Source organism: Triplophysa rosa, linkage group LG14 (genome assembly GCF_024868665.1).
Source record: "Triplophysa rosa linkage group LG14, Trosa_1v2, whole genome shotgun sequence".
Taxonomy (NCBI): Eukaryota; Metazoa; Chordata; class Actinopteri; order Cypriniformes; family Nemacheilidae; genus Triplophysa; species Triplophysa rosa.
In genome coordinates, this window is record NC_079903.1 from 22,737,895 (window position 1) to 22,882,073 (window position 144,179).

Below are 144,179 nucleotides of genomic sequence, written 5' to 3' on the forward strand. Positions count from 1 at the left end.
AACATACAGTACATGAGAGCAAGCTGGAAAAAAAACTTTGGAGCACACACAGACTGTGCGTGGTAATTTATTACACATTGACACATGAAAAGGTTGGATATGTAACGTATGTATGAAAATAGACCTAAAGCAACTATAAGGACATGACATCACGGTGGGCATGACCTCACAGCACTGACAAAACTACACAAAAGCATATGGCTGCACTATATCTCAGGCCATGTACAATACATAAAGAAGGAATTCACATAAAATCCCCCGAGGAAAGAGCAGGTTATTGCGCAATAAATCTTTGTATACTGTCACAGAAGTGTTTAGAAAAGCTTATAGAAAAATCCTGGTTCGGGAACTGTAAACAAGCATACAGTCTCATGTGTACTTTTCATGCATTCGTATTCATTTGACATACAGTATATATGATCAACACTATTAAACAACCACTATTTCACAACATGGTCCTTGGATAATACCAGGTCACAAGCTCTCTGGAGGACCGTGTGGGTCACGTTTGACCCCTGAGCTTCTAAGGGCTGTTTACGGGTTTCTGGAATATTTACACAGATTTACACACAGCGGTGCGCTCTGGATCAAATGCAAACCATATGGAACATGTTGACCACTGGGCTCACCAACACTGCAAATGCAAACGACAGTTTTCTGCAAAATATATTTGCAAAAGTCATTATTCCTGGAAGATTAGAAATGCATTACTGTTTTCACATTTGCTTGAAATGCATTAGGCCTAGATGTAGTTTTAATGCTATTGCATAGAGACAGCTGTAAATCATTAGCTGCTGGACCTGAAGGCGCGCATTAGGGATGTTGTGTGAGATTGAACTTTATAATTCCTTGTAAATATATATCTGAGAGATTGATTCGTGGCTGTGTTGGATATGTTACTTTTTGCTTAATCCAAGACAATGACATAATTGAGAGGTAAAATAAGGGCATATCTTTAGGATTTTTTTTAATTAAAACTATGTCAGGTAGAAATATATGGAACTTGTGGATAGGGTTCAGTTAATGCACAAAAGCATAAACCAAATATATTAAAAACACATGATTTAATGTAAAGATAAAAATAGCTTAGTAGAACTTGAAAACTTCTTCACATGCAAACAAGGTTATTAAATGTCTTGTTCAGGGATTTTTATATGTATGTCAAATTGTATTTTTCTCTAATGCTGATGAAAAACCAATACTAATGGTTTGAAAGGGTCTGTGGCGAATGCAATTCTGCAGTTGTCATTAGGGGGCACTGTTAGACAACAGTGTTCCAATCAAACTCATAAAACACCATGTAATATTTGTGAATATTATAAACATTCACATATGCCGTTTTGCGGATCATAACGTCGGCAGGTCATGTTCAAACTCAGGTATGTGAGACATATGTGCCAATGTGATTTTGACCGATGACTGGCCTAATATTTTCTACTCATAGTGTGTTCCTTGGGATAAATAAAGAACTGGATGTTCCATTTGTATGACTATGGAGTATGACTCTCACTGCAAAAAAACTGCCACAGAAAATTATTTCATAGACGTGAATGACTCATCTGTCCTTAAAGATCTCCTTTAATAAAGTTTAAGCAACTTTTGTCACCAAAACTTTAAGAAAAATATGAAAGCAAAATATACATTCTGTGGCCTGCTGAACACAGAATACAAATATTCATGTTTTTTATTACAAAAACCATTATAAACCATCAGCTGTTTACTAATAAACACATTACAAAATTTATGTTGTGTGTTTTGGGGCTTATTCCTGGATTTTATGTCCTAATGATTCTCATCCGCCAGAAAAGATTCCACTAAAAGAACTCCATAATAGTTTCCAGTAAAACCATTGTGTCCATTCCCATTATAACCATTAAATCCATTATCATTTCTGAGATGGTTTCTATTGTCTGTTCAGGGTGGAGGAGATGCAGGAGCATCTGCTCTACAAGATAAGTAGAGGTAATAGGTTGAGATAATTATATTTAATTGCACGGTGAGGTGTTTGAATTACAGCCTTCAGAACCTGTCACGGTATCATAATTAAAACAAAAATGATGTGAAATGTGCTACAAAGGGGTGGAGTTTGAGCAATAAAATCATCTGTGAATGCTTGACAGACAAATGAGAGAAAAAAACCCACTAACCCTCTCTCTTTCTCTCAACAGGTATTGGTCTGAAACTAACGTGTATTGGCACCTATTGTATTATTGCTCCGGTATGACATATCGCTTATTGCTCCCTGAACTCTAAATCGCTTTGGATAAAAGCGTCTGCTAAATGACTCAATGTAAATCTAAACGGCTGCAAGAGATGGTTTGATAAGAAAAGGACCCGGGATCCAAGTCTATAGCGCACCCTGCTAAACATAATTGAGTGCAGGGTCATTGTAGTTGACATTTCTCCCATTGTCCAGTAAATACACATTTAGTTTTGTTATGGCTGCCTGCATGTTTTGACTGGAAATCTGAGAGGGTGAAGACATGCACATAACACCTTGAACTCGTTTTCTTTCATTTATCCACACAAGTATTTAATGATTGGTTTGAAAAGTTGGTTAAAAATAGTTGTTTAGCCTTTTTGATATATTGAATACAGAATAAATATTCTTCCATAAGAATGAACATACTGTATATGATGACATGTCCAAATACAAAATCATATGTAAGCGAGAGTTGTGTCCAAATTAAGCTGTTATTTAGCAGATTTTCCTGATTTCATCAGACTACATAAAGGCTCGCCGAGTCCCTCACATCATGTTTACCAAACCCTCTGTTCCAGCTGGGATTGTCAAAAAATTTAAATGATCTGTCTAGTGAAAAACTGTGGTCTGGATTAAACTGTAGCACATGCGATCTGGCCTTCAAAGACCTGTTCGTTTTAATTGACATAATACCTCTCCAGAGCCAGCCATTATCTGTTCCGTATGCAGGAGTCCTGATGAAATGGGCCAGCTGACATGGATTCCGCTGGAGAGGTACAGACAATGGATCATAATGTTGAACAGCAATGTATGGTTGGAAGGAAATCTTTTAGAAAAGTAAAACAGCCACATAGATGATTATAATTAGGCTAGCAGATGGTATGCAAACCACAACCAAGCCCTGACTAATTCTGTCCAGACAAACCTCATAGTCACACATACAGTATTCTGTACACACTTCACTACATTTTGGGTTATTTGGATATTGGTATAGCTGGCTGGCTTGTCGCAATGCCAATTAACTAAGTACATTGTGGAAAGATTTTTCTTACAATGTTTGATATGTTGTTTTAACGAAAAGACACGGTCGTATCCTGTGCCGAATGATTCGATCAAGTTATATATACGGAGCTGCTGTACAAATATGGAAGTGTTACCACAAGCCTGTTGACCTTCTTTCTTCAATTATTCATTGAGGTCAAACGTGCAACTGCTTCTGAATGGTGAAAATATATACACGTCCTTCCAACTTGAACTTAAACAAGAGGTTCAACTACTGCTAATCTGTCCATCATCTGGACACAATCAGCCGACACACTACAATACATTTAGGATAGCAGTTGAGTTGAAACAAATCCATTTCGCTGTCATTATATGAACAAAAACACCCAGGATATGGGACATCATTTTTGGATGAACTATTCCTTTAAATGATCGCAGATACGCTTAGAATTATTATGGGGATTTTTGTCACAGAAATGTATTTTTAATAGCCTGTCAAAAACGTCAAAATTCACAAATCAGGAGCAGACTTTTGGTTGTGTGCATTTGGAGAAATCTGTGAAAATAACGAGGAGCATTTTACTGTCATTTTCTTAAACCCAAAATATATACGGTCCCTGTAGGCAGTACATACATCATGAGTGTACTGTTCTATGAAATGTAGGCAAAACATAATAAATGTCAATCTGTACATATAAAAACTAAACTAAACGAATGCCTTCTGGTTGTATAAAATATGCCCCCTCGCGCCAAAAAATGTTGTCCTGTTTTTCTTTTGGGAAAAGTTGCTTTACAAAGAGAAATGTTTCTATCATGCACACTCTTAATCGTGATCCTTATCAGAAATATGAAACATCCTGTTGTATATATTGTAACACTTTGATATTCTATTTTCTGACATGTATACTTTATTTTAATCTCATTTTGAGCTTTTCAATATTTGTATTTAAAATGGCCAAAGATCAAATGCGTGCATTTATCAAAGTAGGACAATAGTACATACTATAAGTTTTAATGTAAGTCTCAAAACTCCTAATCTCTGGATTTGTTGTAGCTAAAGAGATTGAAGGGAGTAGAATCTTCTGCCACTGAATCTGTTTAAACTGCATGGGCCAATGTCAGCTTGTCCTAAACATGTGCCAGCATTTCTTCAACACAGACTGTTACAGATCCTTGGCATGTAGCCCCTGCTGTAAAATAAAAGTGTGCTTCTTGGCACAGATCTAGAATTCCATTAGCTTTATATTAAAATGAATCATGCTCGCACAAATGCAAGAATGCCCCGGGCTGGAAAACAGAGATCTCTAGAGCAAACCTACTGTATCATAGCACGACTTGGTCAATTGCATGAATATCTTTGTATGTTAACATATATAGCATATATGTTTTAATGTAAAACAGATTCAAGTCTGGGGTCTTAAGAATCTATTGTGTCATGAGCACATGCGCATCAACAACTCTGAAATTTCCCTGAAAGTATTTATTTCCTTAGAATCCCTCTATTAAATTCTAAAACAAACTGATCTCATTTTGATAGTGGTTCAAAATGATTTCATACATTCACAGGCATGCATCGCATTGCTAAAGTTGATGGCGGGGACATCTGTTTTGGCAATTTTCTATTCCCTTTTCCGGGGAAAATGGATGCAGAAAAAAATTCTCTGAGGTCATGTGGACAACTTTCAAGGTGCTTTTTGAGGCCCATCTCTTTTTGTGTTTAATTATAGTAAGAAAGGATTTTAAACAACACAAAGATGAGTACATTTTTTTTTCATTATTATTTTATGGTGATTCAGAATCCAAACACGTTTTTCTTACGCTCTTAATTATTAAATAAAATATAATTTATCTGTAACCCTAACAAATATAAATTTCAATTAGCATTTAATTAAAATTGGTTTCAATTAATACAAGCAAAATATATATCGAGTTATAATTGTTCCCCAAACTGGATGTTGCTGTTGGATGAACACATGGACAAAGAGCTGAGGAGCTCAGCTGGCCCTCCCTCGCACGACACACATGCTGCGGTGGAAATCTGGCCCCGGGCATCACAGGGAACCCCATCTACGTGGCGAACTGTTCCCAACTGTTCTCCCAATACTCAACCACAGTGCAGGACAAGAGGAGGATTTCATCAAGGACTGTTTAGAACAGGAACAGTAATACTAGAGAGTAACTGCTTCTAAGTCAAGGCACCCTCAATTACAACCTGAAGTTACAATAACATATTTAACATATAAGATAACCTTTGTATTACACTGTGGTTTGTTTTGTTCAATGATCAGGATAAATTGTCCATGACAAAGAGATTTAATGTTTAGTCGAATGCACTGTCTTCAATTTTCTTGTGTACTATGGTTAGTTTTGACTTTTAAGATGTTGAGTGCTTCCTCGTTTTTAATAAATGTAAATGTACCGCTAGAGACTCCATACATTCTTAGTGAAATTCTTTTCATTAACACTTTCTCATTGTTTTGAATGTATCATTGCTTTAAATAAAAAACAATTGGAACACTTTTCCAGCTACACATTTATCTAGAAAATGTTGGGGGGGGGCTTGAATTTATCACAAACATCATATAAATCATGTAAACAAGAAACGATCACAAGTGTATCTCAGACAACATTTAGACACACTGTTACTTTTTAAACCAAAACATGTCTTCCACAATTATTTTTCGAACCTCTGCGTTGTGTTGCCTTGTCTAAATATGCAATTTCTTATTTAACATTAATGCGAAAACAGCTCTTTAAATGTCAAAACATTATGAGCCTGCAGTTTCTACTTCGTTCCCTTGCGTGACATTTTTTAAGTTATGCAATGTGCAGATGCAGGTTAAGGGAAACTGGGGAGTGTTGTAACAGTTTCAACATCAGCACTTTTAAGCCACGTGTCTCAGACTTATAAAACATTATCCATCTTCAAATTAAATTAGTTAGAAATCCACTTATGTATCCCTAAACAGTTTAAACGAGTGTCATGTGTAAATTTGTTACAAGCCTGATAGAAAACAAATCTTTGAAATGTTTGCAGGAATTTATCATGGTAGTTTGTAACCATCACACCGGCTTTTTCATTCAAGACTAGGATAAGACATTATACATCATTAACGTGACCACAAAAGTAATTTTCAGAACTTTAAACAAATTGTTTCAACTGGCATTTTTACAATTTATGTATTATGTCAATGTTATGTGATATTCATTAACATCTGGCTATTGTCCTGCTTAAAAACTAAAGACTGAGCGGGATTAGCCTAATTCATGACAATGACATGTGGGAAAGCCATTAGAGTTTGGGAAAAGAAGCACTTTCCCAGTAGCTGACCTTTGGGGGATCCTTCCACTTTACTCTCCTTTCATATGCACACGATCATGACAAATGAGAGAGACAAGGGTTTGGCAGACAAGGCCAAGTGTCTGAGACATCTGCTCTCTTTCTGACAGTCTCCATCCTTCACCCTTCAAATTAAACTTTGGGAGAACGTGAGAAAATTAAAAACAGCCAAAAAAAGTATGACAATGACTGTTAGCGAGGCTATTCTCGAGTGTGGACTTTTTCCAAATAATGTAGCTTTCTTGAGTAATGAGTGGTTAACAAAAGTTACATACGCACTGTTTTTACATTCTACAGCAAAGCGAGTCGTGCTGCTCTTCCTGTTTTCTCAATGCAGTAGCGTTGGGAAGTCTGATTCATTTGAACGAATCGATTTGTTTGGACGTTATGTAAACAAAGATTCATCGATAAAATAAATGATTAAATCATTTGACCTCATACATTTTTCTCAGGAAAGGAAAGTCCGATTCACTTAAAGTGACAGTTCACCCAAAATGAAAATTCTGTCACCATTTACTCACCCTGAAGTTGTTCCAAACCTGTCAAGTTCTTTGTTCTGTTAAACACAAAGAAAGATATTTGGAAGAATGTTAGCAATTTTCAGTTCTGGAACATCATTCACTACCATATATATATAAAAAAAAGATAGTTGAACACGAAATTAGATATTTTGAAGAATTTATAGGAAAGCAAATAGTTCTGGGGTACCGTTGACTACCATTTTATTCTTATGGTCAATGATGATTTGAACATCCTTTCAAATATCTCCTTTTGTGTTAAGCAGAACAAAGTAGCCTAATTTATACAGGTTTGAATCAACTTGAGGGTTAGTAAATGATGACAGAGGTTTCATTTTTGGGTGAAGTCGATTTGCTTGGACAGTTCATGTAAGTTAAACTATTCATATATCAAATAAACGATTCACTGCTGAAACGAGTCACTGTTCCGCTTTCTCTCAGTTCATGTATGACTCTGTATGGCCTATAAACTAATGTCCTCATTGCATAGCTCAAATATGCTTTTGATAGTCATTTATAGGGAAGCTAAACAGTGTACTATAATGAGTAGCTAGCTTGGCAAGCTACGGTTAAAAGCTTTGGTTGTGACATATTGCAGTGATGCAGAGGTCTGAATATGTCATGAACAATAAAAACCCAAAACTTATGTTTGTGTGACATTTTATCGGAATATTTGGGTTGATGTGTGTGTAAATCTTCTGCGTTAAATTCGGTTGCTTTGAAGCTCACTGTTAAAATATATTTTTAAATCATCCAAAGACAAAATGCCAAGTATAAACACGGGCAGGCAGATTCAGTCTTGTAAAAGTTTATCTTTGCCTGGCTCCAATTTTGTTGAAAAATACATTAACTTCGCAGTCAGTTTAAACATATTGCTTTCATTAAAAGCAAAAATAAGATGTTTTTATTTTAAGGCAGATTTAATTGATCTGCCAGTCTGCAAAGCATTTAATTATATGACTAGTAAGTAATACCCGAGTGTCTAACTGATTGATGACTGATCATACTGTTAGTTACGTGATGTAATGGCAAATATCCACCAGGAACCGATCAAACCGACTTCTTCCGAGAATTTAGCACAATAATACATCATATGGTTTTATACATTTCACAAATACCATGTTTCATCTGGAGGAGATGTTGTTGTCTAATCTCTCAACAAAATGGACACATGAACCTTATTTATATTCATTTTTATTGAGCGTTTCATTTCTGTTTGTAAATCCTGGCAGCAGATTAAAAACAATGAAGTAATTTTGTAACAAGTGCACTATAAAACACCCGCAAAAGGCTCTGTAGACAGCAAAATGGTTCTATGATATTCAATCTTTTTTTCTGTGCATTATGTAAACATACTGCAAATCATGATCTTAAATTATCATACATTCCTTTTGGGGGCTTAATATTACCATGGTTTTCTGTCCATGCAAAATTCTACTGAAAAAACAGAGAAAATAGTAGGTTACATTTATGCACCATGTCCATTAGTGACACGTATGTTGAGGAAATACTGCGAACACAAGGAATGTGTTTTTCATACAAACCACATGTGTGGTACTGTTCTCCGATTTTACAGCGAGACACTTACATCACAGTGTGACACCCTGAACTCCATAATGTGTTTGAGAAAGCTTTCACACCAGGTTTTTTTTTGACGGACGTCCAAAGCTGTTGATGCTGATGCAGGACACTGTAAAGTTATACAGCTCTAACTCTAACATTAAGCAAAGGCATAAAAACTGTCCATTTAAATATCCTTCTGGACTTCTCTGCTGCTTGGAACTGTCTGCAATTTGCCTTGAAATGTTTTCATGAAAGTTTAATTTGTAAGAATGGTCACAAAACCACAGTTCATGAGGGGAAATGTTCTTCATTTCTGTTCAATGTGAATTATACTTATGTACAGCGCAGGCCTATTTTATTTCTGCCAAATCCTGCTACAGGGATAATGAAAAAACAGCTTTATTTTATCATCTGTAAATCTGTTTTTCTGACATTTTTCGGTTTTTAAAGTTTCACTACAAAATGATGGAAACTTCATCATCTTATCTTCCTTTCAGTCACGCCAATAATTCACATACTCTTCATTCATCACAAACAATATCTAAGCATGAACAAAACAATCAAAACAAACAAACCAATATTAGGTTATAATAAAGTAAAATAATAAAATAAAGCATCCAGATGCCATCTGATTTTAAATCATTCATGCCACCACTAAACTGTAAATTACACATGAAAATTTGGTTTTGGATCATTTAGACAAAACCCTTTATTTTAATTGTACTTTCATTACTTTAATTGCACTCTATTTTCATCCAATAGAAACCTAAATCAACTGAAAACCCAATGACCTGACATTTTGTGGTTAAACTTTTAAAAGCTTATTTATGTGCACGGATGATGTAAAACTTAAACAAGCTTAATCACACGGGTTACGCAGCATTAATATGTATGAGTTCTATTAAAAGCATATGTTTTTAGCACAAGCTTTGAGATTTTGCTTTCAGTATATTTGCAAAACCTCCAGATTCTAGGTACATCACAAAAAACTGAAATAAACTGAGTTGATGTGTCTTGGAAGGTGCTTCAAAATCACATGTGTCCATGCAGCTTATTGAGATTCAGATTGAAATGGGACCGTCCACGTAACTACTGCCTTATGTGTGGAGAACTGCCAAGAGTTCAGACCCTTCAGGACCAAAATGTAAAACTATAAATCTAACTCAAAATAAGCAAAGCAAATTCATTGAATTACATTTTGTATATCCCTGAAAATACAGTAAATGGAAACTAGAAAGTCATGAAGAGCACTTGTGTAAACTTAAAGAAAAGCTTCATGCTTGTCAAGACCCAAAAAGGACAAAATCCCAATTAAAATGAGTCATTTATTGTAATTGATGCACTATTAACAGGTTTAATATTTGTAATTGTTCTCCACTAATCATTCCCTGCAGGTGAAATTAGTGAACTGGATTGTTCGGTCTATGTGAACCAGATCAACTGTGCGGCTGATCTGGTCCTTGACTTTAATTTACAGACTGAGGTAGGACTTCACTGGAAGAACTGCTCTCCAGAAGTGATTTTCTGGCAGTAGTGTTGGAGACCTCTGCACATTAGAAGCATTAGTGTCATCACAGAAACCTCCTTTCCTGCCAGTGTTTGTATTTTCCAGCATGTGATGGATATGTGCACAATCTGTCACGACAGCTGTTGCTCTCGCTCTCCTATCTGAAGGTTTTCATTGGACAGCAATTGGCCAGACAGAGCTGTGCAGATGTTCATCTTTGATGCATTTTTGATTTCTCAATGTTTAGGTCAACTTTTATACACCCTTGGGTCACATGTAAAGATTCTTGACCATTGATTGGGGAGTAAATGGTTGTGCAAAGTTACAAGGGAAAGAAATGCAGACTAGACCCAAAGCAGAGGACAACCGTTAAGCGCACAAAGTTTTCAGAAGATCTGTTTTGACTTGGGTCATATTTTAGCCACCTTGAAGCTTTTGTTCATTAGGGAAAAACAACACAATCAAACTGAAAAGGAACATCTGCAGATGTATGGTATGAGCTCCATTCCTTGGTAACGACATCCTTTATTGCAACACAAATAAAGTCTTTGAAGGAATAATCCCTTATACTCACCCTGTTGTAATTTTAAACCTGTGTGATTTCTTTCTTCTGCAAAACACAAAAAAAGATATTTTGGTAACCAAAAGCCATTGGTCCCCATTGACTTCTATTGTATGGACACAAAACCAATGCAAGTCAATGGGGACCAACGGCTTTCTCTTTCCAACATTTTTCAAAATATCTTCTTTTGTGTTGTGCAGTAGAAAGAAAGTCATACAGGTTTGAAATGACAAGCGGGCGTGTACATTATGACAGAATTTTCATTTTGAAGGTGAACTATCCCTTTAATTCCAGAGTTTGGTTTGTTTGAATAAATAAAACGAGTTTTGTATCATTTTCTGTACTGGAGTCCGTTCTTCGTACCTCGCTAACTCAGTTTGCTGGATTTGATTGTTACCGATTTCACATGATCTTGGATTGCTCGGTTCTTCGACGCTCAATCCTGGGCTTGTTGTCTTTTGGGAGCAGGTTTATTTCATATAAACAGGATTAGATTGCGGCCATGATGCAGTCAAGTCGGCTTCATTCATACAAAAGCAACTTGCTGCACAAGGTACAGGGTTAATAGAAAGAGCTTTGTGAATTTAACATGTAATTAACGCAATGTTGTGCTTTTTGAGCAATATTTATTGTTATATAATATAACATATTTAGAACGAAAAGTCTTCGGTGAGGACCGAAATGAATGAATGAATGAATAAATAAACAAATATAATATATTTTTTTCTTGTGAAGGAGATATTTGCCATATTAATTTGTTGGACCTTCATATTAAATATATATAAAAGCACCGACAGTGCATATGTACAGTACAGTATATATGATGCAGGAAATTTATAAAAAAAATGCAGTCTGTCCTGCATTTGCAAATTTGTGGTATTTCAGTCTCTTAAGACCCAGCTTAATACATATTGTATATGGGAACTAAAGATTATGTAGTCACGATCATGTCAATGAGCATTGTGTGTCTTGATTGATGTCATAGACTGCATCATAGGCCTCAGGTTATTCTCAGAAAATAAATTATAATATTTGCAGGTAATATTAAATTTTTTGGAATTGAAACAATAAGGAAGCTGACTGATTTAATCTCTTGTTACCTAATGTGCACCAGCACTGAAGCACTGTCTGTGCATCGTTTGAAGTGTTTGTCATAATCTTCAAGCAGCGGTAAAAACTATGGATGTACTGTAACTACGTCTAGACGTAACTACCAGCCAATAACAGCGCCGCTGATCACTGGTTCTTCTGTCGATATATGCTGCCTTTCCAAACAGTGCTTGAGCGTGCAATGATAAAGAAGTTATTAACGGTTTGATAGTTAGATTCTTATTAGGTTATGCGCTTTCAATGAACTGAATCTGATCAAGTTGAGGCCTGAATCTTTTCAACATCAAGCATTTTCTGTCACGCTCAGCGGGAGAAGAACCCAATTGCAGACTGCTGTAGCGATGGAACAAAAAAATAATAAACACAAAACAAAAAACCCACGATGGGGTAAAACGCAAACTAAACCATACAAACTTCAAAAACAAGACTTCCCACGAGGGGCCAAGAAACAAGGGAACAGGAAACTTACACGCACACAACCAAAGACAGAACTAGGGAGCCACGGCATCAAGACAAGGTCATCCAAATGGTTATTATCAGCAAACAAGACAAGCAACGAAGCAAATGATACAAAACCAACGAGCACAGGACAGCAGACACAAGGGCATTAAATAAGGGAACTAACAACGAAGATAACAATGGGCCGGTGTGGGTAATGAGACACAGGCGGGAAGCTAAACGAGGAAACGAGAGGGGCGGGGCCAAAGACCAGACCGGAGACAATATGTTTCTCTCCACACAAAACAAGAGGCTCTGTCAATCATGACATTTTCAACAAGTCTTTTACCTCCTTCGTAGTAGCCTAACTTGTAGCAGGATGTGGTTTTACAAAGCAAACCACACTGAAGGTTATGGGTTTAACTAAATAAATGTATTGGACAGTAATAGTCTAGCTCTGCGGCTTTAATCTACAATGTCTTCTTTAGCATTTTATAATAATTACAATTTTAAAGAGAAAGAGACTGAGAGAGAGAATGATGTAAAATGTTTTGTATAAAACACATTCCATTTTGTCCACTACATCATTACAAAACAATGTGTGTAAATGCAGAAAAGATTTTTTCTCCTTATGACCAACATCACATAATTACTGATGTTTGGATGTTTATGTAGCAGGTAATTGACTCTTTCCTCTCATGTTTTACACCGACTGTTGTAATACGTGTGTAAAGTTGTTAACATTTTCTTGTTAAGGCCTTTGCCTGGGCATGGCTAAACCCATATGTGTATGTGTCACCAAAACATTGTCCATACAAACAAATTCATGTTTTTTTATGCAGGATTTAGTTGTAAAATGTAGCGTGTGGTTGTCAGAAAGGTGTCAAAAGAAACATGAAAAGACGTTTCACCAAATCACAAGTACTTTTGCTAGTAATAACTGGAACAACAACAACATGCTTGATTTTCAATTACCCATTCTTCCATAAGTGACAGTAAAGCTTCACTCAAACCGGGGATGCATACGCCGTTTCTTCCCTTTTGAAACATGTTGATGTCACTTGAAATATCTGGATATACCGTTTCAAAGGGTGTGGGGGTTTATAATCGATCAACCCACTTTTCCCTGTGCCTTGTCTGAACTAGCTACTGAGGGTTGCCCTTAAGCGTGACTGTTAAATAGGACGTTTTGCATATAGAAAATCTGAGGACGTGTTTATGTTTGTCAGTCTAAAATTAGAACTCAACTATCTAAACAGCTTGTCAGGACAGTAGTGTTGGTATCTGCATTGTGATGCAAGTGCAGCTCTTGGAACAATCCCAGCGGTGTGTTCAAACTTCAGTGGGACGCATGTCCCCACCGGCCCCTGTTTGACATGTCCCTTTATGACCTCTATGGCAATGAACAGCGGCAAGTTTAGTCTTGAGTTCTGAAATATGTTCTCAGTCTTTACATTCATAGCTGAGAAATTCATATACATTTCTATATATACAGACATGCATTGTTATTCTATACTACATACTGTTCTGTATATGAAAACATATAACTATGATGAAATGTAACTTAATCAAGAAATCATGAATATAAATCAATCAGATTTTATTTTTCTTTTATTTTGCATGAGGCATGAACTGCATGCAGAGCAATTGTTTTCTGTTGTAAGTGCTTGACGAGGAAAGATGAACTACTACAGGGTTTATACAGTGCAGCACATTCCATCTGTCAGTGTGTGACAGGCTAAAACACAGTAACACAAAGAAGTTGTGCGGAAATGATCCAATAAAGGTGTGCCGACTGGTCCTTACAGTAATTAATGAAATGTTAGGTAAGGTAAAACTTTATCAGTCACATGGGGAAATTCCTGTCTGCCTTATCTATCAGACAATATATTAACAATATCACAGAGACATACAACATGATAAGACAAAAACCTAAATGAATCAATAAATAATCGAATACATTGACACCTAAAATGAGTATTGAACGTTAAGTTCTATAATGCAGGTGTTATTTTATGTATAAAGTCCAGGGTTTTAGCTTTCACATTGGCCGCTCTGACACCACCTTAAACTGATAGTTACCCTGATGAATGATTGGCTGGAGGCAATAAGAAAAGTGTGCTGTGCCAACGAGCCTTCCAGGTGTGAGAATAAAAACCTGCTTATGGTAATGCTTTTACACCCAGGTTTTCATTTTCACACTTTTTTATTTATACACATTTAGAGATGCAGAACATATTTTACACTAATTCATGCAGTTATTTACGTATAGCCTATACAAATATGAACTGCTTTTCTGCCGATTTTGCAGAAATCACTATGCCAGCAGTTGGATCTGAACACGTCCAGATCTGTTGGCTTACACAAACATTCTTTTGAAACATGGATGTGCTTTTTTCAAACTGCATTTCCTATTTAGACTCATCAGATATTTATTGTGAAATTTGTTCTTATAAGTATGCTTGGGTCATCACTTTTCACAAGCCAAATGCAATTGTGACGGAGAAATCCTTTAAAGGAACCAGACTGAGACGAGAGACCCAATTGGCATTGAATGTAGTAAATATCTAGTTACATTGCAGTAGACATCATGTACTCATTGAATAAATGATTCAGATATTAATGCGTGCAGAGCAGTTTTAAAAGGGAAAGAATAAGTATACAATTATACTAGGATAATGATTAGGTCAAAATCCATTTTAGATCGGGTGGAAAGATATGTTTTTACTCTGGTTGGAACAGAATGTAGATATTAGTTTTGTGCATAAATAGTTTACAGTTAAAGTGAATGTAGGCTATTCATGTAAAAATACTTGCGTGAGGAACTCCATACAATGACACATACAGTAAATACATCTCAACATTTATTAAGGAAATTATGAAACAAAAGATGCCAATAGCTGTTTATATCTATTAAATGAACTGATAATGAGATAATGAGTTTTCAATGGATGCATTGTGCAACATGTGATGAATTTGTTCAAAGGTTTTAGAAAAGTATACACATTTACGAATACACACACAAAACAAGAAGAAAAACAAACCACTACCCCACCAGAAAAGAACAAAAACATTTTAACAAAACATTCCAAATATGAATTCAACCTTTATTTAAGATTTTACGCCATCTAAACATGAGCACCATAAAATCATTGTACATGCAATGGCAAACCCCCAAAACTAGTCATATTGCAGGCTTTAATGCTAAACATTGAATTGTTTTTAACAAAAGCTTTAAACCACTCTTTACAAAAAAGAGAAGAAATATTTACATACACATATAGGGAAGAGTTAAAATTCCTAATCGGACCAAATGCACTTAAAAAAAAGCATTATTTCGTCTTTGGAGGACAAAACAAACAAGTAAAATCGCTAAAGAGTTTCTATGCCTTTTTCTTCGAATCCAACTCCAACATGGTAGGTTCTGAACCATTGCACAGGTAAGGAAGTATATTGTTTATTTCTTAAACCTCTTGTTTTCACTTCAGGACGTGTTTTCTGTTGCTCACTGTTCATTCCTCGCACTGACATTTCTGGTTCTCCTCCGGGTTCCTGTAATAAAAGAAAAGTCCGAGATTCAAGTCCGTTCACACTTGCTTTGCTTTGTTGAAGTTATGTCAAATAAAATACAAATAATTTGTTTTTGAATGATTTACCTGGCACTCTTCTTCCAGGGACTCTTCTTGTGCCCTCTGTAAATCATTCAGCAATAGACAGTGAGGTCACCCATGTTTAAAATACCAGTCATTTAGAAACCATTTGCAAATGTCAAAATCTCACCTTCGATCACTTTACTGATGGCATCAGGATTGTCTCCAAAATCTAAACAGGGAAAGTTGAAAAAAGTATCATATTAGCATCTGATTATAAGAAGTAGATGGAAAACGAAAAAGGAAAAAAGCTTTCAGTGGTTGACAAGACCGGGTTTACTCCAGCTAATTCCAAAAGAGACTTAAAAAGAGAAGAGAAGGTTTAGTCGTTTGTTTACAACACTACGGTTTTCTGTAACCTGGAATATGAAAAACTACAGAATATGGAAAGAAGGAAGTTTTGGAACAAGGAAATGTTAGCACCGACACCAGCATGCTAATAAAGGGTTGGAAGCGTCACTCTACCATAAAGCTCCGTATTATAGGAGCTGCCGACAGAGTACTCGGGACCTGTTGATACAGAACATTAAGCAGGTGTCAACCACTGTAATCCAGATCCAGATCTGGTTAGAGATACAGACCAGCTACACGACACATGTTTTCCACAGGACCATTTCAAGTCACAATATGATACAGTCGTTTGTCTTGTGCATCATTGCAATGCCAAGCACGGGCATCAACTAAAATGAGCAAAAGGGCCTACTAGTAGTTCAACTATATATTAAACTGCACTTTTTAATTGTCATATTACATTATATGCCGCCAAGCAAGCTCAAACAAAAATCAAATGTGTTCTTAGGATCTGAGATGTGTGAACTCACCGGTTTTAAAACAACTACTCCACACTGATAAGCCATTTTAGATATTAAATCATTTAAATTTGAAATACAATTTAATAGAAATAAAAAAGTTTTTTCCGCACAAAGCTGCGTTAAATGACGCTTACCTTCAACAACCCTGGTGACTTTGGTGATAGTAGGTTCCCCTTCGATTACCCTGGTAACCTTAGTTATTGTTGGTTCACTTTCGATCCTGCGGGTAACCTTTGTGAAAGTCGGCTCGCCCTCAATAACCCGTGTCACCTTGGTGATAGTGGGCTCTCCCTCGATAATTCTGGTGACTTTTGTGACATCACCGGGGACTGCAGAGGAAGATTTAACACAAATACAAGTCACCGGTCAAACCAAAAGCAATGAACTAGTATTACTTACCTTCACTTCAGACGCACACGCCTGGCCCAAAGTTAACTTCCAGTGTTTGTTGATCGGTCTGGCTAATCTATTTTAAATATTTATTCATATTAATTTGTATAAATATTTTATTGTATAATACTTGTATTAAATAAACACTTTGTTGAATTTTATTGTATATTCATAATAAAAATTGTTGAATGGGTCATTTGTCGCATTTAAATAAAGCCAAGTAGTGTTACGTTTCTTCTATACTGTAACCCAAAATAATACTGGCTAACACTTTTAACTTGCTAGCTAATGTAACTTGTTATTTCTTTTGCTTGTTTTCAGATATAGTCTGCAGGGACTCTATTCTTTGCGGATGTGTACCGGAAGTTAAGTTTGGGCCACAAAAGCGCTCATGCGCAGTAATGTTTCTTTACTTTTTTTTGCTTTGAAAGCGTCTATTTATTACCTGTGATGATTTTTCCTAAAGGAATAAAAGAGAAATAATTATTTTAGATTACAACAACAACAGCAGTCATTTCTAAATAACATTGAGATCCTTTTCGATACACGTACTTGTCATAAATGTCAGAGGAATCTCCTGAAATCTGTATCCAGACACGAACTGTAAAATCAAGAACATTCACGTTACCTAAAAATCTGGAAACTCCATCTTTGTAAATATGCGTCACTCTGTTTTAAGCACGTTCAGTAGAATGGCACATGGCGGATCAGGTCGCACATAGTTAAATGTAATCTTCAGGGTTAAGAGCACTTTTAGGGTAAACGGGCCTCCTGAAGGACCCTCGGGGCTGGGCGCTGCAGCGCTTTAAACACGTGACATGACTCAATACCTTAATCTGAATGTATCGGATAATACGTCTCAGGAGTGAAAGGAGTTCCTGGCTGCCGACAGGAGTATCTTCAAAGGAAAAACGTGCACGTTTATTTAGTTGAGAAATATTTAACGGTGGAACTTATTAGGGCTGTGTGACAGAATAATCCTCACCCTCAGGGTACAGAAGAGTCCGGACAAAGTGAACGACTCCGTTTGTGGCCATTTGGTCGGACTCCGGGACTTTAACGGTGTTCACCTGCATCCCCTCAGTTGCCTGTATTGTGATATTTTTGCAGTAAATCAATATTATCCAACATTTCCACTACTGATCATAGAAAGCTCGATGTTTTCACGTGTGTCTGTATAGCATATGACACAAGAGCAAAAGTGATAGATGCTTACGAACAAAACTTTCAGGTTGCTGCCCTGCAGGGATTTGAGAAGGTTAGTGACGCCGGTTTCCAAACCTCCGCCAATGAAGACGCCCCTACTGAAGTGATAGAGCAGAATGGCTCTGAGGGCGTTGGCGTCACCTGATCACAAAGAGACGCCGTCACTTCCTGTAGCCTTTATCTTGCACAGAGAATCACATTGATCCTGATTGCCGTATAAGAACTCACTCTTCAAAAGAGACAAGTCTCTTTCGCTGAGCCCTGAGAAGGCCTCGTCCGTCGGGGCGAAGAGTGTGAAATCTCCACCCTGCTTCAGCAGATCAGTCAGTCCAGCCGCCTCCATCAGAGACAAGAAGATCCTGCCATGATGAAATAACCACAGTCAGTCACTCCAGAACAAAGAAGCAATCGGCACCTTAACAATGAGAATGTGGGTGTTAATCTCTGTTGAAAAAGTGGAAAGACTCAATTCTGCATCTGAAGAACCTCTGGGCGCTTTTTAAAGCATTCTCAAATATCATATTTATGTGTGCTTAAAGAAAAATTCCCCTTATGCTGTGACTGATGTTTTCTTACCTGAAGGCTCCATTTTTCACCAGAAGTTGGTACATGTTAGACTCTGCAGGCGTGATGAGAGTCTTCATGAGATGGAGCGCTCCGTCACTGCCCTCTTTGCTTCCGCGGATCAGGCAGGCGTTCTCAATGCAGACGGCCTTGTAATTAACAATGTTACGAGACAAGTCACCTCCTCTGAGTAAACTAAAGGAACTATTTGAGTTATTACAATGTCAATAAATGTCACTGTAAGTAATGGCCAGAGACGAAGAATTCATATGCTGCCGGAGGTTCGACATTGATTTTCTCTTTTTATGATTTGGTTCCCATATGTTCCTTTTTTCTGGCTTCAGCTTTTAAAATGAAGGTTGCTAAAAGAAGCTGGATTTTGGAACATTATACCGCTGTTGTCCTTTGGAAACCTTGCATGTGGAGAATATTTTGTGATTTATATTTTTTGTCATAAATCATTATTATTAGTCGCCATTTATGTTTGTTACTGGGTTTTGCAAATATTTAACAAATAAAAGTATTAAAACGTGTGTGTAAATTCAGTATTTAATCGTTTAAAAAAGAAGAGTGTTTTTTGCATCTCTTGAATCTGGACAGCTGAGGTTTCAGAAGGCCAGCGACAATATGAAACATTTTTTGACTCTCATCTATTTTCCTTTTCAGCTTATTTTGAACATATATTTTAAAAATAGACATATTTTTCTTTATATTGTTTGGCCATTCTAACTAGATTTTAAAATGTATCAAAACATAGAATATACACATGCGTGTGTAAGTTACATAAATTATGAATTTCTTTAGGGAAAAAAAACAAGACTTACTGTACGATAGACAAAGACTCTGAGAAATTTCCCTGCGAGGGTTTCCAGACGTTGACCGTTGTACAGCTCGCTCAGCACAATCTTGTTCTTCAGGACGTGGTTTTCCAGGATGATCTTGAGGAAGCTCTGGTCCATGGACATTACCTCATCTACAGAAGATCATGAAAAACAGATTTTCATGAGTTGTTGATTTTATTGTTAACTTGGATTTGTGTGATGAGCAAGACCCAGTGACCTCTTTCTACAAACCTTCAGAAGCAATATCAAAAACATTAATATTTTAAACTACAAAATGTAAAGACTTGGCCAGCCTTTCATGGAGAACATGGAGTTGTGGAATGTGCATTCCCAGACGGGAATGTTAGTTATTATAACCTCGGGCTCTGTCACTTTCCCCCCATGCAGCCCAGTAAAATGAAGGACTTACCCAGCAACACAGTATGATGAATGTGTTCACCTGTCATTAGTCACAAATGAACTGCAAACATATGATGATGAGGTGAAAGATCCATCTTAGCCTCCTGTGAGGTCTTCTGGCTGGAGATAAAGCTGAAGCTTCCCCGCTTCATCGTTTTGGTGTTGAAACTTCATTTTGGTGTTAAAACAACCACTGTACTAACAAGTACATTAAACAAAACCTTTTTCTGTTTGCACACCTGCTTTCCCGTCATTGATCCGAGTTAAAGTTACGGGAGATAAGAAGTTAACCAGAAAAGGCAAGTCATATCAGGACTTTAAAGAACTTGTTCAATAAAAACAGGTGATGAAAGCGAATCCGTGATATGCATTCAGACATGTTTGCTCACCATTGAAGGCTCCGTTGAGTGGAGCCAGAAGCGTGTACTCAGTCTTGGGTCTCATAGCGGCGGCTAAGCCCAGTTCTATCAACATGTCACCAAAAGTGCCCTGAGACTGTCCAACCAGCTCCATAACCTGCTTAGCTTAGAGGAAAATATCACAATATTAACGTTAAGGGCTTTATACATAGACATTTTAACCCTGCAATGACTTTTAAATTGGTTTGATAGAAGATTTAAAGTAATATAATATTTTGGAGGATCTATTGACAGAAATGCAATATAATATACGTAACTAATGTATAAAGATCTCACATAATGAAGCATTATGTTTTTATTACCTTATTACCTTACATGGAATTCGCCATGTTGTTTCTACAGTATCCCTAAACGGACAAACTGCTCTACTAAACGTGTTTCTTAAATACATTATCTCCTTCAGCAAAGCAGCGAAAATGTGACGACATGTTTGTTCTTGGTAAGTTGCCGTAGTGCTTCAAAGGGGGGAGAGGGTTGGAGTGAGCCGTTGGTTGCAATTCGCAATCTTACCACTATATGCCGCTAAAATCCCAAAATCACAATGATGTTCAACTCATGTTGATCTTCTAATGCAGTTTAAGTAAATTTGTTATATGGGTCTTTTCATTTACATTTACCAAGAAAAAATAAAAATCTTTCCTTGTGATAACGGAGTATGGAGTAATATAACCATTTATACACAAACATACCAGTAAGAAAATGATATCCATTTCTCTGGTTGATCTATGAGCAGCCTCTCTGATAAGGATCAGAGCCCACCCATGTTCTCCTCCGCAAGTTACTACAGGCTCATTTAATTTGATTTGTATAACGTTCATCGTTGCACAGCAGCCGGTGCAGATGAAACAAATTCAAGCATTTATTCATGTGTAAAGCCATTACGAACATGAACACTCATAGGCTTGCGTGATTTTTACTTTAGTTCCAAGAAAGACGTGAATAACTAACGATACAAATCTATTCTAAACACAGATAAGCAGTGATTTATAAGACAGGTAAGCTAACCAGAGTCTGGCATGAGGACTTGGTCTATGAGGTGGATGACTCCATTGCTGGTGACGATGTCCTTCTTAAGCACCATCTTGATGCCGTTGACTGTGAGACTGTCTCCATCACAGCCGATCTCGACGTTGCTGCCCTCCAGGGTCTCGTATGAGGTGCCGGACATTATGGCTTCGGAACACTGAACCGAGTTCAGCAGATGGTAGTTGAAGAGAGCTGCGGATGAGAAGAAACATCAATCGCTGTCATGCGAGCACATCTGCTATTCCTCTTACACAGCTCTTGGGAAAATTGTGGAAAATTGACTAGTTTGTTTCTGATGCGGAAGAAACGCCACGTGAGGTAAAATCATGGGAAGGAGTCTGTCGCACAATCGTGAAACTATGCAGTCATCGCCTTAAATTAATTTGATTCGATTTATATACTGAGATAATCTGTGATGTCATTGCATTTCCCATAAGGTTGTATAACATGGGAACCATGAGAGCCTTGGGAGCCTTGGGGTCCACTTAGAGCGAGTCTGCAGCGCCACGCCATTCGACTGCAAATGGAGCGCTGTGATCTCTAGTCAAAAGAGTCTGGCTGGGGACTAATAAGAGGGCAAATATCCCATTGCCGCAATTTTTCTCTGGATCATAAAGGTAGCAGCTGTTTCCTGTCTATAGGTTTTGGCAGGATGAGGAAGATGCTCTGTAAAGAAGGTCCTTCCCATCATCCATATAAGAACATGTTGCTACAGCGGTTCAAATTGATTCTGAAACGGTCTGGAAAACACGCACCACTGGAGCCAAAAGAAAGCTGGATTTGTTTGAACATGCACATATGTTAAACCTAGATATCGTTAGTCTTTTGAATGAATTGTTTCTTTGTGAATTGTAACCGAAATTTAGCAATCTGCACCAGACTATCTAGATTAACATAATGTTTCCCATTTTCATCTCTCCAATTTTCCTCAATGAAAGCAGCTCGCAAATCAAATGTCTTTAAAACTTCAGTTTTAACTCGAGCAGTTAGCATAATTCAACCCTCAGTGTATTTCAGACAAACCTTATATTCATAAGAGTGGTGTATTATGTCATCCTTTTAGATGATCAGAAGAAAAAGCTAATGCATCTGAACTCCAAAGTAAACAGCCATTGACCGCTAGATTCTGACAGGCTTAGCCCTCAGTTACAGTGGGAATGGCCAGATTTGATCTCATCTTAACGTGGCTCAACTGTAACCCTGACTAAATCTCAAAGCAGTGTGGTTAGTGCGCCGTTTTCCAGCCGACGCTCAGGGTTCAGTGGGACCATCTGGTTTAAATGGGGACGAAATAACACTCAGCAGCGTAAAACGGTTCAGTCAGTTGACTCGTATCAACAAACGTGACTCAAGAGAGGCGCCAAACCCTTGATTTCCTGCACCTTTGACTCATTAAACTGGAATCAAGCTTTGCTCTTTGCCAAGTCTGTCATCAATATGAGGAGTTAGCTGTATTCTTAAACTGAGTCTGAGGGGAAGCTGTGTGTTTAGCAATGGGATTTTATAGAGCTTTACGTCTGGGTGCTTTGGTTTACCTTGGAGGGAATCCTTGTCCTCCATAAGTCTATCCAGGACCGCTCTGTCCAGCTTCTCGAAGGCATCGTTGGTCGGGGCGAACAAGGTGAAGTGTCCACTTTGACCCAGCTTGTCGATCAGACCAGATGCAGTAGCCACAGTCTGGACAAGAGAACAAACAGATCGTATGCTACGACCTGGTTCCAAATGGTGCTGAATGTGATTTCTTTGGACTTACGCTCAAAGTGCTCAGCTCATCATCTACTTCAATGACGTCCTGAATGGTGTTGCCAACCGCAGTGATGACACGATCAATGACGTGCACCACACCGTTGGTGGCCACTTGGTTGCCGTGAATGATCCTCGCACAGTTCACTGTCACAATCTAAACAAAAGCAATGTATACATAGTCAAAGAATAGTAAGGAGGTCACGTAAATGTCTAACCGTTGACTCAAAGGAGCTTCTCCGGATCTCAGCTTACCCCATTGGAGTAATGATTAATGAGCAGGTTCAAGTCATTGTACATGGAGATGGGTGTCATCCCATTCTTCAGGTCTTTGGTGAGGAGACGTTTGTTGACCATGTGGTAGTGCAGAGCATTGTACAGCTCGATGTTGACATTGCTCACCAGAGCGTTCCTCACGTCCTGTTGAACAAAAAGAGAAAGCCATTACCAAACAGAATTACTTGATTTTTATACTTATCAGCGAGAGAGAAGAGAAGAGGAGGTTGTCACCGCGTCTAGAAGGTCCCAGGCGTCATTACTGGGTGCGAAGAAGGTGTACGATCCATCGCCTTCAATCTCTTCCCGTAACTTGGATAGAGCGGAGTATTCCTGGGTAGTTGTGGCTTTGACCAAGCCGAGAGTTTCGTAAACATTTCCAATGGGAGCAACTGAAAATGATTCGCAGATTGGACAAAGTCAGATTCGCATTAAGTTGTAAATTTTTTAAAGCATTTTATGTCATACAAACTTAAAGTAAATACCTTATCCAATTCATTATTATAGCTTTCAAATTATGCAGCAAACATAAACAAACCAACATTGTACATTTGACTTTTGTACATTTGTACATTTTACTGTTTTATTAACAGAATTTTCAGGGACACTGTAAAACTTTGCTGTAGTTTTTGCAGCAGGTTTGCCAGTAACTTACTGTAGATTGAATTACTACTTAATATACTTTCCAATTAGTACTGTTTTCACTTACTTTAATCAAAATGAAAGCACTTTGACTTTTGAGATTCAAAATGAGCAAGAAGAGAACATTAGCACAGCAACACTGCAAAAATTGACATTCTTCCTAAGCATTTTTCTCTTGTTTTCTGTAAAAATATTTAAAACTTCTTCAATTACGATACATTGACATAACAAGAAAAGTGACCCAAGATATTTAGTCTTGTTTTATGAAAGAAAACTAGGTAAGTTTATACTTAAAACAAAACTGTACATTAAATCTACAGTAAGTTACTGGCAAACCTGCTGCGAAATTACAGCAAAGTTTTACAGTGCATCTTTAAAATGCAGTAAAAAAAGTCAAATTACATAAATAGGCTGTAAAATTACAAGCTGGGTGTAAAATGACAAGAAAAACATCCCTGTTGAAAGAAAACAAAAGACACCATCACAGACAGGCTAATACTTTCTAATGGTCTAATGGTTTCGATTTAAATACCATGAACCATGAGCTTTTTCCATTAAAACCATTACAAAATTCCTTTTTGTAGCGTGTTTTGGTCATTATTCCAGCACGTTTACCAATAAAATCCATCACATACATGTAGACACCATTATAGTTTCCATTAAAACCAATACAATTTCCATAACCATTAAATCCATTACATTTTCTTTTGTTTTTCTCGTTTTTTTTGCAGAGATGTCATTTCACTTGACATTGACAAAAAAATCAATTTTACATTTTCTTCTGGAATATTTTTTACACTGCCTATTACAAATATAATCAAACATTGTTACTTTTCAGTTTCACAAAGAATAGTTTCACAGTTTGTTACTGACCTGCAGGACAGCCGCGCATGCCATCAAGCTTCATGTAACCTGGGCAACATTCATACAACACAGTCCTGAAAGACACGACAGACAAAAAGATATGCGGTGAGTGAGTATCGAAGCACAATCATATGGCGCCATTTGAAGAAAAAAACAAAACCAGTAGTGTCCAGTCGTAAAGATTTATTTCTTTTCATTCACTCGTCATTATAAGCCTTCCTGGTTTTAATGATAACATAGTTCCATTCATGGTCCTGTACGGACAGTCTTTCCATATGGTAGTCATTAACCATCTTTGTACATAAACATGCTATGTGGTCCTTGTTCCACTGCGATTATGTTGTCACAGCACTACATTAATATTTAAAGCGCCTCGAAGCTAAGTGTCGAGACCAACTCGGCGGTTTGGTGAGGCTGAGGGGTATTTTTTGGACCGAGCAGGATGTCTTTAAATCAAATTTATAAGCCAGTGAAAAACGTTGGTTTGGAAGTTACAATGCACAATGGCAGGAAGAGACGAATCAGCAGTTTTCATGGAGGTTGCGTTCGATGGTTTTTCTGTTTTCATTGAAAATGGCCGTTTGAAGTTTGCAGCCAATCTTTAAAACCAAGCTTGTGTATATTTTTCCATGACCACACATATGGAATCTTGTTTTTCTTGGTAACACTGACAAAAAATAACAAGTACATATTATTACAATAAATAACAAAATACTTTTTTGAGTGGAACACAAATAAAGATATTTCGGGAGATGTCTCAGTGGTTTTGTGTCCATACAATGAAAGTCAATGGGGGCCAATGTTGTTTGGTTACGGACGTTCTTCAAAATATCTCCTTTTGTGTTCTGCACAAGAAAGTCAAACACGTTTAGAATGACATGAGCGTGAGTAAATGATGAGAAAAATGTATTTTTGATGGAAAAACTATTATGTGTGATGCTTAGATGAACGACTCACTTTTTCAAACTGTGAATTTTTATTGTAAATGGCTTCAAGCCAAAACAAAGGTTTTCTGTCTCTCCAAGGTTTTTTTGTATTTCTGCTTTTAAAATTTTCCATTGTCTTCAAGTGTCTTTGCGAGTTCACGCGCATCATAACAGACTCTTAATATGAAGAATGTGCTTAATAAAACTTTATAAAGCTAACTATACCAGCAGCCATATTGTTAAACCGGATGAACAGCTCATAATGGGAAACAGGTTTTTATAAGATCCTGCTCAAAAAAGCCTCTGGGGAGTTTTGATTTCCTTTTAATCCCCCAATACTGAACTCATCAGAAAAATGACGTGTCCTTGTTGTGACCGTAATCCAGAAGCAGTAGTCTTGGGTCATGGCTGCATTCTGCGGAACTGAAGTTCCAGTGAAATTAAGCAGAGTTGGACTGAAGTTCAGAGATCTCGATGAGATCATTGGAGGACTGCTCTGGATCCAGACACTCGACGGGAGGAGAACAAGCTTCTAAAACATCTCCCCCATGCACAAATGGGAGGAAAACATGACTCCTGTTGACCAGGCAAGATGAAGGATTTTGGACAGCTTCATCGCGGAAGAAGTCAGATTTTCCTGTGTAATTGAATGTCTCCATGGTGACTCACTAGTTCAAAGTTCCACAGAATGACACAGTTTTTAAAGTCATCAGACGGTGGAGATATTGTACCAACACATAAAGATCTTCAGCTTACCCTGCACGCCAATATCAGCGATATTATATGGCAGACCGTTGGCAGAGTTTTCCGACTGTCACACTCATCTCGGTTATGTAAGCTAAGCACACTTAAGCAGATATTTCCGCCAGACCGCTATCTTATGGTCTGCTGAGCGTAGAGAAAACTCTCCCCAGAGAAGCATGTGGCTGCCATACAGTCGAAACTACAAGGGAAGCATAAAACCTACAACATCTCAACTGCTGCGGGTGCTGAAAAATCTGGCGTTGCTCCGTAGCGAAGCAAGACTGTTGGAAGATACCTCACATTGGTGACGTTTGGTCATAAGCTTTAAGTTATGTCTCTTTTACAACATCGGAAAAAGAAATCGAAACCGGTTGCTGACCGTGACGGCCTCCAGAAACCACCATCACTTTGGTGGAGCCAGGCATCCATTAAATGCCTGATCTTGATCTTGTAATCTCATCATTATTGTTGTTTACGGTTCAGACATCATTAAGTTTTCTTTGACATGTTTTAGAGGGAAGTTTTTTGGCACAACTAGGAAAGCCTGCCTAAAGCCTCACAATTCTCACCCAACAGACAGCTGTGTATTTTCGCCCTAGGACAAGAATCGTGATGTGTTTCAACACAAGCCAAAGACTCCAGGTAAGCTCTATAGCTTTCTTTAATCATGGATGGCATGTCCTGACAGCAGGTCTTTCCATTTCATGCCAATCAAGGTTCTCCGGCTCTCCGGTGGTTTAAAGGAGCGGGTGCCATAGAAACCGAGTCATGAAAAAGATTTCGCTCTGCATCTCCAGTGTAATGGAGTAACAGATTTTCTCCTTATCCCTTCTTTTTATGCCTTGGCAGACGTGTTGAACTCACGCACTGTCATAAATCTGCCCCGTTGCCGTCAGTTTTCACATTTTGGAAAGGCACTCGGAAAAAAGGCTTTGTAAATAGACACATTAAACTGCACTTGGAGCTTAACTTTTATAATCACTAAGGAGGAAATCATGTGTTGGAAATCCAAATGGAGTCTCGCCAGCAGGCTGGGACAGTCAACTTTCACCTTTGACCAGCGGAGCAGTTGGAACTTCCCTGTTCCTGTCAAGGAGACAGGATTTGTAGTGGCCTCCAGAAATCATAAACCATCACACTTACGCTTTCTTTCCACAGATGGACCCCTGGTACCAATTACGGCAAGTGCTGAAGTATTTCTTCTTCGTCCCCATAACCTGCTGGAGAGCGCACACGTTCGGTCTGCGGAAGTAAAGGTTGATTATTTTTCATTTCTGGACAAACGGAATCAAAGTGGTGCCCAGCAAAATAAATCATTTCATTTTTTTGGACACGCTAAACTAAATTACTGATGAAAATGAAGCTGAAAGTCTAGTCATCAAATCAATTTTGAGCAATTAAATGGATGAACACAAATGAGGTGATGCTTTTACAGTGCACAATTGTTTCTTAACTGCAAAGTTATTCTCTTAAGGATTTGGCATTGATCTAATAATTGTAGAATGTATTAAACGTTCTTGAGACATTTGAGCTTCTTATACAGGGTACTAAAAATCCATAAAGACAATGTGCATATTTTTTAATTCGGTATTTTTTCCTAATTTACTCGCATGCACATTGTAGTTAAGGACAAAGAAAGTTAATAATACTAACCACATATTATTACTAACATTAATAATGAATATGAATTATACCAACAAATCAACAAAATAATAACAAACAATACAAATAATAATAATTCCAAAAGTAGTGCATAATATTAAAAATGACCTCACCCTTCTTTCTTTGCACGGATACGGCTATGCGCAACTATCTTGTCATAGGCTGATGAATCTGCCTGGTCAAAAGCAGAGAGCACAAAAAGTGCAAAAGTGGCTAGAAAAAGTAGTTTCATCCCTGCTTCACCTATACGGAGAGACCTCGGAGAAAGAAATGGGCTGGAGCTGAGGGGGAGATGGCTTTTATAGCTGAGCAGGATAGACTGGCGAACGCCTGCACCAGCCTCTCCTGTTCACCAGAGTGTCTGTGTGATCTCATCTACACCAAATAAGCAAAGCACAAAGGGTGGAGACTGTGTTAAAGAATAGTTAACGTATAAATGATCATCTACTTCTTTACCTTATTGGTAATTTGCTGATGGCTTCTTTGTTCTGGTGACATTTGGCACTGTTTGAGAACAGGGTTGTGGATGCAGTGGGGTCCAACATCCAAGAGCACCAATGAAACACATTTTCCAATGTAATTTGGGACTTTTAAATGCAAATTAAAGTAAAAAAGATATTTGAGATTTTTCTAGTGTGTGGTTTGATGACAGCATGGAGCAACATGACCAATGTTACAACATTTCCATGAAGTACATTTAATAACTGCCCTCGAAAAAAATTGCAGAATCTAAAATATTTCATTGTTAATTTTTGTCATTTCTTCAACATCCCAAACCCTTAAAGCCACGTTTTAAAGGCAAACGTTTTTTAACATGCTCTCAGACATTTAGAACCCACTATACAAGCACACATAATACTGTTTTTAAAGGAAATTGTGGATTATCCTGTGATTTACAGTATTTCAGTGAAGAAAAATATTGTACAAACTTGCAAACCAAAACTTGGAGGAGCAAAGGATAAATAATAATGATAAGGATAAAAAGTGTGATAATTCCAGGGCTTCACTCCAAATATCCACGTATTGACATTAATAAAAAACCAAAACCCTGCAACATTCAGATTCATATCTCTTGGCTTGTGGCTAAAAACAAACATCACTTTCACAGATGATCAATTGGATAAAAAATGAGGCTTTTAGATAAGTGGCTCCATCTTGTGGACAGCTATTGGAAAAAAACACATCTACATTTATATGTCAGATGGTTATGACAAAAATATCATATTAGTGGGAGGACCCAGTTTAAAGGGTAAGGCTACCCTTGCATGGGAACTAAATCTTTGAAAGAATTTATGAATTTAAGGTTTTTCAGAATAACGTTTGTATTCAGAAATGTAAAGGTTCAAATGAGTGTAATTATCCACCAATAGCTGGTACATACTGCATTAAAAAAGATAAAACACCACCCGTCCACTTTGGTCGCCAAAAAACATCATCGGTTGAGCCAATGTTGCAATGTCAGCCAGGTTTACTCTCAAACAAACAGAAATATCTTACAGTTGTCTCTGCACATTACGTTTGGCCTTGAGAAAGTATTTTAACATTGGAAAGATACACACTTCACCTGGTGACCTTCAGATCTGTTAACAATCAAACTGCAACGAAGGAGTCCTGCTTAACCTCACCCGTCCCAATGAACATCATTTAAAGTCAAAACATAAAAAATGTTTTGTTTTGAAACCTGTTAAACATAATAAATCTCCTGTAAAAGTCCATGTATGAAACCGACATGAAGACGCATCTGGAATGAGCTCCCTCACGCCTTTCCACCCTGTTTAACTTTGAAGCGATTTTACGGCTTTTGGATAGTGATGAGCTGCAGCGTTTCATCCAGCGCTGCTGAACTGAGAGACGCTGGTAGTAAATACCAGTAGGTCTACATGAAAATAATCCTCTCAAGCTGCAGAAAGAAAGTGTTGTAAACAGATCTAAGCAGAAGATCGTGAGATCTCAGAGAACACTCGGGTGTTTCCATGCATGCCCTCTTAAAAATAAACTTGCAAAGCAATGCTATATAGAAGAACCATTTAGTCAAAGGTTCTTACCTTTTTATAATGTGAAAATCCTTTTTCTCCACAAAGAACTTTTTGTGAAACAGAAAGGTTCTTCGGATGTTAAAGGTTTTTTATGGAATCGTTTAGATATAAAGTGTTCTTCTATGGCATCGTGAAGCACCTTTATTTTGTGCGTGTATACCGGTTTTCACAAATAAAATGTTCATCCAAAATTTGAATCAATTAAAATTAACTAATTTTTAGTTAATAACTAATATTTTTAAACCATGCTGTTCTAAACTTGTATATCACTGCTGTCCTTCTGAAACCTTGTCTCTGTATTTTATTGTTTTCTCGGCATAAATCATAATTATCAGTCAACCTTTATTTGTCACCGGGTTTTGCAAATATCTAACCAATAAAAAGTATTAAAAGTGCTAGTCAATTTGGACGACACAGTATTTAAAGGGGTGGTGCAACGGTGTGTCATGCATTCTGACTTCTTTACACTGTTAAACGTGCTGGCTTCTCGTGCTTAACATGGTCAACTTGTCAAAAAAACCAGTTGTGCGTATTACGTTGTATTTCTGTGCTCGACACACTCCCCCAGCGATCGTACAGGTTTCGGAAAGTGTTTTTTTCGAACATATAAAACTGTTTCGTAACAATTTTTCTTAGTCCCTTATTGTGCAATTCTCCCGGAAAAGCACGCGGCAGCAAGGAGAGCAGGAGAAGGAGCATGCGCAGACATCACTTTCACTTGTGTGCAGGAGAGAGAGAGAAGTTCAGGTGTTTGTTTGTTCACCTCCTTTGGGTGATGAATGTTATATAAACGCTGGATATAACGCTGGATTTGGAGATTTTTTTTTTGGAGAGTTTGAAACTGATAGATGGAGCCGTCCCAGCGCTAAAAGATGCCGGACATGAGCCGCATGCGGTGAGTGAAACTGATGTCTGTGTTTTGTTGGCAATGGGTGCGCATGTGCTTTAGTTCAGCCTACTCCCCCCCCACACGCGCCGTATGCTTTCAGAAATAATCGTACAGCTGTATCTATCTTTTATAAATGTGATCAAACTAAATACTCTTCGAAGATACTAAGTATGCGATACTACTCTATAGGTACTCAATATTAATATTATATTACGCTGAAACTGCATGTGTTACGGCCGCTTTAATCATTTAAAATGTACCATTTCATGAAAAACTGTGCGTTTGCACATCCAAGGTTTCGGAAGAACAGCTATGGTATATTTTGGAGCACAAGAGGTGAGAATTTCAAGAACTTTCATTTTGCTTTAGAAAAATATTCTACATATTACCTAAATATTTTAGTAGATATTCAACCTACAATTTTTCATTATACGCACTGATAGACCAGATTTGCAAGCCTGCCGCCTCTAATTTAAAGACACAGGAAGTGACTCGTTTCAACAGCAAAACAGTCTGGAAAACTATCTGCCGGCAATTTATTCGGTGTTAATTGAAAACAGCATGGTGTGGCTCCAGATAAAGCAACTGCCATGAAGTCAATTAATTAAAGAACAAGAACATCCGCTGCGTGTTGCTATGGCAGCAGAAGACAAAAAACAAGAGACAGCGTGAGTAATAGTCTGTGACTGCTATAACAGTCAGAAATGTGCAACATGTGGCTGTAAATTAAAAAGACACGTGGAGGACACATTGAATACAAGCCATAGTTGAGACAAATGTTGAAGCTATTATAAGTAGGTCGAAGCAAAGAATCTGAACCTGTAGCATGTCCCAAGAAGATGTTTTATTTTTCAAATAACCACAGTTGACATCTTGCTGAAAGTCGTGTGGTCCGCTAGAGTCAGTCAGGTAATGCTGTTATTTGAGAGCTCAGGACACTTACAATACTGAGGACAGTGCTCAGAAATTTGGCTAAACATAAAATCATGTGTGAATAGACGGTTTCATCGGCAATAACTTAAACAAACGTTTTGTGGCCTAAACTTAACTTCTGGTAGACCTCTGCAAAGAATCTATAACTGTTACAATTAATATGCATTAAAAAATATTTTTAAAAATGAAATACAAAATAAATTGTTATATTACTAGCCACTTGCCAAACACAGACCGGACGTTAATTTTGGGCTATGCACGTGCGTCCGATGAAATCGTCTATACCAGGGCTGGGAAAAGTATTGATAACAAAGGTTATATTTGTATTGCATAGTTGTAAAAATGCTTTAATGGCCGTGTCTCGTATGCAGTCGCAACTTAATGCAATTAAATACAGTTGCATTACAATGAAGCTCCGAATCAATTTAATCAATATTCTGCAAACATCTCAACGCATTTTATATTTGATTATATTTATGTAATGTGAACGGTATATTTTATGAGCCCTAAAAAGTGCTTAAACTAAAACAATTATTGTGATCAGTTGATATTTTTCAAGTTGAAGCAAACTATTTTACAGATTTAAACATTTTGCAGTGCTTTCTCAAGCATTTTCTCGAAGGACATTTACACATGGTGTCTGTCGTCCTGCAAAAGCTCAAGTCCAAAACAGTCAAACAGGTAACGTTTTATCAACGTTCTGCAAATCAGACAACTTTGTCCACCCATACTTCACCTCTGTGCGTAAAAAGGAACACTGCTCCACCTCTCAAACTGTAAATCCTCCAGATTTGTGATGTAGATAATCCTCATTTACAGTATATATATGGAAGAGTTCATCTAGTGTTCATGCGGAGACTGGAGGTGCTCTCTCTCTTGATCTTCTAACACGCTCTCCTCCACCGCCGGGTCTTTTTCAATCTCTCCTGCCAGAGTCTTCTCCACCGCTTCCTCTCCTTTCCAGTCTGATATGTCAGAGTCCATTTCCTGCACCTCTTCAGCCAGCGAGTACATTTTATTCTGCTTGAGGAAAAGATCAGATTGTTTCTGAGTCTTCTGGAACAACCCGAAATCCGAGAAATCCTTAGGGAAGTCCTTTCTGGCTTTATCTTTAGGAGTGGTGTCAGCTAAAGCGAGTGCCGAGCCGTTGACCAGACAGCAGAGAGACTCTCTTGTGTCTTCTGACTTTTGTTGCTGAATAACAGTGGTGACGTCACATAAGTGTACTTTACTGATCTGCTGAAGAGCTGAGGAATACTTCATCGAACAGTCTGAATGGGTCGCATACGAAGCATCCGTGCCCAGCATTTTTCCATGAGTACTTTTCCGGTTGCCCTTCATCATTCCTATGACTTCATAGCGGAAGCTTGATATGTCCTGCTTCAACTCCTGTTGATGTTAAGAGCATACAAGTATGTTTTCAGATTTGTTTTTCATGAAAATCTTCACTTTTGTTTTGAGCAATGAAATCAAATTCTCAAATGGCTGAGAAAAGCTGTTTCATTTTTTTAAATGGTGCTTCCTCCTCGTGGTGGCTGTCATGGTCACTCATATTATCGATGATCTGACATTAGCAGAATAAGTCCACTAATGAATCATGGGAGATAAAATACTCCTGTGAACGTTTATGTGATGCTGCATTCACACCCACAGGTGTCCGTATTAACTCCAAGAGTGCTTTGGCATCAGGTGTTCAGAGCCAGTGAATGCAAGCGGAATATCACTTACTCTCATGTCAGTATGGATATGAAAGAGGACAAATGAACCATTTTTCTTGTTATGATGATTTTAAAGCTTACTTTGAAGTTTTCCTCAGTGAGTCCCTCCTCAGTCTTGGCGTCTCGAATCATAGCGGCCACATAACGCTTCACTAAGTTTCTCAAGACCTCCTGCATTTTGGGAAATAAGAAAACTAAAATGAACTGGTTTGCAATTAAAGTCAAAAAATACTTTTGAACCAAGATACCTGGTATTGGTTGTTGAGTCGCACGTTTTCAGCAGCTCTTCTCTGAAAGGCCAAAAATAAAATAAATTACCTTCCGTAATTCTATTTCTGTTGCCGACAAGATCATCTCTATACATTTAGATAAAACTGCTCATTCATTGCTCTGTGATGTCTTAAAGGGACAGTTCACTCAAAAATGTAAATTCATCTCCCAGTACACTATAGTCAGGGCTGGATTGGCCATCGGGCATACCGGGCATTTTCCCGGTGGGCCGATGTACTTTTTGGGCCGAAACGGACGCATGGGCCATATAGACGGACGGATCAGAAGCGTGAATCAGGCACGTTTGCACGGAACGCGAATACAACTGCGAATCGGACATGTATGCAGGAAAGGCAATGACAGCAGCACAACACACCACTCGCACATCCCCCCCCCCCAAACTAAAATGGTGGAGGGCCGAAGCTGGTCAAAAATGCCAGTGCCAAATTAACATCCCAGTCCAGCCCTGACTATAGTGTTTTTCTATGGAACACAAAAGACAATGTTTAACAGACAGCCTAAGTCACTGTTCACTTACAGTACGTTGTATTGTAAAATAACAGGATTGTTGTCCACAAAAGTTGTGCAGGTTTGTCATACAGGTCATACAGAGACACAGACGTGAACTGTCCCGTTAATATGACGATCTAATGAAAAAGTCTCACCCCTAATGTCCCAAAAGTCTCAGTCCTTTTTGACCTCCTCTTGAAAACATGCACCTTAATCCATGTGATCAGGTAACATATGGATTTAGGACTGGGGATGATGTTAAAAGGTGGTGGTAGGGTGCCTCCTTCCTCGAAATAACTCATCCATAACTTTGTTCTGGCAAATTTCCATTCAATATCAGCATGGTCCTTTAGTAAAACCAGAATAGATGAGATGTCACAGATGGCCATTACTAATCATTTTCATTAATGCCAAACAAACACAAGTTCAGTGCAAACTGGTGCAGTAAAAATCTATGTAATTTTTGTCATCCTTTACTATGCCAAATGTCCATATAAAGCACAGAAACAATTCCTCAATCAGCACTTACAGCGATATGTTGGTAAGAATTGTTCATCATGGCAATGAGCATATTGAGAAGCACCACCAAGGAGATGACGTTATAAGTACCAAACATGGTGGCACCCACAAACTCTGTGAACTTGTGATCGGCTTGCACATTGGTCACATACAGGCTGATCAGCCCGAAAATAGACCAGAACAAAGACTGCAGGGTCTCAAATAGCCTACGAAACAAATGAAAAGCCAAGTTAGGATGAGCAATTTCATACAAAACTCACCCGAAGGCCATGTTGCTGATAGAAAGCAAGAGCACACGATGCATTGACTGCGTATACTTGGAATGTAGACTTATGACCAAATACAATGCAATGTAAGTCGCTTTGGATAAAAGCGTCAGCCAAACGCATAAACTTAAACGTTCTGAAGTGTTAAGGTGCACTTACGTTGAGAAAGCATTGTTTTGACGTTCACAGCGGATACCCTTGCAGCTCATTCCGTCACTGGTCTCGTAATAGAAGTAGAGCTGATTAAGTCCATTGGCGAAGGCTACAAGCACCAGACAGTAGATAAACAGGAACTTCAGGATGTCCAGAAGCATTCGACCCAATGAAATCTGTAAGGGACCTAGGTGGGAGTTTGCGGTGAAGAGCGAGATGAGGCGCAGCGAGCTGAAGATGTTGGCAATGGCAAACACAGCTTCAGCCACTAGTGTTGGATGCCACATTTCCCAGGTTTCCCTGGGTTTGCAACCACTGTACTGTTAGTACAAAAGAAAGATATAGTCGGTAAAGGACTTCAAACACCTTAACATGTTAACTCTAACTAATATTTATTTGAATCAAATTCATTTCTATGAACTGATGCAAAGTACCTTGACATAAGCAACGATCTTCAGTGAGATGGTTGCAAGATACAAGGAATTCATCACAAAGTCCATGAGATTCCACCAATCATGGACGTAGTCCTGAAACCCACCGTCCCACATCTGCTTGATCTCTGTCCATATGAAACCTATGATGGCAGCCAACAGATTTTGTTGGTTCAAGTTCAAGGACATTCTCGGTTCTCTGGTCCAAGAACCATGGAAAAGTTGCATGGATGAACGTAATAAATCATCTTGAATGTGTATGTAAAAATACATTGCCATTTTATTCTATTTGAAAGAAAATAAAATTATAATAACAATTTGATAATTGTTCAACTCATCTGGACTTACCTAGAACCCAAGGTAGAATCATCCACTCCACAGTGGTGGGCTTTGGACCCTGGCGATCAGGATTGTTGGAGACTATGTGTTGGGAGGCCAGTAGCAGCAGGAAAAGGAAGGTCAGGTACGAGGCAGTGTGGCAGATGAATTTGATGAAAGGTTTGCGGATAAAGAGGCCGTAGCGGCTCTTGGGTGCCATCAGGTAACACAGGGAGAGCAGAGGGAAGAGCAGGCCGATGAAGACACAGGTGATGAATTTGCCAGCCCAGTGACGTCTCCTCCAGCCAGGAAATTCATCATACCAACGCGAGGCCAACAGCTGCTGGCATTTTGGCTGTGCTACAAACTGAGAGAGGGATGAATAGAGAAGAATGCTGGGAAATCATGCGCTAGCGCAGAAATATTAACAGGTGGTTTGGAGAATTAGCCAAATCAGTTATTTTATTCTTTGACCTATTATTGTAAAATCTCACAGAATGTGTTTCATTTTCTCACGTTTGAAGCTTTTTGGCAGATTTTGGTAAGCAAGTGTGTTGTTTTACTTTACTGGAAGAAGCGAAAATATTAAATATGATTAATATTTATAGTTCGCATATGACATATGAGCATTTAAAATGAAGAAACATTATTACTGCACACACTGCGTTCTATCTGGGCTATAAACTGTCAGTAAAATCAAGTTACTTTCCATGGGAACGTCATCTGGGGAATTTTGGAAATATTCCAAGTTTGAAATTTACCAGGAATTTTCAGGAATTTACAGGAATTTATGGGAATTATTTAGAAATTTTAGGATTTTATTTAAACTATCATATAAAAACATAAATATGAACATTTTGTTTGGTTATAATCTGACATGCATGCAAATTAATACAGATTATTATTATTTTTACATTTTTGACTGATTTAAATATAAATAGAACTTTAATTCTGAAAAACTTAAAATATTTATGTTGTGGTAAACATATTTTAGTGGTATGAATATTTTACAATTCATGCAAATGAATAGACATAAGCTATATGAATAAATACTCCTCAATCAGCATGCTTGCTAAAACAAACTGTAATCTAATATATACAAAACTGGTCAAATATTTGTACCAGTTACAATTTTAAGTGATCATCATTCAAGCCTGCATTTTATTGTTTAAAAATACAAATAGTAATAACAAATCATTTTTATTATTCAAAGAAAAAATGATCACACATTATAAAAATTATTAAGCTGCACAAAATTGATGAAATCAGCATCATGTGTCACTGAAGACTGGCGTAATGGGTATGGAAAATTCACCTTTGCATCACAGAAATAGATTAAATATTGAAATAGAAAACTTTTATGTATTACAATATTACTGTTTTGTTCTGTATTTTTGATCAAATAAAAGCAGGCTTGATGAATAAGAGACTTCTTTCAAAATCATTTAGAACAGTAATGTGTCCAAACTTCTGATATAATTTAATATAGTTAAGAATGCACAGTGCATGTAGGGGGTGTGGTCTCAATAGCCCTGCAGTAAAGGTTTTTGCACATACAGTCAGAAGTTTTCGTATGCGTTTTTTCGTATTTGGCGCTCGTTTGTACGGTGTCTTTGAATTGTCAAAACACCTTTCAAAATCCTTGCTACAGATGCGAAAAACGCAGAAAATCGAACCCAGTCCAAATTCTTTTGTGAAAGACGAAAATATCGGAGGCAGTGTGTACATGTGGTTGCAAAAGCACAGAAATACTACGTAATACGTCCAACTCGGTTTTTTTTTGACAAGTTGACCAGCATGAGAAGCCAGCATGTTTAACATTGTAAAAAAGTCAGACTCAGAATGCACAAAACAGCCTTAAATCCCCCCTTTAACTCCTATTCAGAATCTTCTAGACAAAAACCTAAGCAGTACCAAGCCTGACATCAAAGAAAAGTTGAAATTGTGTGTTATGTAAATTTCTTTAGCTGTGAAATTTACGTTTTAGGAGCCAGGCACCTTAGTACTAACACCACCTAGTGATCTTTTACTTCATAGTTCACCCAAAAATAAAAAAAATTGCCATCATTTATTCACCCTCATGTCATTCTAAACTTGTATATGACTCTTTCTTCTGTGAAACACAAAATAAGATATTTTGAGAAATGTCTCATGTTGTTTTGTGTTCATACAATGGATGTCAATGGGGTCCAATGTTGCTTGGTTACCAACATTCTTCTACACTTTTCTGTGTTTTATACATATATAAATTATACAGGTTTGGAAGCACACGAGGGTGAGTAAATTATGAAAAATTAAATTTTTAGGTATACTACCCAGTCATAACGCTTTATGCTAGTACTTTCCTTGAAAGTAAACATCCAACTTTCCAAGTTTGGAAATTCATACCATTTTTTTTTAAATTCATACCATTTTTTTTTAATTCATAATTTTTTTTTCAAATCTCTCTTAAATTTGTGTCCGATCATCTGCAGAGCACATTGGGCCTAACAAAATGATTAAATTATTTTTGATATTCAAGCCATGAAATGCATCAGTGAAAACGGGAACAAACAGGAAGTGAGGCCGTATCTCGCCAACTAAAACAAGCATTTGATCTTATGGCTGTGCCCTGGGGTACTTTAAGGGGTGGTTTCCTTTAAAAAATAAATGTTAAAGCTCTCCAAACTGAAACCAACCTGTACTGACATATTTTAAAACACACCAGTGCCATTGTGTTGGTTCAAAATGCACACAAGTCATGTTTTGTAGGGCGTGAATGTAAAAACTAGTTAAATGGACTAATTTAACTAAGGCCTAGTCCTGGTTTTAGATAATCCTTGTCCAGGAAACCACCCGTAAGAGTTTAGTGACAGCGCCACCTATTGCTCAAAAGCTCATTCTCCTTTCATCTTTGTATCATGCATGCGAATAACGTTGTGCCTGCAGCTGTCCTCCTGTTCTACATGTGTTGGGAGTTCTTCTCTTCATCTCGTCTCCCGAGATCTGCCCAAAGCCGTTAACCAGGCATTTGAAATGTCAAGCGGAAGTGGGAGTGCGCCTAACCAAATTACAAACAAATGCATTCTCATTACGGCAGGGCCAGGCGCTCTGAGAGCGATGAGGTGAAGTCGAAGACTCTCTGTCAGGGCCGATTAGCACCGAACAATCTGTTCTCAGGCTCACTAACACCACTGCCTGTCACAGGGACAGTACTTTAAAACACCATGACAGCGATCAATTAAGGATAAAGTGTGAAGATCAAACACTCAATGTACGTCCTTCTTTTAGTGCCACTTGACTTCTCTGTGTCGTGTCATCATTTCTTAATGTCGTATTCTTTTGGAATAAGGCTTTTAGAATTCGAAGCACTTATTCGACAGACAACAGCATCAAAGCATTACACACAGTTTTTAGCTAAATAAAAAGGTGATGTTCAGATGAAGTGTTTGGGCGTGAGGACGGGGCTTGGACCCCTGATCCTGGCCTGTCTATGAACTGTTCAAGCACAAAATGTTCACCTCCAAGTTTCAGCAGAAAGTGTATTACCGGTTTGAGAAGACTCGGGCGTGATATGCAAGACAACCACACCATCACAAACAAACGTTTAACAGATGGACAAGGAAGACTTGGTTGTATTCAGAGAATAGAAAATGTAGTTTTGAAGGCCATGGCTTGTTATCAGTGTTTACTACTAAAGTAACTACTGCCCAAACGTCCACTACGGCTCGTACGTTTAGGATCACTTGACAAAATGTTTCAATGTTTTGAAATTGATTAGACATAGCCTACATTAGAAAATAGGGCTGCACGATCACGGGTTAAATTATAATCGCGGTTATTTTGCTAAAAATGTTCATCACGATTAATAAACACAATTATTTTTGTGTTTTTGATGTCACTTATTCAGCATGTTTATTAGGTCTATACTTTACAGGCAATGAATATGTTATAATCTGCTGCCACTGAACTTCTTCAACACCGTATTTCAAAGCACGCGATCAACCGTCTAAACACTTCACCAAGAAAAATAACATTGGTTGCAAATAACCTTCATGTTTGTCTGTGGGTTTTGCAAAAACGTGTTAAAATAGTAGAAATGCAGTGAACAATTTTTGTGTTTTGTATTTCCTGTAAAGCTTTTATGACCTTTGAGTTTTGTGCTTGCTTTTAAAACATTAATATCACAACGATTATGCTGAATAAATTGTGGGAAACATAATCGTTATCACGATTAAAATACGATTAATCGTGCAGCCTTATTAGAAAACAACATTTTTATTTAAAACATTTTTAAATAGATGACTTTGACCAAATAATAAATAAAAAGAAGCCCATTGGAGCCCTGAATAAATGTAAATCCCTTTAATACTGAGACCTAAAGAAGCTAGATGATAAAATGCCAAGTGTGTGATTTCGCAAATTCTAGGCATTAGGCAAAGGGTGACGTTAAAATATAAGTTCATTTATTTTGTATGCTTTTAGTCACAACATCATTTCCACAGTTACCAGTGTGTTGTTATTATTACGTGGTTTCAATGGGTTTACTATTATTGTAAAATGTCGAAAAAATATGAAAAAGAATGAGTAAGTGATCCAAACATTAGACCAGTAGTGTATGCTGCTTTGCAACAATGCTATATAAAAAATATAAATTAATAATACCATATAAATTAAATGGAATTATTTAATAAAAAAGTTATTAACGTCATTTATAGCCATTAAGCATCCAAATCAGACACACTTACTGCATATAAACACATAGAATGTAATACCACCATGTCACCAAAAGGGGGCCACATAATTACAAAAACATTGTTTAAGATATAACCTAATTAAACACACACAGTTTCTCACTATAATCTCTTAAAACTCACTATTTTCATGCTTTTGGGACTTGTCTTGTTTTGCACTTTACTTTGTTTACCTCGGCTGTTTTACGATTCATCCTGCTACCCAAATGAGAAAAAACCATGACCGCAGAGGTAGCAAGTGCTTGCTGGATTTACAAGTACAAGACGTGAGCCATGAAATGAGAACATACACGTAGACGCAAAATAATCAGCAGCTACAAACCCACAGTACACGCTGAAAGAGTGTATGACTCCTCACTCCTGCGCCGCATGAAGTCATTACAGGTCAAAGAGAACAAGCTGAAGCTGTTGGTTATTTACAGGCCCTGCTATAAACTCTATTACGGTGCGGAGGCATGCGATGATCTTGTCAACTGTGAAGAAAATTACCCCAATCTTAGGCCTTGTTACACCTCAGTGGTTTCGTATTAACTCTCAACGATCTTCACACGAGGCTTGAGCTTCATCTGGTTTCCTAAAATGACCTTTTTGAATGCAGATGCAGCTAATATGTCCTTCTATGTCAAACCTAGATGAGAAAGATTTAAAAACATCACAGATCATATCATCTGTACCTCTTTTTGCCGGTATTTGATGGCCAGTTTCAGCCGAGCCAGCTCATTGGTGGCCTCATCCTGCAGCAGGTTGATGTCATCTCGGAAGTTCAGGATCAGCTCCAGCTCGCGGGAGGACCTGGTCTGGTCCAGGAGATCTTTGGCAAAGCATTTGCACTGCCGGGAGAGCTCCTCGTATTCAGCTTTGAACTCGTTTTCGACTTTGCTGAGCTCCTGGAGTTCCCAGCTGAGCTGGAAGGCGGTGAGGAAGGGATCCTCGCTGGACAGGGCGATGAGAGAAGGGCTGGCCAGGGCTTTGTAGATGTTCAGCCGAGACCGTGAATGTCGCAGGCTGTCCACGTCCGAGCTGGAGACGCACTCCACGCAGTTACAGCGCACCTCGTGAGGCTGGGGGACGGACACGCCTTTCTGAACCAACATCTTGATGATCTCGTAGTTGTTGGTGTGAGCAGCCAGGACGATGGGGGTTATGTCGGGAGTAAAGTCGGAGAACTGTTTGTCGAGGAGTAGGGGTGGCACCTGGGGACACAAGATGCAATTAGTATTACTTATGTACAGACGGCTGAAGTCTTAAAGGAACAGTTCCCTCAAATATATTCCGTCATCGTTCACTCACTCTCGAGTTGTTCCAAATCTGTATTCATTTCTTTGTTTCGATGAACATGGAGAAAGATATTTGGAAGAATGCTTGTCACCAAACAGTTCTTGGCCACCATTGACTAGCATAGTAGGAAAAATGACAATGGTAGTCAAATGTGCCCCAGAACTGTTTGCTTTCCTACATTCTTCAAAATATCTTCTTTTGTGTTCAACAGAACAAAGACATTTATAAAGCAATTTTTCCTACTAAGGTAGTCAAAGGTGGCCAAGAAATTTCCTCGAAATTTGTCGAATGAAACATACACTGAATCTCATTTTCATTTTAATCTCTTTTAATTTTACTAAATTAACAGTAATACACATTCCATTTTTGGTGAATTAAAAAATGAGGATATTATTAAATGCTATAAAATATTCTTAAAATTGAAATGTGCATAATCATGAATGAGTACATTTACATTGAGTCATTTAGCAGACGCTTTTATCCAAAGAGACTTACAGAGAGTTCAGGGAGCAGTAAGTGATATGTCATACAGGAGCAATAATACGACAGGTGTTAATACAAAGTTACTAGTTTCAACAAAAGCCTACTCAGGACCTACTGTTCGCCAACAAAAACTAATAAAAATACACGGATGAAACAAACAATCGCCATAATGAGTAGACAATTACCTTAAAATTGGCATTAAGAATTGTCATCTGTGAATCAATAAAATAACACCACCACTTTCTGAAACAAGCCTGCAAACTAGTGGCTCTCTATTTAATCTGTGCATCTGAAAGACAGTTCTAAAAATGAATACCAAAGAATATCACAAATAAGTTAGAGATGGAGAAAAAATGCATAATTTCAGAAATGGTGTTTTTTTATCAGAGCTGGTTCAATCGTGATAAAGTGGGAGCACTGATCTCAAACCCAGACACTGCATGGAATGGACTTTCCTCTAAATCCTCAAAGCAAAATAAGAAAAACACTTGAGAAAGAAGCAACTTTGAAGGAACGATGGAGCTTCAATAGCTGATAAAATTCTATTTGGCGTTTGCCAGTGTTTGAAAAGCATAACAGTGACTGCAGTTGTGACAAGAATTTTGTGGTCAGAGGACGAGAGAGCATTTCTATCCAAAGCAATATGTGTGCGGCAAATCTGAAATGGAAGATAACAACAAACACAATACCTGCAATAAATGATGATGGTATAGGAGCAGAATGCTGCGGGATTATCCGCAGGGACTTGGTACCTAATAGAAGAAAGAATGGATGGCACCAAATACAAGGTGCAACAACCTGTTTCAGGCTACTAAAGAAAATGAGTCGTGGAGGAAAGTTCCTTTATTAAATTAGCACCATTAGCATTTTGGAAACAAGAAAGTTAATGTCATCCTACAATCCCAGGAGAGATTTTTTGGCACATCCAAAAATTGCAGTGCCACCAATTACATTTTTAGGAACCGCCAAAAAAAAGTTGTTCCAAGGCTGTATAAATGACTCTGTTCTGTTGAACACAAAGAAAGATATTTGGAAGAATGTTAGCAGCAGTTCTGGGGCACCATTGATAGTAGGAAAAATTATTGTATAAATATTTGTGTTCTGTTGAACACAAAAGAAGATATTTTTAAGAATTTGGGAAAGTGATGAGTTCTGGAGCATTTTTTAATACTATTGCCTAATATGGTATTCAATGGTTTCCCAGAACTGATAGTTCCTATCCTAACATTCTTCCAAATATCTCTCTTATACAGCCTTGGTACACCACGGTAGTGCAAATGCACTTCTCATATTTACGTGTTTCTGAATACCACATGAAACAAATAGCTGAACTCGCCAATTGCATGGATTGTATTTCCATTTGCATTCCTGACAGTTGAAGAGTCTTGCTCTTGGTCCGTTAGCTACGCTAAAGTTTGCATCTCGTATTTTAACAAATAAAATACAGTAATCTGCTAATCGTGTTATGTAGTCAACAATGGCAGTGTGGCAGAACAATTATTTTGATTTGAAGTTGAAGATGAAATGCAACACATCCTATCTTGCCACAGAGTGCTGCTTTGAAATGTCTATTAAAGTCCCCGTGAACCGGAAGTTGCGCTCGTTTTTATACTTCCGTATTCTGACACATTTCCGAGTGAAAAGGAATTTCAAAGGACAAAATTAATGGGCGTGGCTTGCTTTTTCCATGCGAATTGATTGGATGTGTAAAAACAGCTGTTGCATTGATTTTGAAATGAAGTTAATGGAGTTAATGGATGCTCCACCCAAGCCATTTGAGATGGATAGTCATTTCAGGACGGAAGTTCATTTTCAGATTTTAACTGAATGTTATGATGGTACATGAATTTTAAAAAGAAAATGACCCACATTGATAAGCTATTTACTATAAACGCTGCAATATTTCATGAAAAAATAAGAATTGTCATTTTTAATTTCACTGGGACTATCCTACTGCTTCCTATTCGGAAAAAAACATGAATTAGCTCTACTGTTGTACTGACACTGACAGGTAATTATTTATAATGAACTGATGCTTCAGTAAAAATGGCCATTTAAATATCAAGCCATGAATATTATGTCACATATGTATTTGATTCTCAAAAGCTGTGAATCGATTTTTTCCGTCACATTTCTTTTTACAACAGGGAGCATGTCGTTCATTCACTGCTTAATTAACATGGCGGATGTGGGTGTGCCATCAAATTTAACATCACCTTTACACATAAAAGGCAGCAGTTCAGCCAATTTTACAGCCAATTTTGTGACATTTTGTTTGTTATACTGTATCTTAAATGTAAAATAACCTGTTTTGTTTCAACATACCCAAGTGTGTTTAAAGTTTAATACAGGTTTGTGGCTCTTCATTTCATTATTTAATACACCATTGTAATGTGATATTTACTGATCTTTTTTAGAAATATCTATAGGATTTGTATTAAATCTATAACCATTGACTTGAATCAAGAGCTTGTCAATCAGAATCGAATCATCAGCATCGATACCCAGCCCTAATCGTGATACTACCATCTACCGTAATAGAAGCTTCATCAATTACCGCCACATGTAAATGTACTACCGGCACAAGCCTACCTTGGAACAACTTTGAATTATGATAGAATTTAGACACATCAAAAGATTTCAATTCTTGCGAAAGGTGGCATTACAAAAAAATCATTTTACTAAACAACACGATATTTCAGCATTCAGGCTCAAACATAAATCAATGTCACGTATTAACTAATTTAAGATGTCAGTTTTCCTTATGTAAGAACAGAATAAAGACCCAGATTCTAATGTAGAATATGTAATTCACCACATTGAGAGAGCTTTAATATCTAGGATTCTTATGTATGTAAAATGCAGAACCTTTGCTTCTAACCCAATATATTGATGATATAAATGAAGCATGAATCTAGTTGTATAATTAAATACAAGCATGTTCTATCTAAACCATACTCGGGCACATATGTATCTGAAGGTCCCAAAGCAAGCACAGGAAGGAGCAGCGGTGGGTGATAAAGCTTTCAGATGGGCTTTGTTTACACTGGCATTAACAGACGTCTCTGGTGACCCAATCACAAGTGGATGAGCGTGAGACTGACGTTAACACCTGGAATTTACAAGCTCTTAAAATACCCACATTGTGGCTGCCAGAGACGTTTCGAACAGAAAACTGCATTAAATGAATTCGAACAGATGTGCGTGCTTCACATAATTGATTCATTTACATGTATTCATTTAGCAGATGCTTTTATCCACAGCGAATTGTCTGTGTAACCGGCATATGTAAAATGTTCTGTTCACATAACTCTTAATGTGGTTTGCGTGGTCAGATAAGAAGCGTTCTGGACCCTGCTTATATTGGTATTTACTTCGCGTTGTCCACCTGTGACCGATCCCCTGAGATGCATGTTCCATGCACGGACACAGCTCATGTTGTTATCGTAATGCTCATCTCGGCATTTTTTTAAGAAACATCAGTAATAACCGTGTCCAGCGCCTATGATCTAGGACAGTGCATAATAACTGTTCTCTCATTGCAAGTTTTAAATCAGGTTAAATTAGAGAGCCATAATATATACACTGTTACATGAAGCCAGGATTCTGTGATCACACCACATTTGGGGGAGATGAGTATAAGAGAGCAAGAGATAGAAAGACACGACATGGCAGCATGCACAAAAAAGTGATTAAAAGTGAGAAAGAATAACAAGTTAGAAAGGAGTAAAGTGAGAGAAATGAGATGAGAGTGTTTGAATTATCAGCATCGCGAGAGAGAGAGAGAGAGAGAGAGAGAGAGGTAGGGTGATTAGCACATCTCAAATGATATCTGGTTTTTACAAGAGCCCACAGTGCCATCAGTGAAAGCTTTCTATTTGAGGAAGACAATGACGGCTCTAGTTGGAAAGACGTGTCCAGACCGGCAGCTACTGCTACAATATGATTCTTTGAAGCTCATCCTCAAGCAAAATACACTGAAGAAATGAAGGGGAACAAATGCAGAAATACAGACTTCTAAATTGTATATTTATGTTGTGGAAATTTTAGATCCCCAAGGAAACATTAATGGCCTAAACAACTAATCTTTGCAAAATTACTGTGCATAACATTCCACCAACTGAACCCAACACATTTCCAACAGAGACCCACAGGGACTAGTTTCCATTAAAACTCCCATTATAACTATTCAATTTATTAGAATTTCTACAAAGTTTAATTAAGGAAATTGGTCATTTTTACCAATATGTAAAAAAATATTTTCACTCACATGGACTCATATTTGCAGTCAATGGAAAACTATAGGTTTTCTGATAGCATTAAGTGAGGTGTCTCACTATGGGAAACGCCCCTATAGGCCTATTACACTACGCCAGCCCCTATTGGCTGACAGACATGACGCTTGTGCCTGAGGAGTGGCTACCTACGTAGTATAAGTAGTGCCACACTTCCTCACTCTAAACAAGCACACCTCTTCCTTCCTCGATCTGGTGAGACACCTCACTTAATGCTATCAGAGAACCGGGGTTACGCAAATGTCTGCGCAGTGACATCCAGTTTATAAAACCTGGTGAATGTGTGCGGTGAAGACCAGCTAGCCGCTTCACAAATGTCCTGTATAGTGACTCCTTTAAAGAGAGCCCATGAAGTCGACATCCCCTAGTTGAGTGCGCACGTAAGCCTGATGGGGTAGCAAGACCCTTACTGGTATACGCCAAAGAAATTGCTTCCACTATCCAGTGTGATAATCGCTGTTTTGTGATCGGCTTCCCCGTACGCGGTACAAATAGCCGATCACTCAATCGGAACCCTGCAGTTCTAGTTGTGTAAATACGCAAAGCACACACTGGGCACAGAGTAGTCGAGCAAATCCTCCTCCTCTTCGTCCGTACTAGGCGCGTTAGGGAGGGGATCGCAAGAATCGAGCTCTTCAATAAGCTGGAGCACGAATTGGAGGATTTAAAGGAAAAGCGGCATGGTGACCAGCAGATCGTAGACCCTTCAATCCAGCAACAGGCGTGGAGGCCGTCAATAGGGCCTGGCATAATGTAATAGGGCTTCTGAGGAATTCGCGGAAGGGGCGTATCCCATAGTGAGACACCGAAACGTATGCTTGAAAGAGAACCGTTGACTCCACAAAACGATGGTGTCGGCCATGTCTAGGTCACCTGACAAGCTGGGCGATGCGATTCCACTCAAAAGTGAAGAATAATGTGGCAAATACAAATTTAAATGTGGCGATTGTTTATTAAAAATAAAAGTATTAACATGAATCAAGAGGACGCTAAAACCACGTGAACATAAAAGGCAATGTTATGGTGTAATAATGTCCATATCAGAGCCAGAGTCCATGCGTTAATTCAAGAATCATCGCGGAAGCCAGCTGGTACTAAATTTAAAGTGTTTACGTTTCAAATTTCACATTTTGACAAACAAAGTGAGATTACTATGCCGGCTGATTTGTCTTATTTTTTCAACAACACTATACATCCCGTCATTCTTTGCAGCAGCATAGTACTGTCGTGAACTGTCGTTTCGATAAGCAAAATATACGTAAAAGTACTTATAAAATAATAAAAACAAAAGTAATTATTTAATAATCATTTCAGAATCAGTACGGAAAAGGGAAAAAACGCCGACAGTATGTATCCTAATAATTTCCTTGTTAGAAAATCAAAGTAAACAATTGCTTCTGTTTACTCTCTTGTGGTCTATAGTCATGCTGATTCAGATATTTGCATATCAAAACGTTTTCTAAATGTGCCATTAATATATGCAGACAGGAAGCGAGACCGAGGAAAAGAGAGATCGCTCAGGGATTGAGGAGGGAATGATCAGATGCGCAGCCGCTGGGATTTGTCAAAGGTTTCTCCTTCCCATCATTTCTCTGAATCAGTGCTGCTGCAGCCTGTTCCCATCCAATAAAAGCACAATCAAATCACAGTTAGGAGGAATGGACTGACAAGCAAGGTCTGTGTTAAATCAAACCTGCTCTAAAGCAGCAAAGGTTACTTTATGTTTATTGTTTAAAACAAAAGGCATCTAGAGCAAATATTTGAATAGAACGTTTTATAGCAGCAGGCTCTTAGGTTCTCTCGAATGTAGCTGACATGCAAGGGCACACGTGAGTTGCCTATAATGGAGAAAACTCTTTTAGTTGTAAAACAATTTAAAGTGAATGTTTGTCTGACATACACGGTTGTTAACAAGAGAAGTTTTGTGTGGAGAAGAAATGAAATCTCAGAGCTCTTATTTTTAAAAGCCTGGATTCAGATCTGGTCTGCAGTTCAGTTCAGGTTCGAGTGGATTTTGACACATATTAGCTTACACTGGCCATAACCAACCTGAACACCTCAAGCAAAGACTACCAAAACTTTTTGGGGGTTCATGCATTTTCCCTAACAAATTACGTGGACGTTTATTAGTTTATGTCATATTAAGACAGCAATTAAGATATTCATTATTATTGTGTTTAAAATAACAAGTCTTTAAACATATCACGAACCAAACCTGTTTCTCTCCACTGGGCTTCCTGTGGTTCAACAGGAGCTCCACGGCGCCCACCACCTCTTTGCGAATGGCGTGGAGCAGCGCGTCCCCGACATACACGTTAAAGCTGAGGAGCAACTCAATGATCTCCAAGTTCTCGTTCTCAATGGCGATGAGTAGCGCCGTGCGCCCCAGAGGATCCACGCAGTCGATGTTGATCTTGAAGTAGATCTCCGCCTCTTCCAGCGCCTGTTTCACGCTGGCGTAGTCTCCCTTCTCCACGGCGCTGAGGTAGGACTTCTCCTGCGCTGAAAGCTCCGACTCGGCGCGCACTATCCGCAGCGGGATGCGGTCCCGGTACGATGAGTTATCCGTTCTGCGGTAGTACAGCTGCGCCATTGTGGCTTAGTCCATCACCAAACAGCCGAGAAGCGAGAAGCCAACCTAAAGATAAACAAATCTGCATGTACTAATGGGAAGTGATACCCACCCAGTCTGATGGCTTTATGATTGCATGGGGTCATGCAGAAGAGCTCACAGCTGCACAGTCTTCTATTTATGTCTCACCATCTATAAGGAGTTAGTATTGTAAATTAAAAGAACGCTGTACTTTATAAGAACGTTCCGCAAGTTTGATAAAAAACGAAAGGAATTTCGAGTGCAATCCATAGTCCCATGTGGTTTGAAATAAAGCAAGCCTAATGCTCTCCAAATAGCATGCATTACGCAATGGCATCACCCTAATACTGTATATAAAGTTCCGTTGAAAATTGCTTTAATAAAATCGTTTGAGAAGCAAGAGTAAACTTCGGAAGAGCTGGATATGATCCAATAACATTAAACGGATACATAAACAATATATGCGCACGCACGATATAAACCTTTTAAAACTCACCGTGCTGGTGGATTTGCTTTGATTATCACATGTATAAAGCCGATGCAACTTCAACGTCGCTGAATATACTTTTGTGAAAGCGCATGAAGATGTTTGCGCATGGCGACTGTGCCCCGCGCTGCTGCGAACGCACTTCTATGATCATTTTGGAAGTGCAATTAACCATTACGCACCAGCAGATATCTGCCATTCTGCACAGTGCATTATCTTAACACTTCATCTCACGCATTGTTCTTCTGATGCCTTGTACTGACTCTTGATGATGCTGAAACATGGTTACCAAACTAGTAGTTATGAATTACGTAATGCATAGACCTATTTGAGTAGAGGCGCATTTTGGCGATCCAAAACTACCTTACAATAAAAAATGGTTAGCCTACGCCCTTATTGCGAATACCTGTTGTGTTGCTGTCTCCTCCTAAAGGTTGTCTCAATTCTCACATGGTCTCGAGAAGCAATTTGATATCTAATTTCATACAATTAGATTAAGCAAAACGCACGCGCAACTAACATTTCTGGAACATTATATGCGGAGCTCCTGTTTCTGAATAAGCTGGTGCTGGCAGCAGAGTGCTTTATACTAACGCCAAGTACGACCGAATAAAAGCATTTACATTGAATAACAGTATTACTGCAATACATGCATGGGAAGTCTTTAATGGACTTTCTAAAAGTATTTATTAGTGTGTAGTTTACATCAAGGCTGAGAACATTTCCAGCTCTGAGAGCTTGCTATATTTTGGTTGGCAAAGCTTTGAGTGACTAATGGAAGAGTGAAATTGCTAAGTCATATAAAACAAACAGTAAAGCCACACAAATGTTCATTTGTTGTTTCCGACTGAATTAGAATATTCTGGGGAGAGGGAAAAGTCTCTTGAAATTATGTGTTGTCTAGGCTTGTACTGCCTTGGGAGATGCTCTGACCTGCATTCTGTCAGGAGGAACAATATTACAAGTTAATAGGTTGTCGTTTTAATAGCGAGATATTCTGTTGAGAATTATTCTCTATTAATAATGAGATTTAGTTCATTAAATCATTGCTTTTTGCGGTGTTGTTTGTCATAGCGCTGTATCAGTTGTGGTTTGTTAAATACTTCTGCTGATGTTGTATATGCAGTTTAGGTCTATATGAAGAGTTTGGTTCCAAAATGAGATAACTCCGTTTTTTTTATTGTCAAAAATCATGTTTTTTATTATGTTAACATGTTTTCATTGTGTTTTAATGTGTTAGTAATGGCTGGAATACACTACAAGACTTTTAAAATCTGAACAGATTTTTTTTAAACTAGACATCATAAACTTGCAGACTTTTTGAAAATTTCAGATATAGAAACACGCTAACTTCTTTCTGCAACAAGTCCAGACTGAAAATCTGGGCAAAATCTGAGCAAAAGTCTTGTAGTGTATTTTAGCCTTTATCTGTATTTTTAAGTTATGACTCAAATCAAAACAAACCAACTGCAGTTTGATTGATCATAATTGGACTGCACAATAAAACAACATGATTTTTTTATTTTTTTTAAAACGGCGTTTCCTCATTTTGAAACCAAACTCTTCATATTTAGAAATAGCTCTAAAGATTATCTTAAACATGCAAAATGATGTATAATTACTTGCATTTTGAATTCTTGCACAGGCAAGTGACCACGGGTCCATCTGGAACCCAAAACGCATAAATGTCACGTCAGATGAAAGTAGTGAAATCAGCATGTCAGTGTTTCTCACAGTTTGACACAGTTTGTTCATGCTGTGCTGTGCTAGCACTCACAGGTTTCTTTTATTTATCTCTATTCATTACTTTGGCAATTTATATTAATATTTCTTCCGCAGATCACAAAACAAGATATTTTAAAGGATGTTGGTAACTGGTACCCATTCACTTGCATTGGTTTTGTGTCCATACAACAGAAGTCAATACTGTCGTTGCTCGGTCACCAACATTCTTAAAGTCATACAGGTTTGAAATGACAAGAGGGCGAGTAAATGATGACAGAATTTTCCTTATTTTAGTAAAGTAATTATGCAATTAAAACAGAAACAGGAACAGAAATAGGAACATTCCACAAACAAAGGTTGTTTTATAATGTGTTTAATCCTCCAGCACAACATAGTGTGAACAACAAGCTAGGGCAAACATAAATCAGACTATTTTTAAATGCACACACTGAATGTTTCCAACAGGATTAAAACGGCATCCAAGCCTTTCCAGTGGTTTATATCTTAATAACTGACGGTTTTAAGGATAGAACAGTTTAAGGATAAGGAGAGTGAATTCTGCCAAATTTGGACACTTTTCAAATGCTGATGACTGTTCAAAAGTCACCCAATTTACCCGAGTGGACTCAGTCACTTATTCTAAGGTTCAATTAGACCATCTGCGTCTTGATATGGAATTGAATCCCTTTTAAAGACCTCGACGTCTTCAAATGTTTCCAGCTCAACAGATTGTGCTATCTCTGTCATACCAGTATGACTCACACACATAATTACATTTGACCAGTTTGATAAGGAGATGATGTTATATCCTCTGTGGCACATGACAGCATGTGTGTTGTAGTCAAAAAAATAGGTGAGAACAAGCAAACTGCTGTTTGTTCACTCTTGGTCATCTTGACATGAGCGATTTGTAAGATGATCATGAGAGTACCTCATGAAATCTCAGAACCCTGTGGGGAAAAAGAGTTTCTGGGTTCTCATTCACCCCGCAGTGCATTATGCAAGTTTGTGCAATGCTTTGAGAGGGTAATAATTGGGTTAAATGACTCATCTCTTTGAAACATGGAGAATCGCTCATTAGCCATGCACAGTATTTATAAAAATGATCAACTGGAACATAACAAACAGGTTTTGATATAATTCTTAATAGCATTTAAATATGTACACACAAAAAATGGCTATTCTGTGCCACAAAGATTGATACGTTTGCGCTGTTTACTTATCCAAACTAGTTTGCAGCTGAGTTTAATGTATTCCTGTTATACAAAACAGTGTGATGATCACATGAACGATGATGTCACATGAATCCTAGTTGAAGTTATGGCTGTGTATTTTGTTTCTGATGAAATTCAGCTGTTAAGAATCGTTTATCGACACATTTCCTGTTTCCTGCGTTGTGCATCAGATCCTAGATACAGGGCAGCAGAAGCAGACTTTGGCTTGCGTTCTGTAAGCAAAATAACTTTTGTAATCCCGGGCCTGGATAGTGTTTACTTTGCTACAATAATCAATTCAGTGCAGGATTGGCGGACTAACCAAACCTGTGTAGCTCTGTTATGTTTCCATTACACTTGCCTTCATCTCACACATAAAGTTGCATCCTTCTGGTGCATGAATTATTAAGTCATGGAGAAATGTTTATGTTGACTTCAATACAAGAATATAGTCATTTCCAACCTTTTTATGGTCCAACCAAAATGTAATGTCTGTATTTGGAATGGAATTCTATTTACTGAATACTACCGATTATTTTTGTTTGGTTAATACATAAAACGTTCACACATTCATCATGTTGCACGTGAAAATTAAATGCAAGCTGCATTGCATTGTGGGATACAGTATTCTGCGCAGTGTGCTCCATTGGATGTAACAGTAACCTGAATGTGTAAACACTGCCAAAAAATTCGCAGTGGGCTGCACGCATCAAAGGGTTAAATATGGAATAATGATCAAATTGACCGCCGCTGTTCCGCATCCTTTTTAATACACGAAGCAGCAAAGATTCAAGCAGCTTACCCAAGATCAAGTCATCGATTCCTGAAACACCCAAATCCACCCTTCCAAAGACCACATTGTCTCTACACATTGATTGCAGCTGTTGCCATGCCAGTGCGTAAAATGTGGAGTAATTGCACCTTTTCATTTTCTGATTTGCATATTCCCCTATTAAAAGCAGTGAGCAGCGTTCTCATTGCTGATGGAAGCTGGATGAAACCCAGGCGGGAGAAAGGGTCTCTCACCATCTCTTTCTTTCATACCAACAAATGCAAACACACAAATCTCACACACATATACACAGCGAGCAGGAGCGAAGCAGCATTATGACAGTAATTTGAACAGAATTCAACAGAATCCGTGATGATATTCGTGATAGATCTACATAAAGGGAAAAAACACCAAAGCTGGTGAATCTGACTGATTTAATCCTTTGTGGGTTGTGTTGCTTTGTTTTGAAGTTTCCTTGTTTCAAGCAAATCAGGCTTGATTTATATGTTCTTTTATCTGGTGTGAGAAATGGCAAGTAGATATATTTTACTGCATTTTCTTTCTCAGCCTCAGAGGTTAATGTACAGAATAAATGATATTATGGAAAAGGGTGTATAAGAATTGATCTTCTTATAGTACCTACCTTTAGGATTTTATACTGTGTTTTCTGAGTGCACATTTAAAGGACAAAGAATCTGTCAAATCCATTACCCAAAGAAAAGGTCCTGATTTATTATCATATTGGTGATTGGCATGTCTCCATTTTTTGTTCATTTTTCTGACAGAGTGGGTGCAAGGTATAGTAATGTTCAGGTCCACTCACCCAGTTTATAATCCAGCACTAAACAGCACATTCATGAAAACTCACGCTGGTCTAAACTGGACCTTTCTACAAATAACTCTTTGAATCCTAACCCACGAATCTGTCACAGATTATTCTTCACATCCACATGCAATTGTGGGCAAGTGAAAAAAACTGAAGTGCTGACATTTCGAGAGAGGCTTGCACCTGTCTAGCCTCAGTGTGGGCAGCACTTTCTTTAGACAGTGAGGAATTTGTCTCCATTACCTGTTCTCACACAAGGGAGAGGGACATTTGAAGCACGCCTCTCGACCCTTCATCACATGTTGTGGGTGCTTCACCTCAACACAGACATGCATTTGCATTTCCATACTGTTAGGTTTGTAATCTGAAGGATCTTTTCATTTCTTGCTGTGCTAGCGTGACAACCAATATGGATGATTTTTTACTAATGCAGAGTGAAAATCACTGAATCTTACTTTGTTGATATTGATTGATAGAGTGAGTTGATTTATCAGGAATGTTTATATGTGTAATAAAGGATGTTTTTGTATTGGACGTTGTAAAAAAACTGTTTGAAAACGCTTCTGTTTGAGATTATTTTAGTTTAAAACGTTTCTTCTTAATGAAATCAAATAAAATATTGGCCCAAAAAATATTGGAAAAACTTATACTAAACAAAAAATTAAAACAGAAACAAAAACTAAAATAAAAAGAAATTAATCTTATATTGCAACATAAAAAAATGATAAAATGACAAAGGCATATAACAAAATTGCTAAAAAGTGAACTAAAATGAACATAAAAACTAAAAAGCTAAAAATAAAAGCTATAAAAACAAAACTATAATAACTCACTTGTGAACACCTGGCTTCGTACCTTTACACATGGCTTCAACACATCAACACATCCGAATTTACACGTGAAGAAAGGAGACACTTTTCTACAATCTCTTCTATATTGTTTTTTTGTTGGCATCTGATGTTTCCCCTGGCAGATATATAAACAGCGCTGGATGTTTTCTACATCAAGGATTGCTTCAAGCAGGATCTTTTATGTGCATCTGTAAGACCTTGAACATTTCCTCATGGAAAAACATTTTATATTCTGTTCCACAAACAGTTAAGACTTATCATTTAATCATTGTTTCCTCGAAGCAGATCCTTGTATCGACTCCCCCAATGTGTGATTTACACTTCAGGCCATGTCCACATTTAACTTCCTGTTAAATCTGCGAATGTTGTGGCAGCTTAATCACTGCCCGGTTATAAAATGAAGATGGCATAACAAACGGGTCATTTTCTTGGGAGAATAAGAAATCTCTGACTTCTAATCTGACTTCTTTCTTCTTGTAATTGCATCGCTGTGCAAATGCTGTCTTCAAGTCCATAGAAAGCAAACAAAACAGACACATGTGGTGGTTTGGAGTGAACTGTCCCTTTAAGCTGAGGGTCGATACAGTTCTGCCCACATCTAATGAAATGGCATTCTTTGCGAGTGATTGAAGTCCATTAGAAGGCCTGCTGGCTCAATTGTGCCATCCTTATATAAGCAGAGATACTGTTAGACAAAGAACACTTCCTTTACAGGGAGCTTTGACAGAGAACCTTCTGCTTACACTGCCTGGTGGGTTGCTTACAATTCAGACAAAGAGTTAAACAAACCACTACCAGATCATTTATAAATCAAGACAATTTGGTGCCCTGGTCACTGTATTAGTATACTACTTAGATACTTCAGATAGGTCTGTATGAGTCTTTGTTTGAGATACCAAAATATTTCCAGTGTCTCATAGTGAGGAATTGTGATGTCCAGCAAACCTTCTGCTCCTCAATTGCTGCTTGGAGCCAATAAAACACAGTTTTCCAAAAATGAAAATTCTGCAATTAATTATTCACCCTCAACTAGTTTAAAATCTGTATGACCTTCATTTCTCCCAAAAACTCATATGAAGGTAGTTTTTGAAGCTTTCTGACTCCTCCTCCATGCAACGCAACCAATCGTCAAAGCGCTGAAAGTGCCTAAGAGGTCATACAGATGTTAAACTACTTGAGGGTGAGTTATTCATTTTTGGTCGGGGTTCCCCTTTAACCGAACCTGAAAACAGATCTGCATACTGCTATTCCCTCAGTGCATAGATCAAGATTTACTCAGTTTTAGGCTGTGTTTAAAAAGACAATGTGATAACTCTAAGCTACAGTGGTTTCTGTTTAGACATAACATTTAAGATACTTTACAGAACAATACATGTCAAAATGCCCGTATTTACTGAATGTGCACATTTCTTTCTGATTGATGTTGAATACTCTGCAGCTGTTGGAATGTAATCTTACGACATGCACATCTTTGCTTTATTCTTCTGAAAATCACGGCGAGGCGTGCTTTTTATTTCTGTAATTTTGACCGTAATTTAATCAATTTATTTAATGTCCTTGACATAACATAAAATTGCAACGATTTGCAAAATGTCCTGCATTGTGTTCTTCTTGAGCTTCTTGTTTGCAGAATGTTATTAAAAATGAAACTGCTTCTCAATGTGTTTAAGCTGTAGTAGACTCCCAGAAGATGACTTAAATCTTTATGAATTTTTGGGAACGGTTTGGTGAAGAGTATGGTTACCGTGGTAAATATTTGTAAGTATAAATGTCCAAGATGCTCACATCATTGATTGGTGTCATGTAAAGTCATTTAATTATTTAATTAAATACTGTGTGATTAAATACAAAAGACAATATCAAGAATTGTCTATGTTACTGTAAATGTAAGTGTCCCGGATGGGAGTGTCTCATGACTGATGACAACCTGAGTGTTTTGTTGTCTATTAAGTTGTTGTTTAGGAAGTTTATCTAGTCACGTGCTGCTTAGTTTGCCTGCCCTGTTGAAAAAAAACACCATATGCTGGTTAGGTAGGGTTTGAAGCATGGTAGCTGGTTTGTGCTGGTCACAGCTTAAACCAGCACAAACCAGCTACCATGCTTCAAACCTAACCAGCATGTGCTGGTTTTTTCAACAGGGTGTGTGTTTGTAGTTTGTAGGTCAACTATACGTAAACACTGCAGACAGCTTTACAGTAAATTTGACATGAAATATTAATTAAGAATGAGTTTGAAACCCAAGCATATAATTTTTATTGATTTATTTAAAATGTTCATTTATATTCTATTTTCTATTTTAATTATATCCACTCCTTTTAAATGTCAAATGTACTTTTTTATAGGAGCGCCATCTTGTGGGGTTCTTCCTCCTAAAAAAGTACTTCTCATATTATGATATTGTATAATTTAATTAATATTCTGGATGGTAGTGAAAAATAAGAACATAACCTGGATATAGTTGATAGAAGTATACAGTATCATGACAATGAATGTGTTTTGTTGAATGTCTTTGGGACTGTTGCTTATAATCTTTAAAGGGATACTTCACCCAAAAATGAAAATGCTGTCATCCTTTACTCATCTTCGAGTTGTTCTAAATGGGGGGCAAAATCTGTCTGGTTACAAGCATTCTCCCAAATATCTTCCTCTGTGTTCATCAGAACAAAGACATTTATACAGATTTGGAACAACTCCACGGTGAGTAAATTATGACAGAATTTTCATTTTTGGGTGAACTATCTCTTTAAGAATGAATGAGCTGTGAAGGGTTTATTGTCAACATGTGGCCACAAGGGGCTGCTCAAAGCTAACTATGGTCTTTGTAGTGTTTTAGGGAATTTACTGATACTTTATAATTGTTTGCACGAGTTTGAAAGGTCATGGGGTTTATTCCTAGGGAATTCAATTGAATACATACATTTTTAAAGGCTTGAATACAGCTAATATTAGCTGCTTTAGAGAAAAAGTCCTTATTAAAGTTATGAGTTACCTTTTATAATTGCATGCTATGTGAACCCGGGGTGAAGTGTCTTCCTTCATGGTGTAAAAGTCAGCAATAATGTCATCTCAGTCCACTTTGGACTGAACCCAAACCTGAAATGTGTTTACAAATTACTGACATAACCATTAAGCTGGAATGAATGGCCCTTGTTAAGTACTGGTTGCCAAAGGTTGTATAAATATTATAGTACTGTATGTTGAATATGTGAACATAGGGCTTTCAAAATGAGAAATGAATTTAGTAATACAATTCTGAAAAGCTCCATTCAATTGAAGACTTTTAAGACAAGTAATATCTGTAATACAGGGGATAATGCAACGTACAAATCTCAACCCTCAATGTCATACCTGCAGTTCAGTCTAGTGGAAAAAGCGTAACTTTAGGAACATTGAGCAGCTCACTGAAAGATTAATGCTGCATTTAATTAATGCCAAGCAGGGAAGAGCGAAAACATTTTTGTCAACCCCATAACAAAAGGGCATTATAGCCACCATTGATGTTAAGCTTTGATGTGCCTTTTGATCATTACCAATATGTGAAACAAGGACGTTGTAAGAATTTGACTGAAAGATAAAAAATCACACTTTGCGATTTATTTATCATAAAAACTTTTGGTAGCCATTTGGAAATATAACTAATTTAAAAGTTGTGAGTTTATTATTTCTTTATTACAGTAAGTCACAGTTCCAATGACTTTCTTTCACATGTACCTGTAACAGCACTTACAGACCTTGGTTGCCATAGTAACTTTTACACATACTTATAAGTGACTCCTCACTGATTGATAAGAACACTTGTACATTTTTTGTTGTTTAATCCCTTTACATAACAATATCAAAAAAAGGGTTTTAAAGCAGAACAAAACGTGAATTAATAAGAATGAACCCTTGTTTACCTGATTTAAAAATATAACAGGCATGAAACTTGTCTGCCAGCTTCTTTGTCAATACGGATGGGGTGGGCTTACAGAGGTGCCAGCAGGGTTAGGGACCCATCAGGCAGAAATTGTATCGTGCTGGGTGTGGACAGAGATTTGACCCAAAACAGGATTGGAACAGGTGACCCCTAATGCTCCCGACTGACCACAGATCAGCTGGAATCTCTGAGCCTTATTAAAATCTGTTTAAAAGTTAAGGGTGTATGGGGGTCTCGGCTAAGTGAACTTGTTTAATAACTGAGTGACTTTTGATGTTAATTATCTATGACTAATTCATTTCTAAGTGCCTCTGATGGCATAACTGTGCTATGAATTGAACTTTTTTGTGATTTAAGCCTCATACAAATGTGGTTTTAGGACACCATTTTAAGAGATGGAAAACAATCATATGCAGTTCATAAATACTAAATCTACATTAAACCGCTTTGATTGATAGCATTGGAGACACAATTCACTGGAGTACGTTTTTTTTATATGTGAGGAATCTGTTTAAATCTTGTTTAAAGCTTTTAAATGAATGAATTTGTTTATAGTGAATGCTTCTGTGGTTTGACCTAAAAGTTCTTTAGGGCGTAAATGTGGGTGAGAATAGGATACCTTTTGAAGACAAATTGTCTAGAGAGCATGAATGCAGCGTCAATTCCCAGAATAACATTAAAGGGGAAATTCCTATTTTGTGAATTAAACATTGGTTTCAATTGAAAAATGTTGTTGCTGAAGATCCTCATCAGTCTGTAAAGATGTATACACCATGTTTTTGTTCAAATACGTTTAAGTAGAATTCTATTTTTCACTAACAACCTTTTCCTAGACTCCCAGACAAGTCCAGACATCAACACATGCTGACAAACTCTCTTTTGACCTCTGTTTGCTGACCTCAACTCATTTGTCACCAAAATTGTTTCGACAGTTTTAGCAGCAAGCTTTCCTCCCCCAAATCTGGATGAGAACTATATCAGATGTAATACTCGCCTTAGTGCGGTAATGAACTAGAATAGCATTAATGGGATTCAGTATGTCCACCCCATTGTTACAACCGAGCGCATTTCAAGCTATAAATAGACCCGATAAGCTTGGCAATTGTTGCGGAATGACTGAATGACAACTGTTGCAATCCTCTATAGGGACTTTGGCAGCATGGAGCACAGTAACTCTGATCTCGTGTATCATGTTTCTTTTAAAAGATGCTTTATAAAAATGTTTTACTTCAATTATTTTCTATCATAAACGAGGCGTTTGAGTGCCATAATTCATGTCAAAATATCCCATACCTTCAGGCTACATGAACCAGACAGAACCTGATGTCATCACTAAGACCTGCACTTACAGTTGTTTTCAGTATGTGTGTTTTCTGAATCAAACCTATGACGTTTCCAGTGCTAATGTGACACTACCAGCTGAGATACAAAACATATTAAACCTACCAAGAAATCTAGCTCCTAAAGATTTATACAATTATACTTTGCAATGCTTTCGTGCAGCTCAATTGGTATAGCATTGCCAAGGTCAGGTCCATTTCCCATGAACTGATGATGCATGTATAGTTACTCGGGACAAAAGTGTCTCACAAATCATTGTAAAGCACTTGCTTTTCTTTATTTAGCTTTAGAACAATCTAACCGTGGACCCTCAAGGAACAAATTATATAGGCCTAGTATATTATAGTCGTGTTTGAGCATCTACGGGTGACAACAAGTGAGAAGATGATGAACAGCAAAAGTACATTCATAATAATAGCAAGTAAGACAAGTTCTTAAACCATGACTTGCCCTCACGCTAAAGAAATAAAACAACTCTTGAGAGGAAAGTGCCCGGCGGGGAGGAGGCGAATTTGAAAATAAAAGAATTCAGACGGAGCTCAGAAAATGGTTTATATCTTTCCAGACAGAGCTGTATCTGTAGCTGATCTGAGGTGTCATTGATGCTGGAGAAGACTGAACGAATGACAATAATCTGGGCTGTTTCTATGGGATAGCCTACAAAAGGAGTATGATGATGAAGTCATTATAACAACAAACTAAAGGTAACTGTTATGACTGAGAGTGAACATCGCGGAAAATTACAAACTTTGTGATATTTGTCGCCGCCAAATGCCAATGAAAATACAGGCAGGCTGATTATGACTCACAATGTTGACTGTCTCGTTGTCTCCTTTCATCTTTTGAGAACATCTGCAGCTTTACATGAAATATCCAAAATAACCATTATGTTAAATACAGTGTGAGTGATGATAAAAACTGGCTGAGCTTTCACTTTGACAATTTTCTATGAATTCTGTTTTTATTTTGAGATTCATTTATATTTTGTAATCTCCATGTCTAAATGCAAGTCACTTTTGAGAATATAATTTGCTGCATTAAATGTGCTAATAGATTGTGACATTCAGACTTTTGATTGTGCATAACAAATAGCAGTAAATCAAAAGAATGAACAACCGGTCCATAAATCAACACAAGGCACATATAATCTAAGTTGTCTGATTCACACTGGGGTTGTTGACAGGGCTGAATTCCTCTGTGATGTGCATAATTTTAAGCCTCACTAGAAATATCAGCCAAACAGCAGGAAGTCAGAATAGTTGGCTCTGTGGGTGTGTGTGCGTGTGCGTGCGTGTGCGTGCGTGTGCGTGTGTGTGCGTGTGTGTGTGTGTGTGTGTGTGTGCGTGCGTGCGTGCGTGCGTGCGTGCGTGTGTGTTGTGTGTGGTGTGTTGCGTGTGTGCGTGTGGTTGTTGTGTGTTGTGTTGTTAGGTGTGTGTGTGTCGTGTGTTTTGTGCGTGCGTGCGCAGGTTTAGTTTTGCTTTGGATAGAATTAAATACCTTAGACAAAATGAAGAAAATATAGTCACAAAATATAGTAAAACAGTTTCTGCATTGCTTGTTGTCTTTGTTAGAAATGTAGATTCGGTAACACTTAGAATATGGTCCGTTGTTAACAAGTAACTATGCGAAGAAGTAATAGGCAGTACTACATGAATATATATCTCTATGGATAGGCTATATATGTAGAATATATCCATTATGTTTTGGTATTTGTATTTATTCATAAATTAGTTTCCACAAACTATACCCTCTTTTTTCAAGTAGTTGTCAATGATGGCATTTTTCTTTAGTAATTATCAAATACCAAATAAGGAACTACCTTTGTCCTAAATTAGCTATTACTTACTGCTTAGTTAATCTTGCTTCTATATTAGTTAATAGTATTAAGGTAAGTGTTAATGTAGTACTGCCTATTACTTTCTGCATAGTTACTTGTTAACAACAGACCATTATTCTAAAGTGTTACCGTAGATTCTGTAAAAGGGTAAGCACAATGTATTGCAGACATATTTTAATGTGACACATTTAGAAATATGTTAAAGACACAGAATTTATTTTATTCTCATCTTTCTTTAGCACCTGCTCTGTGTTCTCACATCTTTTGGCAGCTGCTCAGAAAGATGCGATCTGTCAATAAAACTCATCATATGTGTGAATTACAGCTACAGTCTCAAGGAACATTTGACCTAAATAACTATCATGCCTGATGCAGAGTCACATTTTAAAGGAATTCTGAGAAAATTGTCTAAAAAACGAACAAATAAAATGACATGAAATGGTTTAATTCAAGGGGTTTCAGTTTATTTAATGAAGTATTTGCCAAGGACAACTAATTCACAATTGTGAATCAACCTTTAACAAGCAAAATTGAATGTACTGTAGGTGCTCGACCAAAAATTGGAAAAGCAAAAGTAGAAACATTTTAGCACACTGCACCTCCACACAGCCCCGCCTAATTTTCTGTTTTGCAAGATATTTAATGTTCCTCTCTTTTAAAAAAAAGAAAAGAAAACAGACAGGGCATTTGCAAACGGGGTTAGTGATGCTTCGTGTTACAGCACACACACACACACACACACACACACGCACACACACACGTCTGTCCATAGGCGTAATGAGTTGTATACTGTACAAACTGTATATTCTATCCCCTATCCCTAACCCTATCCCTAAACCTAAAGATCATAGAACACTTTTTACATTTTTAGATTTGTAAAAAATATTGTTCTGTACAATTTATAAGCTTTTGTGCCCATGAGGACCTCAATTTTGGTCCCCACAGTGACACGAGTCCCCATGTGTTGGTGTGTATTCAGGTTTAGGTCCCCACCGGGATATACAAACATGAACACAATACATGATTCTCTTTGACCACCAGAGTGAGCTGGAACAATGCACATCGGCTGTAATGCATCTCAACCTGAAGAAAACCATTTTGTCATTTGACATGTGTTTACACTGTTTTGCACGCTTCCTTTTCTCGTTTCTTTTAATTTTTTAACTTCCCCCAAAGTACACTACACAAAGTGGCTCTGAACGCAACTCCAGAACAAAAGAAGTCCGTCCATCCATGGATAAATAAATACTCATTTATACAATAAGTGAATTCAGATGTTAAACGCGTCTTTTTAACACTTTACCGAACGAACACTTTACCCTCAATTCCTCCTGCAATCCAACCCAAGGCAAACCGATATGTCCCCGCTTGCCTTTGAGCGACACGTCGTGCGGCCAATTAGAACGCGTAGAACGCATTCCCCCGTGAACAGCAGCCAATCGCGTGAGAGAGGCGCGGTTTACACGCAAGGCTCCGCGAGCCATGAAGTTTATTCTGGAGTGCTGCTCGGGGAAGAATGGTGCACCTTTGCACGAACGCGAAGGGGAGATATTTCACGCGCGCACTTACTTTATTTTAACTTTTTCTTCATCTTACAACGGATTTTTCTCTCATCGTTCCCAACGTAAGCTCGTCATTTGGCTCGCATCACCAATGGCTCGGAGTACATCAGAGCGGCGACCGCGCGGAGGTTCTGCGCGTCTTTACGTGCACTTGTTTTCCTTTATATTGACTGTGATATGTTACGCATCCGCACAGGGATACGAGAGGTTGGGACTAACCTATGGTTTGAGATCTGAACTCTCAGAAGATGCTATTCTTGTCGCAAATAATGGAATACGGGTTCCCTTCGGCAGGTCTGTTTACATCGATCCGATCAATGACTTAGTTATTCAAGTTCAGCCCGGCGACAAGTGCACCATAACGGTTCTGGATAACGACCCATTATCGCAGAGACCAGGACAGCTGTCCCCGAAAAAGTTTCCTTGTCTATTCGGTCCCAACGATGTAAAGTACTCGCATTTCGGATCCACGAGCCCTTCAAAAGACAGGGTAAGACTTCAGCTGAGGTATGATACACAGACGGACACCGTTATCATTCCCTTCATGATGGAAGTGGAGGTGATCTTCACCCAGCTTGAGGTTTTAACCAAACACATGCCTCTAGTGGTAGAAAAACTGCTTGGGATGAGTAAATCCATTGATAAGAAAATCCTGGAGTTCACCTATGATAGAAATGCTCACGTGTGTAAAGTGACACCTCTGGTCAGTGGCCGCACTTTGCCAAGATATGGAAAGCTGGTTGATGATGGTAAGTTAGGGAAACCTGTGGACTGCGATGAATTTGTCAGGATGAACGTACGCTATCAGCACACTTTTGCACATCGCTCCCCAAACAGAGATTATATTCCCATGTATTTAGAATTACAAGACAAAGAAGCGAACATACTAAAGCAAGAGTTTTTCCAAGTTGTGGTGATGGTAAAGGAGGGCGAGGAGAACACGGCTCCCAAGCCAAGCTTTGTGGCCATGATGATGATGGAGGTCGATCAGTTTGTGATGACGGCCATAACCCACGACATGCTGGCGGCTGAGGATGTCGAATCTAATCCTGATGATTTAATCTTTAACATCACTTCCCCGCTGTCTTTTGAGGAAGGTTACATTGTCAGCACAGATGACAGGAATTTGCCTATCACGTCTTTTTATCAGAAGGACCTGAAGGACCTTAAAATAGCCTACAAGCCTCCTTCTGTGGATTCGGATGCTGAGAGGATTTTCCAAATCGAGTTTGTGGTTGTAGATACTGAGGGCGCCGTATCAGACTCCTTTGCTTTTATGATAGTGGTTAAACCTATGAACACACTAGCACCGCTCGTGACCCTTAATACGGGGCAACTTCTGTATGAGGGTCAGTCCAGGCCGCTGTTCAGCTCTGAAAACTTGCAAATTAGTGATGAGGACAATTTAGACCACGTCCAGATAACAGTTATCGATGGGCTTCGCCACGGAGAGCTCACGGTACTCGGTTCGAGGCGCAAATACTTCACCCCAGCAGATCTTGATGTAGGTAGCGTTATCTACCAACACGATGGCAGTGATACATACAGCGATAATATCATTTTCAGAATGACGGATGGTAAACACGAAGTTGAGTTTTTATTTCCCATCACTGTGGTGCCAACCGACGACGAGCCTCCTATAATTAATGCCAACACAGGTTTAATCCTATTAAAAAACCAAATGAAGCCCATTTCCCCTTTAACGCTTAGCGCGGCAGATATAGATTCGGAGGATTCAACTATTACATTTATTATGGCGCCTCCCTACTCTACTATCGGTGAAGTAATACTTAGGCAGTCGGATGCACCCGAGGATCCGTCCACGTGGAGGTTCAATGCGGAAGATGAAATGTATGAGAAAGTAGTGACAGAATGGTTCCAGCAAGACATCATGGATGAGAAGCTGTTTTATAGACACATCGGTCCACATAATACAAAAGCCATCATGGACCAGTTTCATTTTTACGTGCAAGATGACAACGACCCCCCAAACCAATCAGGTGAAAGCTCATTCTTCATAAAAGTTCTCCCTGTTGATGATATTCCTCCCGAGCTGTATCAAGGGACCACCTTGCAAGTGACCGTACATGAGTATCACCTCACGTATTTTCGAAAGAAATTCTTGCGCTACACAGATTTAGACTCGGAAGATAGGGATTTAAAATACACCATTAGCCAGCCACCCACAGACACAGATGAAAACAGCCCTGGCATTCTGGGAACCATCGTATTGACTGAGAGTCCACACATAGAGGTCACCGAATTCACTCAGGCACAGATAAATCATCACAAGATCGCATACAAACCTCCCGATCTAGAGCTTGGAATAACCCCACACGTGGTGCAGTTTCACTACAAAGTTGAAGACACTGCAGGAAACAGTGCCGATGGAGTTTTTACCATATTTTTACAACCTGTTGACAACAAGCCCCCTCAGATCACCAACACTGGTTTCACCATACAGGAGCGAGGTACGCACGTCATCACGCGCCTCGAGTTGGACACCACGGATGCAGACACGGACAGCTCGCAGATACTCTTTACGATCGCCCAACCTCCTAAGCACGGCCAGATGAAGTACACGTTCACTGATATGACTAAAGGAGATTCATTTAACCTGCGAGATATATCCAATGGTAGAATATCATATGTTCACAACGGAGAAGAGTCGACTAGCGATTTCTTCAAACTGGATGTCAGCGACGGCGTCCACGTTGTCACAATCACAGTCAGGATTAACGTAAAACCGATTGATGATGAAGCTCCTACTATAAATCTTCCAGAGGGGACTATTGGTTCTCACATTGATGTTTTGGAGAACGGAGCAACTGAGATCACCACCAACGTTATTCGGGGTCGAGATGAGGACACCGATGACCTCAGACTGACCTTTATAGTGGATGATCCCCCAGTGTTTGGTGAGATATTAGTGAATGGTGTGCCATCCAATAGATTCACTCAAGCAGACATCATTAGTGGTCTGGTGGTCTATGCACACATGAGCGGAGAAATTGGCTTTACAACAAAACACGACTTCTTTAATCTTACTCTCACTGATATGTCTGATGAATGGACTGTGGGGGGTAATAAAATCAAAGGGGTGCAAGTGCAGGTCACCATTTTGCCATTGGACAGTCAGGCCCCTGAGGTCTTTATCGGCCCCCCGTTTCATGTCGTGGAGGGGGAGAAGAACGTTATTGAAATTTTGCACATAAGCGCTAATGATATAGACACACCTAACGATGACCTTCTTTGCACTATTATCGTACAGCCCACCTCTGGGTACGTTGAGAACATCTCTCCAGCTCCAGGCTCTGAGAAATCCAGATCAGGTATTGCCATTAGCGCTTTCACCATCAAAGACATTAAAGAAAATCACATTTATTATGTACAAAGCATCCACAAAGGTGTTGAGCCCATCGAGGACAGGTTTACTTTTAGATGTTCGGATGGGATTAACTTCTCAGTGAGGCACTTTTTCCCGATTGTGATCATACCAGCCAATGATGAAAAGCCTGAGATTCATATGAGAGAGTTCGTGGTGATGGAAGGCAGGAGCATAGTGATTGACACCCCGATATTAAACGGAGCCGACGTTGATTTTCCGGCGGATGAACTCAAGTTTATTATTTCAAAGCCTCCTAAACACGGATATATTTTCAATCAGCTCTCCACAGGCACCGTTCCTGTGACAAACTTCACCCTGGATCAGATACGAGAGGCTTCGAGTATTGTGTACGAGCACGACGATTCGGAAACCACGGAGGACAGTTTTGAAGTTCTGCTCACCGATGGGAAATTCACAGTGCAGAAAACCGTCATGATCATGTTGATTTTAGTTGACGATGAAACTCCAAGAATGGCAATTAATGATGGCCTTGAAATAGAAATAGGGGATGTCAAAATAATCAATAACAAAGTTTTAAAAGCAACCGATCTGGATACAGAAGACAGCACTTTAACCTATATCATACGTTATGGTCCCAACCAAGGTATTTTACAGAAGAGAACTTCATCCGGACTGCTAGTCAACATAACCGTTGGTATGAACTTCACGCAAAATGAGATTGACCAAGACTTGATCATGTACATTCACAACGGACAAGAGGGAGTCCGTGACCTTATCAAATTTGATGTTACTGATGGCATTAACCCTTTAATCGACAGGTACTTCTATGTAACTGTAGGTGGAATAGATATGGTATTTCCCGACGTGATCAGTAAAGGAGTTTCTCTTAAAGAAGGTGGACGGGTGACCCTGACCACAGATCTCCTCAGCACCAGCGATCACAACAGTCCCGATGAGCACTTGGTGTTTACTATAACTCGTGCCCCTGTGAGAGGTCACCTCGAGTGCACTGACACACCTGGTATGCCCATTACTTCATTTGCTCAACTTCAACTAGCTGGTAGTAAAATTTACTACATCCACACCTCTGATGACGAAGTCAAGATGGACAGCTTTGAGTTCGAGGTGACGGACGGTTACAACCCTGTGTTCCGCACCTTTCGTATTTCTATCACCGACGTGGACAACAAAAAGCCTGTGGTCACCATTCACGGGCTGGTCATCAGTGAAGGTGAAAAGAAGCTAATCACCCCTTTTGAGCTCACGGTGGAGGACCGTGATACCGTCGACCAGCTTTTGAAGTTTACCATCACCCAGGTGCCCATCCGTGGCAAGTTGCTGTTTAACAACACCAGACCTGTCACTTCCTTCACCAAGCAGGACCTGAATGAAAACATGATCAGCTACAAGCATGACGGGACGGAGTCTGCCTCCGACAGCTTTTCATTTATAGTGACTGATGGAACTCACACAGACTTTTATGTATTTCCCGACACGATTTATGCAACTCGTAAGCCCCAGATGATGAAAATCACAATTCTTTCAGTGGACAATGGGGTTCCACAGGTGGTGACCAACAAGGGTGGTACGACGTTAAGAATTCTCTCCACTGGGCACTTAGGATTCCTGATTACAAGTAAAACTTTAAAGGCAGAGGACAGAGACAGTCTTCAAAGAGCAGTGACTTTTAAAGTGACCGTGGGTGCAGCGCATGGCTACCTTATTGATTTGGGCAAAGGCAATGCCACTATCACCACATTTACCCAAGGTAAGACCTTTGCATGTTATTGCAATAGAAAATTGTAGAATGATGCTAAAATGTGTCTGTTTTAGAAGTGATAGTACACCCTAAGATGAAATTGATGTCATCATTTGCTCGCCCTCTTGTCATTTCAAACCTTTATGACTTTCTTTCTTCTGCAGAACACAAAATAAGATATTTTGAAGTATGTGGTAACCTAACAATAGTGGTATCTATTGAATTTTGGTTATTTATTGGTTTGGTATCCATACAATAGAAGTCAATGGGTACCACTGTACCCATTCTTCAAAATAGGGATGCGCCCATCCGATATTTTGATACGGACCTTTTTGCTGGATCGGACCGATAATACAAATCCGATCCTGTGCGTTAGCCGCAGATGTTACTCATAAAGCTTCAAAAGGGACTAACTATTATGAAACCATACGCACTATATTCTAAGTCTTTCTTATGTCATTCGATAGGTTTATGTGAGGAACAAACCAATATAGCATCATTAGTCGTGGAGACTCTGACCTCCGCTGGTGCTGTCATCTGTCAATCTGCAGTCAGCATGCGAAAGTGTTCGGTGACAGTCAGGACGTTACTCTTTCCAAGATGTTCCACTGTTACTGTATTCTTCACAATCACTAGATAATAGTTTATAGTTTTGTTTAAAATGACTGTATTTTGCTGGAGCCGTACTGGAAGCTTTCTCTTTTTAAACATCAGATTACAAAAGGCTGTGTAAACTGTTGTATGAATACAATGCACGATGTGTTAAACACAAAACTTTTCTTTGCGTCTAAAATGTTATGAACATGGGGAGCAAAGATCCCAGCTACTTCAGAAAGAGAAGATGCATTAAGCGCATCACTCTGCGTCCGCGATGCGCGTAACTGTAAAGAACAGAAGCGCATGCATTAAATGCATCATTCTGTGTCTAGGGGCCGGTTGCATAAACTACTTAGACTAGTCTTACAAGTTCGTCATCTATAAATGCCTCATTCATTCATTCATCTCATTTTTTTCTTCAAGATGGTCATAACTTCTTAAAGTCAGTTACATAAAATGGTAGAGCGGTCTGATTGAAATCTGAAAAGAAAGACTGATTGGTCCTAAATAATTGCTAGTCAGTGAGACTAGTTGTTAAGACGCAGTTTTTTTTTAAGTTTATGCAACTGGCCCCTGGATGCGCATGAGCACTTGAGACTTTTTATACGGTGATAGTTTTGTGCAAAAAACAGAGATGGATAGTAGTTTTACTTGAACTCAAGTACATTTTTACACATGTACATAGTATCTGTACATCGAGACTGTTTCTACTTTTGGAAAATATGACCTCACTACATTATAAAGCACATATAGGCCTACTTTTACCCCAGTACAGTTCATAAATATGTTTTTTACATTTAATACAGTACTTAAGTACCTAAAAAACCCAGCACCTTTCTACTTTTGAAAGTAAAAATGCTTCAGTAGTGGTAGATTTTAATGTATTTAAAATGTAAAAAAAACAACATTCATATATGAAATGTCGTGGATTAAAAAGTATGATATATGCTTTATAATGTAGTGAAGTAAAGATTTTCTAAAGTAAAAAACACTAATCAAAAATGTACTGGAAAGTAAAAAAACTTAAATGTGTAAGTACGATCCACCTCTGGCAATAAAAGATATGTAATTCTACATCTGATCAAGAAAAAACAGCGGTAGTATCGGATCGTTATCAGTATCGGCCGATACTCAGAATTCGTGAAAGGAAAAAGTGGTGTCCCTACTTCAAAATATCTTTTTTTGTGTTCTGCAGAAGAAAGAAACTCATACAGGTTTGAAATGACAAGAGGGTGAGTAAACGATGACAGAATTTTTATTTTTGGGAGAACTATCCCTTTAGCAAATACTGTGTGAATAATGCATTACCATAAACATGATCTTCTAACATTGCATGTTTAAATTCATCCGTTAAAGTGATGCACAGACGTGTCAGCATTATGTGTGAGAAATCTGCATTTACATAAATACTGTGAGAATATTGTATTAACATAAACATGATCCTGAATAGATTGTAGGCCTGTTTAATTGACTAAATAAGGCTGTGAGCTTGATTCTCAAATGCTAAAAGTGCTCTAAGCTATTTTTTAACGAAGCAACACCTATAATACCCAAACTTGCTTTGGGGTAATGAATCAGAAACGAATGAGAAAATTGTTGGTATGCAGTCAGAGCTGTAAAATGAATGTACTGTATAGCTCAGATAATTCAGTATTGGAAGAATTTGATGAGAAATGTTTATATCGTAAATCCTTTCATTGGACGGTAGGCCTACACTTATCTATTTTGGCAATGTGAACATAAACTGTTGAAATGACTTGCAGCACTTCTAAGAGTTGGAAACATGCACACATGCATTTGTCTCAACATGTTTTTGGTTTGAAATAAGACAATAAATCATACAGTTGGTATGAGGCTAAATTGAGTTCTTATATGTTATATGCATAAAAGCTTAGTAATGTTGTAAAAACCTTAGTAAATGTCCAAACTAGCTTGAGACGTGCTCAATATGCCACTGTGTTTCCCCTCTCTGAAAAACCTCATATTTAAACATTCTCTTTGAATATTTCAAGGGAATTTAATTCGGTTGGGGGTGTTGGTGTGGGCTACTGACAGTAAATAAAGTTGCTGAGCCCTTGTGGGCATTTGAAAATGATGGGTTTACATTTTTATGAGCCGGCCGCTTTGAAGACAAGTGTTTTGACATCAAATATTGAAGATAGGCTGGGCTGTAGACATAAGACCCTCTTAGAAATACCACATGCTCTTAAAGCGACGCGTATGAGAGGAGGATAAAGAGAAGCATGAATGGGTGCTAAAGGGGAACCCTGCTGCTCTTGATGGCTCTTTACAGTCATAGAGGAGCTGATGGAGCACGGCTCTGGTGCCACAGAATGCATATGGCTGTAAACGAAGATAAACCTCAGACACAATGCAGAGCGGTTTAAAATGGGCAGATGGGTGAAAGGACCTTATTTGAAAAAGGTTTTCAATCTGATTCACAGAGAACAGTTTATCTGTGTATTTGCACATTATAGATGCATTTTAAAGGATCTTTGGGATACTTGATTCTGATTGGTCAGTCATTAGTCAGTCATGGCTTTTCTACATATCTTGTCTCTTATTACTTTGCAATTATTACAGGTTTAATTATTTACTCTGAATAAATGAGCATATTGATTTGTGTTGAAAATATTTTAGTATGTGAGAGGAACATTGTCAAAAAGTTCATACAGAATGTGTTTGACCACAGAATCCTGTGAATGACCAATCACGATCATGCATTTCAGAAATCCAAGAAACAATAAGCGGGATAATATACAGCTAGTCAGTCATACAGGATAACCCCGCTGACTCTGTCATCTGAAAATTCTGTCATCATTTACTCGCCCTCGAGCTGTTCCAAATCTTGATCAATTTCCTTGTTGTGATGAACACAGAGAAAGATATTTGGAAGAATGCTTGTAACCAAACAGTTCTTGGCCACCATTGACTACTGTAGTAGGAAAATTTACAACGGTTGACAGAACTGTTTGCTTTCCTACAGTCTTCAAAATATCTTCTTTTTGTTCAACAGAGCAAAGAAATTTATAAAGCAATTTTTCCTACTATGGTAGTCAATGGTGCTCAAGAACTGTTTGGTTACTAGCATTCTTCCAAATATCTTTCTCTGTGTTCATGAGATTCGGAACAACTTGAGGGTGAGTAAATAAAGACAGAATGTTCATTTTTGGGTGAACTGTTCCTTTAACACAGCTTATATTCAGTATACTGTGTATAACTTGGCTTCTATAATTCTGTATACTTATAAAACACTCATCTGTTTGAACGTTTTCTCTTTCAGCTGACATCGATGACATGCACATATGCTACGTGCTTCGAGACGGAGACAATGCCACAAGCGACATTTTCTACTTTTCCATTGAAGACAACGGTAGGATATTTTCAACTCGATTTATGATTTGTGCCCGTGGGGTTTAAAATAAGACTGGTTGGATTACAAACGTGTGCATCATTATTCATGTGTCTTCAAGTTGCGTCAAGTGTTTGTGAGGGTGTGACTGTGCAATAATAATAACTAGATTTGGCAGAGAACGCTTTTTCTTCTGGGATGTCGTTTTATTGACACGCTGGTATATTGAGGTGGAAAACTCTCGTGCAGCTCCGACTGGGTTTTAATCATTTTATTTGAAAACTATATTTAATAGCTGATACTGATAGGTTGAGGGAAACTTTCCAATTATAAAACTGCCATCTGCACTTAGCCAGTTCTGTCGAAGTCCCTGGATACGTTATTAGGAAAATATTGCTTCAATGCCAAGTAACATTAGTGCTGGTATGTCAGAAACGTGTGCTTCGCTTTGAAGATTACTTGTGAAATCTTTCAGCTATATTTAACCATCATAATGTGTCTGATGAAAAGGTGAGAATTATGTGTTAGTACCGAGCTTTGTAAGACTTATTTGATAATGCTGTAAGTTTAATAATAGACCTGCTTTGTTTGAACTTCTGATTTAGATTATCTTGACTTTTTGTTTTTGGCAGAGCTTTCTTTCTTTCTTTCTTTCTCATATATCTTCTTTTTTTAAAGTACTTTTCTCTCTTAAATCACGATCTTTCCTACAATAAAAAGCGCGATCATTAAACACAATTACTACGGAGTCCAATTCGCGCTCCAACATCCTCTCCACTACTTCCCACAAACATAAAATAATCCAAGCAAACTCCTCAAATGACGCTAATACATCCCGCTCCTCTACTCAGCTACTATCCCCACATCACAAGGAAACATTACACCTTCCTTCCTTCCTAACTTCCTTCCTAACTTCCTTCCTTCTGTCCGTCCGTCCGTCCGTCCATCCGTCCTTCCATCCTTCCTTCCTTCCTTCCTTCCTTCCATCCTTCCTTCCTTCCTTCCTTCCGTATTCTCCTCCCCTCTTCCTTCTCTTCTCCGTTCTTTCCTTCCTTCCTTCCGTTCTTCTTCCTTCCTTCCTTCCTTCCTTCCTTCCTTCCTTCCTTCCTTCCTTCCTTCCTTCTTTCTTCCTTCCTTCCTTCCGTTCTCTTCCTTTCCTTCCTTCCTTCCTTCCTTCCTTCCTTCCTTCCTTCCTTCCGTTCTCTTCCTTTCCTTCCTTCCTTTCCTTTCCTTCCTTCCTTCCTTCCTTCCTTCCTTCCTTCCTTCCTTCTTCTTCCTTTCCTTCCTTCCTTCCTTTCCTTCCTTCCTTCCTTCCTTCCTCTTTCCTTCCTTCCTTCCTTCCTTCCTTCCTTCCTTCCTTCCTTCCTTCCTTCCTTCCTTCCTTCCTTCCTTCCTTCCTTCCTTCCTTCCTTCCTTCCTTCCTTCCTTCCTTCCTTCCTTCCTTCCTTCCTTCCTTCCTTCCTTCCTTCCTTCCTTCCTTCCTTCCTTCCTTCCTTCCTTCCTTCCTTCCTTCCTTCCATCCATCCATCCATCCATCCATCCATCCTTCCATCCATCCATCCATCCATCCATCCATCCATCCTTCCTTCCTTCCTTCCTTCCATTCATCCTTTCCTTTCCTTCCTTCCCTCCTTCTTTCTTTCTTTCTTTCTTTCTTTCTTTCTTTCACTTTTTGTCTTGAATATTTAGGGAAAAAATAATTGTCTCACCTCCCACTCTCAGTCTTCTCTACCCCCAGTTGGATTATTTGGTGAAAGACCGCATCCCTTTGCAAAGCTCTTGGTGAAAAACTTAAATGTGTTTACAAATAACAGAGTGGTAATTGATCTTAATTCTTGGGTGACGACTAAATAGAAGCTTGTCACATGGGTTGGTTCGATCATATTCATTGAACTCGGTGTATTTATCTTTTTCTTTGTATAGTAAAAGCATTCGATGAAGAAGACCGAGTTGTTTTTTATAGATTTGGCATTCTGCTGTTGTTCAAGGTGCATGCTAATTAGCTTATTCATTCACTGAGTCAGTTGACTACAAAGAGTCTGTGTCTTTCAGAAATTGGCATGTGAGTGTGCCTTCTGAATTTTGGCATTTATACAATGGGATTGTGCAGAATGTTGTCATACTCTCAGTTCAGAAGGGGATCAATATGCCCTCATTGTGTCTTGTGGCTGTTGTTTGTTTTTCAAACGAAGCTTTTTCATTTTTTGTAACATCAGATGATGAGTAATTGGGTGGTTGGTTCTTCAAAAACAGGCACTGCCACTGTAGGCCCAGTGGATATTCAGAACATAAAATTTCATAAAACACTTACAGTAGTTTATTTTTTCCAACAGTGCATGTACATGCATCACATGAGAATTTTCATTTTTTTCTTTTTTTGGAATTTAAATGAACAATTTCATCACATCTCATTTGTTTGTGTTTTGTGCTGTAAATTGTGATTAAAATAACATTTATATGTACACATTATGGCCGACACTTTTACACAAAGTGACTTACAGTGCATTCGAGGAATACAGCTGTTTAGCATGCACGCAACAATATTACTGTACACTCTAAAAAAAAAGCCGTAAAAATAGGGCACAATATACTGTATTAATATGAAGGAATTTTCCGTGTTCATTTTTACAGTTGTTTTACCTGTATTTTACATTTTGCACTGCATTCATTTGCATTTTAGCATTAATGGAAATGTCCGTAAAATAAAGGAAAATGTACTGGTAATTTTCTGCCAGTACTTTATCTGTTTTTTTACGGGATTTTTTTTTACAGTGTATAGTAGGGGTGTGAATCTTTGGGTAGACAGCAAATCAATTCGAGTTCGATTCAACATGTTTTCGATTCGATTAAAAAAAGATTTTCAGTTCGATTCAATTCACAATGAAAGTCAATTAAATTCAATTTTTAGTTAAATTTTATGCACTTACAGCATTGGCATTTAACAACACAATTCAAGTAACTTAAAGGGCTTTATTAGCCTTAATGTTATGTCTATAAATAATGACAAATGACAAACTGTTCATTTCACTCATTATGATCATTATGATTATTTATGATGCACTAAAATCTGGACACACTGGACTAGATCAGTGGTTCTCAAACTGGGGGCCGTGGCCCCCTGGGGGGGCCCCAAGATGGATCCAGGGGGCCACAGATTTTGTGGCATTTTATGAAATACAGAAATTTATCATAGATTTTATGCAATCAAACATGAGAAAAATGACACCACCAACCAAAATAATTGAGGTTCCATCATGGTATTACTGAATGTTTTTGGTTTAATTAAAATTCTAAGTTTAAGATTATACGTCTTTATATGGGGGGCCGCAAAGCGATGCACTTAACACAAAGGGGGCCTTACAACGAAAAAGTTTGAGAACCACTGGACTAGATACTGAAACTGTCAAGCATGTCAAATAGTGACGGCAGAAAAAGGAAGAAAGCAACACAGCCAGTATTTTGCACGTGTTTTTAAATGCGACGTGTGAACATTTCCATGGTAAAAGTTGTCAAACATGAAACATTTAGCTACTTACGCACTCTTTCACAGTTAAAACTGACCTCGGCTTCTGTCAATAGCAAATCCCGCCTGCTTTCATTTAATTGGACAGTAATCCTCACCTTCCTTCATTTGATTGGCCACCAGATTGATATTGACGAGCGCTGTTAGGCTGATAGACCAGATCTAAGATCAGTCATCTCGGTGTTTCTACAGTACCGTACAGCTGTGAATATGGGATCCAGGGCCTACATGCACCTGCTTACCCAGACGCTATACGCCACGGGACTGCAGTAAATCACTCAGCATGAGATGTTGTATTAAACCCTTAATGCACATGTCTTTGTACCTCAAATGTGCGGTTTATTAAAATATATTACACCACACATGCCTGCACCACTAGGTATCTCAAATATAAACCAAATATGTAAACGCGTTTGTATTTTCTGACCATAATATGCACTGGGTGCGGTCACTATTCTTCCCAACTGCTCCGTGTGCGTCTCAGAGCGGTTGCACGCGTTTCATCAGCTGTTAAGATTTCAACATCAAAAGTTTGAATTAAATTCATTCAGTATTACCGCATGCGTAATACTTTGCGCGTGTGCATGCCTTCAACAAGCGCTAGTCGGAGAGTAATGACGTAAACAATAACGCCAGCGTCATGAGAGATGCGCTGAAGAAATTTAATGTTTTCATTCGATTTTGTAGTTTTTAGATCGATTATCGACCAAAAGAAAGGATTCTCGATTCGAAAATCATGAATCGGCAGAAATTGTAATCGATGCATCGAGAAAACGAGCGAATCGTTACACCCCTACTGTAAAGCTTTACAAATAATCAAATAATTAAATAAAAATATGCCCACCTGTGCATTAGATTAAAGGTATATAGTTCACCCAAAAATGAACATTTTGTCATCATTTATTCACCCTGTATATGACGTAACACAAAAGAAGATATTTTGAAGAATGTCGGTGCCCCAATAACGTTGGGGTCCCATTGACTCCATTGTATGGACACTAAACCATCTCAAAATATATTATTTTGTGTTCCACAGAATAAAAGAGTCATATACAGGCTTTGAATGAGTCATATACAGGCTTTGAATGAGTCATATACAGGCTTCGAATGACATAAGGGTGAATAATAGATGACAAAATGTTCCTTTTTGGGTGAACTATCCCTTTAAGGAGCTTTAAAAAGTTTTTAACAGTGACGTTAATAATCTATTTCCAAATGCAAAGAACTTAGTCTCAATGTGTTAGCTTTGTGTAGCTATCTAATATAAATAGACAGAATGTGTCCTCACCCTCACGAAACACCTGTGAAATGGATGTGATAAGATCTAGAAGCCCCCAGACCCTCATTCAGGGCAAGTATGCCTTAGTATTTGTTTACTGATGAGTGCTTCTGTTCCTCCTCCTGGAAAGGTGCACGGCATGTTTAAAAAAGGCACCTTCCAGGTGAACTGGTTTCTGGAGCAAAGACGTGCTAAGAACTCCTGATTTTGTTTGGTCACGTCTTCTCGCCTACATGCGGCTGCTGTTGCTAGTCACATTGAACTTTTTAATTAAATCATTGTGATATTCCATGCACGCTCGGCCTAATTGCTGACCTGGGGTCAGTCTGAGAATTTCATTTGTGAAAAGTCTGCTTATGAAACAGACTTGAAAAATCCAATATGGGATCATTGATGGAGAGGCCGCTGATGTTATTTGTAGGCATGAGAGCCGGTGTGGCAGCCACAGTAATTCCCTAGGTAGCGCCTGCGGCTGTTTTAGAGACGGTGTAACAGGCATCCGCGCTGGGTTGTGAGCGCTCAGGCACAGCTGTACGCTGTCATGTTTCTGCAGCCAAAATCGCCCTGCATACTGAAAGAAAAATATAAGTAAAGAAATAAATGAAGATGAAGGGATGTTTGGTCTAAGCCTTCATGGTGTGATAATATCAGACATTATGAACTGTGAGATTATTGTATTTGAACAGGTAGTTAAGCAGATTTTTTTGGTTGCTTGTCACTGCAGATGAAGTCTTTGAAGGTTAAGCTGAATAAAGTCAGTTGTGTTGAAAGATAAAGCAATAAGGCATTACTGTGTTTAAATAAGTTGAAATCTCCCTTCTTGGATACACAAATATTCATGAGTGTCTTTTAATCCCCGGCTTGAACTGTGAGGACATTCAGTATTCTGGACTGTTTTGGTTGAGGGCTCACTTTCAGAATCATAATCAGATTGTTATTATTATTATATTAGTTTATTTTTTACCAGTTCTCCAACTATCTTGTTTATTTTCTCTACAGAATACATCTATATCTGACACATAATCCAAAAACCAGCCTTCCACAATTTTGGATCCTTGAGTAACCACCCGCTGCTTTTTGTGTCAAAGTTTGCAAACTTCGTAATCCTCTGTGAGACCATTTTTATTACCCGGCGGGAATCTGAGCCAAGGGCTTTTCTATTTCTATTTAGGAGAGACCTCCAAAGGATCTGCTGCCAACTAACAGCCTTCATTTGGAGAGCTATCTCAACTCCTTTCATAAAGTGATGTTGATGAATTACTTTCACTAGATGGAATCTGGAGAGGGCCGAAGGGTGTTGACAACAGATTCATTTTGACCTTCATAACCACTTTGAAACCTAAATGACTAATTTTTTCTGCAATTACAAACAGGTCACGCTTGAATGCAAATGATACAAGAAAAATGACTGGAGACACACTTTACATAAATATGATTGTTGGTTCTTCATTGAACGCTTTGAACCGGACCTGTAATTCTGCTCAACGTTGCAGCAGATGTATGTTACATGTCATGCTGCCAGATACAGACTAAAATAGGACAGTTACCTCCATATGTCCTCATTTGTACTGTCAAGTCACGTCATAAAAACAGTCAGAGAAAAAAAACTATTGCTTGAAGGTTTTTCTTCTACAGCCCATGAGACTAAAGAGATAATTTAACCCCAAAACTTACAATTCTTTCATTATTTACTCACCATCATGTCATTCAAACCTCATAATGTTTCTTTTTATTGTGTGGGACAATTTTCACTGCATTTTTACACTGGTCTGAATAAACGCATTTAGCATTCTAGAGGGATCAAGTCAGAAACAAGAGTCGACGTTGGCCGTAATCATCGCGGTGAATTGCTTTTGGTGAGCTATTTGTAAAACCTGTCAGATTGCTGAATGGAGATTAGTGATAACTGAAAGTGTGCTTTTCACTAGTTTGAACAAGCGCTAACTCAATAACCTTTCCACTCAAAGGTCCCCCAGTGGTCAAGCTTTGGATGAAGACGTTTTGTCTGTTTTTCGTTTAGTGGATGGATCCGGGGGCCAGTCTTTGGCATGTTTGTTGAAGTTAATCGTTCTGTGTCGCCAACTTAACTCCTCCCCCTGGTTTTTCCCTCTGTTTCTTCTCCTTTTCTTCAGTAAATTGGGCTTATCTGAACACACACAAGTCCTGGCACTGCCTGTGGCTTGTTTGTGGAGCTTTAGAGGAGCAGTTTGCCTCCAACCTCTAATCCACTCAGTCAGTCAATGCAGAAGACGTCCTACTGACAGATTCCTGCCTGCACCTTGCTCTTTGTTTTCAGGTGTCTCTCCTTCCCTCTTGTTTGTCTCTGTGTCCATTGGCTCCAGGGGGACTTGTATTGTGCATAGTGTTAATATAGTTGTGCTATTTCATGTTTATTTGATTAAAAGATCTTGCATGGATTTTGCAAGTTAGAGCCAGCTGCTGTCTAGATATCTGGAATGTTTTTTCTCTTGCAAATTCTAGAAGTGAGCTCATTTAAATCTGAATTATAATTCTTTTTTCATAGCATGATATTTGATCAAAACACAAGTCAAGGAGGCTTTGGTTTGACTATGAAACAGCAACAGCTTTGCATGCGGGCTGCTTAAACTGAATGAAAAAGATTTGAAACCATTCGTTCTATTAAAAGCCCAAGTTTGGGTTTATTCCAGTAGCCACAAAATATGCTGAGCCAGAATCACTTAACAGTTGCATTTTTGCACAAACATTTGTATCTTTCTTATTCACCTCCAGCAATCCTGAGTTGAATTTTTAGTCATTGTGATTCATGCTGTGTTCACACCAAACGCCAATTAAGTGATTTGCGCGAGTAATTACATACAAAGTCAATGCAAAGACGTGAATAGACGCGAACCCGTGGCAGGCGATGCATTCGCGGCAATTGCGTCTTCCGCGCAATTTGAAAATAATGTATTTGTCTGTTCACGTCACTCACGCGAAAATAACTTTTCCAGCGAGTAATAAAGAGCGAGGAACCGCGTTTGGTGTGATCACAGCATTAGTGCTGTTCAACGATTAATCATGATAAATCGCATCCAGAATAAAAGTTTGTTTAAATAATATATGTCTGTGCACTCTGCATATTTATTTTGTATTTATAAACACACGCACGTACACATACATGTGTATATATATATATTAATATTAATTAGGGCTGCACAATTAATCGAAAAGAAACCGCACGCGTTGTGGTGGTTGGCTGCGATGTTTTATGTGCAGTTTGTCAGTGAAATTTGCCAGGAAATGCCGTCTTCCTATCTGCATCTGGCATCTTTCTATCACTGTTTTTCAAGCCTCCTCAGGTATTTTCACGATAATAAAGTATATTTATGATGATGATGTTTGACGGGTGTTGCTTTTTTAAATGCACGTTTTAAGCGAACAAGCTGCGCAATAAAACATAATTGCAATTTCACAATCGCGATAGCCACATCGATTTAATCACGATTTGAATGGGAATTGCCATTTATCGTGCAGCCCTAATATTAATATATAGTTTAAATTATACGGCATATAAACATTTATTCATTTTTACATGTACAGTATGTGTATGTGTTTATTAATGCAAAATTAATTTACACAATGCACAGACATAACTCAAACTTTTATTCTGGATGTGATTAATCGCAATGAATCGTGGAACACCCCACTAACGTAATTGTTTTAAATATTATTGCTCCTTGTCAATAAGTATATTGCACCTTACTCACAAAAGTCAGTCACAAAAGTGCATATTTTGTATTGTTCAGCGACGGCGGAGGGTCTTTTTCCATCTCATGGCTGAAACGCCACCTCACTCTAATCTCAGGTTAGCAGGGATATTATGTTTCAGCACATGCCATGAGGTGGTGCGAAGACAACAAGCTCACACATGCACTAGGCAGGTCAGAGAGTCTCTTGAGGGCTTTATCCTTCTATCTTCATAGCGGATGTGCATTGATCAGCATTTTTTCCGCTCTCTCTTCTGTGCACATTCCATTATTAATAAAAATACCACGTTTAGCTTCATGGAATTGGACCCTTAGCAGACCCTAATTCACATCCTTTAGGGATTAGAGCGAAGTTGCTTAAAAGCTTTCATAATTACAGGTTGAACGGGATCATAAATGTTACGGTGTGGGTTTCGCCGCAACCTATTTTGAGCGATAGAAGCAAACATGCTCTCCGGCGCATTCCCCAATGCAGCGGCAATAAAACATTGGGTCATGTAGGTAGTGATTTTGACACAGATTCACATAAACCATCTGGGCCTGGATTATATATCTTGTACATCTAACAGCTGCTGCCCACAAAGGTGTCATTATTGTTTTTGCCGGGGTTGATGTTTCAGAAGGAGAGTAGGGAGCGGTTTGATTTTTATATACCTTCATAGAGACATATTGTCTCATAGTTTAAAGATAAAAGAGTTTCTGAACAATTATGAGTTCCTCCCCATCCTCCTCTTCACACTTGAGCTTGTTTGAGTGGGAGTTATTGTATGTTTCTCATCAGCATCGCTTGGGCTTAGTAGGTCATGAGAACATTTCAATGCCACTTAGCACTTGTGTCTTGTCCATTCATGAATTAAACACAGCAACACTGGGGGTTGTAGACATGTACGATATGAGCACGTCATCTCAAGAGGTTTGGAAACAGATTATTTCTACAGACACTGATTTGAAAGCTTAATACACAGGGCAGTGATTTTATCAATGTAGACTGCTTCTCTGTATCTGTCTGTGTTTAGGACTTTCACGTTTTGCCACTGCAAATTGTTGTTGTTACTTCACTACATTATGAAGCATATATCATACTTTTTTTACATCTTTGGTTGATGTGTACAAAATAAATTTCACAGTATTTATTTAAATATTAGAACTTGCAAATGTCTATCTAAGATTCTCCAATGAAATCTCAACAATGTAACAAACTGAGCTCAGATTTGCCAAGTCTGATCAAAAGTCAATATTATTGAAGATTTCGATATGAAGTCAAATTCCAGTTTATTTTACCGATACAATCTACAATAATTGTATAGTTCGATCCAGTTAATGTATTTAAAAAATGCTTATTTGTTTCTATTTGTATTTCTCCTAAGCAAGAGAAGCATCTGAGACTGAGTTGATACTTACAGTAAATGAAACACAACCAAGAACCAAGCGATTGAAAGTCCCCAGTTGTGCCTTTGAATCGCATTACACATGTCATTAACAAAGACATGCTTTTGCACATTAATCTTCTGCTGCTAAGACAACTTTTTTAGGTTTACAGCACAACTGGGGTGTTACTAAGCTACCCAGTTTTGCTTTATCACTACACCCTTCAGAAAGACACTTGATCCCAAGATGCTCTCTGACAGGTCTCGTCCTGTGCTCAGTGTATTGTAAATCACCTTCAAAATAATAAAATGTGTAAAGTTGATCTATAGTACTGTAAGTAGATTCTCTTTGAGTGGTCCTGTGTTTGGGTCTAACCCTCATCATATCACCACTATTGTGTTTTTCGGGGTCTCTACACAGGTTCACATGCCTGAGACACATTCTCCGGGCTTGCCCCGTCAGATCACTGTGCGTGTCGTCATTCACTCCCTCAGGATGTTGCTCCTGCGGTGGAGAGTTCCAAGACGAGTTTTTACCAGGCTGCACATTCCATTCGATCAGAGTTTACTGAAGACCAGCTATTAAAGTGGGTCAGTTTTTCCATGCCAGTACCTCCTGCATCTCAAAACCTGTTGTGCTGAATATTTACAATTTGAGGCGATCCGCATGTGTAGGTGACTTTAGATATCTTTTGACATGTCCTGCGGTGTGACTGCTACTTGTAAAACTATTTGAAACTGTTTTTGTCATTTGTTACCCGGCCTGTGAAAACCAAGCTAAAGTCTCAAAATCTAATCATAAGAATAATAGTATCAAAATTTTATTTCAAACATTGAAGGGGTCATATGTCAAGCATATGGCGGGTCATATACGTGTTTTTCTGTGTCTTTGGTGTGTTATAAGTTGGCCATGCATGTATTAGAAATTGCAGAAATGAAAGTGTGGGAACAAAAGAGTCATTCTATGTAAAAGCGAATGCTCACCCAGACCTGCCTGAAACGCCTCGTGTAACCACACCCCCACAAATCTACGTCAGTTGGTGGTCTGATTTGACTGAGACCGCCCAAATGTATACGCAAGTAAGGTGGGCGTACCTGTCAGTACAGTTGAAGAGGAACCTGATGTTCCAAATATGGTCAGAGGTGTTACATTTCCCTCACACGCTTGCAGTATTCCACCAATCACTACGCACTGGTGAACTGGCCAATCACAGCACACCTCGCTTTTCAGAGCCATGAGCTTTGTTAAAAATCTGTGTGTTTCAGAGAGGCGGAGCAAAGAGGAGATACAAACATGCACGGTGTGTGGAAAATACAGCGTTTATCAACCTTAAATCGTGTTTACACATTGAGTTACATCTAAAACAAACCATAATATTCCTTTTAGCCGTGTCATATGACCCTTTAATTTCACTGTCATTTCAATCTTTGACATGGCCTTACTCAGTCAATATTAAAGATATCAAGGTTATATTTTCACAGAATGTTCTTTATATTATCACAAAAGTAAATTATAAATATGACTGTAGATGGATTTTCACAGACAGGGTCACATATTGATGAATTCAATTTTTGACTTATAATTTGACTGTGTGAAATATTTGCACGTTGGGAAATTCATTTATATTTTTAAATAACATTAAGACAAAAGAAATATTAAAAATGGAGAAATAATGACTTAAAGGGACAGTTCATCCAAAAATGAAAAGTCTTTAATTATTTACTTTTGTCATTCCAAAAGACCATTGGCCTCCATTGACTGGACACTAAATCACTGAGACATTTCTCAAAATATCCTTTTTTTTTGCTCCACAGAAGAAAGAAAGTCATACAGGCTTTCAACAAAATGAGGGTAAATAAATGAGGACAGAATTTTATGTACTATCCCTTTTAAGGTCCAATGTGTCATTTTTGGAGGATCTTTTGACAGAAATGCAATATAAGTGTCTTCAGAGGTGTATAAAGACCTTACATTATGAAGCGTTATGTTCTTATTACCTTAGAATGAGCTATTTCTATTTACATACACCGCGGGTCCTCTTGTATGAAATTTGCCATGTTGTTTCTACAGTAGCCCTGAACGGACATACTGCTCTACGTTTTGTGAATACGTTATATCCTTTGGCAAAGAAGCAACATTTTTGTTCTGTGTCATTCACCGTAGTGCTTCGAAAGGGAGGAGGGAGGGGTTAGAGTGAGCCATTGGTTGTAATTTGCAACCTCACCGCTAGATGCCGCTAAATTTCAAACACTGGACTTTTAAGCGTTTATATAAATGTGAAATCTTTATGTTGATTTAAAGAACTTTGTGGAAATTGTACGTATGAACTATTTTTTATACTACAATCAACTGTATAAAAATGACAGACTGAAGAACATATCTAAACCAAGTGAGTGACAGTTTTGGCACCTTGGCACTTTCACAGTATGCAGGAATGTTCTTCATAACGCCAATTACTCTGTCATACTCTCAACAATTTGTGTGGGCCTCAGACATGGTTTTCAAATGTAGTATCCTGCTAACAAAAGACCTAGCTTGCTGTTCTTTTTGCAGACGGAGTGAATGTCTGTCACTCCGCGTCTGTAAGCCTGGTGCTATCACTCCATACATGAGGCATTATAATGTTCCTCTGGCCTTCGCTTCTCAACGCCTCCTTCCTGCTTCTGTCTTTGAGGAGCTGTTGACAGTCAAGGCCAAACTGCATCCCGGCAGTCCCTTCCCGCAGGGCCTGGGTGTCGTGACTCGAGTCTGACAAGCCCTCCTTCTCCCACCTCCCAACCTCTCTCTCCCCTCTCATCTTTCTTCCTTCCTTTTCGCACACCTTACTTATTACTGACATGAGCTGAAAGTAATAGCCCACCTATGCCTGAGTGTACAGGTCTGTCAGAATGGTCTTCAATGCTTGAGGGTTTGGAGAGAAACGAGATCTTGTCTATTGTGTGGTGCTGCCCGGTAGCCTACGCTGTATATGTGAAATGTGATGAGTGTTGGAATCGGACAGCAGAATTTTTGACAGCGTCACAAGATGCAAAAAAAGAATTTACTCACACAGCAAACATTTGCATATGGTTTCTCATGCACATAAACAGTACACTCAACTACTAGATTTGTTTTTCATTTAAATGTGTAAATGAATATGAACAAATATAGGCCTACTTTATATATTAGTCATTAATTAAATGTGAGAAATATAAATATTAATTCGAGATGCATCGATATATCGGCCAATAATCAGAATCGGTCAATAAAAGCAATTTTCACACTATCTGCTATCGGCCAATATTTTAAAAACAGCCGATGATCAGGGCTGATACATTCTGTCAATCAAAAGAGGACAGGAAAATGCAATGAATTTGTGCCCTGTATATAGAAAATCTTAAGAAACAACACCAGCTTGATGTTCAATATTAATAGTTATTATATAAACGAATGACATTCAGAAAGTTAAGAAATATTCATTTAATCTTCAGAATCGGCATCGGCTGATATTACTCTGAATAATCGGCATTAGTGAAGACATTTAGTATCGGTACATCTCTAATATTAATATTTCTTTACATCTATTAGAGCATGCAAGATTCTTCAAGACACATGAAACATCAGAATTTGGACAAATTTGCGAAGTCATTAAATAATAGGGGCAGCATGACATTGTACTGTTTAATTCATCTTTGGCTTAAACATGTTGTGCTGATCGTATAAATTTTAATTTAAAAAAGTAAAAAAAAATGCGAAGACTTTTGCACCACACTGTAAACTTAGTAATGTGCACTTTGGAGTGCTCAGTTTTTTTCTGGCATTGTGCCTTGGAGGACAGCTGCATGAATCTCAGCGGAGGATGAGTTGAGCAGACGGTTCTGTTGAGCATCTTCTCCTGCGAGACCCCTTTGCCAACCCCCCCTCCAGATAACGCAAGTTTTAGGGCTTTGTAATGACTAGGAGGAATTTTGGAAGCAGCAGAGAGAGACATGAAAGATATAAAGTGTCTCGGTCCCTCGAGTGGTTATGAGCAACTTCCTGAAGCCGTGAGCCATGTCCTGGCACGCATTCTAAATCTCGCCTCGATTCATTACTAATTTCTATCTTCCAGCTATGTCATGTTGTAGGGGTGTTCAGTTTGTAGTTGTAAAACCTGGAGCCGTGGGTTCCCTCTGCAATTTGCTATGGATTTTTACATGGTGTTTTCTCAATTTATGAGGAAAAATATGGTGTGTGGATAGCAATACTTTATACGTCGTTTTGTTCTGCAACAAAGTACGAACAGTCAGATTTTTCAAACAATGTGAATTTTGACTACTAACTAATTTAAAGTCCTTTGCAGAAGAAGATTTAAAGAGTTTTGTTGAGTTTTGTTGAATGAAGTCGTCTTAACTTAATCTTTAAAGACTTGACTTTTCTTCAACATCACACTTGAAATTGATTTATAGATGCATTACAGAATGAAACAAGTATAATTTATTAAAATGCATTCATGCAACAACACACAGTTTTATCCAAAGTGACTTACACGAGTGAGGAAAACAATGTAGCGATTGATCATGTATCAGAGAAATTTCTAGTACAGTATTTCTAGTATTTTGCACTGTTTTGACTGACGCCTGCACTCATTAACATGAGTAATGATCGCAATTGGACTGAATAGCTCAAGGAATAAAACTAATGGACAAAAATGATTGGTACCCGTAAAAGGTTCCTTCTGTCATTGAATGAATTATTCGTTATTAGTCCGTGCAACTTGTTTAACACTGCATGTCTTTAACATTCATCTATTCATCTGTCGACGGCTGTTGCACTTTTAGAATCCGTCCTCTTAACCTTGAGTTTCACAAGGAACCAAAGGGGATTTAGCGCATGCTTCAGACTGCGAAAGAGCCATCAGCGGCTTCAGCCGTTCCCAGAGGATGAAAGTCAATCTGTCCTGGCTGCGAGTGTGACCTTCGTCCTGTAAATCAATGACACGCACACTGACCGCCTCTTCCAGCCTGTTCAAGCTTCACTGAATTTACTGCTCGCTAGCGCATAAACATACGTGGAGGCTTCGGCATGCCTTTGGTTTTTTGCTTTTTCGTAAATCACTTGATTTATGTGTTTTTACATGTTGTTGGAGCTTGGTCTGTTTGAGAACTTGTCTTGTTTGAGAGTTTAACATGTCCGTCTGCATTAGTGCTTCCACTTGTCCATGTTGTAATTCAGGATGGTACCGTATTGATGTAGGAAGTGTTGCATTGCTCATTAGCTTTGGTTTGTGAATGTGGCCCTAGTTTACATAACCATGAGATTTACTTTAATGCAGATTTTAAAGGTCCAGTGTGTGGTTTTTTTGCAGGATCTATTGACAGAAATGCAATATAATGTACAGAACTATGTCTTCAGAGGTGTATAAAGACCTTACATAATGAAGCGTTAGGTTTTTATTTCTATCTACATACACCGCGGGTCCCCTTACATATAATTCTCCATGTTGTTTCTACAGTAGCCCTAATGGGACAAACAGCGCGCGTCCCGTAAATACGTTATTTCCTTCAGCAAAGAAGCGAAAACGTGACGAAATCTTAGTTCTGTGTCAGCCACCGTAGTGCTTCATAAGGGAGGGGTGGAGTGAGCCGTTGGTTGCAATTCACAACCTCACCGCTAGATGCCGCTAAATTTCATACACTGGTCCTTTGAGATCATTATTTTAGTTTTGGTTATGCACATTTTACATACACTGTGGTGTTTGTTCACTACACCTTTCTGTCCACATAAAAGCCTTCATCTCACCGAAACTTGCCTACCTCTAACATAGCTCTACTTTTTCGCAGCTACACCAAAGGGTTGTGGTAAAATGATCTTCCCCTTATTCACAGCCCATTTCATTCTGTTGTTTCATCCAGCTGTGCCGCCTGTCCACTTCTCACAGCCTCTAAAGTGAAGTGCTCTTTTTAGAAATGGCACTCAGATCACTACTGTTCAGTGAAAAGGTCACAGACGTCCCAGAATGCATCAGTGTGGCACCACACAACGCAGAAGTGGTGTTTCTGTTTGAACTGGCATTTCACGTCTCTGCAGGAACACAGTTAAGGCTAAATGGGTAAATGTCGGTTGAAGTTGGGTTCGGTACCCTGTAATATTGGATTTTAGAATGTCAATTTGGAGGGATAGTTTACAGAAATAAAAATTCTGTCGTTTATTCACCCTCTTCACCCTCTTGTAAAATATTAATATGACACAAAAGAAGATATTTTGAGAAATGTCTAAGTCCTATACAATGGAAGTCAATGGGGGCCAATGTGGTTTGGTTATCAGCATTCTTCAAAATATCTTTTGTACAGGTTTGGAATGACATGGGGGTGAATAAATTATTTTTCATTTTTTGATTTTTAAAAATATGAAAATAAACAATATACTCACTTCTAAAGCCAATTTATAAAATGTCAATGTTCAGTGCTTTTCTCTGCCACAGTAATAAAATGTCTTGAGTCAATGATCTTCAAAATATTTCATTTTTCCATTTTAATTTTTCTGGATTCTGTGTTTTCCGTTTTTTTACCTTACAATAGTAATATTTTTGCGCACATGAAAAATACTTCAGTATACTATAGCATTTACTCATTAACTCTAGTGAGACACCTAGATACTACAGTGTTTTTGAACCTTATTGAAAAATCCATAAAAAATATGGCGTAATGCACAACTATGTTAATATAAACCAGCATCTCTCCAGTGCATTTTCTGTTTTTTTCTTTAGTTTTTTAACACCTACTTAAATGTAAGATTTTTTTTATTTGAGAGTACATTTGTCATGGTTCTGCCACCAGACCAAGAAAGACATGACATGAGGAGGCAGAATCATGACAGAACCTCATGTTTAATGTGGAGAGAGGCATTTTTGGCTCTTATGGCTTGCCATACACTCTCTCGTCTCTGTTCCCGCCCTCTCGTTTCCTCATTATTGATCGTTAATTAGTTCATGCCCTGCACCTGTTCCCCTCTTGATTTATCCCCTTTATAATGCCCTTGTGTTTTCTGTCTTGTGCTGGTTCATTTCGAAACACGTGGGTCATCATGACAACATTTACTTTAATAAAGTCATTTTATTAAAGGTAAGTATGACTTTAAATAAAATCATATGGCCCTATATATATTTTGTGACTAAATTTAGTAATTGCTCAGGTTACCCTGCAAATCGTCCAAATTTAAAATGATTGTACAAGCCTAATTCTGTTACATCCAACCATCGTCCTCACTTATAACTACTCTCCAAGCTGTTGTCATGCATTTCTTTGCTTCTTTTCAGTATGTGAGTGCAGTAAGGTATTACACCGCCAGAGATCTAATCCTGTGCTTTATTTCTATATCTATTGACCGCTTCTAGAAACTGAGACCTCCGTTTGGTTTCACGCAAGGTGTTTGGTAGAGAGAGATGAATGGGTTGTTGGGTGGAGTTTTAGGGCAGACAGGGAATAAACTCGGCTTATACTGATTTAACGCAGGCTTTGTCGGTTTCATTTAAATGTTTTTTCAGCCTCTAAAGTAAGACTGAAAGTAGATGTGATAGACCGCTGGAAATGTTGTTTAGAAAACTGCGCTCGGGGTTAGAAGACAGGGCTGGTAAAAGAAGAGGCTGTTGGATATTCAGTACGTTGGGTTGTTTTGCAATTCATTAACTGAAATAAAAAACAAAGTATAAGAGCATAAATATGCATTTTGACTGCAGATAGCAATAACAGGTTATCATTAGCTCTCATGAAACATTGTATTGCATGTCAATTAGGGTTCACACACATTTGTAAAAACATTTGCATATATAAATAGTGTTTATGGAGGGATGAGTTTTCATCACACACACAGTTATCATCACATGCCGTTCTCTTTCTTTCATATGTTTGACAAGTCGAAAGCTGTTTCAGACTGCACTAATTGGCATTCTCTCTCTAATTTATACGAGAAGTCTTTCTTTTTGAGAAAAGATTTTGTGACAAGTTAGTGATAGGGAGTTTGGTTTATTGCAGTGAATCTAATCTTTTGAATCAACAAAATATTCGCTCACTGACTTGTATGGTGACCCAAATGTCTTTATGGGCACGGTTACAGTGAGAACAAGTTTATTATCATTTTTAACATTTTAGTATCTACAAATCTACTCCAGAAAAGTCTTGTGTCATTCATGAATGGCAAAAAATGCGGTCACACCCTTAAAGGGATAGTTCACCCACAAATAACAAATCTGTCATCATTTATTCACCCTCATGGCATTCAAAACCTGTTGACTTTATTTCCTGTGGAACACAAGAGAAGATATTTTGAGAAAATGTCTTAGTGGTTTGTGTCCATACAATGGAAGTCAATGGGGTCCAGTGTTTGGTTACCTACATTCTTCAAAATATCTTTTTGGATTTGTTCAAAAACAAATTTGTTAATCAACAAAACACGAACAAAGGAGTAACGCTGTTCACACAAGTACAGCTCGCCACATACAACCTGTGAGCTATTAGCATGAGGCTCGAGGGTCGGGCCCAGTTTTTATTCACCGTGTCCCCGCACTTACGCCTTTCTGCAAACAAGCTGTCATTATTCTGCCCGGCGAGCCAGCAAACACTGCGCATTGAGTCAAGAAAAAACACAGTGCCACTTCTTTTGCCACGTCCTTCTCATCCTGAATCATTACATGGCCGTGTTGTTTTTACGCTCTCAGTGTTCTCAATCTGGCCCCATACCAGCCTCCTCTTGAGTCCCATTGAGATTCGCTCTTGTGCAACATTAGGGAGAAACGGAGTGCTTTTTTTCGTTTAGTACTCCATGTAGTGTGCTTTTTGGCAGTGCTTTTCTGTAGCGAACTTGCTACTTGTCAACTTAAAAGTGAGATGTTTTTGAGATTGATGAAGCTTAAGGCTATGATGTCCAGCTTGTGTACATTGGCTGAAAAATATTAAATAATTGAATACAGACATGCTAGTATTGTCTCACAAGTCTTGCATCAGGGCAGATCAATGCACGGTGGATTTTCAGGGTTAGCTCTTATTTCTTTGAAAGCATTTGGAATTATCCTTTGATTAAATATTGGAATATAAGACAGTTCATAAAACACTAAATGGATCAAGGTTTTAGGATGTAAATGACAATTTGCACCTTATGAAGGACTTAAATGATTAAAATGAACAGGCATGTAAAAGTCAAAGTGATAGAAAAACATTGAGGGCTGAAAGGGATCGTTGATCTAAAATAAAATTTCTCTCATCGTTTATTCACCCTTGTGTCTTTCAAAACCTGTATATGAGTCTTTCGTCTGTGTAACACAAAAGAAGATATTTTGAGAAATGTCTCAGTGGTTTTGTGTGAGTACAGTGGAAGTCAATGGGGACCAGTGTTGTTTGGTCTCCAGCGTTCTTCAAAATATCTTTTGTATGTTTTGCAGAACAAAGAAAGTCTTACAGCTTTGGAATGACATGAAGGTGAATAAATAATGAATGAGTTTTCATTTTTGGGTGACTATCCCTTTAAGCCCCTGAAGCTCACCCCTAGTGCCACCCATTAAGGTTACCCAGGTAACGACACCCCCTTGTTAGTCCCTTAGCTAATGTGCGAGAAACTTTCAATATTTAATCGACGGTGACCTTCATGTGTGCTGCAAGATCACATTGTTGTTGTTTTCATTGCCATTTGTGTTTTCTACATCACAAGAAAGCTTCCACTAAAGTTGTAATTAAACTGCTCAGTAGGTGAAGAGGAATTTCATTTCAGTTTTATTTCTATCGCTCTTCTTTTGCATTGTTGCAAAGCAGCTGCTGCGTTATATTTTTGCTGCATGTTTCCATTGGCTGATTAGTTCATCCTATCGGTACCATTGCAAATGGCAAACACGCTGTTTGACAATGATGCTCACGTTCTAAAAAACCTGCAAGTTCTAATACCTTTATTGCAAAATTCGTACCGTAGGAAAGAATGATCCATTTTTTTGGATTATAATATTGGAGAGACATCATATGGGATTATATGTTACCTATCCTGATGTGAAACTGAAGATGGTAAAAACTGACTTTCATTTTTTAAGAGCAGGAGAGTTTAGATCCAGTAATGTGGATTACATTCTATCGCTTACATGTAGTCAAACACTTGCTTGATCCCCAAGAAACGGTTTGTGAGGCGACTTTTCAATCAGAAAGCAGTGAAAGACAGTATTGTTAAATAATTCTGTGTCCATCCGAGCCTTCGCTCTAATCCTCTTTTTATAACGAGCTGTGGTCAGGGATAAGACCTGACCTTGGTGCTTTGGAATGACACTGCCTTTTCCTGCCTTTATAGAAAACCACAGGGTAAGGAAGGAGAGAAAACGTTTCTTTTACTCAAAGAACTTTTCAATTTGTGTTCTTTGTAAATGGCGCATAACTATCAGTTCTGTAACACTGTAATCCAATAAGCGTTTTTTATTGTTGCATCAATAAGAGAGCAGTAACTTTGATTTTATGTATGGCAATTGGTTACAAGTCACTGTATAAATGATTATTAATAATAATAATAATAATATTTAACTTATGCAGCACTTTTTCTCAAGCTTAAAACGCATTACAAGCAACAGCAAAATAAAAAGTACATTATACACATCAAACGTCACACAATGATCAGAGTAAAGCATGTTGTCCAGCAACCCTGTCTGCAGTAACTAGGCCACAAACACTGTCAGGTGGGTGGGACAATGCAATCAAGTGGACGGGGTGGCACAGTTAGGTGGACGGGGTGGCACAGTTAGGTGGACGGGGTGGCACAGTTAGGTGGGCGGGATGGCACAGTTAGGTGGGTGGGATGGCACAGTTAGGTGGACAGGATGGCACAGTTAGGTGGACGGGGTGGCACAGTTAGGTGGGCGTGGCATTGCAGTCAGGTGGGCTGGGTGAAATGCTAGAAACCTAAAATGTAATGAGTGTGTATAAGAGAAAAACAAGACTGCAAGACTGAAAGAAACAAAAGACAGACAGCTTGCAGCAGGGAAACTCACACACCCTGGTTTTGCGATAATTAAATACTAGATAAATGCAAGAATTACTCGTGTTTGTACATGATAAATATTAGCATGTTGGAAGTGGGAGGGCATCTAACCTACAGTACATTTAAATCCTTTGTGATTCATAAATGTGAAAGTGAGGCTGGTTCCTCCTTTGGGTGTCAAGTCTATTATAAACGCAGTATGAATGTAATAGGATTAAACCCTAAATTAAAGGATTTCGTTTTTGTGTGCCAGTGTTCTGCAGGCATATAGAGAATACTGACCTTCATGACTTCCTCCTGCCTGGTGAGATAGCAATAAGAATAATATACACTTAAAAACGGAGGAAACGCTTGCCTCCCTGTGAGTCCGTCCTCTAAAATGTTCAAAGAATGTTAAAATGCTTTACAAAACCAAGCCTTCGGGGAGCTGAGAGGTGAGGTGAAGCTGAATACACAGGATTTATGGGTGAGACTCTGCACTGAATGGTGGAAGACGTCTCTTTTTATTCACAACATGAAAATGTCTGTTGTTTACTTTTTTCAGTTCGATAGCTTCAGTCTGCGCTTATTTGCCCATTTTAACTGACTTTACAGGTCATTTCAACTTACTATTTTACATTTTATAATGTATTTACATGACATCAGCTCATCAAAATAAGCAGTTACAACCTGTTTTATAAGTTACTGTATTGACTTAACCACTTGTCAAAATTTAAAATATGTAAACTTTGCGTACCTCATTGGTCATTGCATGAAAATCCGTCAGGAAAAAACACTTGTCTATATGGTGAAACACTCAAAGGTATAGAGTCCAATGTAAACAAATGTAAATAAGTAAGAATTTAACCCCTAACTGCTAAGTGTATTCCATTAGACTTTGTGAACGGGGGCTGGGAGGGTAGAGGACTTAAGCCGGCGTGTAAGGGAACGGCCTCACCAGCCATTATAAGTGCCGTCACTAGAGCGTGGCTCAACTCCCAAGATTCAACTGACCTTTAGCCGCCCGCGAGCACACTTTATTTCTCACTCCCCGTCTCCTTGAACCACACGTAAATGAGCCGAGCGGAATCAGTGGATTCCCGACTGTTCCTCCACACAAGTGTGCATGAAAAACCTTTTGTGACCCAGGAAGTGAGCAATGGTTGCCATCGAAACGGTTGCCACAACAACCTTGCCTGGCAATTTGGAAACGAAAAGAAGAGCGAGAGAGAGAGAAAGAGAGGGAGGCATCAGATTTTTCTCCTGAGAAACAGTCCCTGGTAATGTCACACGTGTCAGAGGTTCTTAACAGTGACGCACACTGTGTTCGGCTTTGCCATAATGCTCAAATCTGTAGTCAGACATTTCTAATCATATTTTTCTAAGACTCAATTTTGTGAGCTATACTATAGCCACGTTTATTTTCTATGGTTACTTTATTAATTGTTTCATTTGGTGTCATTTAAGAGACGCATCTGACACAAAAGCTGAAACTCAAATGAAACAACTTAGATCTTAATTCTCCTGAGCTACGTAAAAGAAACATGAGAAAACATGACTGGGCATCTACATATTTAATAACGTCTAGTATTCTGTAGCGAGAATAAAGTACACCGACATTAAACCAGAAGGTAAAATCAACAGAATATGCTCATTTCTTTTGTGCAACAAGACCACAAATCACCCTGAAATCCATTTTCTCCTGTTCAATAACAATTCACAGTCTTTCCGTTGTGACCACAGTTGGTTCTTAAAATAGACACAGACAAGCCACTGTTCCATGGTGATACCTAGCAGGCTGATCCTGTGCTCAGTGGTCTCTGATGGCGAGGGAGTGATGGTGGGCATCGCGGGCCCCTCGCTTTCTACAGTGACCAAATAAGGGCAGTCTGCAGACAGACTGGCTGCTCACAGGAAACAAGAGGAACATAGTTGGCACAGCTCAGGCTGAGCGGAGCCCTCCGTCTCCTTTATAATAATCTGTCAATCAAATGCCGATGTCACGCTCATTATATTCTGCCGATGGACAGGACATGCTGTGTTAAGACCGTACTAACGACAGAATCTGTGTAAGCAGAGGACTTTTATTCAACATGTCTGTACATACAGCTTTGGAAACATTAAGAGACCATTCAAAAATGTTATTTAATCAGCATTTCTAGATGTATTGTGGCCATTCCAGTTGTCAAGGATCTCGGGGGAGAGAAGAACCCAGATGCAGGCAGGCAGTGAAGGGGTTAACAAGCAAGATTTGAATTATAAATACAAAAGACAGAAACAAAACACCCACGAGGGGGTAAACGACAAGGTGACAAAATAATAATACAAACACCAGGACCAAGGCTAACTAAACACTAAACTAGACAATACTTTGACAAAGACTAAACTAAACACTTACTAATACAGGGGAAACAGGAACACAGCAAACAGGGAGTACATGGACCGTAAGGCAGACATCAAACACGGGTAAGTACGACAAACGTACAATGACCGAGACCAGGACAATGAAACAAGAGCGCATTTATAGGCAAGTCAAACGAGGGATAATGACACAGGGCAGGTGGGAAACATTAGACACGGCAGGGAAGCAATACATGAAACGAGAGGGGCGGGGCCAATGACGAGACACGATAAAACACATGAGATGTACAAACGTAAACAACTCATGGCTTTCTCACATAAAACCTAAGGCTTTGTCATGGCTCTGCCACAGGACCAAGAAAACATGACTAATAGAGGCAGAGCCATGACACCAGTCCAGTGTATGTTGAATTGGAACAAAATCAAACCTCAGGAGTGACAAAGTCATCCGACAGCCATGTAAAAGACTGAAAACTGTAATAAAAATCCAGGTTATCACATAAAAATCATTTTTTAAACTTTTCCTAAATACATGTACACATATTGTTGCTTAAAAGTGAATCTGAACTTGTTTTCTTTGCAGTATTTGAGGTCTGAAAGAATACAGAGGATCGTTTCTGTTATTTTCAACTGTTTCTTCAGTTTTCATTGTCTGAAAATAAATGCAAAAAGAAACACTATTTTATTTGAAATTTGGGAGAAATGTTGTTAGTAGTTCACAGAATGAAATGAAAATGATTATTTTACCCAAACACACACCTATAAATAGTCATTTGTTCAGAAAAATTGATTTTGAAATGGTCTCTTAGTTTTGTCTGTGGCTGTGTAGCGGTCTTTTAATCGCAAGGTAGATGCTTAAATGTTTGAATTGACTTTTGTAGACAAAAATATTATTGTGCCAACATATCAATTTCTTTCATTAAAAATATTTTTTAAATCGATGACTTTGGCCAAACAATGAAGAAAAGCAAGCCTAAATAGATTTGGAAGTCCTTCAATACTGTTTATAAAGCTTCCCCAGGTGAGACCTCAAGACGCTGAATCATAAAATGCCAAGAGAATGATTTAGCAAATTCTTTGAAGATGCTAAAATATAACATTTATTTCAGATGCTTTTATTTGCATCATAATTCCCACAGTTGCAATTATGCCATACTTCATAGTTTTGATGAGTTTACTTTTATTCTAAAAGGTGGAATAAATAAAGAAAGAGTGTTTTCAAACTTTTCACCGGAAGAAGTGTGCCTACGTTTTTTTTCTGATGTTGTTTATCAAAGCGGCGTGAGTACTGGTTCCACTTTTCTGAAGGTGTTTCTACAAAATGCACCAGACCTAGTCCTATTATGCTTCAAGAAAATGGGAGCTTGAGAAAATATTGGATGCCATTGGTGTTAACAAACCCCCGCTTTACAACGCAACCTTCAGTTATAGATTAACTGGGAGGTTTCCTTAATCTCTTTGAAGTCGGGTTATTCAGCTGAAACACAATCTCACCGCTAATACCTGAACTTCGGGCCAGATCTAGTACAAGGACATGCCGATGATGTGTCTTATCGTGTGTTTGTTGTGTGTTTAATAGGTTTGACTTTTAGGTAACGTCTATGAGTATTAAAATAAAGCGATCTTTATTGGTCTTTCAGTTTGAACTCACACGTCGAGGAAAACAGCATGAGTAAAGAAAAAGGTCGCGTGTGATTGCTAGTCATTTAGGTTTTGCGGCGTAATGAAAATTGAATAAATGTATTTTTGTTGCATGTTTTAGATTCGACCTCTGCATTTGGTCCTTGTGGCTAAGTTTAGTTTAGTTTGTTTTGGATTGGTGTTTTTCAAGCTGACGGGCACAATGTAACTCTTAACTCAATGGACTTCTTCTAGTGTACAGTATACTTACAGCTCCATCACGCAGGCTTATACATGAGAAAACCAATAAACACGTCTGGTAAAATCATTTTGTGCAACCAACGGGCTCTTTCAGGGTACTTTCAGTTTTGGAGAATGAGGAAAATTCCAGTTGAGGCGTATTGGAGTTTACAAACAATTTCTAAACTCTTTGCACATCCAAAGTGAAACATGTTGACTCGCCGTGTCACTTACAACGGGCCGCATTCTGCCAATCTCAAATTCTCTTTCATCAAAAGTTGTTGACGACGCCAATTATTCAGCAAAATGTCGGACTTTAAAGACAGATCTGAGTCTTATTAAGTCCGTTTCTTCTCTCTGACAGGCCATCATGGAGCTAATTGTCTTTCAGTTTGAAGTAGTTTTTTTCTCCGGGCTTGATAAAAGCTCCTCTCACAAACCCTTCACATAAAGCTGTATCAAAAGTGTCTCTTGTGTTGATCTGTATTGGTCCAGGTGAGATCAGAGGTAGACATTCATGTAGCTCTCTTTAGCATTCTTACAGTGTTTTTTCTAAAGTGTTGCTTTCTCAAAACCAATTTCAAGTCTTTGAAATGATGTGTTTGTGGGTAAGAAAATGTATCGAGTGATATTGATTACTGACACAAAGAAAGCTGTGAACAGGTGCCGCGCGGGCACACACATTTCCTTGATGTACCGCGGTACGCACATTCATGCGAACTATAAACCGATGGGACGTGCGTGTCTCGCTCTTTGAATGAAAGGGAAATGGGGTGCGCTGGACGTGACAGGTTTACCGAGCGTGACAACTGGGCAGAGGAGGATGGAGAGGAGGGGCGGGTAGGACTTGTCTAGTGTTGCCAAAAGCAAACAGCCGCAGTTTAACTTGATAGCGGGTACAAAGGAACCAGAACATTAGGCGTCTCTTTCTTTTACTTACTTCCTGTCTGTCTTTTACTTTATCGTAACATGCCAACCAGTTTCTCATGCACTTCATTTTTAACTGTGTTCAATATAGGATCGAGATTTTTGTGTGTTGGCCAGTAGGGGACATTGTGTGTGTGCGTGATTTCCTATTTAAACAGATTGTTGCAGCAAAACATTTCAATATACAATAGCATTTATATTAGACTTTATGTCTGGGTGAGCCTCTAAGAATTTTCTACGACGGATGTTATTTGATTCTTAGAGAATTCCTATTCTGTCTTATTCTTTAGGGTCCTTTAAAATTGTTTTCGAACTTTGTGCACATTCCTATGGGATCTTTAGACTAGAAATGACTATTAATTGGGGGCATTCTCAATCGAGAGCATTTTATTATAAAGAATTGTTTGTGCCCCGGAGCAAAAGATAATCTCATCCATATCTTTGGTTTAGAAATGAAATATTGTATATTTTTAAATGCTTATGTCTGTTTTTTTCATACGCTGATGTGTGTTTGCGTGTCCACATTTGCATTCCTTCACGGGAGTAATGGTGTGTGTGTGTGTGTTTGATGTCTGTGTGTGGTTGTCTTTGAGTGCTGATTGTAAGTGGATGGGATGCCGCAGGAGCAAGCCCTCACTTTGAATCCCACTTCAAACGCCGACGATAAAACAGACTAACTCAGATAGGAAGCAGACAAACCTTTTTTATTTTAATTAGAAACGAAGCAATTATACCTGCGCTTCCACCTCACCGCCGCATCTGGGATTTTGACTGATATCACACTGTTGGTGTTGAGATGAATAAGATACCCATCTGAATTGGAGGAGTCCGCTCCATTAAACCTCAGCGGGCCGTATTAAAGCTATTACTTCAAAGAGAAAGCCTTCGTATACTTCTGCTAAAAATGGATAAAGTCTAACGTTTGTGAGGGTTTGCTTGGATTGATATCCAGATGGTCCAATACAGTATACAACGTAGATAAACTTAAAACAGAAAGCAAACTTTTGATATCTTGCATATCATTACTGTGGGGTTTGAACTAAATGTTACTTGAATTGTAACCTACTTATGCAGCTGCAGGCCTAAGAAAGATATCTGGAGCTGACTTGAATATCGCATTAATTTTGTGATTGGCTGTTATGTGGTGTGGGGGCAGGATGGACGCAGAGTCACTGAGAGAGAGAGAGTCGCGCCAACTCCGTTCACTGCAATGGAACCGTTTTTTCATAGCAACGGCGGTTCATGGATCCTCTCTCTCAACGGCTTTGGGTGGAGGCAGGGTGGACAAAGCTTCTGATAGGGTGGGCAAAGCCCACCCTGGCCCCCTCCCCGGTGAGCCGGGCCTGGGCAGCTGCCTTTTAAGGGATCATTAACTGGCATGAAACCTCATAAGTGACCAACTTGACATGTCTAGCAACTTTGTGGGTCACACTATCAACTTGATCACAATTGATTTCAATTAAGTTTTACATGATCACATTATTGGTTTATCAGTGGGTTACTCTAATATGTAGAAAAACAGACACCACATACAAATATTGAGTAAAATACTGATTTTTTTCTGTAGGTGGCAACAAGCTAAAAAACCAACAGTTCAGACTAAACTGGGCTTGGATTTCTCTGGAGATGGAGTATTATCAGGTGGATGAAGAATCGACGTTTCTGGAGGTGACTTTAAGAAGAAGAGGCTACCTCGGCGAGACATCGTTTGTTAGTAAGTGTTGTCAAGAATACTTGCCTTCCCATCATGCAGCGTTAAACAACTGTGTCGGGTTTTTTTAAGAAAGGTTTTTTTGTTTTGGACTTTTTGAACCTCTGTAGATGTTGCACCTCATGTCATCAGATTTGCTCCTTTGATTTGCATCGTGACATGGCCGCTGCCCACATGTCTAATGAAATGGAGAATTCCTCTGACTCACGGCAGTGCAGCGTGTAATTAAGATCACCCACACGTCTCCGTTGCTGTTCCCAAAAGGGCAAAGCTGGATAAACCACGCTCAGCAGAGACCGGACCTCTCCTGGGAAAGGTCATAGTTTACAGTTTAGATTACCATACTCATCGCTGCAGAAAACAAATCAATGGAGGAACAAATGTTCATAAAGAATCAAATGATGAGGTTATAATCATTCTGTATTAACCTTCATATGTAGCAATGTTTCATATTGTTTTCTTATCTGTGAGTCTTGAGGAGAGCGGAAACCAGAATAAAGCCCTCAGAGAACCTTAGACAGAGTGAGAGGAGTTAACCTGGTTAACAAAGTTCAGTCTGGATTGTGTTTATGTTCTCTGCTTGACCAGACATTAGTGCTGACCAACATCATTTTTAGTAACAAGGGCATTTTATTAGCCCTTTTAGTTTGTTTAAAAGTGAAAAAGTCCGTATGAGTGCAGGTGGGTAAAAATACAACCACATGGCAAATTCTTTTATTTTATATATCGCTGCTGTTTTTCTGAAACCTCTTAGCTCCATATTTTGTGATTTTTATTTTTTGCCGTAAATCATTATTATAATTCACCCTTTACAGTATATTTTTCACTGGGTTTTTTTCAATTTCCCAAAAAACAGCGAATTTGGACATCCAAGGTTTCAGAAGGACAGCAACGATATATAAATACTTATAGTACTTTTTCATTTTTGTGTTATTTTGTTTTTGTTTCTGTGTCTGAGCACAGTAGAAAAAATGATATAATATAAAACGTTAAATAATTAAATATTAAAATAAAAATACTTTTATTAATATTTTTCACATTGAATAAAAGTAAACATTGGTTTTCACATTTCTTGATTTTGATGCAACTGTGTGAAAATGATTACCGAATAAAGTCTTGCTAACTTACCTGTGGGCCAGACATGAGAAAACCAGTGTTAGCCATCCGCATTCAGATTACAGATTCACACTGAAAACCCCACAAGCTCTCATCATAAAGAGAAATGTCCATCCACACGCCTGTATTCCTGAGCTCACCTCAGTTTGGTCTTGGACTGTCAGTTAAATGAGATGCTGAGATGCTGGCCTGCTGCTCGCTGGGCCTCAGAAACCTTCCTGTATTGAAATGAAGGTATGAGGAAGTCTTTGAAATGATGATTTTTATTCAATTATTATTTGGATTCTTTTACTGTCTCCCTCAGTTTCTCTCAAGAGCTGATGTTCTCAGAATAATTGCATTTTAGATTGGCACGTATGCAGACAGGACATGACAGAACTTACCTCCATTATCAAAGGGCTTCCGTCGAAGTTTGCTTCAAAGCAAACATTTTTTTCCTTTGGCAACCCAATTTCTCCTCCTTTGCCAAAGCACTTCAGTAGCACTAGCAGAGTTCACGTTTCCGTAGTAACCCTCCTCATCCTGTCCGTTTCTATCGATTTCTTCATGTTTTCCTCTTCTTAAAATTGTATATTTATTCATGGCTTATGTTAATCTCTTACATTTTTGTTATTGACCTTTGAGATTCCTGCCTGGACCTCTGGTTGCTCTCAGACCGACAGAGCCCACTGACTCCCCACCATGAAACCACTTTTACAATAAAACCCTCGTTGACCTGCTGGTCAAAGATAACCACCGGTGGGACTATGTGTCACGCTGGGATGAGCGTCTCATCTTCTCAGTGGTGTTGAAGGACTAGTTTTCGGAGTACTTTCTCTTCCACAGAATGACACCCAGCGCTCTCTTTGAAGGCACACTGCCTTTATTACAGAATGGTTGCGTCACATGTGTTGCAATATTGGCTTTTAACAGAAAGCTCTCTTCTGATTTATTGAAGCACGGAAGAGGTGATGCAGTATAAACAACTTTGCCAATCCTTTGAAAGAGGTCTTCATTTGCTAGCACACTCGCAGCAGTTTGTTGAAATGACAATCATTTTCTTGTCATTAAAATCTGTTAAACATAAAAAAGAATTGTACTCTTAAGCAGTTTTTTTAACAGGATGTACTGTATTTAGTCAAGTTTATGTAGTTGAGGTGTTACCCTTCAAAGCTAAAGTTTAGCATCTTCTCATTTTGCTAATATCCACAGTATTGGCATTTATCATAGTATTCAATTCACTTACTTTGTTATTGTATAGGTTTAGAAACAGTAAATATTTATTTTGTGGTAACCATGGTTTTACTACGTGCACTAACCATGTTTTTTTGTTTGTTTTAACTGTAGTAAGACCGTGTTGTTTGGTTTTAAACATGGTTACTTTTCGTAAGGGTTCACTTCCGGTAGACCTCCACAAAGAATCAGTAACTGTTGAGTAGTTTTAACTTAATTTAATACAACTCCTCCTATATGATAAAATATTCATGTTAACATTAATATAAAATAATTATAAATATAGTATAACCAAACGCAGACCGGAAGTTATCTTTGGGCCAGGCGCTTGCGTCTGATAAAACCGTCTATAGATTCAAGATTTTATTTTTCACATAAACAGTTACGTACGCTATACATCTTGCAGTAATATGAAATCTGGCCAACTCTATGGACTGTGCAAAATTTTTTATATATAAGATTAAAATAAATATAGAGAAAGTATAAGAAAAAGATCATGTATATATTTACCAGAAATCAAATAAAAGAGAAATAAATGTAAGGAGAGGTAGAAATGAAGTCATTTAACTTAAAACTTAACAGTACAGTGCAATATGCAGTTTGAGCAATGTGCTATGAGCTATGTAAGATATATTTAGTTTGACATCAAATTGACCCATAATTCTATGTGTTTAATCTTAAGGTATCGGGACCAAAGATGGCACTGCTGAAAAGGACAAAGATTTCAGAGGAAAGGCCCAGAAACAGGTCCAGTTTAACCCGGGTCAGACCACCGCCACCTGGAAGGTGCGCATCTTGTCGGACAGCCTGTACGAGCAGTCCGAGGCCTTCCAGATAGTTCTGTCAGAGCCTGTCATGGGTGCGCTGGAGTTTCCAGAGGCAGCGACCGTGGAAATTGTCGACCCTGAGGACGGTGAGGTCACAGAAAAGAAAACAGGTTTAAGGTGCTGAGAGCGGGTTATGATGACAACAGAACTTAGTATGGGGAGTTGAACGGTGAAAAGTCAGACTTTTTAAAACAAACTTTCAAGAAACATTGCTCAAATGTTTATGTCATATTTTTATATCAAAACTGAAACATGAAACGACTTATTCTGACTTTATGACTCACATATTTAAAGGGATATTAAAACACTTTTTCTTTTTTTCCGAATAAACTGCACTGATGATTTATTCAAAATAAGACCTGAAACATATTAAAAACATAAATATGAATGTTTTTCTTATGGAACACACCTGATGAACCCATAAGAGACCATGAACTGAACTGGGAGGTTTAGATGAGAGAGACGGGCATACAGAGCGTGCGGTGTTGGAGGCAGTAAACATCATAAACATAACTTGAGTATGAGACAAATCGTGAGCGGATTGAGAGAGCGTGAGGGTGGGGGCGGTCTTCACATCTGTCAAGCTTCTGTACGCTGTAATCATAGCGTAATATCTCCAGAACATCTGAATAACATCCTGTTACCTCTTCATCACAACAGATGAGACGAGACGAGTCTCGGATGTTTTTGGCAGCATCGGCGGATGATTTCGAAAGGAGCAATGTTTATTTTGTGAGAGCTGGCTTACTGAAGTCAGTGACCCGAGACACGTTATCCGGTAGTTTATTGACTAACACCGCATTGTCTATGCTAAGCAATCTCACACCCCATTTCATTTAAACCATTTCAGTTTGACTAATGGCTTAAAATGGACATGGCACATTTCATGCTGATGAACAAATCAGATTTGTTTTAAACACATTTAATGCTTCTTTTTGACTTATGGAAGATACATATTTGGGGATTTTTAAGGTCCTTCTTTGGTTTATGGAGTGTCCTACAACAAGTTTACGTACATACACGCTGTAAAAACACTTTAGTTTTCTAATAATAGGCAGTTATTATTACCTCACTTCTTGACTGACTCTCAAGTGATTCTTTTCCTCTGATCTGATTGGTCAGATGGTCTAGTCTGCTGTGATTGGTCTACCACGTGCAGTGTCGCAAATGGAGCGTAGGCCATTAGAACAGGGCATTAGAACGACAGACGACTGGTTCGCGTGACTCAGAGTTGACTCCTCTTTTCCCAAGCCAATAACTTTGTTATTCATTCACTTTCGGCTTCACAACTTGACTGCTTACACTCACACACAGCATCATTACACACGGCATGAAATGTCATTTTAAGGACATTGTAATATTTGTTCTTTAAAGAAATAGTTAACCCAAAAATAAAAACCCTCCTGTCATTGAACACCTGTATATGACTCGTTCTTCTGTGGAACACGAAAGAAGATATTTTGAGAAACGTCTTTGTTTTTGCCTCCATTCACATTCTTAAAAGTTAAGTCTGATTAAATCTGATAGATATTACTTAATAAGGCCTTCAACCACATATCCTTCCAATATTTCCTGAAGGTCACGTCGCATACGACTGAAGCGGATTCATTTATTTGACACGGTGACTGAGAAGTCGGCGGATGTTATAAACTTACAAATGCATGTGCAGTGTTGAATGCCCCGTAGTATGAACTGTTGTGCTGCGTTGGATGCTTACAGCGCTGCTGGGCTTCCTGTCATTGCTTTTGCCACCGGCTGAGTAAAATATTCTCCGACTTTGCTGAAAAGGGTTTTCATTTTTACCGGTCGCACTACAAACAGACAGAAGCTGAGGATGACTTATCATGAAACTCAGGGAGGTATTGAATTCTCTCCAATTACTTGACAATTCTGAGCACTTTTGAGATCAGTCCTGCATTCAAAATACACAATCAGCTTTGCTGTCTGAGGACGTCAAAGGTCAAGATGACATTTGAACTTTAGTGGCTTGTCAGAATCATAGCTGAAGCTTTCTCTCTCTTTTAAAACTTGTATTCTTAAAAATGTCTTTAAACATGATGTTTTGTGATTTGCTTAATATACATGAATGTTGATATCAAATAATTTTCTCTCTAGAATCCACAGTGTTCGTCCCTTCAGCGGTGTACTCGGTTGGGGAAGATATCGGAGAACTTCTGATTCCTGTGCGAAGGTCTGGAGATGTCAACCAGGAGCTCATGGTGATCTGCTTTACACAACAAGGTACAAACGACTGAATACAACTTTAAGCCGGCTGTGGAACAGATCCAAGCACTTGTTACTCGGCCGCTGATGGTTTTAGAGGAGGAAACATTCTTACTGAGAGAACCTGAATGTAAAGCTTTCTCTTGTGTTTACACTCATCCGAACAGGTACGGCTAAGGGCACGGTCCCCACCACTGTGTTGTCCTATTCTGACTACATTTCCCGACCGGAGGAACACCACAGCGTGCTGCGCTTCGATAAAGGCGAGACAGAGAAGCCCTGCCGTGTGGCCATCATCGATGACTCGCTCTATGAGCCAGAGGAAAGCTTTAATGTCACCCTCAGCATGCCCATGGGCGGCCGACTGGGACAGGAGTTTTTCACCACAAGAGTCAACATACTGCCCGATGCAGACGATGGTGAGAAGCTTCCGTTGTGTGTCAGACTATAAAAACTGTGTTTTGGAACCTTTGGGAATCTAAATACAATTACTTAAGAAGAAACGATAGCTTAGGATTAAACTTGTTTTTAGAAAATACAGTATACAGCCATGGAAAAAATGACAGCATGACAAGACAAGAAAAAAACGTGTTCTGCCCCGGAAATGAGGTTATCACACAATTATTACTGTTGTATGGCTTAAAAGTTGACAAAAGCTGGCAGCGTTTGGTTACAAATAGCAGCAGAACGCCATGACTTCGTGCACAAAGGCAGCCCAGAGAAACAGATAGCAGCGTGACTGACGTCTACTTGAATTATAAACAGAGAGCGTCTTTGCAATAACTAATCACTTATTTAAACACTACAATACTCATTTCTCGATAGAAATGCAATCAGAAGTTGTTGAAAGTGAAAATTAAACTTACATTTATACAAAACTATGCTCCAACGGGCGTTTCGGCCGACATTATATTTTTTCGAGCTTGTGCCTTCTCGACCAATCACATTCCTCGCATGATGTTATGGAAACGACAGGTCTAGCTGAAAAAGGAGCTTGACGTAGGGCGTTTATAGTGGTTTATAGATTTAGAGATAGTTTTTAGTATCGATATTAAATAAAAATGTTAGTCTTGCTAAAATTTTACTTATCAAGATTTTACTTATAAGTACACTATAAAAGAAATGTTTAATTAAATTAGTCACTTTAACTTAGTATTTTACATTAATTAAACTCATCGAAATAAGTTGACTTGTAAAACTTCAAAATTTAAGACGGCAAAAATGTTTACAATGTANTCGTTATAACGAATTAATATCTCGTTTTAACGGATTAATATTTCGTTATAACGAATTAATATCTCGTTTTAACGGATTAATATGTCGTTATAACGAATTAACATCTCGTTTTAACGGATTAATATTTCGTTATAACGAATTAACATAATTTTTTTATCACTTGCGGTTCAGAGCCACCGTACAGAGGTGAAGGGGTTAACACAAACTTTTATTAAATAAAGAAACACAAAACAAAGACCCACAATGGGGTAACGAAGACAGAACTAATATAAAAACAGAAACCAAAATAATTCCCACGAGGGGGCAAAAACAGCAGGACAAAATAACTAAACATGACAAAACGTCAAAACACAAGGCTGGACAGGATGAGACAAGGTACGGTTAACGTAATCCAAAGGAATGTAAGGTAAATACTCACAACGGTACAAGAACATGAGCACAAGCAGGAGCACAAGCACAAGCACCGAACACAAGCACGAGCACAAGCACAAGCACAAGGTACAAAGCACAAGGTACAGGTACAACGCAAGAGCACAGGACAATGAAACATGAGGACTATTTACAGGGGAATACAAACCAGGGATAATAACACAGGGCAGGTGAGGGTAATGAAACACAGCCGGGAAGTAATACAGGAAACGAGAGGGGCGGGGCCAATGACGAAACACGAGAAAACACATGGAGTGTCAAAAGATAAACACCCCATGGCTTTCTCACACTAAACATAAGGGATCTGTCATGATCCTGCCACAAGACTAGAAAATCCTGAACAAGAAGGCAGGACCATGACAGGGGGGTAGTTCACCATTCCCCCCCAAAAAACAAATCTGTCATTTATTCATCCCATGTTAAAAACCTGTATATGACTCTATTTTCCACAAAATGATGATGATAATGGAATTTTAAGAATTTTATTTTCTGAAGTATCAATTTAAGATTTATTGTGAATGGTTACGGTGTGTTGAGGCAAAGGTTAATCTCTTCATTCTTGGATTTGGAGCATTCTCTGACTCAGTGTAAACGCCAGCTCATAAGCAGGCTATTCCAGTAAAACGAAAGACAAGACGCTACAAATGCAACAGTAGCAAAGCAAAAAAGTAATAATAATAAATAATTTAAGAGAAGGTCAAAGTGCAAATTCATACAAGAAATAAAGACACATGAAAAAACAACAACAGTGGTCAGGGGCTGACAACTGATAGACCCTGATTTTAATATTTAATAGAGTTTGTCAAAAACGTTTTGTCTTTTGCTTGATATTTTCCATCACTTTTAGAAAACATTTATTTTTCATACTGAAATCATAGAAAAATATGTAAATTGAACTGGGAAATATAAAATGCTGTATTTCCATGTAAAATGTAGGACATGACTTATTTAGGATTTCATTTAAATCTTAAATGGAACCAGGTTGTTAGAGCGAGGGGGTAGAAGGGATTCAGTATACAATCTGAAGAGAGAATTCAATTGTAATTATTTAAAATCAATATAATTTTTTTTTTGTTTTAAGCTAGTGCACTCAAAAAAATTTTTTGTTGAATTTACTTTAAAAAAGCTGCGTCAAGTGGTTCCACGCAACAATATTAAGTAATTTGAACAAATAACACTTAAGTTGTATGAACAACATAAATTTAAGTAATGTTGACAAAACTTTTTTGAGTAAATCCAAACCATTCCGATTGTACCAATAATTTTAAGTTAATTGAACTCAATATTTATCCTTCTCAATGGTACTTTTTGTTGTCATACATAAATTATATACAGACTTACTGCATGTAAGTCAAAACACAATGAGCAAATCAGATGAGAGGCATCTCAGTACTGGCATTAGCACAGTTAAAGCTCATTGAATGATGCAATAGACATCATGGGCGCACCTATCACAGCCTAAGCATACTGTATGTACCACTCTTCAAAACAATGGCAACCCTAAAACTAAAAAATACAAAAAACTCTTTTAAATCTCAAAGATAAATGAACATTAAACACAAACAAGTTTTTCTTTACTGAAAAACACTTAAAATAACACAAAATTTCGAAATTTACTGCCTAAATGCAGTCTTACGCAAAACATGCTGAGAACTGAAAATCCCCTTCAACCAGTCATGTTGAATTAACTTGTTTATATTAAGTAAACTCAACAATTTTGCGTTCTACTCAACAATGTTAAGTTGACCAGTCAAACATTTGTTAAGTAAAGCTGACAGATCTAAATTTTTAGTATAAATAACATAGTTAACTTACATTAATTCAGTTACTTGCATTCTTTATGTACTGTGAACAAGGATGGGTTAAGTAAAACTAACAGCAGCGACAGTTCTTTTTTTTTTAGTGTGGTTGTGAAATATTTACAGAGGAAAATGAGTTGTTAAAAAAACTTTTATTGCAACTAAGAAAAAGTACGATGGTCAAAGATTCGAGGTCTCCAACGCGCGACTAGAGTGACAGACTATTTCAACTATGTCTTTACTTACTTTCTGCATTTTCAATGAAATGTTGCTATATGGGGCAATCAGAATACTTGAGAAAATTAAGAAAACTTAGTTTGTGTTTGTGTTCCACCTAATCTGAGTTTGTAATTAAATTTTAATGAAATGTGAAATGTAGTCACACCACAAGTCTTTTTCCTTTATTTACTAAAACATCTGTTTATTTATAACTACATCAATAAAGTCCATTACAGCGACTAAACTAAATAGTCTTTTTTTACATATTAACTGTACAGCATCTATAGTTTGAGTCTCTTTCCATCAAGTTAAAGATGTACATTACAATGATACAAAAGACAGCAGAGCAGTGGATGAAATGCAACTCCAATCCTTTCAATATCAGTTATTATACCACTGTGATCTCATTTGTATTCAGGTATTCATACACATACACTTTTAAAAATGTGAGTGATATAAAAAAATATGTGACCATGGCAACAAATGCGAACACAACAAAAAGCAGGTACTTAAGGGAAATTGTTCCGGAACTACGAAATCGTTCCAGCGGTGTGAAAGCCCCTTAAACTACTTTAACTTGGTGGTAATCAAAGTGGGGTGTGCGCCCCCTGGGTTATAGATTTTTTTGCCTTAAAAGGGGGATATATTACCAAAAAGGTCTGCGAACCACTGCTTTAAAGGGATATTTCAATAACAAACCATAATTTCCCCATGTTTTACTCACCCTCAAGGCATCCAAAAAAGCTCCAAAAAGTGCATCCATCGATCAAATAACTGCTCGACACGGCTCCGTGGTCTTAACAAAGATCTTGAATCTGGCTGTGGAGCTGTGGTTGTCATACTGTCAGGCACGTGCTCCTCTCCAAATAAGTCTGGCCAGTCCCTTTCTTGATCATACCCTCTCCCAGGGTTGTGCTTCCGAACCAACGCTCGTCTATTGCGTCGAATATGTCCATGTGGGGTTTTCACAATGTATGACCTCGGGGCCTGTTGTCGGATCACTTTTCCTGTGATAGCTTGGTCCCTAATCCAAACAGTTTCTCCAGGCTTAAGTGGTGACAAAGATCTAGCTCTGTGTCTTTTGTCGTATGATTGTTTCGTTTGGGCACGTAGGATGGACTCAAACCTTTTCAGTGTGTCGGCATCTGGGAGTTTAGGTGTGAGAAGTGACGGCAGCATTGGAAGGCCTGTTCTTAGCCTTCTGCCCATCGACAGTTCAGCTGGACTATAGCCATTTGCCAGAGCGATATGCAAGCAGGGATTTGAACGGATCTGTTGTTTTCCCCAGGAGCTTCTTGACTGTTTGTACCGCCCTTTCAGCTTCACCGTTCCCTTGAGGGTGTCTCGGGCTGCTTGTTATGTGCTTAAAATCATACTCCCTCGCAAATTCCCGGAAGTCGGCACTGCTGTACTGTGGACCGTTGTCTGAATTTAGAATCTCGGGCACGCCATTTCATGAAAACACAGCTTTTAGATGTTCTATTATGGCTGTTGAGGTGGTTGATGACAACTTTGCCACGTCTATGTGTCTTGAGTAGTAGTCGACTGTTAGAAGATATTTCTGTGCTTTTAGTTCAAACAAATCTGTAGCAGCTCTCTGCCATGGATAATACGGGAAATCCGTAGGCTGTAGTGGTTCTACCGCCATAGTGGAAGCTTTGCTACATTCATCACATTGCTGCACCACTGTTCACAATCGTGAACACAGGCCAGGCCACCACACAGACTGTCTTGCTCTTTGGCGGCATTTCTCAAGTCCTTGGTGTGCCTGATGAATGTTTTTCAGAATTGATCTTTGGAGTGAAGCAGGGATTATCAACCTTGTTCCATGTAGAAGCAGTCCGTCAAGGATGGAAATCACATCTCTTTCCAGCCAGTAAGGTCTAAGTCTGTCATCGGCTCGTACAGTTCTTGGCCATCCATTTTCATGGAACCTCATTACTTGGCTGCATATAGAGTCTTTCTTTAGCTCTTGTTGAATTTCATCCAATCGGCTCTTTGAAGCTGGAAAGCTTTCTCTTATTTGGGCAAGGTAGATATTTGTGTCTTCCATGAGAGCTGATTCAGCATCTGTTGCATTGTTCGTACAGGGCATCCTGGACAGCGTGTCAGGAGTAACAAATTGTTTCCCTGGAACATGGTTGATCTCGTAGGAATATCTCATAAGTCTCATTCTGAACCTTTGCAGCCGTGGTGGTAAGTCATCCAGATGTTTAGTGCTCCGTAAACTCAGAAGAGGCTTATGGTCCGTTTCGAGAAGGAAATGTTTTCCAATGAGGTAGCTGAAACGTTCACATGCCCAGACAAGAGCCAGGGTATCCTTCTCTATCTGGGCATACCTCTGCTCAGTTGGAGTTAACGCTCTAGAGGCATATGCTATGGGTTTCCATGCATCACCGAACTTTTGAATGATCACTCCGCCCAGACCAAAAGACGATGCATCTGCTGCAACTTTAGTGTCCTTGCTTGGATCAAAAAGTGCTAAAGTGGGTGTTGTGGTGAGTTCCTTTTTCAGCATTGTGAATGACTCCTGCTGCGGAGCATCCCAGGACCACAGATTTCTTTATGAGAGGTCACGTAGGGGCTTCGTTTTCTCGGCTAGATCTGGAATGAACTTCCCCAGTTGGTTCATCATTCCCAGAAAGCTGCGTACCTCAGACACATTAGTAGGTTCATGCATATTTTGAACCGCAGCCAGTTTGTCTGTGTCTGGCTGTAACCCACCTGAAGACAGTCTGTGTCCTAGAAACTTGACTTCTTTCTTTGCAAATTCGCATTTCTTTTTGTTAAGCGTCAAACCGGCACTTTGGAGCTTCCTTAATGCTGCATCTAGTCTGATGTCATGTTCCTCGGGGGAAATTCCATATATTAGAATATCATCCATGTGACATACGACTCCCTCTAGTCCCTCCAAAATCTGACACATTCTCATTTGGAACAATTCGGGAGCACTGGATATTCCAAATGGGAGCCTTTTGAACAAATAACGCCCAAATGGCGTAATAAAGGTTGGGACTCTTTGGCCAAACGGACCTGCCAAAATCCAGAATTGGTATCTAACTTTGTGAAGATTTTTGCCCTGCCTAACTGGCCTAGTGTGTGGTCCACTGCAGGCAAAATAAACTTCTCTCGTCTAACAGCATTATTCAATTTTGTTAGATCAACACAAATTCTCACTGTGTTGTCAGGCTTAAGTACTGGAACCATCCTCGAACACCAGTCACTGGGTCCCTCAACCTTCTGGATGATTTCGAGCTTCTCCATCCTAGATAACTCTTCCTTGAATTTATCCATTAAAGGTACTGGGATCCGTCTTGATACATTTACTGAATACGGCGTTGCACTGGGTTGTAACTTGATACTGTATTCCTCTTTCAGCTCACCTAAGCCTGTGAAGAGTTCTGGATATTTCCCCTGCCATGGACATTCTGTGATGTTATCCAGTCTAGTGATGAGGTTAAGCCTTTCAATGGCACATCTACCCAAGAGTGGTGTGAAGAGATTTTTGACCACATAGATTTCTTCCTCTATATTTTTTTCATTTTTGGAAATTGTGGCAGAAAATACCCCTTTCACATCCAGAACATGTCTCCCTGGACCCATCAGTGTTTTCCGTGTTTTCCTTAGGCCAGTGTTTTTATTTGTGGTTAGCAGTGTGAAGATTGATTCAGGTATTGCTGTGACATCTGCCCCAGTGTCCATTTTCACTCTTACTGGCTGCTCCAAGATCTGAACAGTTGTGCACCAGCCTTGAGTATTTGTATCTATGGCTCCGAGGAAGGCTTGCCCCTCGTCTGAATCACAGTCCTCTTTAACCTCATGCAGCACAGTCTTTGAATGGCATTGGCTCTTGTAATGGCCTATTCTATTGCACTGGTGACACACAGCATCTTTGGCTGGGCAGAGATCCTTTATATCAGGGGTCACCAACTAGTGGACTCCGGTCCGGATGCGGACCGCGAGATGCATCCGTCCGGACCTCAAAGCCTTTTGACATCATAAATAAATGAACGCCTAACATTATTTTCTAATGCAATCAAATTTATACCAGGCACATCAAGGTCCGCTCAGTAGCAGTTTGGGTCCTACGGCGCCACGGACAGTTAACATATGCGCACTGTTGCTACGTAAAGACGTCAACGTCGTGGAGAGAAGAGAGCCGGGACAGACTCGCTGCACAGCGCACAGACAGATGTAACTCTCAGTGACTGAAAAACAATGTCCTTTTCAAAAGTTAGAAAAGTTGATGCTGAAAACCATGTTTTCCGAGATGAATGGGTCGAGAGATTTGCATTTATTCTTCCTGCATCGAGATGCACGAGACCGGTTTGTCTCATTTGCTCGGAGTCTGTCGCGGTTGTCAAAAGTGGAAACCTTAAACTGCATTATGATATTAGACAGAGACACTTTGAAGAAACTTACACGCAGCAGTCCGAGGTAAGGACACGGAAAATATATGAGCTCAAAGCCCAGTACACGGGTCCTCCCTCCCTCACTCACTTACTGCCCAACAACCAGATATATGAATGTTCGGCTAAGAATACAGTGGATCTTAGGAAAACATAACAAGCCCTTTACTGATGGGGAAATAGTAAAAGAGTGAATGGAGCGTGCGTGTGAAACACTTAGAAGGAAAATAAAGACATGAACTAAAATAAAATATGAAACAAACCCCCCTTTCAGCTGAAACGGCCACCAGAAGAGCTGAAATGCTATCAGAGGATGATCAGTCACAACTTGATGCTGCTATTTGTTCATCTCAGTTCAGCAGAAAACAACACTTTAGTTTTCTTTTAAAGTTGTTAATGTTGAAATGAATGTATGTTCAGTGCAGGTTTAGAGATTAGGGCATTTTACACATTTTCCTTCATTATATTGTTGTCAGACATTGTTATGCCGTGGTATAGATATGAAAAGACATGTTTATTTCTTTGGTCTGCCAAAAACCATCAATTCATGATTTTAGGTATTTAATTATCCGGACCTCGACTGGCAAGGAGGGTTTGTTTACTGGACCTCAAGCGATTTTAGTTGAAGACTCCTGCTTTATATGGTATGGTGCTTTTCCGCATCTCACGCAGCGTGAATTCTTTGTTTTATCCTTACTTTTTTTCTGAAAACTTGACCAATTTCTTCCCTTTTCCAGGTTGTTTGGCTTTTTGGACGAATCCTGCCTGTATTTTTCTTTATGTACAGCCTCTACCTTTAGGTCTTCGTCCTCCTCTTGCCTAAGTTCAGCCTGCTGTTTTCTCACCGTTTCACTCTGTCTGGCCATAGTTATGGCTTTCTCCAATGTTAGGTTTGCGTGCAGTTGAAGACGCTCCGACAGTTTGGTGTCTCTTAATCCGATGACAATTCTGTCTCTAATAAATTCCTCTCTCAGAGTTCCAAAAGCACAATGAATACAGTGCAGTGATAAAATCATTAACTGGTTCATCTGGCTCTTGCTTTCTGGAGTTAAACTTTGCTCTCTCATAGATCACATTTATTTTGCCAGTAAAGTATTCTTTGAATTTGTTTAGCACAGTTTCATATTTTCCACGCTCTTCTGTAGTCATGGCCAATCCACACAAAATGTCAACCGCTTTGTCCCCCATACAGTAAATCAATGTGTTAACTTGGTGCAAATCGGATGCCTGTGCCAGGTTGCTTGCAACTCTGAACGTTTCAAATCGTCTGAGCCTCCTTTAAAAGTCATTTGTCTTTGTAAAATCAAATGGTTCAGGAAGTCGGATTTGATATGATGAAACTGGTGCTGGTGATTCATCCATTTGCTTTGTGGATTAAGTTTCCGTTTTTTTGTTATTTTTGTTTAACAGCTTTTCAAACCTTGGCGTTTTAATCAGTCTCCGAATTCATAATATGCTTCTGTGAGCGCCTCACTGCCTACTGCAAGCACCCCGGTTGCTGGGCAACCGCACCCGTCCCCTCCCCCGCTCGTTACTCGTGGGTGAGCACATGGCGATCCGTTTGCTGAATCTGCTTTTGTTTTCCGTTTTATCGGTTCGAAACAGCATAAACTTCGGCCTTACTTTTGCGATTCCTTCTCCCGCGGTGATTATGCAGTTATTCGGCAGCTTTTGAGTTGTTGGAGACAGTTCTAGCCGCTTCTGACACCATGTTGTGTTGCTGTGTATATAGAGACACCGATCACTACCATAGCCGGTCAGTAACTAAACTTTTATTGGGAACTCCCCTTCACTTAGGGGCGTGGCTCGCTTAGTAGCGATCTCACCAATCAGATATCACAACAATTTGTATCTACATACACCATGGGTCCCCTTGCATGTAATTCGTCATGTTGTGTCAGCCGTCGTGGTGTTTCAAAAGGGAGGGGTTGGTTGCAATTCGCAACTTTGTCGCTAGATTTCACTGACTGGACCTTTAAGCAATTAGATTTTTTTACAGCAATTAATTTGTATACTTTTTGGACAGACAGTTACATCAAATTTACATTCGTAACACTTTACAATCAAGTTGTAAATGCATTAATTAACAATAAGCAATATAGTTGTTCTGCATTTAATAATCTTTGTTATGTTTGTTAATGCCAATACAGATCATGTGCATTAACTAACGATAACAGATACAACTTTTAATAAAAAAATAGTTTTAGTAAATGCTGAAATTAATGTGTTGCTGTAAAATTATAGGTCATTGTTAGTTTATGTTAGATAACCGATGTTGATGTTAGATAACATTAACTGACAATATATTCAATTCCAATAAATGAATCTAATTCATCTGACATGTAAACATTTGCTTAGAAAACTGCAGGTCACAATCCCATAGCAGAGGCTTAAAGGGTTCACTCAAAAATGAAAATTAATACTATGTATAACGGCTCCCAAGCTTCTTCTTCTGATTATAAAACAAAACATGAACGCTTCAACTGATGTCTTAACGCTTTATTTTTCTTCCAAAGTGCCAGCATCATACATCATAGACAACGTGAAAAACTGAAAAACGAACAAAATTACATTTAGACAGTTGTTATGACGATGTTTTGTCCATATCAAAGCTTATGACAAATAGACAACTTATTAAACCAATATTGATACACAGAACATTACATATAAATTGACAACGAAACCCCAAAATAAACATACAAACATCAGTTGAAGCGTTCATGTTTTATAATCAGAAGAAGAAGCTTGGGAGCCGTTATAGTGAAAAACGTGCATTTACACCTCTGGATGTGAAGAATACATCGGAGAAAGAACGTAGCCAAACCCCGTGGATTTGAAAATGGCCTATTGCAAATATGAAGACGTAGTCATTCGAGTGGGTAACGCGATTTCGTCGAGTTGAAGGCTAACACATTGCGTGACTGCAAAACAAAGCATCCCTTGCCGAGCGGAGATTCGACGCAAGAAGAATATGCTGCAGTGAATGTGAATAGCCACGAGTTGGTGACGTTGCGTTGTATTTTTAAGGGCAATTCAATCAATAAGTCTTGCTGCCCTTGGAACAACAGGTCAGACGGTATCATTTCTGATTGAATTATCATACTGTTGATTTCTGTTTGAAATATCATTTATGAATGGACATTTAACATGCAAACAGTTTAAAATTGTTCTCAAATTACTGAAATCGGAATTTGCATTTAATAATTTTGTAAACTGACTGTAGTTAAACTTAATTTATTTTGTGTCATTTTTACGTAGTCTAATAGCTTGTTATTTGTGCTCAGTATCTGAATATTTGGGGATTTAAAATAATTAATCAACATGGATCCAAAAAGGTCAGAAATATGTATTCTAGATCAAGTAATTCAGGCTCTTGAAAATGAAAAGGCACAGTTAGAGTAGAATTTGGAAACTGAACTTGATGTCTCAAACAGACAAAAAATAGAAGAACGAATAGCTGAGATTAATGCAGATCTTCAAGCTAACGAAGTGAGACTCCAGGAGTTATCCTCACAAGTTGAATCAGGGCTAAGGCGATCAGAGCGAGACAGGCGCCCTACAGATAAAATGCTTGAATTGAGACTAGACGAGATAGCAAAAAGGGAGCGAAAGTTTATGTTCACATATGTAAACTTTAAAGCTGAAGTTCAGCTTGTCAGATCTAAACTAAAAGAGGAATGCCCTAAAACAGAGCTGGAAGATATGAAGGTGGCTTTGGAGAAATATGAGGCAGAATTAAAACAAGTATATGAGAGTATGCGAGCTTTTAACCTCCCATCCCAAGATATAAAAAGGAGAATGGACAGTTGCACCTCAGTTGTTAGTGAATTAACTGCAGTAGTGAAGAGCCGTTGTGCAGAGGTTGGAATTAACGAGTTTGATGCAGCGGCAATAAAAGAAACACTTCGTCAGTTGCTCCAAAGACATGATGCCAGGTCAATTTATGGATCGACTGTGTCACGAGCCGAAAGAGATAGTCAACAGGGAAGTCATGTGTCAGTGAAAAGGGCAGAAGCAGCAGCACGCTTAGCTGCAAAACGTGCTGAACTAAAAAGGGAAAGGGAAATTTCAGACCAAAGAAAGGAGGTGCTAGCACAACAAGAGAAGTTGAAAATGCTGGAGGATCAAAGGGATCTTGAAGCCATGGAAGCTGAATATACTGTGTATGAGGAAGTGGAATCAAAACTGAATCCTGAAATAGGTGATACAAAGGAAAACATGGCTTTGCCTCCTTGTCTGCAACCTCATGACACTTCAGGTGCCCAGGTTCCTCAAGAACCTTTAGTCCAACCTTCTGCTGGAATTAAGCTAGATCCAAAAATAAGTGAGGTTCTATTAGTTCAAGCCATAAAGGAGTCCCTAGCCATAACTAAACTTCCCGCACCAGAACCATGCATGTTCACAGGTGACCCTCTCAAATTTATTGAATGGCGCACATGCTTTAAAGCTTTAATCGAAACCAACTGTGTGAACCCAGCACAAAGGCTGTTCTATTTGAAAAGGTACATAAGTGGAGATGCACTCAATGTACTAGAAGGAACCTTTTACAGGAGTGACGAGGAAGCATATGCACAAGCTTGGGAGGCCCTTAACAAACGCTATGGACATCCCTTTGTAGTCCAAAGAGCATTTCGGGCAAAGCTGAGTAGCTGGCCAAAAATTGGACCTAGAGAATCACTGAAATTAAGGGAGTTAAGTGATTTCCTCATATCATGTAAGAATGCAATGCCTCATGTACAAGGTCTGAAGGTTTTGGATGATTGTGAAGAAAACCAGAAATTGTTGCTGAAGCTTCCTGACTGGATAACAAACAGGTGGAATCGTTGTGTCTCAAAGGTACTAGATGAAGGGAAGCCATATCCAGGGTTCACTGAGTTTTCAGACTTTGTAGCAGGGGAGGCTCGCATTGCATGTAACCCAGTTTCATCTCTACATGCTTTAAAACATGCGGACGAAAGGTCTGGAAGGGAACAGAAGCGTCTCAAAGCCAGTGCTTTAGTGCAAAATGCCAAGCCTATTGCAAAGAACAGGAGTGCATTGGAGAAAGATTCTAAACCAAGCCCTTCTGCTACTCAGGATAAAAGGCAAATACAATGTGTCTGCTGTCAACAAAGTCACTTTATATATAAATGTGACAAATTTGCAGCGATGCCTCTTGAGGAAAAGAAAAGGTTTGTTATTAACAACAAGATGTGTTTCAGTTGCCTCAGAGTCGGACATGTCTCAAAAAACTGTAGAAAGCGAGCCATTTGCAACATCTGCAGACAGAACCACCCCTCACCGCTTCATCAGGACCGTCCATCAGGAGAAAGGATAGAAGCTTCACCTGATGAAAGAGTTTCCACTAGCTTATGTAATATGGGAATTGATAACTATGATCGCACTTCAATGATTGTTCCAGTGTGGCTCTCTTGTGCAACTAAAGACAGCCCAGAAACCCTAGTCTATGCATTACTGGACACACAAAGCAGTAATACATTTATCAGTCAGGACATCTTTGACAAACAGCCAGCAAACACAGAACATGTGAAATTAAAGCTGTCCACAATGACTGATAGAGCTGCGATAGAGCACTTTCAGAGAGCAGTTGGACTAAGAGTGAGAGGTTATAGTCTGCAAGAGTACATCGAGTTGCCACCCGTATACACTCGAGAGTACATTCCCTTGGAACGAGATAGCATTCCTACTTGCAAGAAGGCTCAGAGATGGACTCACCTGCTCAGTGTTGCAGACCAGTTGCCAGAGTTGTTGGACTGTCCTGTAAGGGCTTCTAATTGGCTATGATTGTCCAAGGGCTCTGAAGCCAACCCAAGTGATATCAGGGAAGGATCACGAACCATACGCAGTCAAGACAGACTTATGCTGGAGTATAGTGGGATCCATATTACCCAATACTTGCTCTAATAATGAATCAGGTTTCTGTCATCGCATTTTTGTGAAAGAACTCTCAGCCATAACACCTGCCTCTATAATCAGGACGTTGGAGGCAGACTTTCGGGATTCAGACACTAACAGAAAGACAATATCTCAGGAGGACATTCAATTTCTTCAACAGATGGATGAAAGAGTTAAACACAACAGAGAAGGACATATGGAAATTCCTTTACCTTTCAGAGAACGTCCTCAATTACCAAACAATAAGCAGCTTGCTACGGTTCGTTTAAAACATTTGAAAAGAAAACTGGAGAGAAGTCCTAAGTACAGAGATGAATATGTGGAATTTATGGATCGTGTCTTTAAAGATGGTGATGCAGAACAAGTTGATGCCACATCAGAAGAGGGCAATATGTGGTACATTCCCCACCACGGGGTGTATCATCCCAGAAAGCCAGAGAAAATTAGAGTGGTATTTGACTGCTCAGCCAAATTTGAAGGTACGTCTCTAAATGACCACTTGCTCACAGGTCCAGACCTAACTAATGCATTAATTGGAGTGCTGTGTAGATTTTGTGAGCGTCACATCGCAATTACCTGCGATGTGGAGAAAATGTTCCACCGCTTTCATGTCACTCTTGAAGATCGTGATTTTCTACGATTCTTATGGTGGGAAAATGGAAACATTGAAAGGGAGCCTAAAGAATATCGTATGCGAGTGCACATTTTCGGAGCTGCATCTTCTCCAGGATATGCAAATTATGGCATGAAATACCTTGCCTGCAAATATGAAAAGGCAAATATGGCAGCAAGGCAGCAAGCTTCATTCGAAAAAATTTCTACGTGGATGATGGGCTCATCAGCGTTGAATCAGTTGAAAAGGCCAACAAATTGGTCAGTGAAGCGCAAGAAGTCTTAGCTAAAGGAAAACTGCGTTTACACAAATTTGTGTCCAACAGCAGAGAAGTCTTGAATGTCATTTAAAAAACTGAACGTGCCAGTGCAGTGAAAGATGTGGATCTGAACTACAGTGAACTGCCAATGCAGAGTGTACTTGGAGTAAAATGGAATATAGAGTCTGATACGTTCTCATTCAAAGTCGATCTTGCTGAAAAGGCTGCCACTCGACGAAGAATTCTATCCACGGTTGCAAGTGTGTACGACCCATTTGGTTTTCTCGCCCCCTATATATTGACGGGGAAAAGAGTGCTTCAAGAGATGTGCAAACGGGGCGTAGGATGGGATGATTCTCTTCCTTCTGAGCTGATGCCAAAGTGGAATTCATGGCTCAATGACTTGGAGAATCTTCATAAAATCCAAATACCAAGATGTTTCATTCCTGAGAACATGGGCATCATCCAAAAAATAGAGCTGCATCATTTTTCCGATGCCAGCAACAATGGTTATGGACAGTGTTCATATATCAGGGTTGTTGCTGACGAACGAGTGCACTGTACGCTCGGGTCATGGGTAAGGCCAGAGTGGCCCCCACTAAGGTTTTCAGCATACCACGCCTTGCACTGACAGCAGCTACAGTCTCTGCTGCAGTAAGCAAAGTTCTTCGAGAGGAGCTTGATCTGAAAATAGATCAAGAATTTTTCTGGACCGATTCGCAGGTAGTATTAGGGTACATCAAAAATGAAGCACGACGCTTTCAGGTATTTGTATTGAATCGTGTTCAAAGTATAAGAGACTCTACAGACCCAAGACGTTGGTTTTACGTGGAAACAAGCCAGAATCCAGCAGACTGTGCATCAAGAGGTCTCAGGGTGGCAGATCTAATTGATTCAAGCTGGCTAAAGGGTCCTAAGTTTTTATGGGATACAGAGATCATCACGGATGAAAGATCCCCAGAGCTTCTTGTAGGTGACCCAGAAGTAAGGGTGCTGAAAACAGATGCCTGTGTAAGAAACAGCTTTCTTGAAAGACTGTCAAGATTCTCAGATTGGAATGCAGCCCTCAATGCGATTGCTCGGATCAAAAGGCTGGTGATCAAAGACAGATCTGGGTTCATTACTGTAGAGGAGAGAGAAAGGGCTGCTCTCGTTCTCATCCAGGTGCAGCAAAAGGAAGCCTTTGCAGAAGAGCTAAAATGGCTCGGTCAAAATCCTGCAAAATTACTAAAAAATAACAAGATGTACCAACTTGATCCTGTCCTACAGAATGGGCTGCTCCGAGTCGGAGGGCGGTTGCGAAAGTCTAATGCAGCATTTGAGGTGAAGCATCCAGTAATTCTTCCTAGGGAAGGTGTTGTCACACAATTAATACTTGACTACTGTCACAAAAAGACTCAGCACCAAGGCCGAGGTCAAGCGTTGAATGAGCTCAGAGCCAGTGGATATTGGATATTAGGTGCTAACAAGGCAGTAGCCAAACACATAAAAAACTGTGTCACTTGCAGAAGGCTGCGTGGTCCTGTCGAAGAACAACGTATGGCTGATCTTCCAGTTGACAGAGTAGAACCCTCTCCTCCATTTTCGTATACTGGAATTGATTGTTTCTGGCCTTTTATCACTAAACAAGGCCGAAAAGAATTCAAAAGGTATGGTCTGTTGTTTACGTGTCTAAGCTCCAGGGCTGTTACACATAGAAATGTTGCAGGATCTCACAACCGATGCATTTCTGAATGCTCTAAGATGCTTCATAGCTATTAGAGGAGCTGTTCGCCAGATCAGATCTGACCGAGGTACGAATTTCGTGGGAGCAAAAAATGAGTTGGAGTAAGCTTTAATGGAACTGGACAAAGAGAGAATCTCTACCTATCTGGCAAGTAAACAGTGTGATTTCCTTATGAATGTTCCTGATGCAAGCCACAGGGGAGGCGTGTGGGAATGACAAATAAGGACAGTTAGAAGTGTGATGAGTGCTGTTCTTGCTCAGGCTAAAGGAAGATTGTATGACATCTCGTTGAGGACATTTTTCTATGAGGTGATGTCTATTGTGAACAATCGTCCACTTACAACAAACACAATAACTGACCCAAGAAGTGTTGAGCCGTTAACGCCTAATCAGTTACTCACCATGAAATCATTGGTGCCCCTTCCACCTCCTGGCAGATTTGTCAGTGAAGATTTGTATGCGAGGAAAAGGTGGCGGAGAGTGCAGTACTTGTCTGAACAATTTTGGAGCAGATGGCGCAAGGAATACCTGGCCAATGTAAGCCTTAGACAACAGTGGCATAAACCCAGAAGAAATGTTCAAGTAGGAGATATAGTAATTGTCAAGGAGGACAATGTTCCCAGAAATGAGTGGAGGCTGGCTAGGGTTGTTGAAGCAAATACAGATGATGATGGATTAGTCAGAAAGGTGAAGCTCCAAATAGGACAAAGAAATTTAGGAAAGAAAGGTGAATGGTTGGTGCAAACTTCTGTTCTTGAGCGTCCAGTTCAAAAATTAGTGATAATAGTTGAGAATAATTATTAAACTATGATTAAGATGGATGCATTAACATATAAAACAATGTTGTTCAGAAGTTCGGAATGTGACAGTTGTATGAATGTTTTGGAGTGTTTATGAAAGTGACAGCTTGTAGAAAATTTACAAGATTTGAATGATTTGATTAAAATATTGCTGACAGAAATCTTGGTAATTTTTGATGGCAGTGTAGCTGTCACTGAATTAAAGTGTTTGTGTTTAAATTTCAGTTACTTTTATGAAAGCATTTTGTGGTGAATGTATTTTGTAATATATTGTTAAATATGTGTTTGGTGATGTAATGTTAAGCCATAATAATTTTGGTAAAGGTGACACCTACAGGTCAGCGAATTTAATGTCAGTTTGAGCATGTCACGTGTTAGGACTAGTGGTGGCGATACTGTAAAATTTAGTATCGATCCGATACCAAGTAAATGCAGGGCCAGTATTGCCGATTTCGATACCGATACCAATACTTTTTACTTTTAAAAAGCATTCACGTGAACTTACATCTACTTTCCTGTAAATGAAATGTCATGATTTATCAGATGAATGCATCATTATTATGCTAAATCTGAATACATTTTCATGACCACTAAAATATTTTGTGATTTGTGCTCTTAATGTGCCTGTAGGCTAATTCATCATGTAGATGTTAAAACACTGGACATCATTTAAACCAAATAAATCTATTTATTTAGTTATTTATTCCTGTAATCGAATTTGCAAACATGAACTTTGCACCAAATTATTACTGGAAAATAGTAACAATAAGGGTGCATTTACACTTGGCATTAACATGCGATCTCGGTGATCCGAACAAGCAGATCGGATCTTCAGACAATCAGGACACAGCGCGTTTACACTTGTCAACAAGTGGCTTCCACATCTGGATAATGTGATCGGATCTCTATAGTTTCCCGCCCATTATTTTAATAAGCCTGCCATTTAAAAATAGCCCCGTGTGGGGAGATTTCACACAACACGTATAACGGGGAGGATGAGCATGTACACATTTGATACGCAGCCATGTTGAACTCGAGGCAGCGGTGGGAAGTAAACCACGGTTAAAGCTATTAATGATCTTATATGTGAAAGTATAAGCAGAGGACGTTTGTAAAATGACAAACAACAGCTTTTGTACTTGAGCTGTGGCGGGTTTCACTAGTGCGCACACACACACACAGACTCTAACGGTGTTTTTAAACACATCATTTGTTTATTCATGTCACGGACACATAAAATAATCACATAAGTAGGCCTAAGTTACTATGATCAAAAGCGAGCACTTACATCGTTCTCGTGTATTTGGGTTGGTTCGGCTGAAAGTGACAGCGCGTCGTTTCTTTGGTCTGCGCCCTAAATAGCGTGTTTACTGACATCAGCTATTAGCAACACTATACAATCTTGTTTCTGTGTGTAAATGATATACGGTGTATTCAGAGCTCCGTTTCAAGCTGCCTGTCTGCCGCTTAATCTGTTTTCGGGGACGGTACTTTCGAGTCAGATCCGTGGGCGTGGCTTGTTGGTTTTGACTAAATCTTTGGTGTTTCATGTCTTACGAAACCTTTACCCTAACCCACACCCTAACCCTAACCTTACTCTAACCATCTAAACTACCTATGATTGTTAAAATGAATGAAAAAACACGTTTGGGTGATGCCGTCAGACTCGAAACACCAAGGATTTAGTGAGAGCCGTACGAGACACAAGCGGCAGCAGCCCTCGGGGAACCGGAGTTGATTACGCCGTATAGGCTACAGTAAACACACACACGTATGTTAGAAACAAGCTGGTATAGTGTTGCCATTCGTGTCTGTGACATGAAAATAAACAAATGATGCGTTTTAAGCTGGCGCTTTGTGTGCGAGTCAACGCCATTCATGGCAGTCACAAATACAGCGATGATACAGCTGAAGTGGTCAAGTAAAACATCTCGTGTGATTTGACATAAATCCTCTGTAGGTTAAAGTATCCATGATAATTTCGTGGGAAAACGAACGACTGTGCAAGAGTGCGTGAGCAAGAGTAAACTTTCCTCTGTATTTGTCAGCTGCTGAGAGGCTTCGGACAGACGAGAGAATAATGATAGCGGGCGGGGTTTTCTGTGAAATTGTACCGGTAAATGTAGATAAACTGTCTGGATTGCGTTTACATTACACTGAGATCTGATCACAATGCGTCCTCGACTACCTCTGGATCAGGACATGCTGATCGGATGACATTCCGATCAGAAGCGCGGTTACACTTGTCTTTTCAATGTGTATGTGGACAACATCCAGATACAGATCGCATGTTAATGCCAAGTGTAAACGCACCCTAACAGATTAACAGAACAGAAAAACGATATTTAACAAAACAATTTCTCGTTATCCCAGTACTACTTCTCTAGCTTAAAAAAACCCAAAGTGGACAAAATTATTACTCAAGAACAAAGATTTTAAAACTGCTTTTCTGTTTTTGTTCAGTGTTATGTTTAGACAAAATAATAGAACAAATTAACATGTTTCCCTTTCATTACACTTTTTTAAGTGAATTTATAAACAAAGTGCACACAATTGTTTGCGACACAAAGTAAATAAAGTGCTTAAATAATAAAGTACTTTCAATCTTTGGCTTTTTACCCCCAAAGGCCCACTGCCATACATCGCAGTTCGCAGTGTTTTTATTCACCGAGGTGAAAAAACTCCACACGATGCTCCTCTTCTTTTCGCTGGCTGCAGCAGTGTTTGCGTGCTTGCGCTTGGCGCTGCTGAGTCACGTGATAGCGGACTACAAAACACAGCAGGGCAGGGAGGAGCAACGTGTGCAAAACTGGGTGTATGGGAAATAGTTTGTCTTCATTATACAATTATTAGCTACATTAGTAAATAAATAAAATCAGTAGTAAAAACTAAAAACACATTAGTATCGATATTTTTATGTTAGGATCGATCCTTTTCCCTGATAGCACACATACATCTGGTTTACGTCTATTTGACGTCTGCATTTACATCTGCAAGACATCTACAATACATCGTTTGCTCATCTGCAATACGTCTCGGAGATGTCTGCTGTCAGACGTCATATAGACATCTAGAAGATGTGTGTAAGATGTTTATGATTTAGAATGGATGTACAACAGCTCTTTCTAAGATGTTTAGCAGATGTTTTTAAGCAGCAGATCTCCAGATCTTTAGCAGACGTATTACAGACGTTCAGACGTCTCCGAGACGTATTGCAGATGAGCAAACTATGTATTTAAGATGTCTTGCAGATGTAAATGCAGACGTCAAATAGACGTAAACCAGATGGATTGTGCTATCTGGGTTTCGATACAACCTCAGTATCGAAAGTATCGATACTTCAGGATCGATCCGCCCACCACTAGTTAGGACCTTGTGACTTTAGAACCACGAGGAGAAAAGCATGGATTAAGTGTCTGATTTAATCAGGAATATTTGAAAATTAAGCACTAATGTCTCCCGAGATATTCTGATTGGATGATGCACACGGTATGTTTATTATGTTTGTATGTTTATTTTGGGGTTTCGTTGTCAATTTATATGTAATGTTCTGTGTATCAATATTGGTTTAATAAATTGTCTGTTTGTCATAAGCTTTGATATGGACAAAACATCGTCATAACAACTGTCTAAATGTAATTTTGTTAGTTTTTCAGTTTTTCACGTTGTCTATGATGTATGATGCTGGCACTTTGGAAGAAAAATAAAGCGTTAAGACATCAGTTGAAGCGTTCATGTTTTATAATCAGAAGAAGAAGCTTGGGAGCCGTTATACTATGGTATGGGGGATCGACTTCCATATTTAGTTTCCCTACTATGGCAGTAAATTGGGGATGAGATCTGTTTTGTTAAAAAATAGCTTCCTTTGTGAGGAACTGCATTTTGCACTTGCTTTAACTTTCATAGATATTTTGAAAAACACCCATAAATAATTAGTTAAGCATACAAAATAAATTGTGTTTTAAAACTAAACAGTAAAAGTTTCACTCTTTAATGCAAAATTACCAGTTACACCATTTTAAGAAATCTGTACATGAATTTTAAATTCTGATGACAGTAAGACTTCTGAAGTGTTCTTGTGACATAGTGCACCTCTGATAGGATTTGAACTGCACTGAAATACAGTACTATTCGTTGCAGGTACACTTAAACAGTTGTGTTAAAATCAACACATTTTGTGTTCAGTTAAGGACAGCACATTAAAGGAGTCATATGATACGGCTAAAACGAATATTATTGTTTGTTTTAGATGTAATGCAATGTGTATACTCTATTTAAGGTTCAAAAACACTGTATTTTCCACATACCGTGCATGTTTGTATCTCCTCTTTGCCCTGCCTCTCTGAAACGCGCAGATTTTTTTTACAAAGCTCATGCTCTGAAAAGCGAGGTGTGCTATTATTGGCCAGTTAACCAGTGCGTAGTGATTGGTCGAATACTGCAAGCGTGTGACGGAAATGTAACGCCTCTTACCATATTTGGAACATCAGGTTCCAAAGCAATTGTACTGACAGGTACGTCCACCTTACTTGCGTATACATTTGGGCGGTCTTAGTCAAATCATACCATGAACCAGTGGTGTAAAGTATTGGAGTAAATGTAATTAGTTACTGTACTTAAGTATCTTTTTGGCTACTTTGTAGTTGTACTGAGTATTAAAGATATTCGCAACTTTTACTCTCTACTTGACTACATTTTTGAACAAGTATATGTACTCTTTACTCCACTACATTTGTAATGACTAATGCAATTACACATTACATTACATTTTGAATGGCACCCATCTTTATTTTGCAGCAGTTTATTTTTGCTACAGAAGAATTAATATTACCATTTAAAGGGCATTGAAGGTACTTCCTGTGAATTTTGCCCTTACTTCTTTATGTGAATACGAGTGCATTATCAGGTAGTTGACAATCGCTGGCTTTGACTTTTTAATTTTACCTAACATTATTTAATTTATCCGTTATATTGAAGAGACCTTTTTGAAGAATGTTGGCTTACTTATGAGCACTTGAGCTTAAATGAGACTTGGGTGTTTGTAATAGATGAAGGTTTTGGTGTCGACCATGATTTGTTGCAATTTTGAGGTGTTCAGTCTTATTATGATTTAAGAAAATAAATGCGATTGTTCTCCTCACGAATCGACTGTTTCTTGTTTTTCACTGACAAGTCTCTTAATTGTTGAGGACTAGTGCTGCTTTGAGCCTACATTCAGTATGACTAAAATACTGAAGTACTGTTAAAATCAGATACTCGTTTTGGAATTGGAATTCGTTTTGGAATTGGTGACAGTAAGTTTCACTGCAAGGTATTTGTACTTTTACTTAAGTATGGTTTTCAGGTACTCTTTACACCTCTGCCATGAACTGACGTAGATATGTGGGGGTGTGGTTACACGAGGCGTTTCAGGCAGGTCTGGGTGAGCATTCACTTTTAGATTGAATCGATCCATCTTTTGTCCAGACACTTTCATTTTTACAATTTTGCATGTACATCCGTGGGCAACTTATAACACACAAAAGAAACAGAAAAACACGTGTTCGTGCCATATGACCCCTTTAATGTGTTGTCCTTAACCGAACAAATCTCTGTGGGGTTTTTTTGGGACAACATGGTTTGTGTTAAAAATCAACACAAAATATGTTAACACATAATGTGTTCAATATGAACATAACTGAAATAAAGCCTATGTGTCATCCATATCTATTATAAAATTAAACTCATAACGAGATGAATGATATAGCTGCATACATAGCCTACTTTGAGTTTCTGCACGTTTCTCCTCTTATCTTTTACTAATCTGAGCAGCCGGAGGCCTTATTTCTCATCTATAATGTTTTTGTGTGTTGATTTAGGAGTTCTCCCGCTCACCTCCAGCTTTGCCTCTCCTCACACTTTTGAATGAGATGGGAGATGTGTTCAGCTTTCAGCAGCGCTGCAGACAGATCAGCATATGACATCATGATTTTACCACGAGAGCTATTCGAAAGAATACGGAGCAGTTTAGTTTTGAAGTGCTCTCTCTGTGTATTTGATGTCATGTGTGCTGATTGGACAGCGCAGAGCGGCATAAAGTTGAACACACCACCCTGAGAGGTGGGCGCACTCTCCGAGTCACGATAAGTTTAACTGACGGCATTGGTGAGATGAAATGACTGGCGTATCGTGCAAATGAACGGTAAAAAATGATCGTCCATGCCTAAATCTGCCACTGGTCACATTTTTTACTTAAAATTTAAGGACAGGCTTGGACCAAAGCCACACTTTACATATGAACACCTACAAATTACTAATAAGATCCCCTTAATTTTATTAATAGAAACCACAAAAGCAGAACAACATGAGGGAGCAAATTGCAACAATGTAAACATCACACATTCTTAAAAAGGCATTAATTGTCCCTGTGCTGTAACAGAAAATACTTGTCGTTCCATTGCACTGAGCAGTTTGGCACCACATGACTGTTTCTAGCCACTTCTTATACATACATTTTTGTCGGCTCTGATGATTAAACTTAAATACAAAACAGTCTTTTCATGGAAAATAAGAAAACAAAATAACTCTTCATACTCATTCCAGACGTATTTGCACAACGAAAGAGCAACTGTTTACAGCAAACAAACCACAGAGACAGACTTTGCACTTCTAGGCTACTAGGCTTCGAGGGACATGCGAGCATGTGTTATGGAGCAGTATTGGACAACACTGAAGCACTGTGGGTACCTGCTGTCCGACAGGTAGGACAACCTCTTTACTGTTTGCACAACTGTCCAAGTGTTTGCTGCGTAAGAATGAGGTGGAAAATTGCCATTACATTCTCATGGCAATATCTTACTAGGGTAATGGTGAGCAGAAATACCACATGACAGAACCTGGGGGAAATAAAAAGAGATTAGCATCACACAGAGAAACAGAGTGATTATTTGCACCTAGTAAATATTGGCCACATAGCACAACATAGCAAGACATTTTAAAGCAGCTGTGTCCACGCTTTTTTAGTGCAAATTTTCACTGTGTGTCTTTAGTAAATACAGACAGTAGTTTTCTTACGCCAAAATAGCGGTTTGTGCTGCCGCAAACTGTTATTAAATCTGGCCCTTAGTTTTTAGTTGCTATCTCTATTACCTGTTCCAGGACTGCGTGTTATTCTTTGCAGTGGAGATCTCATATTTTTCTCATGATCTTTAACACTCTCTCATCTGAAGGCTCAAGAAACGCTTAAATATTTTATATGTTTTAAAAAAGGTTTAGAATTTCATAGCTATTAGATCAAATCTATTAGATATCAAAAGGACAGTCAATCTTTATTGTAATATTATAACAAGCTTCTACAGTCTGCATCTTTTTTAAACTGCTTTGATCATGCTTTCCTGCTGATACAGCAATAAAATAAATACATTTATTTATAAATGTGATTTTTTTATTTTCTTTAAAAGCCATTTGAAACTGGCAAAGTTTAATGAGGAAAGTCCAGTAGATTAAAAGGTTTAGAAGTGTGTGTTTTGCATTGCCCAGTTGTGATCAGGTCACTCAGAATGGATCTTAATACCAGGTGTATACAAGGTCTTGGTATCCTTAATGAGTATTGGCTTACATGCTGAACATGGGCATGCTGGGTAGATGAAATCATACTTTTAACTGTAGTATATCGGCTTGGACTAGGACTGAAACACATGGTCCATAGCACGAATTACAGGCATGGCTGATGATTAAAACCACACATTAAACTTACACATGATTAAAATTATAAGAGATGCAGCAAATATCAATTTCATTACCCTACCGACAATAAATACAAAAATTATACTGAATATAGCTAACAGAAGTTGGCAAAAAAAGCTAACAGTTTTTACAGAACTTATTAACATGATTTGTTATTGCTGTCAACATTTAACTTACCCCTGCCAAGGAGATATATTATCCTGCTTTTGTGTCCACCAGTTGCATCTGCATGTTTACAGGTGTGACCTCACCTCCATACCCCCCCTTTGACTGCATTTGGTTCTGAACTGAATGCACCTGGAAACAGTTAATAAAATTATAACAAAATCGGCTTAATCCTAAAACAACCTTGGGGAAAAATGTGGGCAAAATCATTTTTTATAATAAAATACATATCACACACTTCCACAAAGAATTGAATGAGCCTAACAGAGTTACACAAACAAAGAATTATTTATATAATATGTATATATTTCTTTGTTCTGCTGAACACAAAGGAAGATATTTGGAAGAATATTAGTAACCAAACAGATCTCATCCCCTATTTACTGCCATAGCAGGGAAAATAAATAATATGGGAGTGAATGGGGATGAGATCTGTTTGGTTACTAACATTCTTCCAAATATCTTCCTTTGTGTTCAGCAGAACAAAGAAATATACATATTTGGAACACCCTGAGGGTGAGTAAATGGTGGCAGAATTTTCATTTTTGGGTGAACTATCCCTCTAAGTTTTTTTGTTCATTCTGTAGCTGTCGTGATTCTGCCCATCTTGTCATGTCTTTTTTGATCTTGTAGCAGAATCACGGCAGGATTCCTTGTTTTATGTTGAGATGTTTATGTTTTTTATTTCTCATGTGTTTTCTCGTGTCTCGTCAGTGGCCCCGCCCCTCTCGTTTCCTGTATCGTTCCCTGCCATGTTTCATTACCCTCACCTGCCCTGTGTCATTATCCTTCGTTTGTCTTCCCTTTAAATAGTCCTCATGTTTCATTGTCTTGTTGCTCGTGCTTTACGTTCTATGTACCTGTGTATCCAGTGTGCCACCGTAGTGTTTCCCCATGCCTGTTTTGTCATTGTACCTTGTTCCTGTTTGTGAGTAAATGTTTATCTAATTGTTGTCAGTTTAGTTTTAGTGTTCTGTTAGTCTAGTTAGTAGTTTATTGTTCCTGTTAAGTCTGCCATTCGTATTCCCCTTGTCTTTGTTATTTTACCCCCCGCGTGGGTTTTTGTTTTGTGTTTATATTTGTAATAAAGTCTGTTAACCCCTTAATTCCCTGCTGCCTGCTATTGGGTTCTTCCACGTATTTCATGACAGTAGCAGCTTCAAGAGAAAAGAGACCCTGGATCTTTTACTTGAAATTTGATGTTTATTGTTACAAATAAATTATTACTCTGCATTGATTACTATGCATTTTTGCATAGTCTCACCCTGTCGTGACCCTGGGCACGGCAGGTCTTTTGTCTGGCTCGGAGGTTTGTTTGTTTTTTGTCGAGCACATGTGAGTTGTTTACACAGTTCGTCATGCGCTCGGTGTCTATGTCACCACCCCGCCCTCGTGTCTCCCCGTCAGGCTTTCCCCTCACCGGTTTCTCATCACTTCATCACGCTGTTCACCTGTAGATCGTCCCGGCCATTAGTTTATTAATTACCTCTCTCTTTCTCACCTGCTACCCATTAGGTTTCCCTATTTAGTCCCTCTTGTACCCTCGTCTTGTGTCAGACCATTGCTTTTTGTTACAGCCTGTGCTGACTGCCTCAGACTAGCGTGTCTAGCTCTGTTAAAGCCTTGTCTTAGTTTTAGTCTCAGTATTTTCTGCCTTAGCCTTTTTCCCTTCTCTGGTCATAGTTTTGATTTTTCGTGCATCCCCTGTTTCTTGGTTATTTTTTGTCCCTCAGTTCCCGTTGGCGCTCCGGATTTCAACTCTCTTCGGTGGTCAGGCACCTCACCTCCTACTGGACACGCATCTCCACTCGGAGTATTACGGAATCTCTCCTCGTGAGTTAGTTGGGTCGAGGTATCTCCCCACACCTAACCTCTACGGCGGTGTCGTAGTCCTACCACCAGGACTATCTCGTGTTTGGATTGTGTTTTTGTTTGCTTTTGTCATTTTGTTAATAAAATCTGTCTGTTACCCCTGCACTTGAGTCTCCTCCATCATGTGTCATGACAGACCCAACACAAGTTTTTTAAAACATTCTATATTTTTAACTTGTAAGAATTTGTGCCTTGGAGTGACCATTGATATTTCATGTAATTGCCATTTTGATTCTGTCAGTGTCACTAAAAACAAAGCAGGACCATTTTGAGGTTTTTAATTTAATAAAGACTTTTAAGACTTTTCTTTTTAAATTGAAAATAATAAAAATGCTTATTTTACATTCAAATGAATGGAGTAAGTCATTTACAGTATATATAATAAAGGGATATATTTGAATGTCCATGATGCTCAAATTAATAGTGATCTAATTAATCATTAAGGAGAGTTATACGAATATTAGTATAGATCCTAACAACATGATGAACTACGTCTGAAAAATCAAATTTTCACCAAAAAGAACTGTTTGGGTAAGATGCCTAAATGGGTTTGAGAGAACAACAATGACAGTTCTGTCCTGAGAATCTACTAAACTCTAAGGGGTGGTTTCCCAGACAGGGATTATTTTAAACCAGGACTAGATCCAAGTTAAATTAGGACATTTAAGTAGTTTTTTTACTAACATGTCTTACAAAAAACATTACTTGTGTGCATTTTGAGACAACACAATGGCACTGATGTATTTTAATGTATGTCAGTACAGGTTGTTTTCAGTTTGGACAGCTCTAATATTTATTTTAGTCTAGGACTAGTATTAATCCCATATCTGGGAAACCGCCCCTAATAGTTTAGTAGTTTGAAAGGATTTTTTATAATCATATCATTCTTGTAAAAACTAATCAAATGAGTACCAAATGCTATCTGATTTAAGAGATTCTAGATCAAGCATTTCAGCTGTACTTACGGAGTTCATGCCACTGAAGAGATCCCCAGAGCCTACATGGGCCGTATGCACAAAATTAGTTGGCTCGCCAATCATACTCCTATCGATACGTCTCCGCCTCTTCTGCAGACAAAAGACATAAACAACTGAATATACATCTTAAAGGGATAGTTCACTACAGCATGAAAATTCTGTCAGTAATTACTCACCCTCGAGTCGTTCCACAACCGTAAGACCTTTGTTCATCTTTGGAACACAAAGCTTTTATGAGGTCCGAGAGCTTTCTGAGCCCCCAATAGACAGTAATGCAATGTACATTTAAAGCGCAGAAAAGTTAGTAAAGACATTGTTAAAAAGTCCATGTAGTGGTTTTAACCTTCATTTCATGAAGCGACGTGACTAGTTTTTGTGAGCAATAAAATGACTTTATTTAACAAATTTACTCTCTTCCAACGCAGTCTCCAACACACGTCCACGAGAGCATGTGATGCATGTCTTTACTAAGTTTCTGCGCTCTGAGTGTATCAGAAAGCTCTTGGATCTCATCACAATATTCATTTGTGTTCTGAAGATGAACAAAGATCTTACGGTTGTGGAACGTCTTGAGTAATTAATGACATAATTTTCATTCTGTAGTGAACTATCCCTATAACAAAGAAGGAATATACATAAAAAGAATTTTAAGAATTATTAAAATGTTCCTTTTCCTGTAATACTAATAATGAATCAGAAAGCTATGAGCTACAAGTTAGGAGAAATAGGAGAAAGGAGTAATGAATGACACACTAACATCTTCTTTTATAATATATATACTGTGCACACTATTGCTATATGCCAGGAATAACCAGATAACCTACTACATGACCTGCTGCAGTCAGCATGCTGCACAAGATACTGTTATTTTTAAGATACTATGTATTCAGCCAAGATTAAACTATTATTCTTATAACTATGGGGTGGTTTGCCGGACAGGCCTTAAAACTAGTCCCAGACTAATTTAAATGTTAGAGGTGTATTAATCAAAAACAACTTGCACTGACATATCCTAAAATATATCCTTGTCATTGTTTTGTCTCAAGCATTACATTACATTACAATCACAGTAATGTTTTTTTGTAATTAATGTTTTTAAAAAACAACGTAAATATCCTAATTTAACTAAAACCTAGTGCTGTTTTAAAATAATCCCTATCGGCTGGTTTCCCTGACAGGGATTAGTCTAGCCCTAGACTAAAGTAAGTGTAAGAGCTGTCCAAACTGAAAACAGCTTGCACTGACATATCTCAAAATACATCAGTGCCTTTAAGCTGTGTCAAAATTCACACAAGTAATGTTTTTTGTAAGGCATGTTTGTTAGAACTACTTAGTTTAATCAGAAAATGTAAGGCCTATTCTTGGTTTAAGATAGTCCCAGTCCGGGAAACCGCCCCTATAAGTATTATTATCATTATTATAATTCTCGTGAGATGCTGGAGAAGCCCGGCCGGGAGAAACCCCATAGTGCCTGGAACCTCCACGTGCAAAACTCTTCAACTCTAGTCAGAGTAATTCAGAAGGGTCGAGTTAAGTGGCCAGCAGCAAACCAGAGTATGGAACCAGTTTGACGAAGATGTGGTGAGAATCAGTTCGAGCATCAGCTTGTAATGGGATAATAACTGGCAGGGGCGGATTTAGTGATTTGGGGGCCCTAAGCGATTTCAGGATTTCAGGGCCTCAACAGTCAACATGATATGCACTCTTTATAACCCTTATTTTGCAATCTCGTTCTCAAGAATTTTTCTCTATACTTTTAAATAAACTGTACGTATAACAGAAACAAAAACCCACGAGGGGGTAAAACAACAAAAGAGAGGGGATATAAACACAGACTAAACAGGAACACTAAACTAAATAAACCAAACTAAGACAACACTTGACAAAGATTACACTGACTAGACTTACTGTGGTCACAAAGCTTCCAAGACAAGGGAAACCGTCACGTCTTACAAGAACACATCAAACGAACACAGTACAGATACAATCAAACAAACACAGTACAGATACAATGACAGAGCACAGGACAATGAAACATGAGGACTATATAAAGGGGAGGAAATCAAGAGGGAACAGGTGTGAGAAATGAACTAATCAACAAGCAATAACGAGGGATACAAAAAGGGCGGGAAATCAGACAAAGACCGGAGAGAGTATCGAAGACCGAAAGGGTCAAAAAGACTCTCTCCACACATAACCAAAGACTTTGTCATGGCTCTGCTACAGGACCAAGAAAAACATGACTAAATGAAGCAGAGCCATGACACAAACTATTTACAACATCTGTTTACACTTTGATATTATTATTCTTGTGGTCTTGAGACCTTTTATGCATTTTTAACAGGGAAGACACATTTCTACAGTTATTATACCCATCTCCAATGAACAGATTGGACCAGTCACCTAAGATTCGACAACAAAAGAAAACTACACTATCATTGTTTACACTGTACACTAGCCACGATCAGCTAATCTTTTCACCGTTTTTCTTATTAATGAAGTAGTTGCTGGATGTGAATTGACGGTCATCGCTGTTAACTGGGAAAGTCAAATCTTTGATTTGAACTGGCCCTCTCCTAATAAGCTCACAACGCTCTTGTCTGATAAATGTTTTGGCCAGAAAGTAGGATCGTCCCTCAATAAAACAGTGCGTCTGTGTGCTGGTCGCATGCTGATCTTGGGCTGCACTCACTGGCACATTGTCATTTTGCAGGGCCGGGTAGAAAACACACACCCATGTCTGGCGGGAAAGAGGCTGATGCTGCTGTGGGAGGAGCATCAGTGGAGTTTGTGTGAAAAAAGAAGAGACTTTTGGCCAAACTTTTTTCTCTCTTATTTTTTCGGCTCCGCTGGGGTATTTGCGTTTCATTATCTGCCGCTGGCAAATTTTCTCTCGCTCTTCTAATTTCTCTCGCTCTTCTATTTCCTCCCCTCCATAACGTTCTCTAACTCTGGCCACTGAGCTGTTGACAGAGGTGCATAACTAATGGTTTGTTCCATTGATCCATGATTCGGGGGAGGCAAATTAACACGGATGTAATAATAACGTTACATTTTAATGGTTGTATCCTCCTGACCATACAAAATATGATAGAAAGCTAATATGTTTTACATGCTTTATAAACTTCTGGGTATTTGCTGGAGGCCCCTGGTTTCCTGGGGCCCTAAGCGGCCGCTTACCTCGCTTATTGGTTAAGTCCGCCCCTGATAACTGGATGTACCATCTCAGATATCCTCTTTGCCCTTGCTATGAATATGGTGGTAAAGACAGCAGATGTTAAGTGCAGAGAACTCCTGTCCAAGTCTGGCATCTGGCAGCCCCCCATCAGAGCCTTCATAAATGACCTAACTGTAACTACAGCGTCAGTGTCAGGAGCTCAGTGGATTCTTCAGGGCCTGGAAGAACTCATCCTGGGAAATGATGGGATTTAAGCCTGACAAGTCCAGCTTCAAGGTGCTGAAGATGGGGAAAGTGGTGGACAATTTCCACTTCCAGGTAGTGTTAATTTAGTTGACAAAAACTATGATGAAAATCAATCAAATCAACCTCATGTTACTGTTAGACAACAAATAAGTATAAACTAATTTATCATGTGTTCGGGAGATTAGATGTTTACGGAAGCACCTTCTCTACCTAGCGGGACATCAGATTGCACACATTTGCTGCGCATTTCATAAACATGACAGAGAGGTCTCTAGGAGTAAAAGCAGACATATTTATTTTACGTTTGAATTTGTCTCCATGTGGTTTACAAAATGTCTTATTTTCCTTCATAATCACTGGTAAAACACAACAAACTTGATGCACGACTGCAGACGAGTTACCCCAGAACTCATTTCAAAGGCAAGTGCAAACATTTTATATACCAACATTACCTTATTAGCTAATGTGAATATGATTAAAACAAAATCCCTGGCTTGCCACATTTAATTTACGGTCTATCAGGTCCATTTAAGGCCTGGATATACCAACATGGCATCTTACAGTACCTCGAGTCCTTTGGCCTCTGCTGGTGTATAAGGTAACCTTGTCAACAGGTGAAACCATGGTTAGAAAGGTCAGTAGCTACCTTTGCAGGTGGCTAGGACTGCCACGCAGCTTGTGTAGCGCAAAGCTCTATAGAAAGATGTTTGCTAGCCATTTCATATCAGACTCAGGTCTCAAGTTGTTTTTGTTGAACAATCCAATAATAGTGTTACCTACCTACTTTCTACACCTTTATATGTTGAGTAAATGTAAAGTTTTCCAAGCGTTTTGTAACCCTATAAATATATAAACAGTGTTGGGAGAAATCCCCTACATTCTAAGATGTACTTCATACAAACTTTAAGATTAACGTATTGTCAACACAGTTACTTTTACATTTACATTTATGCATTTGGCAGATGCTTTTATCCAAAGTGACTTACATTGCATTATATAGGGCTGAGGTAATATACGATAAGGATATATTTACTAAAATAAAACATTCAAATGTCAGCGAAGCGACAACACTACAGTTCAGCATTGTTGAGTGCCTCTGTGATCAAGCGCAAAAGTTCACTTAATTTTTATCACATTTCTGAATGTAGCTTGAAACATATAGCCTGAAGCCTTTCCCCTTTTTGGTTGTCGATGTATGATGTATTGTTTGGATAATTTGACTCACATCATTGACCATAATCCTAGGTGGTGCATCTTGAGTGAAAACATCATTGTTCCCTATGGACGCTACGTGTGCCGGATGTAACTGATCAGACTGAGACAAAACGTGGAAGCGATCGTGCATAGAGTCTATTAACCAAACAAAACCAAACATGACACAATACCCAAAGAGACCAACATATCAGTTCCTGTACACTAGTTAACTCAAAAAGCCTGTATTGTAACCAAATTTATCAAGTCAAATGTCCTTCTTTAGAACTTTAGGATGTTCACTGAGTGAATCACTCCTCTTTAATAATGTCTAAATTCATTAGCTATTGTTTGTGAAACCACGACTTTGAATAACAACATCCCAACATTCTTTAACACCATCATTGTCTAGTGTTTTATTACAGTGTTCAAATCCAAAAGCCCAGTCAGCCAATTAATTAAAACACAGTGTTTGAGTAAACTGATATCAGACTGACTTCCAAGGCACTTGAAATACTTCTCAATCAGAGCTAAACTGCATGTAACTAGATTTTGTAATCAGAAAATAATTTGGTTATGTCATAACATTGCTGTTGGGGCAGTAAGCATCTGTCAGTGCGGTTATTTTGAACCTTTTCATTTGCATATTTATTTACGTACTGTCACGGTCCCACCGTCTTGTTTATGAAATTCTAGTCATGTGGTGGGATCGGGGCAGAGTCCTTAGGTTTTATGTGAGAAAACCATGAGTTGTTTGTTTTTACTTCTCATGTGTTTTCTCGTGTCTCGTCATTGGCCCCGCTCCTCTCGTTTCCTCGTTATCTTTCCCTGAGTGTTTGATTACCCACACCTGCCCTGTGTCGTTATCCCTTGTTTGTGTTGCCTATATATACTCTCTTGTTTCTTTGTCCTGTGCTCGTTTATGCCGGAGTTATGTTCTGTGCATGTGTTTGTACCTGTACCTGTACCCTGTGCTTATGTTTTGTATAGCCTCGTGTTCGTGTTCGCGTTCTCATTCTCGTCCTCGTCTTGATGTCTGTTCCCCTAAAGTGAGTTTAGTTTTGTCTTAGTTCTGTTTTGCCCCATTGCGGGAAGTTTTTCTTTTGCATTTTGTTACCATTAGTCCTGTCTGTGTTTTCCCCCATCGTGGGTGTTTTGTTTGGTTTTATTAAAGTCTTTGTGTTAACCCCTTCATTGCCGCTGCCTGCATTTGGGTTCTTCTTTCCTGCCACAGTTTGTGACAGAATACACGAGCCATCACTGAACCCAGCAGGTAGCATGAGCACCGGGCGGTCCCACCTAGCTCGCCTCCTCTGCGGACTTCGCCAGGGGAACGAGAGCGTGGATGAGTACGTGGACAGGTTCCTGGATGTCGCCGAGAATGGCGTCTTCGGGGAGGAGGAGCTCGCGGTGCTATTTAACTCCGGTCTCAGGGACCCACTTTCGCGGGCGGAGATGAGGGCGTTGAGGCCGTTGGACTTCGACGCCGTGTGGCTGTCCTCCGCGGAACGATCGGAGTCCACGGCCTCAGCACTTACCAGCTACCCATCTCCGCTGGTCACGATTCCTGAGCGTGGTTCCCTGCAGATCGGGGTTGTGGGCACCGCCACTCCATCCTTCCCACTCTCGGTAACCTCTCCACCATCCACCAGCCTCGTTGGCAAGCGGGGGAGGCGAGCATTCTGGGAGTCCTCCTCCGAAGAGTCTCAGCCAGAGCCAGCCGTGCCATTTGCCTCTTTTCTTCAGCCGACCTCCAGGCGGGTGGCTCGGCTGAAGAGAAAGAGGCAGCGGCGGGCAGCGCAGACTTCCCTCCCTGCCAGTGCAGCAGCCGGTGTCCAGTCCGGTAATCCAGTCGGCATCCAGTCGGCATCCAGTCGGCGTCCAGTCCGCGTCCAGCCCAATGTCCAGTCCTGTGTCCAGCCCGATGTCCAGTACTGTGTCCAGTCCAGTGTCCAGTCCGGTGGTCCAGTGTCCAGTCCGGTGATCCAGCCGGCGTCCAGTCCGGTGCTGCCGGCATCCAGTCCGGTGCAGCCGGCGTCCCAGCCGGTGATCCAGCCGGCGTCCCAGCCGGTGATCCAGCCTGCATCCCAGCCGGTGATCCAGCCGGCATCCCAGCTGGTGATCCAGCCGGCGTCCCAGCCGGTGATCCAGCCGGTGATCCAGCCGGCGTCCCAGCCGGTGATCCAGCTGACGTCTCAGCCGGCGATCCAGCCGGCGTCAAGCCCTGTCCAGCCGGCCTTCCAGCCGGCGTCAAGCCCTGTCCAGCCGGCCTTCCAGCCGTAACTAGATTTTGTAATCAGAAAATAATTTGGTTATGTCATAACATTGCTGTTGGGGCAGTAAGCATCTGTCAGTGCGGTTATTTTGAACCTTTTCATTTGCATATTTATTTACGTACTGTCACGGTCCCACCGTCTTGTTTATGAAATTCTAGTCGTGTGGCGGGATCGGGGCAGAGTCCTTAGGTTTTATGTGAGAAAACCATGAGTTGTTTGTTTTTACTTCTCATGTGTTTTCTCGTGTCTCGTCATTGGCCCCGCTCTTCTCGTTTCCTTGTTATCTTTCCCTGAGTGTTTGATTACCCACACCTGCCCTGTGTCGTTATCCCTCGTTTGTGTTGCCTATATATACTCTCGTTTCTTTGTCCTGTGCTCGTGTATTGCGTGTACTACGTATGTTCTGTGCATGTGTTTGTATCTGTACCCTGTGCTTATGTTTTGTATAGCCTCGTGTTCGCGTTCTCGTCCTCGTCTTGATGTCTGTTCCCCTAAAGTGAGTTTAGTTTTGTCTTAGTTCTGTTTTGCCCCATTGCGAGAAGTTTTTCTTTTGCATTTTGTTACCATTAGTCCTCTCTGTGTTTTCCCCCTTCGTGGGTGTTTTGTTTGGTTTTATTAAAGTCTTTGTGTTAACCCCTTCATTGCCGCTGCCTGCATTTGGGTTCTTCTTTCCTGCCACAGTTCGTGACACGTACAGCAACAGGATCTTTTGAAACTATTGATTATTGTATTATAACATATTATATTATAAAACATTATAAAGTATAAACAGAATTAGATTATAAGTTACCTCATAAGGTAGACTATATTATTTTAAGTTAAGACGGCTGTGTATATTAATATTAAACCAAGCAGGTACCAGACACATACAAAATTAGATGCTTCATGAACACTGAAATTGTTTCTTCCTGATTTAGTGGTGTGGACTCTAGAGCAGTGGTTCTTAAACTGGGGGCCGTGGTTTTTGTGGCATTTTATGAAATATTTAATGAAATAATTATCAAAAATTTTGTGCAATCAAACATCAGAAAAATAATACCACCAACCAAAAGAATTGATGTTCCAGCATTGTATAATTGAATGTCTTTGGTTTAATAAAAATTCTAAGTTTAAGATCATAAGTCTTTATTTGGGGGGGTCACAAAGCAATGCGACCCACACGAGGGGGGCCTTACAACGAAAAAGTTTGAGAACCACTGGTCTAGAGCACTAATTTGGTGTCATAAACACTGTAAATTATTCCTCTTACCGGTTGCGGCTGCTCAGCGATACAGCAGTTGAAGCACAACCAGAATTCACTCATGACTAGCAGTCAAACAGTGTGACTGAGCCCTTGTGCCCAGAGGGGCTCTGGGGGTCTTGGTACTCGTAGAATACTTGGTCTGAGGTCTCAACAGTCCAGTCTGTGATGAGGGTGGAGCTAAGCAGACTGAGGTGCTGTGTCTGTCTGTGTTCACGATCCAGGAAGAACAAGTCTGGCAGAGATCCAGACAGCTTACTCTACTGAACAAAAACAGGACGCAGAGGAACAGGGACTGTCAGATCATTTAGACAATATTCTGATTAGAGCTCATAAGGACACACAAACACAGTAATAAACAAATGAATTATCCAGATATAGGCAGACCCTAATTAAATATATTCATTGTTGCGTATTTACACTCTAAAAAAAATCTGTAAAAATAGGGCACAATATGCTGTATTAATATGAAGGAATTTTCTGTATTCATTTTTACAGTTGTTTTACCTGTATTTTACATTTTGTAATGCATTAAATTGCATTTTAGCATTAACGGAAATGTCCGTCAAATAAAGGAAAATGTACTGGTAATTTTCTGCCAGTACTTTATCCGTTTTTTTTACAGTGTACAACTTAATAATATTGATAAGAATAAATTAAAAATAATATTAAGACAAAATTTGAGAGTTTCCATAAACCTGTAAATAAAACCTTAAAAAAATACACATCCAGTACTCATGCTTTAATGACATCTGTATAATTTCACATTTCCCCTTTCCCCTTTTTGTAATTGCATTATATACCAGTAAAACAAACTGTGAACTGGGGATCATTTTTTTTAGATTTGAAAATGCGCTTTTCATATGAAAGTAGGAAAGGTGGTGGACACATGCAGTTAAGAGGCACATCCTGTGCTAAGAACAGACACTCTCAATACACAAGCCAAATGTATGGAAATGAATGCTATTCATGTGTAATATCTTCCGCTGCTAAAATTATCCATTCGTTTCAATATTCTTTGATTTCTTCATTGATGTGACAGTGTCTGGTTTCTCCACAGTTTCTCTCATCTTGGAATGATCAAGAGGAAGGATATGAGATCATTCCAAGATGATCTAGCTCTGCCACATTTTGGACTTGACCCTAAATTACCTTTAAAGACATAAGACTGCAGACCACAAAGACATTGTAAATGTGATCCAACATGATTTATCCCAAGAAGATGTTGAAAATAAATCAATCAATCAAGTTACTATAAACTTTCCTTTTCACTAGATGTTGTCTAAGGAGGTTAAGTATAACACCCTGTTAGCAATCTCATTCATCTCAATGGTGTCACTCAGCTGGTGAATTCATCCCAAAATGATGCTTTCATCTTTGCTAATGGACACATAGTTCTAAAAACAGCCAATTAATATCAGTGGTGG

General features: G+C 38.9%; 4 protein-coding genes across 6 annotated transcripts; 1 reads left to right on the forward strand and 3 right to left on the reverse strand.

Annotated features, from left to right (window-relative positions):
* Positions 1-15,089: 15,089 nt before the first annotated feature.
* postnb (periostin, osteoblast specific factor b) lies at positions 15,090-28,774 on the reverse strand. 2 transcript variants are annotated; one of them, XM_057351648.1, is made up of 22 exons: positions 28,522-28,774; positions 27,890-27,988; positions 25,086-25,150; positions 23,805-23,962; positions 23,550-23,714; positions 23,305-23,451; positions 23,087-23,228; positions 21,531-21,743; positions 20,496-20,630; positions 19,690-19,838; positions 18,878-19,014; positions 18,530-18,660; positions 18,312-18,442; positions 18,081-18,183; positions 17,926-17,993; positions 17,648-17,696; positions 17,541-17,555; positions 16,840-17,034; positions 16,359-16,403; positions 16,024-16,065; positions 15,900-15,935; positions 15,090-15,795 (listed from the first exon to the last, which is right to left on the reverse strand). In XM_057351648.1, the coding sequence occupies exons 1-22, from the start codon at positions 28,638-28,640 to the stop codon at positions 15,749-15,751; spliced, it is 2,391 nt and encodes a 796-aa protein (XP_057207631.1). In that variant the 5' UTR covers positions 28,641-28,774; the 3' UTR covers positions 15,090-15,748. The 2 variants fall into 2 exon arrangements, with proteins under 2 accessions (XP_057207631.1, XP_057207632.1); XM_057351649.1 differs by lacking the exon at positions 16,359-16,403.
* Positions 28,775-32,090: 3,316 nt separating this feature from the next.
* trpc4b (transient receptor potential cation channel, subfamily C, member 4b) lies at positions 32,091-50,559 on the reverse strand. 2 transcript variants are annotated; one of them, XM_057351825.1, is made up of 11 exons: positions 50,330-50,559; positions 49,456-49,878; positions 41,859-42,377; positions 36,482-36,818; positions 36,137-36,276; positions 35,709-36,022; positions 35,294-35,489; positions 34,920-35,111; positions 34,233-34,274; positions 34,066-34,155; positions 32,091-33,655 (listed from the first exon to the last, which is right to left on the reverse strand). In XM_057351825.1, the coding sequence occupies exons 2-11, from the start codon at positions 49,831-49,833 to the stop codon at positions 33,107-33,109; spliced, it is 2,757 nt and encodes a 918-aa protein (XP_057207808.1). In that variant the 5' UTR covers positions 49,834-49,878; positions 50,330-50,559; the 3' UTR covers positions 32,091-33,106. The 2 variants fall into 2 exon arrangements, with proteins under 2 accessions (XP_057207808.1, XP_057207809.1); XM_057351826.1 differs by having other exon boundaries at positions 49,456-50,004.
* Positions 50,560-64,305: 13,746 nt separating this feature from the next.
* Positions 64,306-106,948, forward strand: frem2b (FRAS1 related extracellular matrix 2b). The gene is made up of 6 exons (XM_057350575.1): positions 64,306-69,481; positions 73,353-73,442; positions 100,976-101,122; positions 104,130-104,360; positions 106,390-106,515; positions 106,665-106,948. Exons 1-6 carry the CDS (start codon positions 64,456-64,458, stop codon positions 106,946-106,948), a joined length of 5,904 nt encoding a protein of 1,967 aa, XP_057206558.1. The 5' UTR covers positions 64,306-64,455.
* A 19,954-nt stretch (positions 106,949-126,902) lies between these two features.
* Positions 126,903-142,877, reverse strand: cdc42se2 (CDC42 small effector 2). The gene is made up of 4 exons (XM_057351622.1): positions 142,762-142,877; positions 134,610-134,711; positions 131,785-131,904; positions 126,903-130,757 (listed from the first exon to the last, which is right to left on the reverse strand). The coding sequence occupies exons 1-3, from the start codon at positions 142,813-142,815 to the stop codon at positions 131,803-131,805; spliced, it is 258 nt and encodes an 85-aa protein (XP_057207605.1). The 5' UTR covers positions 142,816-142,877; the 3' UTR covers positions 126,903-130,757; positions 131,785-131,802.
* Positions 142,878-144,179: the final 1,302 nt, after the last annotated feature.

Excerpts from the sequence above, each read along its gene's own strand:
- postnb (XM_057351648.1), bottom strand. The coding sequence starts at position 28,640 with ATGAAACTACTTTTTCTAGCCACTTTTGCACTTTTTGTGCTCTCTGCT. Across the intron at positions 27,989-28,521 it reads ATCCGTGCAAAGAAAGAAGG|ACCGAACGTGTGCGCTCTCC; the intron begins GTGAGGTCATTT and ends TTACTTCCGCAG. Across the intron at positions 21,744-23,086 it reads GGACAAGGATTCCCTCCAAG|CTCTCTTCAACTACCATCTG; the intron begins GTAAACCAAAGC and ends TCTCATCCGCAG.
- trpc4b (XM_057351825.1), bottom strand. The coding sequence starts at position 49,833 with ATGGCGCAGCTGTACTACCGCAGAACGGATAACTCATCGTACCGGGAC. Across the intron at positions 36,277-36,481 it reads GATTCTACCTTGGGTTCTAG|GTTTCATATGGACAGAGATC; the intron begins GTAAGTCCAGAT and ends CTGCCATCATAG. Across the intron at positions 34,275-34,919 it reads AGACTTTTGGGACATTAGGG|AGAAGAGCTGCTGAAAACGT; the intron begins GTGAGACTTTTT and ends TTGGCCTTTCAG.
- frem2b (XM_057350575.1), top strand. The coding sequence starts at position 64,456 with ATGGCTCGGAGTACATCAGAGCGGCGACCGCGCGGAGGTTCTGCGCGT. Across the intron at positions 69,482-73,352 it reads TATCACCACATTTACCCAAG|CTGACATCGATGACATGCAC; the intron begins GTAAGACCTTTG and ends TTTCTCTTTCAG. Across the intron at positions 106,516-106,664 it reads GATCTGCTTTACACAACAAG|GTACGGCTAAGGGCACGGTC; the intron begins GTACAAACGACT and ends TCATCCGAACAG.
- cdc42se2 (XM_057351622.1), bottom strand. The coding sequence starts at position 142,815 with ATGAGTGAATTCTGGTTGTGCTTCAACTGCTGTATCGCTGAGCAGCCG. Across the intron at positions 134,712-142,761 it reads TCGCTGAGCAGCCGCAACCG|AAGAGGCGGAGACGTATCGA; the intron begins GTAAGAGGAATA and ends TTTTGTCTGCAG. Across the intron at positions 131,905-134,609 it reads TCTTCAGTGGCATGAACTCC|GTGCATTCAGTTCAGAACCA; the intron begins GTAAGTACAGCT and ends AACTGTTTCCAG.